The sequence below is a fragment of the Pinus tabuliformis genome, chromosome X (genome assembly GCF_031772625.1).
Source record: "Pinus tabuliformis cultivar Carrire ecotype Pingquan chromosome X, CPIR1, whole genome shotgun sequence".
Taxonomy (NCBI): Eukaryota; Viridiplantae; Streptophyta; class Pinopsida; order Pinales; family Pinaceae; genus Pinus; species Pinus tabuliformis.
The window spans coordinates 47,611,392-47,755,570 of record NC_142308.1 but is presented as its reverse complement, the minus strand read 5'-3'; the positions used below and the strand labels follow the sequence as shown (position 1 = coordinate 47,755,570).

The 144,179-nt window shown below is 40.1% G+C and overlaps 1 protein-coding gene and 1 pseudogene across 2 annotated transcripts; both read left to right on the top strand.

The window, feature by feature from the left end:
• Positions 1 to 18,771: 18,771 nt before the first annotated feature.
• LOC149138252 (polygalacturonase QRT3 pseudogene) lies at positions 18,772 to 19,406 on the top strand (annotated as a pseudogene).
• An 8,907-nt stretch (positions 19,407 to 28,313) lies between these two features.
• Positions 28,314 to 124,203, top strand: ER-ANT1 (endoplasmic reticulum-adenine nucleotide transporter 1). 2 transcript variants are annotated; one of them, XM_089448383.1, is made up of 5 exons: positions 28,314 to 28,626; positions 28,740 to 29,039; positions 64,285 to 64,656; positions 123,483 to 123,534; positions 123,633 to 124,203. In XM_089448383.1, the coding sequence occupies exons 1-5, from the start codon at positions 28,621 to 28,623 to the stop codon at positions 123,680 to 123,682; spliced, it is 780 nt and encodes a 259-aa protein (XP_089304509.1). In that variant the 5' UTR covers positions 28,314 to 28,620; the 3' UTR covers positions 123,683 to 124,203. The 2 variants fall into 2 exon arrangements, with proteins under 2 accessions (XP_089304509.1, XP_089304508.1); XM_089448382.1 differs by having other exon boundaries at positions 28,316 to 28,626; positions 123,483 to 124,203.
• Positions 124,204 to 144,179: the final 19,976 nt, after the last annotated feature.

Below are 144,179 nucleotides of genomic sequence, written 5' to 3'. Positions count from 1 at the left end.
AGTTCAAAGGTTGAAGTTCTTGATTATAGAAATCGAATTCTTATCACATCTCAAATTTCACCAATGGCGTTCAACGCTTTGAGACTCGAGTATGCCCTAGATGGAAGCTCAAATTATATAGCCTGGAAGGATCGCATGGAAGCGGTATTAGAGGAAAACGGTTTGAAGGACTTCATTGATCAATAATTCCCCAAGCCAGCAGCTGCTAATGCCCAAGAATTAGCGGAATGGAAGAAATGTGTGGCTAGAGCGAGGAGGATTCTTCTGGATGGAGTTTGAGACCACATTGTCTCGAGTCTCCATGGGAAGGAGACATCGTTTTCAATGTGGAAAACGTTGAAGGATCTATATCAGAACAACAGCGATCAGAGGAAGTTGGCAGTGAAAGACAAGCTTCAGAAAATCAAGTGTGAAAAAGGCCACACGATCTATACATATCTGAACAAGCTCACCACCTACAGGGATAAGCTTGGAAGTGTAGGAATCACGACAACCGATTATGACATGGTGAATCTTGCTCTCCTCGGTCTTCCTAAGTGTTGGCATAGCTACCGAGACTCAATAAATTGAAGAGAGAAACTACCAGATTGGGAACGACTGTGGTCGGATTTGATGCAGGAGATAAGGAGAAGCACCAGAGATGGTTTTTCATCAAAGCATGATGATGAAGAAAATCTAGCCTTAATAAGTAAGGCGAGGAAAGGGAAAGGGAAGGCTTCCCATTCTAAATCGAGTTCTTCCCATGGTGGGAAGAAGATTGACAAATCAAAAGTGCGATGCTTTCATTGTCATGAGGTAGGCCATTATGCTACGAATTGTCCACAGAAGAAATCCAAGAAGGGATCCTCGAAAGGATTAGACGGTGAGGCACTGGCCTCACAGTTCGAATTGGATTTCACCCTCATCGCCTGTATGGTTTCATTGATGGTGGGTTGTGTTTGGTACCTGGACAGTGGAGCCTCATTTCACATAACCGACGACAAGAGTTTATTCAGTACCTTGGAGCAGAAGGACCTCCAGATGCGCATAGAGATGGGCGATGATGGAGAGTACCGTGTTTTAGGTGAAGGCACGATTGTGTTTCAGAGGGAGCATGGAGCTCCTATCACCTTGATTGATGTAAAGTATGTGCCTGGACTGAAGAAGAACCCGGTATTCATCGCTACGTTGGAAGACAAAGGTTATGATGTAGTCTTTAGTAAAGGAAAGACATTCCTGAGGCACATCGGTATGGGATAGACCAAGAGGATTGGGATTCGAGTAAAGAATTTCTACAAGCTGGAGGTAGATGACTGTGCTGCATTGAGTTCCAAAGCAGAGTTGGTGCAAAGCCAAGATATTGGCGAGCTATGGCATAGAATATTGGGCCACTTGCACCATGGGGCCTTGAATATCATGTAACAGATTTCTACTGGACTTCCCAAGGGTAAACTAGAGCAAGTGGATACATGCAAAGGTTGTACCTTGGGTAAGCATGCAAAATATTCCTTTCAGGATCGAGATAGTTGAGCTGGAGCAATCCTAGAGCGAGTTCATACAGATGTGTGTGGACCATTCTCAACAGCCTCCGCCGCCAAACAAAGGTACTATATTATTTTCATTGATGATTTTTCTCGTAGATGTTGGATCTACTTCATGTAGAAGAAAGATCAAACCTTTTCAAGGTTTTGTGAGTTCAAAGCCTTGGTTGAGAAAGAATCTGGAAAGAAAATAAGGGCCCTGCGAAGCGACAATGGTGGAGAGTATGTCTCTCAACAGTTTAAGGACTTCTGTGCAGCAGAAGGAATTAAACGGGAGTTGACAACACCCCATAACCCACAACAGAATGGGGTGGCTGAAAGGAAGAATAGAATGATTGTGGGAGTAGCTCGAGCGATGTTGCATGACCAAGGCCTACCACTTCATTTGTGGGTTGAGGCATGCAATACAACAATATACTTGCAGAATAGAAGCATGCATCGTATACTGGGGATGAAGATACCATAGGAGGCTTTCTCTGGGAAGAGACCAGATGTGAGTCACTTCAGGATCTTTGGCTCATCATTATTTTTCCATGTGACCAAAGATGCCTGGAAGAAGCTAGAACCAACAGCTGAGTTGGGGATACTTGTGGGGTACACTGATACACCCCACAACTATCGGGTGTTCTTGCCTACCAGTTAGAGGACAGTGGTACGCAAAGATCTGAAGTTCGACGAGTAGAAGGCCATGCAAGTTTCCCTTGAGAGGGAGCTCAAGTTTCATGCAGAGGAGGAACTTTTGGTTCCTAAGGAGGAGGAGCCTCAGACTAATGCGGAGCAGCCGCATGCAGAGGATCTAGGAGTGGAGACATCCACTCATGCAGAGTCTTCCAGAGATGGGCGGAAACGCTCAAGGGAAGCTGACAGATTGATGATGGATGTGAGAGAGAATGTGGGACAGCCATCTTCTCAGCGTAGACAGAGGAGGTCACCTGAGCGGTACACTGGTTACATGGCCCTGGTTGGGGAATGTATAGAGACCAAACCATCTTCCTTCGAGGAAGCAGTGCAGCAGCCAGTTTGGGTTGATGCTATGGTGGAGGAGTACGACTCCATAGTTTGGAACAATGTTTGGGATGTTGTTCCAAGACCGGAGAACAAGTCAGTGGTGAGTTCCCGATGGCTTTACAAGGTAAAGCAAGCAACTGATGGGAGTGTGGAGAAACATAAGGCAAGGTTTGTTGCCTGTGGTTTCTCACAGGTCGAGGGGATTAACTATGATGAGACTTTTGCTCATGTAGCAAGGTACTCATCTATCAGATCGATGTTGGCACTATCAGCTTAGATGGGTTGGAAGATCCATCAAATGGATGTGAAGACTGCATTCCTCAATGGAAAGATTGAGGAAGAGGTGTACATAGAGCAGCCGAAAGGTTTTGAGGCCTTCGATTGTAATTTGCATGTGTGTCGACTCAAGAGAGCTTTGTACGGGCTGAAGCAAGCACCTCATGCTTGGTACACCAAGATCGACATCCATTTCACCGGGTTGGGCTTCACAAAGAGTGAAGCGGATACGAACCTTTACCACATCATGGTAGAAGGTAAGCCATTGATCATTGTTCTTTATGTTGATGATCTGATATTGACCGGTGATGATCAGTTGATCAAGTCTTGCAAGGAGGACCTTGTAAGAGAGTTCGAGATGAAAGACATGGGTCTCATGCACTACTTTCTAGGCATGGAAGTGTGGCAGAAGGATGGGGACGTGTTTGTGTCTCAATGCAAGTATGCCAAGGAGATACTAAGGAAATTCCACATGGAGAAGTGCAAGCCCATGCAGACTCCTCTAGCAGGTAACTTGAGGAAGGAGGATGCTACTTCAAGTGAGGTAGTAGCTACTATTGTTTATTGGTAGCTTGTGGGTTCATTGATGTATTTAGTGAACACACGACCGGATTTGTGCTTTGCGGTGAACCAGCTGAGTCAACCTATGGTTCAACCTACCAACTTGTTTTGGAAGGCAATGAAGCATGTGCTGAGATAACTCAGAGGCACATCTCAGTATGGATTATGGTACAGATGGACAGAGGGAGTGAAGCTTCAGGGCTTCACAGATGCAGATTGGGCAGGGAGTCCATCAGATTGGAAGAGCACTTCAGGAGGAATTTGCAACCTTGGTTTCGTTGCAGTTTCTTAGTACAACAGGAAACAGAGGTTAGTTGCACTTAGCTCAGTAGAGGCTGAATACATGGCTGCCAGACAGGCAGCATGTGAGGCCATTTGGATGCAGAAAATTCTAGTTGGATTGTTTGATCAGAGGATGGATCCAACTGTGATCTATTGCGATAATCAGAGTTGTATCAAACTCTATGAGAATCCAGTATTTCATGATAGGTCCAAGCACATCGATATCCGGTATCATCATCTTCGAGACTATGTGGTGAAGAGGATCACATTGTTGCAGTATGTTTCGACCGAGGAGCGGGATGCAGATGTTTTGACTAAGGCATTGTCAAAATGCAAATTCGAGTTCCACAGAGACATGATAGGGGTGACAAATAATCCCTTTCTTGTTGAGAGGGAGTGTTGAAAATAGCAACAAGAAATGCTAAATATAGAAGTGCTATAAATAGCATTGCTATAAATAGCATTGCTATAAATAGCATTTCGGGATACATTCCAATTTTAGTTAGTCCCTGAACTAAAATTGAGAATTAAAATTCCAATTTGATCTTAGCAGTTGTTTGAAAAATAAATAATTAATTCATCTTGAGTTAATTAGTTGGATAAAATCAAACATGAAGTCTATGTGTAGACATACAACAGTTATCCCTTTGATTGAGGAAGTTATCCCTTAATTAAGGAGATCGGGATGAGTTGTACTTTGAGTTGTAATTAGTTAGCTTAGTTAACTGAGTTAAGTCCAGTTAGATTAGTTCCAACAGTTTGTGGAACTGATTGTGAGTTCAGTTAGTTAATGCATTCATGCATGTAACTAGTGTACTTCATATAATTGAATATTCTCTCATAAATAACTCATGCATGTCAATTCAGTCAGAGACCCAATTGAGATCAGAGGATGGGACAACGTACTATTAGTTGCAGGAATATTCCCTTGAGGATATCTCTTGCATGCAGAAGGAATTCATTCCTTGAGGATTGCGCAGTTATTTTTCTGAGTTTGGTGAGTTGTGTGAGAGATGAATTCACACAAGTGGCAGCTAGAGGACCCAAGAGAAACTGTGCAAGGAAATAGGAGGTTTGGAGGACTGAAGGAAGGCATATGTTATGTCTATTCTGTCTATGAGCAGCATTGAGGGATTGTACTAAGAGCTAGATAGCTTGTGAGCTAAAGCTTTGTGTAATCCAGAGATATTTCCACTTGTATGATAATACAGAGATTGGGGTTTTTAGCTTAGGCTTTCCCCAGAGTATTCTTCTATGTTCATGTGTGATTGATTTCTTATTCTCTGTTATATGTGTTCTATTTGATCTTGCTCAAAATCGATTAAGCTTCTGCAAGTTTGTTTGTAGAAGTAGATCAAGTAAATATTACATTATCAGGTGACCTATAATGGGAATTTCTACAGCAAGGGATGTGCATTGGGTAAGAACACCAAGAAACCATTTGGAAGTAGTGCTTCACGGTCAAAAGAAATCTTGGATCTTATTCATTTCGAGGTTTGTGGTCCTATGACTACTAAATCACTTGGAGGTCATCTATATTATCTCACATTAATAGATTATCATTCAAGGAATACTTGGGTTTACTTAATGAAATCCAAGGAAGAAGTATTTACTAAATTTCAAGAATTCAAAACTGAAGCAGAGAACCTTACAGAAAGAAGAATCAAGATATTAAGATCCGATAATGGAGGAGAATATACATCCAAGGAAATCATAGCTTTCTGTAAGGAGTTTGGGATTAAAAGGGAGTTGATAGTCCCATACAATCCCGAATAAAATGGAGTTGCAGAACGAAAGAATTGATCCATTGTAGAAAGTGTAAAAGCAATGTTACATGATCAAGATTTACAGAAATTTATGTGGGGTGAAACTACAAAGGCAATTGTATACATACAAAATTGAAGTCCCCACAAATCTCTAGATAACAAGACTTCCAAAGAGGTGCTCACTGGGAATAAACCAATTGTAGATCATCTCTGAATTTTTGGTTGTTCTGTCTATATGCATATACCTAAGGACAAAAGAAAGAAGTTGGATCCATCTGGCATGAAGGGAACATTTGTGGGCTACAATAACCCTTCTAAGGTCTATAGTATCTACATACAGGAAGGACACCAAATAGAAGTCAGTTAAGATGTGATATTTGACGAAAGTGTTGCATTCAAGAAACCAAAGGATCCCCCTATGGACTCTGATGATGAAGAACTTTTGGTATTCGAAGAAGAAGTTACTAGGGAAGAAGAAGAATCAAACCATGAATATGAAGGTCCCTATGAACCAATAAAATCTGTGGTGATTACCGAAACTAGAAAAAGACCTAACTGGTTGAAGTCTAGACTTCTAGATGCAGAAGGTCATAGAGCAGCTCAAGGTACATTCAAGGAAAGCAAGAAACCCAAACGATATTTTGTATGCAGCCTACATGACAAAACTAATTAAAGCAGAGCCATCCACTTTTGAAGAAGTTGTCAATCACCAATAATGGAAGGATGTCATGAATGAAGAATATCAATCCATAATGAAGAATGGAGTTTGGGAGATTGTACCTAGGATTGAAAACAAATTTGTGGTAACTTCCAAGTGTTAGTTTTTGGTAGCATCGGATGTGCTCTAGCCATGAAAATTGGTACAAAGGCTAAGGCACATGATTTCTAAAGAACCCATAAACCGTTTGGTGAAATTCCACCCGAATTGTATTTTATTAAAATAATTAATATTTTTAACGGGGTTCCTAAGTCTAAACTTAGGAAAATTAAAGTATTAATGGGTATTAATCGAAATATGGGTGAGAATGTTCTAGAAAGTTGATCATGTAAATTTTTTAATCTTAGCCATTTATCAGAGACTTAATCTCAACCATTGAAGTCTCAACGAGAAAATTATAAGATGGAGGCTTGGGGTTCATTTTTCGGCACACACCGAGAGAACGAATTGATCTAGAGTTCAAAATTTCTGGGGCTAGGAAGCTGAGAAATTCGAAGTAAGTGATCATTCTGTAGCAGAGGGGTAGGGATAGTTCGGGAATACTGGGCAGAGAGGCAGAGAGCCACTAGTGGAGGCAACGCAACACTTGGAGGGACTGACGCTGGGCCAGTCTCGACCCACCCAGGCTTGACGGTGAATTAGGGAGAGTCAGCTCAAAGGAGAAGTTGTCCTCACACAGAAATCCGGAACTGTCCGAACAACCGAGAGAGGTTGACGCAGAAGCTCCAGGAGGCAAAAGAGATAGCGCAGGGCTGACGCAGGGCCAACGTAGAGATAGTTAGGGTTAGCCAGTTCTATTGCCGGATCATCCGGAAACTGGGAAGTGAAGTGAGGTAATATCACTCAGTTTTATGCCATTATATTCTTCTTTGTAATTGGATTTTCGGGAGGGCATCCAAAATTGTATTTAGAACTACTTCTTAATAATATAAAACCCTCAGAGCTATTGCACCGGTTTTTCCGCATTGGGTTTTTCCGGGGACTATTTTGTCCAAAAACAATGGTATTCTATGTATCTTGTTCTTTTCTCGGTTTCTTGTTTCATGTAATCAAATTAAATTGATGTAGGTTGCAAAAGTAATTTACTTCAGTATTTTCCATAAAATAACTTGATAATGTATATTAAAATCAAGTAGGATAAGTAAATTCAATTTTGTTGCAATAGGGTTTCCTTGAATATAAGAATTTTCACACCAAGTGGCTTTACAAGATCAAACATGCAACAGATGGAAGTATTGATAAATATAAGGCAAGATTTTTGGCTAAGGACTTCTCTCAACAAGAAGGCATCAATTATGAAGAAACATTTTCTCCAACAATGAGGTATACAACTATTCGTTTGTTGGTCTCTTTGGCAGCATCGATGGGATGGAACATCCACCAAATGGATGTCAAGAATGCATTCCTAAATGGCACAACTGATGCGGAATTCTATATATAGCAACCCTTGGGATTTGAAGTTAAAGATATAAATGTATATGTTTGCATATTGAAGAAGGCATTATACGACCTCAAGCAAGCACCAAGGGCATGGTGTGCTAGGATGGATGCATACCTACAAAGATTAGGATTCTCAAAGAGATTTGTTGATCCAAACCTTTATATTAAGGTTGTGAAAGAAGAGACGGTAATCATTATTTTGTATGTGGATGATCTTCTCTTGACATGTGTGGAAGATCGAATAGAAGAATGTAAGAAGCAACTAGCAGTTGAATTTGACATGAAGGATCCAGGGCTAATACACTACTATTTGGGACTGGAAGTCTAGCAAGGACCTGATGAGATCTATCTAGGTCAAGGGAAGTATGTGATCAAGATGTTTAAGAGGTTTGACATGATGGATTGCAAACTAATGACAACCCCGATGATCACAAACTTGAAAAGACTAAGGAGTTTTAAATCAAGCCCTATGGATCCTTCCAGGTATAGGAAATTGATTGGCTCATTGATGTACTTGGTGAATACTCGACTAGACATATGTTTTGCAGTAAATATTCTCAGTCGATTCCAAGTGGATCTGAAGCATGATAATTAGAGAACAACAAAACATATGCTGAGATATCTGCAAGAAATAATCCACTATTGTCTAAAATATGATAGGAGGAATGATGTCCACTTGATTGGATATACAAATTTAGAATGGGGAGGCAGTGAGTAGGATGGAAGGAGCACTACAAGAGGATGTTTTAGTTTGGGATCCTCCATGATCTCATGGATGAGAAGAAAGAAAGATACGGTTGCTTTGAGTAGTGCTGAGGTTGAGTACATTGCAGCCTGTGAAGTAAGCAGAGAAGTTGTCTAGTTAAGGAAGTTGCTATCGAACCTATTTGAAGGACCAATGGACCTTACAGTGATATATTGTGATAACACTAGTTGTATACGATTGTCTGAAGACCCAGTATTTCATAGAAAGACAAAGCATATGAACAAGTATCACTACATTTGAAAGCTAGTACAAGATGGTGTGTTGCAGCTATAGTATATCTCCATCGATGAGCAGGTAGCTGACATATTGACAAAATCTCTTCCTAATAAGAAGCTTGTATATCTGAGGGAAAAGATTGGTTTGGTTGATGTATCCTCCTTGATTGAGAGGGAGAGATAGGCACATCATTATTGTCTTCACTTGGGAAGACAAAATGGAGGATTGGGTAAACATCTGGCATCTGATACTCTTTGAGAATGTGGTAGGGCATCCAAGATAAGAGTATTCATGGACCGATATTCTTTAAGGACTAACTATCCAAGATGAGAATAGTCCAAAGAAGGTCATACTCTGTGAACACCCGGGTGGTATATGTACCTTGAGAGACAACGATGATGGTGTATATAAATCATTGGTCTCACCAACATTGTGCTCTAATCTTGTGGAGAGATAGAGTTTTTAATCAAGGCCTTGCTATATGACAATGTTGGTTGTTATGATGCTAAATAGATGGGTTATCAATTCGATTCTTCTTATGAGATCTCTTCATATTGAGAATGTCCATGTACCATTTATGAATATCTCCATAGTTAAGAGGGAGTGTTCAACAATGTGTAACTAGGTTCAGTCTTCATAGATATGAAATGTACTTTTGATTCTTGTAAATTGTAAAATGAAAGAAAATTATTATTATTATTATTATTGGAGCATGGGTTTCATGCTCAAGGTCTTTTATTTTATAGGTTAAGCACCCATTGAGTGCTTCTAGGATTGGTCTTAGGTCAAGAAGTCAAAAGAGTCATTGTCATAAGTTAAAGATCCCATCGAGCACATTGTAATTTGTAAAGAAAATTATTTATGTCCTTAAAAGTGTCAAATACCCTTCAAGACCAAGTCGACCTATTTTGAGGAGCAACGTCCACCTTGAGAAGCCTATATAAAGGAGGAAACTCGACCTCCTTGGAGCACATTCATCACTCACTCATTTAAGCAAAGGAGGAAGAAGAAGAAGGCCACGAAGAAGGAATAGGATGAAGGAGACTTGTCTTTGGGCTATTTCTCTCTCACACATACAAAGGAAGGCTAGGGTTTCTGCAAATGATCTAGGGTTTTCTTCTACGGGTTTGATCTTGAAGAAGGAAAGGAAAGAAGGTCAAGCGAAGGTCACAAGAAGCCATCCTCAAGCTCCAGAAGGAAGGGAAAACCAAATGAAGGTTTGAGAAAGCCTTGGGAGGCTAAAAGAAGCTCACATGTGTGGCAACACCAACTGCAAGAGGGCCAAAAATTTCAGGTTTGCAGTGAAGGACAAAATTCTATAGTTTGGGGTCGAAGTTGTGCCACTGAAAGAGATTTGACTGGATTTGAAATGGACAAGGAAATCACATCATCCAGAAGGGTTGGACTTGGTATTAGAAGGTATTGGTCTTAGTATAGAGGTCTTGGAATTCATCAATTGAAGAATCTATAAGAAAGAGAATATATTTGCACATTTTCCTCTCAAATGGAGAGGTTTTGGCCCTGACTTGTAGCCTATATTTTGTATTCTTGTTCTTCTTATTTTTGGTAGTTGTTTGATGATATACAAACATAATAATAAGTAAAGAATCTAATAAGTAAGAAAAAGTAAAAATATATCACAAGCAGTTATCAAGAAAAGAGAAATCACGTTAATCATTTCCCTGTAGATTTCTCAACAGTGGCAGTGAGGAGATATTCTCACCTGACCACTCCCAGTATATTGAGGTTGTGTTTTTCATGGGTTTGGGAGTATTTTCCTATTATCTTGATGAAGTAAGTGGTCTCCATTACTTAGAGTCTATAATGACATTATTGTTTGCATTCCTCCTCAAGCTGATGACACTTTGGGGTCAATGTTCTTTGTCCTCTTCTTGCATGTTTTAGTGAGACGACCGATTTTTTAATTGGTGGCCATCCTTTCAAATTTGGCTCTCGAGGATAAAGATTTTGCAGGTATATCGTATTCTTTTCTAGTCTTGGTTAGTGATTGTTGGTACCCTAATTCATTCTCTGTGTGGTTTTAGTTTGAGGGTTTTCTTTGGTTATTTGAAGGTCCAATATATAATTAGCGCATTTCATCTTTTCTCCTTCTATAAGTACATGCTAACTCCTCTAGCGAGGAATTGGGATCTTGCTTTTACAAATGGAAATGTCCTTTGTCTCTCTTCAATTGGACGTGGTGTGATTAAATCTTGGTTGGATTTGCGCTCTAGGTGTGTTTCCAAGGACTGGTTGAGTCTCGAGAGTATTGTGGTGTTGTTTCGTAAGTGGAGTTATATGAAGTTTAAGCCTTCTCTGTGTTGTGAATTACAAGTTTTTCATCAAAGTGAACCCTGGGTATGGAGACTAGGGGATGATTTGATTGTGTTATAGGTGGGCTCTCGTGTGTTAGCGGTTTGTCTAGTGTCTAGTAGTGTTGGTCGTGGCCCTTTCTTTGGTTGCAGTGGTGGTCCTAGTGTTCTTGTTATCATGCCTCCTCATCATCGTATGCTTTGTAGTAGAGGAGAGGCTACCTCTTATAGTATCCAAAGTCGCCAAATTTTTTCTTAGGAATTATTTGAGTCCAACTTTGATCCTGTCCCTCTTGAGGTTTGTAGGGAAATCCCACTGCTAAAATCAAAGGAGTTTGGAGACCGTCTTTAATTTTCCGATTCAAGAATAGGAGGACAAGGTCTCAAATGGGTTCCAGACCCAGGTAACTTCAGGAGATGATTTCATTTCCTGCATTCTCTCTCCATTCACCAACTTATGGACACACTCTTTCGAATGGTTTTGAGGGACAAACAAGTTGATAATTACAAGCTCTTTGTTGGTCAGGAGGACATAAAAGCCTCTCTTGAGGAACATAAGGTTCTGCTTGGATGATATCGATGCACGCTTAAAACGTGCATAACAATTTGTGGTGTCAGACTCCAATTATGCTTCAAGGGACTTAATGGATCCTCTTAGAGATCCTAATATCCCTTCTAATGATCCTCTTGTTGATAATACCCCTAATTTAATTTGATTGAGGCAAGTCTTTGTCTTTGCAGTTTTAATATCAACATGTTCCACATTTTTCTGGCTTATACTTTGCATAATGGATTTACTATGGTGAAATATGGAAGTTTCAAGATAAATATGGTTTTTGTCTTGGGCCCTTACTTGTTTTATTCTAAGTTTGAGTCACTTGTTCAATAGCGGCTGGCAACAGAGTGTGATAGTGCATTATCAAGTGTTTTGAGCAATGCTACTGGTTGCGGTGACAAATCCTACCCAACCCGCTTCAGATTGATAAGGTTGTTCAAATTTCATTTCATCTCGGGCTCCTGCTCTCGCTCTTAAGTTCATGGAGCATTTTTTCTGCAGGTAATGGCTTTATTGTTCATGTTGGATTTAAGTAATGTCTGTCAGGATTTTTGGTGTCACAGAAAGATTGTGCACTGTGGATTATTGTTACCTAATGTTTATCAGTATCTATGGCAGTTTCTTTCTTTTGTTGTATGTCATTTTGATTCAAGGTGAAGGAATGCATAAACCAGATCTGTCTTTTTGGCATAAGTGTGCTTTGTAGTCTTAGAAACCTCAATTTTTTCAAGTGAAGGCTATCATATTTATGTTTTTTACCGTCCTATGGAGATCGCCATACTCATGTCGATATATTTGACAAACTTTGGACATGCGATCTCAATGTAATTTCTGGTTTATTAATGAAAATCTTTGGTATTAGCTTACAAAAAAAAATATGGTTTTTTATTTTATTTATTTATTTTATTTTTTATGTTTTTGCTTTTTTCTTTGTTTTTTTATACATTTTTTTAATATTTGATTTTTTTGTCATTTTTAATTTTTAATTTATCTTTCTTTTCAATATTTTTTTTTCAACTATGGTTCACGGTCACTGAGTGGCCGCTACATCCACGGGTAATAATCTGGGTAGATCCACTCGAGGGGATCTACCTGTCGACTTATCTGGTCGGGCCTAACCCTAAGGGTGTCGAGGAGATTTGACCCCGTGACCTCCCACTTGGCAAGGTACTTAGCAATGAGAACTCGACCAATTGAGGTATCCCTTAGGGCTTCAATGTTTTTATTTTATTTTTTATTTTTGGTTATGATTTGTTTTAATTTTTAATTTTTTTTTTTGTTTTTTTTTTTAGGAGTTATGTAGATGTCTTACTAACAACCCGACCCCAATATGTGTCAATTTGATAGTTGATTTTTCAGTTTTCGTTAAATGAATCAAGTTCGCCTCCAATATGTGTTAATTTGATGGTTGATTTTTAAGTTTTCGTTGTAATGTGCCAAGTTGTCTTAGGCTAAGATTTTTTTTTTTAACTGAAACGGTTATGTTTTATTGATAGATAACCGGTTGGGCAGAGCCTAATCAACCATTACAATTTTCAGAATTTACATTGGCTCTCTTTCTGCTTAAGGGATGATATCCATGGTCGCTGTTTCTGCATTTATGCTGATCATTCCTTCCTGTAAAGTGCATCCAATATTCGCCAATCTGTCTGCTTCCTTGTTTAATCCTCTGAGAATGTGGAAGAATTGGACCGATGTAAATTCTTTTAGAATTCTGATCACTCTTGAAAGTTGTTTGTTTAGCACCGGGTCCTTGAGTCTTTTCTTGTCTACCATCGTTTTTATCAGCAGTTCGGAGTCACCGAAGATTAGAATTTCTTCTGGATTTCCTTTTCTGGCCATTTGGCAGGCTTTCAAGAGGCTGAGAATTTCAGCTTGATTGTTGGTTTTCATTCCAAGGCCCCAACTGAAGTCATCTTTTTTCCCGTCTTGAAAGAAGATCACCCCTCCTGCTCCAGACCTCCCTGGATTGCCTTTTGAGGCTCCATCGAAAAAAATGGTACACTTGGCCTGTGATTTCCACCATTGCTGGAAGCTGTCCTCTGGTTCTCGAATCTGCCATTTTCCTTTGTGCCTTGTGCGGTTGGGTGCTGGTAGATTGGCCTTTCCTGTATAAGCATCCATCCACACCCTTTCTTCGGTTCGCAAGGAGCTGTCGTCTTTGACTGAGGAGTGGTTCAGTGTTTCTAAGAGGAGGTTCTTTGCCTGATCCGCCACTTTTGCTGCGGGCAATTCTGTGTTGTTAAATATAGTTTCATTCCGAGCTAACCAAAGTTTCCAGCAGACATACTTTGGTACAGCTATCCACACCTTTTGCCAAAGTGAGTTGCTGACTATGCTGAAGGGATATCTGTCATTCCAAGTGGAGAACATGGTGTCAATCGTGCTTTGAGTTGGAGGAGGCACGTTCAGCCCGGTGAGGAAGAAAGACCAGACCGCCTTTGCAAATTCGCAGGCTAAAAACAGATGATTTGCAGTTTCCGGGGCTCTTTTGCAGAGGACGCATCTATGTGGTCCAGCTATGTTCCTTTTACACAAATTATCTCCAGTCAAAATTTTGTTGTGGAACAATGTCCAGAAAAAGAAGTTGATTTTGGGAATGCTGAAGCTGTCCCAAATCTGCTTCCACACGGATTCCGGGTGAGGCGAATCCTTTTTGCTCTGCATCTGATAATATCCTTGACTGGCTGTGTATACCCCGGTCTTACCCCAGCCCCAAACATCTTCGTCTTCTATGTGCACTGGGGCAAAGTCAGAGATTGCGGCTTGAAGAGCGTCTAACTGAGTGTTTAAATGTTCTGGGATTCTGGGGAAAGTCCAACATTGCCAGTTCCCTTTTCTGTCCCAGCTGGAGATATCCTCTATTTTCCTTATACCTTTAGACTGTAGCCAGACTCTTACCTCTGTAATCTCGTGGTTTTCTGCTAGAGGGCGATGTCCCATAACACTGTCTCTCCATAGCTTTGTATTTTTACCATTACCGGGGATTCGATACAAGTGGGATCTGAAAAAATCAATGCTTCTGTTACACAGTTTCCAGACCTGCGTTCCTTTTGGGGATTTCTCCGTATTGTATGTTTTTAATGACTGATTTTTCAGGTATTTCAGTTTGAAGATCTGACTCACTGGATGAGAAGGCTCTGCGTGGAGCTGCCATAACAACTTACAGCCCAGAGCTAAATTTGCGTGGACTGGGTCGCGGATTTGAAGTCCACCTTCTGCCAGCGGGCGTTTCACCATATCCCAGCTTACTAAATGAAATCTGTTTGCGTTTCCTCTCCCACCGTTCCACAAGAAATTGCGCATGAGTCTGGAGATTTGATCTGAGATTAGTTTTGGAGCCAGCATGAGAGACGCTTGGAATGTGGGCAGAGCAGAGAGGACTGATTTGATGAGCGTTAATTTGCCCCCTGAGGTTAGCCAGAAACCTCCCCACGCAGTGATCTTCCTTTTGAATTTCGAGATAACTTCCTCCCACAGGTGATTTCTGTTGGATCCCAGTGTTATTGGAAGGCCCAAATATTTTATTTTTTCCCAATCTGCATGTCCTGTGTACCCCAGCTCGTTTGCAATTGTCTCAATCTTGTGCTGCTCTGTGTTCCACCCATACACAACACTTTTCCTCTCACTTACCAGTGCTCCCGAGATGCTGCAATATTTCTGAAGTATGATTTTGAAGGATTTAGCTATTCTTGGAGAGGCCCCTCCAAGCAATAATGAATCGTCGGCGAAAAGTGCATGATTCACCGGGTCTATGCCTTTCACAATTCTGATCCCTGGTAGACACCCCTTTTGTTTTTCCAAAGTCAGTTTTCTGCTCAAGGAGTCTGCCATCAGAATGTAGAGAAATGGTGAGAGGGGGCAGCCCTGTCTCAAGCCCCTGGTGGCTAAAAAGAAGTTAGCAGGTCTACCGTTTATCATGGGCGCAATCCAAATCTTCTCCAGGCATGCCTTGATAAGATTAATGAAGTCCTGACTGAAACCAAATGATGAAAGAACCCTGTACAAATAGGAACGATTAACTCTGTCAAATGCATTACACATATCAAGTTTTATGAGCATACCTTGTTCTTTGCGTGAGTGGCTGGAGTGTAGAGCTTCCTGGACTTGAATGACATTGTCCAGAATGTGTCTTCCTTTCACAAATCCCCCTTGGGCAGGAGATATTAATTTTTGCAAAAGGGGTTTGATTCTATTCGCCAATAGTTTGGCCACAATCTTATAGGACGAGTTACACAGGGAGATTGGCCTGTATCTGTCAAAAGAGCTTGGGCTTGCTTCCTTTGGAATTAGAGCGAGGAAGGTAGAATTTATACCGCCTCCAATCTTTGCCTTCCTCATGAAACCGTGAACCATTCTGATGAGATCAGTTTTAATTAGATCCCAGCATTTTCTGTAAAAGTGGATTGAAAAACCGTCAGGCCCAGGTGCTTTTTCTGGCTCCATGGACCAGACAATGTTTGCAATCTCCTCCTCTGTGACAGGGCTCAAAAGAGTGTTGTTGTCATCTGCGCTGACTAGCTGTGGAATATTTGTGAGGAATTCTGCAATATCCTCCTCACTCCCGTCCTTTTCTGCACTGAGAAGGTTTTGGAAGTGGTTCACAGCGGCTTCCTTGATTTGATCAAATCCTCTGCATACCTGACCCCTTGTTGTGATGATTTCTGCAATGTGGTTTCGCGACAGACGAGCCCTGTATTGTCTGTGAAAATATTTAGTGTTTCTGTCCCCAGCTTTGAGCCACAAGCTGCGTGACTTAATGCACCAATATTCTTCCTCGATTCTAAAGGAGTTGTATGTTTTCCTTTGTGCAATTTTTTCATTATCTAGGTCCATGGTTGAGATGTCTTTCTCTTCCATTTCCACTTGGAGATCTTCCAGCTGGTTGACTGCATCTTTCCTCTGGCTAGTGGGAGTGACTGTGACTTTCTTTATCCATTCTTTTAATGCCTTCTTTGTGTTTTTCATTTTTTGTTCCCAAACGTAACTTGGGGAACCTGAAACTTCTAATCTCCATGCAGTTTGAACCGTTTCGTGGAACCCTTCCCTTTCTGCCCAAAGAGGACTGAAACGAAATGGAAGGGGGCCGAGGTCTTCTTCTTCCTTTAAACTTAATAAGATTGGTTTATGATCTGAGGTTAATTTTGGAAGAATCTTAGAGAAAAAAATTCTTTTATTCAGCATAATAGAACTGCTGGTGAGAAATCTGTCCAGCCTTGCAGAGATGTGGTGTTCCCCTGTTCTATTATTAGTCCAGGTGTATTCTCCTTTTACTGGTTTGAAATCTACTAAGTCCCATTGTTGGATGAGGTTTTCCACTGTGGCGAGGAAGGGGTCTCTCAGATTGGTCCCTCCTCTCTTTTCTTTGGGGTCTAAGATTATATTCAGGTCTCCTCCTATGACTATATTCACAGGATTGAGTAGTTCCAAATAGTCCAAGAGAGTTTTCCAGCATTCTTTCTTCTCCTCATAATGCACAGGTACATACAAATTAAACAGGGCTAGCTTAAAATTACTTGCTATGTGGCGCAGTTCTGTATATATCCAATGCTGGGTCACAAAGGAGCTTTCTAAAGAGAAGAAGTTTTTGGACCAGAATGTGCCTATTCCTCCCGCCGAACCTCTTGCGCTGACTACCTTTCCTGAATCAAATTTCCATCTTGTATTGCTAGTGTTAAGAAGGATTTCCCCTTCTATTTTTGTCTCTTGGAGCATGAGTATGTCTGTGGTTTCCATCTTCAATAAATCTCTAATAGCCTCTGCCTTAGTGGGATTCCCCAGACCCCTGCAGTTCCAAGAGACCAGCTGCATCATTTATGACTTGTTGGGGTAGGTCCACCTCCCTTAGGGACCCTTGGTCTGGTGTTCCTTCCGAGAGTCATTTCTATGGTGGCTTGGCTTCCCAGGGTTTTTTGTCTTTCTGATTCTTCTTCCCTAGTTTCTCTGTTTGATTTCCTTCCTGCTCGCTTTGATGTCCTTTCTAGGGTCTCTTCATCCGATGAGCCCTCATTTTCAACATTCTTCTTCTTTTGTTTGATTATATCAGCATATGAGGGGGATGAGGTATTGCATGGGTTCGGATTTGAAGTATTACCTGGATCTGAAGGTTCGATGTTGTTCTGTTGGGGAGGTTCTTCCCGTTCTGCCTCTGGAGGATCTGAGGATGGAATGAGAGATTCAAAAGGATTTTTGTCCTCCTCTATGCTGATGGTTTCCTTGCTTCCAGCGTTTTGAGTGCTTTCATTTTCTTGCCCTGATTTGTTTCCTGTCTCTTTGCCTTTGTTTTTGTTGTTCTGCCTGTTGTTTGCTGGTTTCTTTACCTGTTTCCATTGCTCTCCTTTTTCTTTCTCTGTAGTTTCCTCGTTTTTTTTCTTGCAATATCTTGCAAAGTGCCCATATTCATGACAGTGTCGGCACTTAAAAGGCAACTGCTCATAGTCGAGCTCTTGGATATGGGTCCAGTCCGCTACTGAGAGTTTGATGGCTTCGGGTAAACCAACTTCAAGATCGACCTCAACGCAGATGCAGGCACAGGAGTATTGATCCTTCCTCGGCGCCTGATCTATGTATCTGCCAAGAGCGTTACCTATGGATTGCAACGAGTTCTGACTCCAACAGTGGAGGGGAAGATGTGGGAGGCATACCCAAACAGGTACCGCCGTGGGCACGTCCTGAGCTGGATCGAAATCAGGAGACCATTTGTTCAGATAGAGCCCTTGAGGGCCCATGAAGTATGGCCCGTTTCTAAATATCAGACTTCTATCCTCAGCGTTTTCGAACACAAACACAAAGAAACCTTTGCCAACGAAATGACTTTTTATACCTTCTCTGACCAAAGGTGTCCAGTTTCGCCTTACCCATTCCTCAACAACTTTCGGGGATGGCCATAACCCTGTGAACTGACCGATAAGGCTTCTTTCGGTGAGATTCAGCATTGTTCTGCATGTTTCTTCCACCGGCAGAGTCACCATGGGAATGCTTCCTAGTTTTTTGACAAACTTAGACTGAGAGCTAGTCGTTTGTTTCCTAGATGCTGCGACTAAAGATCTGAACGCTTCTAGTTCTGGAGGTATTGGGGGGGTAGCCACGGAGCCCCCACCAGGATCCATATCTGAAACACACGGAGTGAAAAGGACTGGCTTGGCGCTGCTAGGTCAGTTGCAACGCCTCCATGCGGGGACGCGATTTCAACCAAATGAAATTTTTGACCTAACTCAAAAACTATTATTTCTGCCGTTGTCTTCCTGCGAGAGATTGACAACAGCCTCGGCCTGAGGATTCCCTTTGAGCACGACAACGACCTTCTTGACTCTGCGACAGCGGCCAGCGCCCGGGCTGCAGGCGCGTAGGATGCCCTCTGCGGGATTCGAACCACCGATATGTTTGGATCCAATTGTTATTAAAGCATCGATTTACAGCTAACTCATTCGCATTTCATGTCGTCTAGCATCATGGTTCAGGGCGGGCACGAGACAGTCATCCATAATTCCTTTCTTGGACAGCACATTACCGCGGGTGGAAGTCCCATTGAGAGGCAATTCAGTGGCGTTGCTATAAATCTCATGGGCAACGACAACGCTGTAACAGATGTGGTCATTTTCTCGGCTGCTGTGGGGATTTTGTTGAGCGGTCAGGCCAATATAATAACGGGAGTCCACTGCTATAATAAGGCCACGGGCTTTGGAGGAGTTGGAATCAAACTACAGCTCGGTGGATTGACTCAGACTAGGATTCTCGGTTCTTATATGGACTACACAGGCATTGTTGCAGAAGATCCCGTGCAGCTTGATATTGTTAATAGTTTCTTTTTAGGCGATGCCTACATATTGCTGAAATCGTCTGAGAGGAAAATGATATCCGGTGTCAATTATGTAAACAATATGTTTGGTGGCTCTGGGAAGGGCGTGAACATTGTTCAGTTGGACGGACAATTTCAATACATCAATCAGATCGTTGTTAAAGGTAGTGGGCTTGGCCCAGTTTAGACTAACTACTCGCACGACGAGCTACGACCTTGCTCGGGATCGAACACAAGACCGGTCCGTCATGACGAGGCCGACTTTACCACTACGCCACCTCCACGGCCTTGTCTTAGGCTAAGATTTTAAAAGAACTATATTTTTGGCATTTGGTATAATGACTTTTTGATTTAGGTATTTATTTCTCAGGTTTAATTTTGTCACGATATTTAATCGCCAAATATGTTGAAAATCTAAGGCTTGTTATAGTCATTATATTTGGTTTTAGTTCCATTGCTGAAAAACGTTGAAATTTTAAGGTTTTTAGGAGTGGTGATATTTTATCTTTAAGGTCATGGTTGAAAAATACCAATTTTTAACGAGTCATGATATCTATTTTTAACGCTATGGTTGGAAATTGTTGGAATTTTTAGGTTTTTGGAAATTGTGATATTTCATCAACAAGGTATATTGAAAACTATTGGAATTTTAAGGGCTTTTGGAGTCACGATATTTTATTTTTAATGCCATTGCTAAAAAAATGTTGAAAGTGTTTTTCATGGTTATCGCACAAAATTTTTAGTTTTTAATGCCATTGTTAAAAAAAAATATGAACCAGAAAAATGAAAATTTACCCCGATTATTCCAGCGTTAATACTTTTCATTTTTGGCTATTTTTTCATGCTTTTTGGAGTTTTTTTTGCTAGAGTTCTCATTTTGAAGTTATAATTCTCATTAAATCAATACTTTGTTTTGCTTAAATTTCTATAATAGTATTTTTTTTTCAATATTAAATTTTTGTAATAAAATATTTATTATATATTTTGTTAAATTTCTATCTATAATTCAAAACTTTTAAAATAAAGATATTATTTTTTATTATTATTAAAAATACATTTCTTCTTATATATTTTTTCTCTATAATGTATTTGAAAGTTGCTTTGAAAGTTATGTATTTTCATTTAATTAATGTGAAGTATTTGGTAAGAGTGCATGGTCACTTGTATTCATTTTTATGTTTATTTTGGAGTAGTTTACCGAGGCGGAGGAATTGCCCGGATGGTCAAAAGTGACTAGAATTTGGGCAAAAAATTTTCAAAAAATCTTGTAGAGGCAGTGTTTGAATCGTCTTTTTGATGGTGGAAATGGATTCAGCACCATCAAAGACGTCTTGGACACCTAAAATTTTGAAGTTTAACAACTGTAACTTCGATTTACAAAAATCTTTGCCAGATTTTCTCTAAATATGACGGAATTTCCATAACTTTCCAGGCTATTCTTTCGGCTAGTTAGACTACGGCTTTATTTTGTACATCGGTCCGTGGAGTGAGTGTAGCATGGTATTCGTAAAGGATTTGATTGACAAAGAGATTGATGAAGTGTACATTTTTATTTTTCAAAACTTCAAATAGTTTTGGATGTTAAAATTGTAATTCATTGATAATAACAAAAATAATGTTTATAGGGAAACTTGTTTTTAATAATTTTTATTCCTTCAAGAGATTTTGTCAATTATTTCCAAATTTAAAAGTTAAGAAAAAAGTAATTGTAACAGTCTTTTCGGTAAAAATCACATAAAATAAAATCTCGTCGACGCGTTTCGAACCAACCAATGTGGTTCATCTTCAGGACAAGATGAGGAACCAGATTTAGGCAATGGAATAAATAGATGATGGACTAAATAGATGATGAGAGCAACTAACTAGCCGTTAGAAATAACAGCTAGTTTGACTAAAAAATTGAAATAACTAATTAAGCCTTTGACCCAGAATTAAAAAGAATTTTAAATTAATAATTAATATTATTTTTGAATTAAGATATAAATAAGATCAATAGAATAATTTCATTTTAATATTAAATAATATCAATATTATTAAATTATATTACAGATATAATATCAATAAGAATTTGGAGATACTATATTTTTCGAGCTCTGCAACCTTCTGCGTGCGCTCACAGGCTGTCGTTGGCCGCGTTAGGGCTGCGCCTCCTCTGCCATGGATGAGCTGGGCTCGTCCCAGGCTCCTCCCATCTCCCGACCGTCCTCCCCTTCTGCTGAAGATGTTGTGTTCAAGACCCTTCTGGCTTCGATGCCAGTCAAGAAAAAACTGAATGCTTCTAAGTTTGTCAAAAAACTGGAAAACATTCCGGTAGTTTCCCTTCCTCCGGAGGGACTGATTAAGGTAGCTTTGTCACTGGCGGAGAGGGCCCTGGTAGGACAGTTCACTGGCCTTTGGCCTTCTCCCAAAGCCACGGAAGCCTGGATCTGCAGGAACTGGAGGTCGTTAATCAAGCAAAGTGTCACCTCGTACTTTCTAGGGCGAGGCTATTTTCTGTTCGAGTTTATTTCAAAAGAAGACAAGGATCTAATCTTCAGGAATGGGCCATATTTTATGGGCCCTCAAGGTCTCTATTTGAATAGATGGACCCCCGACTTTGATCCAACTGAAGACATTCCATCAGCAGTTCCAGTGTGGGTAAGGCTTCCGAATCTTCTTGCGCACTGCTGGAACTGAGATTCCCTTAAACATATAGGCAACGCGATGGGCAAATTCATAGATCGTGTAGTTACTAAGGATCAATACGAATGCGCTAGGATCTATGTTGAAGTGGATCTAGAAGTGGGGCTGCCGGAGGCCATAAAGATAAATGTAGGGCGTTGGACTCATGTGCAAAAACTTGACTACGAGCAGCTCCCATTCAAGAGTCGCAGGTGTCAGGAATACAAACATTTCGCCAAGAACTGTACCAAAAATGAAGAGGCGGTGCAAGGTAAGGAAGAAGGTTGGAAGCAGGTCAAAAGAGCAAGGACTAACCCCAAGCCCTCAAACCCTTATGGAGCTACAAAGGGAAAAGGGCAACAGCCTCCTACTAGTAGCCAAGGACAACATCCAAAGGCACAAGAGAATGTGTTCGAGCCCCTTTCCTCAACCCCAGTTGAAGTGCAAGAAACAAGACAGTAGCAGAAGGAGGCAAATGAGAAAGAGGTCCTCGAAAACTCCAGGCAAGGCGAGAGTACAACAGTAAACCCTAAGGGAAAGGCTACAGAGATGAAAGAGGAAGAACAAGATTCAGAAGAATCTGAGGAGGAAGGAGAAATAGTCGACTCTCAAACATTGTCCCACAGATCAACAAGAGGAAGGAAATCTGACCGGGAAAAAAGAGAGCAAGAAACATATAAAGACAAGCTCCAAGGCAGTCAACCAATGCTGGAGAAGCTTCTAGCAAAAACACCAAAGATTACAAGAAGTCAGGGACAGGGCCTCAAAGGGGCCACCCAATCTCAGAAAGGTAAATAATGAATATTGTCTCCTGGAATTGCAGGGGGTTGGGAAGCAAGCAAAAAGAAGAAGCTATGCGAAGCTTGATTAGGATAGAAATCCCAGTTATCCTACTGATCTAGGAGACCAAATTGGAGGAGAAGATCTTCCTCCGTGTAAGCAAGAATCTTTGGAGGAAAAGTGGAGGGTAGGTTGTCTCAGCCTGAGGAGCATCGGGAGGGCTGGGAGCTCTCTAGAATGAAGCCAAGCTAGAATTGATCAAAGGAAAACAAAGCACTCACTGGCAGCTTATGCAATTCATAAGCCGAGAAACAAGGGAGACCTTTAGTCTTTTCAATGTTTATGTGTCGGTAAATGCAGGGGAGAAGAAGCAGTGTTGGGACTCAATCAAACTCATGGCTGAGGAAGAAATTCTGGGAAATATTATCATTGCAGGTGATCTAAATATAACTTTTAGCCCCTCCGAGAAGCATGGAGGCAGCTCAATAAGGGATCCAGCGAGGGAATGGGTGGAGGACATCATGCAAGATTGGGACCTGCTCGACATCAAGCCCTTGAAAGGTAAGTAATCTTGGTCAAATAAAAGAGTTGGTCCTGGCCATATTGCTGCGAGATTAGATAGATTCCTTGTTCAAAGTTCCTATCTTCTCCTTGGTTTAGAAGCTAGGATGCTCATACTGCCATGCAGTATTTCGGATCATAAACCCATAAGGTTGGAGCTCTCAGCGCACAAAAACCTTGGGCCCATTCCTTTTCGATTCAGTCCTTTATGGATTAAGTATTTAGACTTTATGGATAAGGTTAAAGAAGGTTGGAATCAGCCTATCACAGGGTCTCCTTTTTTTGTGTGGGAGGAAAAATTAAGAAAGTAAAGGCTGTCCTGAAGAGCTGGGCTAAATCTCTTCCCAATCCGGCTGATGAAAGGAAGTTGGCCCATGCCTCCCTCGAGAAGCACCAACTGCAGATGGAAGAGGAGCCCCCCTCGGAGGAAACTATAGCCAAAGAAGGAAATCTGCAACAAAGCTTCCATAAAGCTTGCTTGCAAGAGGAAGAATATTGGAGACAGAAATCCCGTAGTCTGTGGTTGAAAGTGGGAGACAGGAATACCTCCTTCTTCCACAAGCAAACCCAAGGTAGAAGGTCCTTTAACTCTATAATTGAAATAAAGGAAGACCTCGTTACCCACAAGGAATTCACAAGCATCAAAGGGGTTGCCTTCTCCCATTTTGAGAAACTCTACAGTGAAGTCGAGGTTATGAGTCAGGGCTCAAGGTTCTTGGATGTTATCCCCTCCAAGATCTCTTTAAGTATGAATCACCAGTTGGAGGTTAAAGTTACCAGACAAGAAATAAAGGTTGCGCTATAAGAAATGGAGCCGGACAAAGCACCTGGTTCGGATGGCTTTACAGCCAGATTCATCCAAGTTTGTTGGCAAATAGTGAAAAAGGACTTGCAAAGAATGGTTTTAAAATCTCAAAACTGCCAAAAAATTGGAGGCAACACGAATTTTGCCTTCCTCACCCTCATCCCAAAGGAGAAGGGTGCCAACACTTTTAACAGATTTCGTCCGATTTCACTATGCAACATTGGTTACAAGATCATAACAAAGGTGATTGCCAACAGATTGAAGGTCCTCTTGCCCTCTATTATACCTGAAAATCAAGAAGGGTTCGTTCAAGGTAGGCAGATCGTGGACAATATAATCCTCGTGCAAGAGGCCATTCATTCTAGTTTGCAACGGAAAGAAAAAGGTATGGTGGTCAAGCTAGATCTAGCTAATGCGTTTGATCGTGTTCGTCACAATTTCCTCTTTGATGTGATGCATAAGTTTGGGTTTGGTCAGGAGGTTATTAGATGGATCCGAGCCTGCATTTCTGAGCCCTGGATTGCCCCTCTGGTGAATGGAAGAGCAACGAAGTTTTTTAAAGCCTCTAGAGGGTTGCGATAGGGCTGCCCTCTTTCCCCTCTTCTTTTTGTTTTGCAAGCTTCAGTTTTAAGTTTTTATTTAGAAAAATGTCAAGTGGATCAAGAGATTATGGGACTTAGGATTGCTAGAGGTGTCAAGGATATTATCATGCATTATTTGCCGATGACTCTCTTCTGCTGGGTGCTGCCTCTGTTCACGCTGCCTCCAGGTTCAGGAAACTATTGGAAACATTTGTTGGAATTCGGCAATAAATTAAATGAGGGGAAATGTCACTTCTATGGCTAGAATATCTCCAACAACGATCTCTCCTCAATATCCAGATGTCTGGGCTTCGTTGGTTCTGCTAATTGGAATTCATTCATCTATTTGGGCCTTCCTATCTTCCAAAGGAGTCCCTCTAGCAAAGATTGGCTCCCGATGGTTGAGAAATTCAAGAATAAAATCTAGTCTTGGGGTTTCTCGTGGCTGAATCTTGCTGGGAAGACAGTGCTAATTAAATCTGTTATGACCAGCCTGCCTATTTTCCAATTCTCGGTCATGTTGGCACCCATCAACATTCTCAAGAAGATGGAGGAGTGGATTCGTAGGTTTTTTGGAAGGGTGGCAAGCAGAATGACAGGAAGATCCCCCTAGTCAGTTGGGACAAAGTTACTAAACCTCTGCTAGAAGGAGGTCTGAACTTCAAGGACCTGCGGATACATAATATCGCTATGGGGGCTAAGATTCTGTGGAGACAAATAGCCCTGAAGCCTGGTTGGGCTCAAAAGGTGCTATGGAAGAAATATTTCAGGGACCATAGGTTACAGAGCTTGGATGATCCTACTCCCACCATTAAAGGATCTCAAATTCATAGGCTTTGCATGCAGGCCTTACCACTGATACAAAAGCATTCCTTTTGGATTCTGGGCAATGGCAAGCTCATCAATATCTGGAATGACAAAATTATGAACAAAGAACCATTAGGTGGTGTCCAAGAGCTCGCTGAGCTCCGAAGTTGGACGTTGAACAGTGATATTAAAACTTTGTGGGATATTTCTAGTTGGAAGGACAATGCGTGGGCAGGCTGGAAGAAACCTCAAATTTCGATTGCTCTTGATCAGGCGTGGTCCTTCCTGTTGACTAAGCTGAAAGGAATGGGCCTGATTAATACCAGGAAATAACATAAGAGAGGCTGGGTCTCTTAGACTGGTTCTTACATAGTTGCGCAAGGCTATGCACAACTCAAAAAATTCCCCATGTTCCTTGTTGCCCTGGGACTTGGAGAGGTCTTTGGAAGCAGAAGTGTGTGCCGAAAATCGATTTCTTCAACTAGTTATTGTGTCACAACAACATTCTAATAGATAACAGACTTAAGAAGAAAGGTTTCCTGGGCCCTTCTAGATGTGCCCTTTGCTTGGAAAACGAGGAAAATGCCTCTCATTTATTGATTGAATGCAGGTTCGCCAAAAGTATTTGGGAAGAGGCGATTTCCCCATGGGGATCTACAATTACTCTACCCAACACTATTACTGGCTTCTTTGCCGATTGGGCTCACCTCTATCCCGGGAAGTTCCCCAAGAACAATTGATTCAAGGCAGCTTGGCTGGCCTATCCGAAGTTCATCTTCTGGCACATCTAGTTAGAGTGCAATCACAAATTTTTTTAAGAGAGCGCATAATTGTAAGCTTGTTTTGTCAAAAGCCAACGACCTGCTCAAGGAGACTCTTGGTGAGAAGTTTGGGAAGCTGGAGAACAAAAATCTAAGTCCTCAAGACCTGGCGTGGGGGAGTGTGCTTGGTCTCTAGTATTTTGATGGTGAGAGATAGTACATCACTTGGAAAGACTGGCAGATTAGGCTTGTTGAGGGCGAATTCCACATGTGGCTCCAAAAGTGTGCTAGCTCCTCCTTATTTTTTGACGGGGCTGCCAAAGGCAATCCGGGGATTGTTGGACCTGGAGGCGTCATCAGGAATGCGGATGGCAGCATAGAGAACATGTATGCCTGGGGTTTGGGTCATAGTACCAACATACAAGCAGAGGCTATGGCCTTGTTGCAGGGCCTTAAGCAATTACAGGATCTTGGTATTGAGAAAGCCATTATTCTTGGTGACTCCCAATCCTTGATTAGAATCCTCGTGGATAACACATCCCCTCGTGATTTTCGGCTAGCAAGGGTGGTTACCAGAATAAGAAAGCTCATAGGCTCCTTTCTTCAGGTGAACTTTTTTCACATTCTTCGACAGAATAACAAGGAAGCGGATGCGGAAGCTAATAAAGCTGTCCTCCTTCGTGTTGGCACTCGGATAAGAGACAAGGTTGAAGATTGGGATCCGATCCCTTAATTCCGCCGATCCCTTAATTCCGTTTATCATGTTCTACTGTCTGTTACTTCAACAGTTTGTCTGTATCCACAAGCTTGGGAAAATTCTGGAAATCGACTCGTCTGACGGTGTTAAGAAGACCCAGAACATTAGGACTATGGTAATAGTTTATTTATCTGTTGAGGACAGCCGGTTCTTGGGCTATCTGAATGTAATCTGCCAGCTGGTTTTGCCTATCTTTTAATACAAAGTATAATCGTTTTTGTTAAAAAAGAAGAATTTGGAGATGCTAATAAAAATAATAAAAATTAATTAATTAATTAAATAAATAACTAACTAAATAAAAAAAATTTAGAACTCTGATAGATCAATAATTTTTTTTTGAATAAATAATAATAATAATAATAATAAGACTAAAAAAGGAAAGAATAGGAAGATAACCGGGAAAACATGAAAAAACTAAGAAGAAAGAGGAGAGATCCAACACCTGCTGATACTCCAATGATCGTCTCTGTTCAGATTGAAAGGCCTTTGTTCGATCTCTAAGGCCTCTCTAAATTTCTCATGATGAAAGTGGTCAATCCTAGCGATGACCTTCGCCTCTTCTATGCAAATGTGATGACTGGTTTTTTCCCCATGTTTAGCCAATGCAGAGGAGCGAAACCTTCCATGCTTTATGTCTGCAACATGCTCACAAATCCTTTGATTGATTGACGGACGAGATTTTATTTTATGTGGTTTTTACCGAAAACGCTGTTACAATTAATATGGATAACAGAAGTCTAAATTCTACAAAAGAAGAAGAAGAAGAAGAAATAATTATTTATATGAATAAATAAATTGATGATAAAAGAAAATTAATATCATCTATACCACAATTACAGGAAAATAATTATTTATATGAATAAATAAATTGATGATTACATATTCATCTTTGCATACATAGATTCAAAACACAAAAACATAATCATATCCTCTCTTACAAGGTTATATTTATTATAATTAATTAAATATTTTTTTAATGTAAATATGTGATATGATTTTTAATAAAATTATGAATTTTAATTGTTTAAAATTAATTTTTAAATATATAAATGAATTTAATTATTGGAAAATTTTATAAAATATTTAAATTTTATATATTATATAGATAAAATATTTCATTATTAAAAAAATAATAAAAAAGAAAGAAAGAAAGAGAGAGAAAAGAAAAGAAAAAACATGAAGTTAGACCAAACATCTAATTGGGATATGACGGCTGTGACCCAAAAATATCCTGCTTTATGAGTCAAGCATGACAGAGATTGGAATCTTCAGAACACATGCCGTTTTGACGCGTTGCATTATAAAATATAATAAGCGATGGTCATATACATTACACAAGTAACTAAGATAAGAGAAGCGGGTTCTTCTGCTTCTACCAAGTAACACAGCCATATAAAGTAAGCTAAGAGAATCCCGACACGAGACCTCCACGCGATCGTGGATTGCGAGCACTCTAAGCTACCCACTAAAATAAACCAAGATACCCATAACAACTCGTGAGGGTAGAAGTGCACACATCCATTTTAAAATTTGCCTCTGCAACTTTCGAAAGTTGAGGGCCCTTATCAATCCCCCGCGCCCCCAAAAATTGGGGGCTGCACGTTTTCCATCGATCTGTATCACCTATAAAAGACGCAGCTGCCCCCCTATGTCCAATCGGGCAGAAAAATTATAGACAGATCTCTCTCATGAAGGCAAGTATTCTCACGGGTATATTCATTCATTGCCTGCATTTATTATGAATATTCATTGATTCCTTGCGTCTATGAATTATATGTTGAATTGATATTATTTATACAACGTGCAGAACGAGGAGAACAGAGACGGTAATGGGCCCTTGGGGTCACCTTCATCTTCGCCCTCAGAGAGATTTGCAGCAGGCTTCTTGATGGGAGGCCTCGCAGCTGTGGTGTCAAAGACAGCTGCAGCACCTATTGAAAGAGTGAAGCTGCTGATGCAGAACCAGGGGGAATTGCTCAAGAGGGGTCGCCTTGCCTACCCCTATAGTGGGATTGGGCATTGCTTTGCCCGAGTAATGCGAGAGGAGGGTCCTCTGTCTTTCTGGAGAGGCAACGGGGCTAATGCGATCCGCTATTTTCCCACCCAGGTACTGTTTTTCTCCTTTCATCGTCCACCATATTCATGAATTGTCGTACCCCATTGGCAGAATCATTTGGGATCATAAATCTCTCGAACATATTCCATCCCATGACAACGAAATTGAACGCTTAAGATTAAAACTGTTTCTCTCAGTTCCTGGATGACGGGTGATGCAGCCACTCAAAAGCAGGGCTCCAAAATTTCAAAACACAGGGTTACCCCAAGGCACCGCTATCATGAACTGGGAAATTTCATAGAAGATATTCTACCATAGAAATGAGATCTTGAAAACCCAACATTTTGATCAATTTCTGTAAAATTTCGGGGTAATTATGCTTGACTCCAAAAAATAAAGGGTGCCATCTTGAAAAAATAAAATGAAGGGTGTGTTGTAGCGGCTACAATCACCCTCCAAAATTTGCCTCAACGTCGTCTTGGAGCCTCACTACCAACTTTTCACAGCAGCATGTCTTGTCTTGTCAAATACACAAGCTTCAGTAATTTTCTTGCAAAATGACAACCTGTCTATCAAAGCTTGTTACATCCTCCTCACAGGCTATTTCACTGGACTTAGTCCAGCTGCAGACTGAGCAACTCCTTTAAAAAATTGCGCAATTCTGGAGGGCAACCAGCTTTCCCTTTAGAAATTGCACAATTTTGTTTGGTAGCCCACTGGGTTCCAGAATTGCGCAAATTTGCTTGTCACTGTTCACTGAGAAAATTGTGCAATTCCTCCCAGCAGGGCTGCTCAGTCTAGAAATTACGCAATTTTGGGCAGTAGTCAGCTGCTCTGCCCATAAATTGCGCAATCCCTCTGGGCATCCAACCTAACTCCCTCCGAGAAATGCGCATTTTCTTTCCTCCCAGCTGAGCAAATTGTTGCATGTGCAGTTGAGTTGACCGGTTCCCTCCGGGACCGAGCAAAACTGATTTGCATTCATGGGCTGCTCCTCCCAAGGCAACATGCAAAGGCATCTCTTGTTTTAGGGATCTATTTTTAGCAGTTGGAGGTTACATGCAAGGATCATTTCAGAAATCTCCCACCAAGTGTCGTTTTCCCTAGATTTGTGGCATGCGTGTCGCAATGCCGATTTTATCAAAACTCATCAACCAGACGCTGTAGAGCTCATTTCTCACATCGATCTTGCAGTTCTGACATCCCACATTGCATCTAGGAGTCGTCGGCACATTCAACTCAGCTGTTTTGGGGTAAGCCCGCTTCTCATGACTTGTGCCACGTTTCTGTCGCTTTTTGTGTTTCGCTTCGTGTGAGTGCTATCTGCTTAATTTCAGTGAGCGCTTGTTGTCATTTTCATGCATACTAGCTTGTACTAGCAGTCTAGCACCGTTTTAGTTTTCGTTTGCATCTCAATTTTGTTGCATGCATGACACTGTTTTGCATGGATGGTCATCGTTGCAGCGACTTGTTTCACACACATGCATGCTTTCCTGTTTTCCGAATCCTGCACTTGTTGGTTGCATGAATGATCATTCACTCTTGTTTGCTCTCATCTCATCATGCTTTCACACTTCTCATGTTTTTAGTCACCCATCGGCTAGATTGCGTTGTCTTGGCCCGGACCGTGCCTTGCCCGGCTAGCACTGCGCATTTCCGGAAGTGAAGACTTTGCCCTCCCTTCAGAAATTGCACAAGTCTAGCCAGGGACTGACCTCCAGGCTTGCATTGCGCAATTCTTGGAGGCAGTGTCTTGTTGGCCCCAGAAACTGCGCAATGCAGTTTGTTGGTTGCATGTCACTGCTGACTGAAATTGCACATTGCACAGTTTCAGTCCTCAGCAGGCCAGGCTAGACTGTGCATTGTGCAGTTCCAGCAGTCAGTCAGCCTCCTGACATCCCGGACTGTGCCTTGCGCAGTTTTGGTAGTCAGTCTCCCGACCTCCCAGCGGAAATTGCGCGACCTTCATGATCGGTCACACAAATATGTTGCAAGTCAATTCGCAAGTTCGTTTTGGTTTTCAGCTGACAGATTATTTGCCATGTTTCTAGGTATCGTAGGTGTTCATCTGCCTCTCAACAGTACAGGTACAATGGTTTCCAGGAGAGCAGAGTCGAAGACACTGTTCAGAGCACATTTGGGGATGCAGTCGATCAAGTGTCTATGAACTTGCCTACTGACGAAGACATCAAGTTGTTTGTAGACAAGGACATCAAGATATGATGGTAGCAACATCATAGAAAGCAACACCATGAACAACAGCTAAAGGCAGCACACTGGATGCAACGAACGCAAGAGGAAGGTTGTTGACAACACAGAAGCGGAACAAAGTTGCAAGCTCAAGTAGATCCACTTGTGATGAAAGCAACTTTGGAGACTCAAGCTATGAGGTGACGACAAGACATGAAGATCGCGCGAAGACAAAGAACATAATAGAGAAGGAGTTGTATGCGTTGCATAGACGAGAGAATGAGTTGCAGTAGGAACAGGTACAGCAGCGGGCGCAACATGCATTCATAGATGAAACTGCGCTCGTACAAGTTATAGATCCATCCCAGCAGCTGGCACGGAGCAGACATGGTGAGCAATGTTGTCGATCACATGCAAGGGAATTCAACATCATGCATGTCATTGTGCGCACGCATGCGATCCCACCAAGTCAGCACACTCACTGAGGCAAAGACAAGAAGCAAGTTCGAATAGAGCTGAACATGCAGTTGACAGTTGATGCGCATGACCACCAACACACACTGGAAGATTAGCACAGGCACAATGCATCAATGTGTTGTCGGTTCGGCCGCACCTAAGAAGACCATGTGCATGCTAGCAGATGAGTTGGATGGAGGAGCCACACCAATGCACCCGGATCAATGTTGTAGGAAACGTTCCCCCTTGGATCTAATGCCCGAAGCGTGTACCGTACGGATGCGTCCAGGAAGCGTCCCCGGAAGCGCGGTTCCGAAATTCCGAAATGCGTTTTGGACTGATATGGACGCTTCCTGGAAATTCCGGAAGTGTCCCTCCGAAATGTGTTTCGTACGGCGCTTCGGAGGGTGAATCGTACGATTCCATACATGCTTCCAGAAAGTGCGCCGCATGGCCTAAAAAAATTGATTTTTTTTTTTTTGGTCAGTTTGCTTGTTGGGGGTGGGTCCACCTTGGGTTAGGGTGAGGAATGAAGATAAAAAAGATATAAATATAGTAGATTCTCCCTCATGGTAATGTTAACTTCTTAAAGTAAAAGTCACATTCTCCTTTATTTTTCATTTTCATCATTTTACTTAAATTTTTAACATTATCATGAAATGACTCAGCATGTTTGAGAGTGGTTCCAGCCTCATTGGACTTCATATGGAGAAAATAGAATTTCATATCCTATTCAAAATTCAGCAGACTTAACAGTTTTTAGGAATTCAGGATCAATGGGATTGTGGCATTTCATTAGATTATATCAAGTATGAAGGTATGCGATTAGCATTTTAATCAAGAGCACCAAGCCCTATATGTACCCTAGTGTTGGTGGTGTTAATTGTTGAACTCCTTTGTCACACCCTTAGCAAAAAATTACCTTTCAATCAAGTTAAAATCATCGATCAAGCATGTTAAGCTTTTTCTACCATATTTTAAGTCTTGAATTAGGTAGTTTGATCAAAATTGGGCAATGTTGACTAATATCCCTAGACAATCAAGGTAGAGGCAAAGGCTAGACAAGAGGAGAAGAATCTAGATTCTAGATGGTTGATGCTCGAATACTTAATCATTAATGTACAATGGATGCTATATCTATCTTGATTTATGCAAAAATATGCATGTTTTCATGTCTTCTACAACTAATTTGGTATTTGGGATGTTTGTTTTGAGTATAAATGGAAAAAAATATATTATATATTATATATATATATATATATAGCAGACGCTTCTCTTCCTAGTTTTTTGGAAAATGACGCTTCCGCGTCCCCGCTTCCAAAAAATGTCCCTGTTTCGTCCCCGCTTCGTGCAACATTGTCTCGGATGCAACAGAGGCAAGAGTTCGCTTCATCAAGATGTCACCATGGAGCGCATGCAAACCATCACGGACGACCAAGCTTGGCATCAACTCACCACCTTCACCATCACAAGCATGTCAAAGAGTTGGCCTCACCACAACGGACCGAGTGTCAGTGATGTCTTGCATGGCTTGCCCAAGCCATTTTGTCTCACATGGGCACATGTGCATTGTAATGTAACGTTTTGTCAAGTGGAAGTTCAAGTGTCGATAGTTGGATGTAACAGTCATAGAGTAGATGAAGAGTCATGAGGGTAGATGAACTGTCACAAAGGGGAATGTCAAGGGTCAACCCACCTTTTGCCATAAATAGAACCTCATAACTCATTGTAAAGGGCTTTTGGTCAACCAAGCTTCTGATAGGACTATCTTAGAGAGAGCTTGGACAATATTGTAACAAGCTTTGGCTTCTTCACTGTGCAGAGCTAGTACATCTCTTTGGAAGAGCAGGTGGTTGTGGCTGTAACGTTTTGTTGTCGGAACTAGTGGTTAGACATGGATGTATTGTATGACTGGAACTTACACTTATTAATATAACAGAGCCAACACGTTTCATGCATATGTTGTATTGTATTCTATGCTATTTGGTTTACTCTAAATGATATATGTATTTGTTTGCTTATGCATGCATGTATGGACTTTTCTGTGTATGTATGTATGAATCTTTGTAAAACGTGCTGTTGGTTTAACCATCACTTTGGATTGCTAGCTAACTTGCTTTCCATGTTGTGATACATCTTTGCTCGTGTGTTTCTTTTTTAACTCCGTGCTATCATAGGTTTCCAAGGGGCGCACTCATTTCAACCCCCGTGTGTTTGAACCTCTCATGCACCTTCCTTGACTTGCTGCAATTGTCACACCCTTGCTACCAACAGAGACATCTTACTTGCTTCTGTGCGAAATCGCGGTCAAAGCATTACTGTACGACCCACTGCTGGGACTCCTACACCAAATGGTCTGAGGTCTAATTGGGACTTCTTACTGAGGAGATCCCCTTACATGTTGGCGGGTCCAGCACTGTCAACAGGGTGCTACTTAAGAAACTCTCCTAGTCACCCTCCATAGAAGAATCATGCCAAGCGGTTCAATAGAGAGGGTAAACAATATAAGCCATTAGTTTGCCTTTGGGTTGCTTGAAGAAACGTGATCCCTATCCATACTGGCATCTCCAATCAACAAGCTTACTTAAGAGTTTTGTGAAGCAAGACTTATATCTATCTCCCTTAGGCATCTTTCAATTTGCGCCTTTGCCTCTAAGGTTTTCTTTTTGCAAATATGTCCAACTTTTATGCCATAAACTATTTTTTAGTTTTTTCTTTTCTAGCAACCCTTAGATGACAATGTACCAACAAAAAGGAGCACCAACACAAGTGTAAAGTACTAAGCATCAAGGTGTTAGTTTTGTGCAACTTATGAAGACTATCCTTTGTCACCTTAGTGGATCTTCCTTTCAATTTAGGTTGGTTTTCTCCAACAGAAAGGGGTTCCCAAAGTAGGATTGCTGAGGCTATGGGGAAGAGTAAGGCTTTACAAAACAAGTGGCTATAATGTTGGTGGAAAAATATGATGTGAGAACAAAAAGATGATGAAAACGAGATCAGTGCCAATCCAATCATGGGCGGAATTAAGGAAAAGAGGCATGGATCTAAGCAAGTGATTGCTTGAATATGTAAGGTAAATAAAGGTTGTTCTATTTGCCCCGAACAAACCTTAACTTGCTGAAAATTGGTGCAGTAAATTTATCTATGGGTGCTACTATAAACCATGGTTATGAAAGTGATATCATTTTACCTCTAAGAACAACTCAATTTCAATAGATGCAAGATGTACATAACAACAATAAATGTAATAGGGATCATAGATCTTCACAACAGATTTGTCAAAATGACACATTTCATTACAAGGACTTCATAACATCCTACAAGGGTCTCCTACAATAAATAAACAACATATGAAAAATATTGCACATATAAAAGAGCCTCACATAAGATAGATGCGATACCTCCAATCTTCCATTAGCCCTGCCAAATTGCCAATAGGATGTACAATGTAGCCCAAGGGGAGAGCTTGTCAATCCTCATATTCCCAACCCTTACAAATCGAGAGAAAGCTCCTATTTATAAAGGGTGTTTCTTCTCTCTTACAATAAAATACATTATTTGCTAAATAACTCCATGACAAGCAAAAAAAGTAATATAATAATGCAGTAGTTAGATCCCTCCTCATTCAATGGTTGACCATTTTAATGATTATGTGCAATCTAGTCTCCCCAAGGGAGCTTGCCTAATCCAAAAGATAGAATGTAGTGTGCAATATATCTTAGAGAGAGAGAGTGAGAGAGTAGCACTAAAATTATCCTTCTACCATGTCAAAATGCTAAATTGGTCCACATACAGTGTGCCCTCCAAGGTGCTAGATCAACAAAAGACAAAATAATCCTTGACATGGGAGGATGTGCTCTAAGGTCCACATAAAAAGGCTCATTAAGTGTGCCCTCCAAGATGCATGAGTGATAAAATAATAAAATAACTCTCTTAGAAGAATGCTCCATAACCAACTCCATGGGATAATCAAACAACGTAGAATAATGGAGTGGTTATAACCTTGAAAAAGTTAAGCTGAATATGAGAGGGACGAATTAGGGTTTTGACCATGCCAAATCAATATAAAATCCTCCTCCATATGTTTTCTCTCCAAGAAAGGGTTAAAATAGTCAAAGGGGTGTGCTCCTCCAAGATAAAACCTCAAAAAATAGCAAGAACAAAGTCACCACTTGTGCATCGTCTAAGAAGAAGCTCCAAAAATAGAAAAGAGACAAGTAAATGCATGCATGCAAAAGCCACACATGTGGCCTTCCAAGTGCAACACACCTCTCAAAGAAAATCCTCCTTAACAACCTCCAAATGTAATAATATTAATGCCAAGTCAAAGAGGTGAAGGAACTTTCCAATGTAGCTGAAATAATGACCAGTGTAGTTGAAATAACCATGCAATAATGATGAAAATGAACCTAGGAGAATGTGCCAACAAATAATAAAATATCCTACATATGAAGCCTAGGAGAGTGTGTGAAATTCAGTTAACATCCACCAATACATGTGCCAAAACCATGTGTTGTTTCCAAAACCATCCATTGATTTCACCCAACCACGTGTGTAAGAGAATGGCACCCTTGGGAAGTGTGCAAAGGCAATTACACTCCTCATTAAAACCAATAAAATATTCTTCCATAACAAGCTTGTTAAAAATGGAAACTAGGGCCAAACTCTATGTGGGTCAGCTTATTTATGGTAGCTGATATTTTTATTGGATCCCTCTCGTCGAGAGGTGTAGGATTGATCTAAAGATCATCCGATTCCGATAAGTATTTATGGAGATATGAATTTATTTTGATTATGGAATTATTATCAAGCTGAGCTGCTGACCAGCAACTTGAGTAGGCTCAGAAGCCCAATAGACATGCTTATTCATCACGTTTTAGTATAAATAGAAGAGGATTTGAAGTCGTGGAAGAGACACTCTTCATGTGATCTCCTCTCCACGTCTTGGGTTTTTGGAGAAGGAGAGATACTAAAGAGTATGATGCCCTAGCTGCAGTACGATGCCCTAATCCATTGGCAATGGAGCAACTATACGCACAACAATGGAAATAGTTATGTGATGCCCTAATTCGTTGGCCATGGAAACTATATACACAACACTCTATATGCTGTCATGATATACGCATGGAGACTATATACGCACAGTCTATACGCTGCCTGTAGCAGCCAAAACGTAGTCCTCTAATGCTGTTCTTGAAGACATTTTATATGCAGGCATAGATGGTAGCCGCAGTAGAAGGGAGCCATGGTAGATGGAAGCCGCAGTGATAAAGTTAAAGGCCGCAATCAAGCACGTAAGGCTGCAGTCAAGCATGGAAGGCCGCAGTCACACGTAAGACCACAGTCAAGCATGGAAGGCCGCAATCAAGCACGTAAGAGTCGCAATCAAGTATGGTAGTCGCAGATCCGTATAGGCATAGAATAACCAATGGCACACTTGTAAGGATCTCGATTGAATGAAGAGTAGTCTATATAATTCTGGAAGACCATACGTAGTCATGGAGACTTCTCATACGCTGGTCTGGAAGACTCTTATACGCAGGTCTATATGCAGTCATGGAGACTTCTCAACACTGTTCATGGAAACCTTATACACTTGTTACACCTTACCATTGATGAAGTAGATCCAGGTGGTATTCTTGTAGCAGTCTCAGCATAATGGTCAGCAGTGGTTAGGGTTTGAATTAGAAGGGCTACGTTCTCTGCAGAACTATTATAGTATAGAAGATCACTATGATTTCATAATATATCTCGGCATTCTCCCAGTCAGATCTTTAAGGGTATGACTTATACTTGGTGATCAATAAATATATATGTATATGAGTATGATCAGTAATGGGACTATGAAGGACAGCATGATCATGATGATGTAAAGGCCAACATGATCGGCAATGAGATTGCATGCTAATGTATGAGGCAGCATGTTGATGTATGAGGCAACATGATGATGGATGAGACAGCATGATGATGTATGATGCAGCATAATGGGCATGAGTAGCATGATGATGAATATGGCTGCATAATAATGGAAGATGCAAAATAATGGGCTGCATGATGATGAAAGTAGATGAGATGGTGCTCCACGATAAGGTGTAGCAAATAGATGAGAATCAGTTGAAGCAGAATGTTTTCAACTGATCTCATGTATCATCGTTATAGGAGATGATGTATGCTCTGATCTAGATAAGTCAAAGGGTTGACTTTTGTTGTAAATGTACTATCTCTCTCACTTTCTCTGCTGAACTTTGAAGAACATAAATGAAGAATTGATCAAGGGTTTCCCCACATTGTGGGGTTTGTCCCTGGCTAGTGCCACATCTTGTGCCCTCTTCTCTTGGCTTGTCTTCTGCAATTTATGTTCATGTTCTATTTGCAGTTTACTTTAATGTTGATATGATTGCTAACTGTGAAATTTAAATAAATTGCTCTAGCATAGAACATACCTAAACTTAACATGGTATCAGAGATGAGGTGAAGACAATGCCCAAGCAAGAGTGAAAGAGCAATCACCAAAGACAGTTGGGACAAGATAAAAGGATCAATAGGGTTCCTCATCCCTCTTCAAATTCACCCTGGGTGAAGTCGAAGCAGAGAATATTATCAGAATGGCATAGTGGAAGGTTCTGATGGCCTACCTAAAGATCACTACATTGGGAAGTTCAGATCCAAGGGTGGAAGGAAAGATAGATGCCTTGGTTACAATAAGTTCGGCCATTATGCGAAGAAGTGTCTGAATGGCAGAGACACTTCTCTTGATGACGATAAACAAATCATTCCAGGGTCAAGGGAATGACAGGTAATACAGTTCATCAAGGAGAAATGGTCGACTCTTCAAAGAAAGCAAGGAACCCCAGTCACTTCATTGGATAGATAATCGTGGGATTATACTTGGAGCTGATACCACCTATCTCGAAAAGGGTGCAAGGAATGTTACCCCTCAATTGAATGAGGGTAACTCGATTCATTTACATAATCTCTTTTATGTACCTAATCGCAAGAGGAACCTGGTGTCTATGTCAGTAATGGAAGTCAAAGGTTATAGAGTGGCACTCATCGATGGAAAGGTACGTGCTTGAAAATAGATTTTTCAAAGATATTTTTGAGTTCAGGGTTGTATCAAGTTGCAGGAAGTCCACTGGGAACCATGTCCATTGACACAACACCAGAGATCTGTGAATTAGATGGTGACAAGGATGCTTGAATTCAAAAGGAGCATGAAGGTACATGTCTGAGATGTACCGAAGGAAAATCTTATAAGGGGACCATTCCCCTCATGCCACAGGTCCACAGGTTTGGAACAACCCGAGGAGTTTGAGATTCATGATCAGGAATCTCATGTATGCAGGTGGTAGAAAGCCCTCTATGGCTTGAAGCAAATCACCTCGGGCATAGTATGAGAGGATCAACTGCTGTCTGATGAAGTTGAGATTCACTAGGAGTGAAATCGATCCAAACCATTACTCGAAGGTTGTGGATGATAGACCTCTCATACTGGCACCTATGTCTGACAGGTGCAGACCCTCTCATTTGTAGGAGACAGAGGGAGTTGGATTCCGAATGTGGAAAGATAAACTGCAAGCCTGTGACTACCTCGAGGATCTTAACTTTCAAGAAGTTATATGGTAGTGATGTCGGACCAGATTTGGGAAATGCCTTTGAGTTTCATAAACTCATTCGTGTTGATGTTCTTGGAGAACCTCCGTCCGGACATATGTGTTGTAGTTAGCATGGTGAGCTCATATTTGGTTGAGCTTCACTGGATTGGTGCCTAGAATCTTCTGAGATATCTTTAGGGCACAATTTCTCATGGATTGAGATACACTCCTTGGAATATTTCAAATGCTGAGTAGGCAGGTAGTGTGAAGGATCACTAGAGCACTTCTCAGTGCTGGTTCTCCTTGGGATTTGCTTCGATATCCTGGCTGAGCAGGAAGCAGAAGTTAGTGGCTTTGAGCACCGCCGAGGCAGAGTATATTGCTGCTAGCATGGCTACCTGAGAGGTAGTCTGGTTACGAAAGCTCTTCAGTGAGCTGTTTGGATACCACTATGTAGCAGGATGATTAGTTCTCCTGTGAGGTCTGGATCATGTGTTCTCCATGATGATTATGTAGCAGGATGATTAGCTCTCCTGTGAGGCCTGGATGATGTGTTCTCCATGGCGATTGTGTAGCAGGATGATAAGTTCTTCTGTGAGGACATGATTGATTAGTTCTCCTGTCGAGGCATCCTACCCATGCAGTCTGGGACTCATGGGAAGTACCTCTTATCTGATCAATGAGCAGGGAAATGAGGATAGGGACCATAGTAGTATCGATGATGCATTGCTGTATCTACCGTACTCCCTATGCTAGGATGACCTTCATTGATTTGGGATCAATGATACTGGTCTGGGACCAGTGAGAGTTGTACCTACTATGACGCTGACTTCGGGTCAATTGAGACTGGTCTGGGACTAGTTGTAGGAGTTGTACCTACTATGACGCTGACTTCGGGTCGGTTGAGACTGGTTTGGGACCAGTGAGAGTGGTACATACTATGACACTGACTTCGGGTCGGTTGAGACTGGTCTGGGACCAGTGGTACACACTCTGAGACTGATGATACTGGTTTGGGACCAGTGGTACACACTCTGAGACTGATGATACTGGTCTGGGACCAGTGGTAGGAGTGGTACCCCCTATGACGCTGATTTTGGGTCGGTTGAGACTGGTCTAGGACCAATGGTACGCACTCTAAGACTGACTTCAGGTCAATGGAGAATGGTATGAAACATTCTCGATCAATTCTTCTTCTTCATGGTTCAACAGAGCTAAGTTGAGCAGAGAAGAGCCAGCAACGCAGAGCAGAGCCAACAAAGCTAGCAGAGCTGAGCAGAGCAGTGCAGGGCACTGATGGTAGAGACAGTACAGTCGGACATATGGATCAACGGATGGAGTTCTCCCTAGTTGAGAGGGAGTGTTAAAATTGGCAACTAGGGCCAAACTCCATGTGGGTCAGCTTATTTATGGCAGCTGATATTTTTATTGGATCCCTCTCGTTGAGAGGTGTAGGATTGATCTAAAGATCATCCGATTCCGATAAGTATTTATGGAGATATGAATTTATTTTGATTATGGAATTATTATCAAGCCGACTAGCAACTTGAGTAGGCTCAGAAGCCCAATAGACATGCCTATTCATCATCTACATTTTAGTATAAATAGAAGAGGATTTGAAGTTGTGGAAGAGACACTCTTCATGTGATCTCCTCTCCACGTCTTGGGTTTTTGGAGAAGGAGAGATACTAAAGAGTATGATGCCCTAGCTACAGTACGATGCCCTAATCCGTTGGCAATGGAGCAACTATACGCACAACAATGGAAATAGTTATGTGATGCCCTAATCCGTTGGCTATGGGAACTATATACATAGCATTCTATATGCTGTCATGATATACGCATGGAGACTATATATGCACAGTCTATATGCTGCCTGTAGCAGCCAAAACGCAGTCCTCTAACGCTGTTCTTGAAGACATTTTATACGCAGGCATAGATGGTAGCTGCAGTAGAAGGGAGCCACGGTAGATGGAAGCCGCAGTGATAAAGTTAAAGGCCGCAGTCAAGCACATAAGGCCGTAGTCAAGCATGGAAGGCTGCAGTCACACGTAAGACCGCAATCAAGCATGGAAGGTCGCAGTCAAGCATGTAAGAGCCGCAGTCAAGTATGGTAGTCGCAGATCCGTATAGGCATAGAATAACCAATGGCACACTTGTAAGGATCTCGGTTGAATGAAGAGCAGTCTATATAATTTTGGAAGACCATACGCAGTCATGGAGACTTCTCATACGCTTGTCTGGAAGACTCTTATATGCAGGTCTATACGCAGTCATGGAGACTTCTCAACGCTGTTCATGGAAACCTTATACGCTGTTACACCTTACCATTGATGAAGTAGATCTAGGTGGTATTCCTGTAACAGTCTCAACATAATGGTCAGCAGTGGTTAGGGTTTGAATCAGAAGGGCTACGTTCTTTGCAAAACTATTATAGTATAGAAGGTCACTATGATTTCATAATATATCTCGGCATTCTCCCAGTCAAATCTGTAAGGGTAGGACTTATACTTGGTGATCAATAAATATATATGTATATGAGTATGATCAATAATGGGACTATGAAGGACAACATGATCATGATGATGTAAAGGGCAACATGATCGGCAATGAGATTGCACGCTGATGTATGAGGCAACATGCTGATGTATGAGACAGCATGATGATGTATGATGTAGCATAATGGGCATGAGCAACATGATGATGAATAGGGCTGCATAATAATGGGAGATGCAGAATAATGGGCAGCATGATGATGAAAGCAGATGAGATGGTACTCCATGGTAAGGTGTAGCAAATGGAAGAAATGGATAGGTGAAGCCGTCACCTTGGAGAATCAGTGGAAGCAGAATCTCATGTATCATTGTTATAGGAGATGATCTATGCTCTGATCTAGATAAGTCAAAGGGTTGAATTCTGTTGTAAATCTACTATCTCTCTCACTTTCTTTGCTGAACTTTGAAGAACATAAAAGAAGAATTGATCAAGGGTTTCCCCACATTGTGGGGTTTGTCCCTGGCTAGCGCCACATCTTGTGCCCTCTTGTCTTGGCTTGTCTTCTGCAATTTATGTTCATGTTCTATCTGCAGTTTACTCTAATGCTGGTGTGATTGTTAACTGTGAAAATTTAAATAAATTGCTCTAGCATAGAACATACCTAAACTTAACAAAACTCTATAATGATGCTCAAGCAACCCAAGGAGTGTGCCCTATAAAAGTGTACCATCCTCTCCAGATTAGTAATATAACACACACATTCCTTCAAATCTATGCCAAAGAGAGAAGCACTCCACATAAAAGCTTCAACAAACCTTATAACCCCTCCAAGTGTGAACAAATGCCAAATGAAATAGGGTTCCCAAGTAACCATCCTTCACCAACATAAAATAATTAATTTAACTAGTGAACAATTAAATCAATCTCAACATGTGTACGCAAAGGTTAATGCTCTAATATAACCATAGTCCATCTTCAAATAGTCACTAGATGGTCAAATCACCATGAACATGTGTGCCAGTGAAGGGGTGTACTCCATCAAAGTGTTGTACCATGTAAATCAAAATTATATCTTTTAGCAAAGCCCCACCATTATAACAACAAAATATAAGTGCCACTTGGGCTTGAACTTAGAGTGCACCACCATCAATGGACTAATACCTCAATTATATAATCCAACCTTAGGAAAAGGCTAGATCATCAAGGAAACGTGTAGGACCCACCCCCCCACCTTTCCAACTAAAACTTGGTAGAAAGTACATCAACAAGGATACTAACATCATTAAACACATGCACTCTAGGTGATATCTAGTATCTCAATGTTATATCACCTAGAAAATGCCACCGAGGCAACATGTATTACCGCACCACATCAACAACATAGGAGAAGGAGATAGATAAGATAATATAATTTTATTAATGTCCAACAGATGACTACAAAAGTAGGTCAGTGGGACTAAAGAAGAGTAGAATCAGTATGAATATGATGTGAGAGACATAAGAAAATGCTAACACTATCCAGTCATCAAGTATGCCCCTATCACACATCTGACACAAGAGGACTAGTAGAGGATCCTCTCCTAGTGACTAATCAACATCATAACTCAACAACTATTCACTACGATGTGTTAGAAAATAAAAAAGGTAGAAAGATTTTCTTGTTCTTGATAATTACTTGTGATGTTTCTTATTATTACGATTCTTTATATCTTCTTTCTTTTAGTTCATGAAGCAATTACCAAAGAAACAACACATAAAACAATAGACACCAAATGTAGGCACAGTGCCGGGGAAATATCCCCCTCGAGAGGGGAAAACCCAGTCAAGAAATTCTTTTTTTTCAATAGTATTCTTTGAGACTCTTCACCCTAGACCAAGACAAGACCTTTCCTGCACACCAAGTCAGACTCCTAGAATTTCGACTTCTGTAGACAAACTTGGAAGACTTTGATCTCCCAATCCAGAGCACGAAACAGAAAAAGAGAACGACCAAAATTTCGATTTTCCTTTTCTCCTTAGACCTCCCCAAACTCGCATTCACTTCGGATTCCGACAATAGACTTCACACCTTTTCCCAGCTACAAGAGAACTTCACACTTCTTCCCAGCTACAAGATAATTTCACACTTTTTCCCAGCTACAATAGAAATCGAACTTGTGTGTGAGAATGATGCTCCAAAGGAATTCGATGAGCTTGCTTTTATAGGCTCCATGTGAGGTCGAATAGGGTCCTTAGGCCGACTTGAGCTCCTTTTAGGCTGACATGGTGTGGAGGTTACATAAATCATATTTGACTCAATACTTAACCGTTTTACATGATTCAAAAGCCCAAGAAGGGTTTCTTTAAAAGTACAATCACTCTATTGACTAAGAATAAATCCTAGAAGTCCTCAATGGGGACTTTGACCAAAAGCACGGTGACCCAAGCATGAAACCCATGCTTTAGTAAGTCACAATAATAATAATAATTATTATTATTTTCTTTATTCTTTTGACAAGTACATTACATGATGACTCAAGTACATTAATGAAGACTGAACATAGTTACATTTTCCAACACTCCGTATTAACTAGGGAGGTATTCATGATGTACAAATACAATGGAAGATCTCAAACTATATGATCCATGAAGAACTTTAGGCACCACAATGCCATGGATTAGATCCTTGACTAGGGCAATCTATCCAAGTGGTCTCTCAACAATTTAGGCACCATAATGCCATGGACTAGATTCCGAACCAAGGCAATCTATCCAGATGGGACTAAGATGGACTCAAGCATTCAACCCCTCTAGGTACCATCAGGCTTACTTGCTAACCATCAACCCAAAAAATCCAAATGTGTATCCAAAACAGAGCTCAATAACCAACACCACCTTTTCAACTTCCGGATCCAGACATCAACACAAAGTATCAGCCAGATGTCTTCCCAGGCAATGCTTCACTCACAAAGCCTCAACACCCCTTGATCCAATAGATCAATGACCACAAATCTCTCTCGATCAAACTGATCGGTAACCAACACGCTATCAAAACCTTCGATAGATTCACCTGTACAAACACAACCCCAATCAATAATATACTTTCACATGTACATAATCAAATACAAACCTCCGAGGTCATTCTAGATGTTGCTCCTCAACTTAGTAGGACTATCAACAGAATATTTCACTGAAGGTTACTCAATTATACACTTTCCTTTCCTACTTTTCATCCAACAATATATCCTTCGAATTACATTCTTTCAATCAAAACCAAGCTATGCTCTCCCTTTTAACCAGGAAGCACCTCTTCATCCAGACTCCCTCTTAATCCTAGGGAGATCTCATCTATGCAGGCTTCCTCCAGGAGACCAACTTCTTCTTTTCGACATGGAAGAATATTTTGCGACTTCCAACCATTTCATCAGAGTTATTATCATCCTCATCATGCTTGTCACATCGAGCATCTTCACCAAGTTGAAGACTCTGTACCTGCACAACTTAGATAGCAAGTACAACCAAATCTATAGAAGCATGATGTTAGCCATATCAGAATCACAGAAACATTTCAACTTTATACATATCAGATACCCAAACTTAATTATAAACAAGAGACATATACTCTTCATCATCTTGCTAGTGACTTTTGTCACACACCCTAGACTACTTCATCACAATTTTCATTCCATTTAGGGTTTCAATGTGTCTTCCAAAGGTATGACATACCTTACTACAACATATAGCAAACCTTAGAAAGAATTCAAACAAATATAAGGCATCCAACAACCTTTCAAAACTCATATGTTAGACTTCTCAGTAGGGTTTCATACAAATCCTAGATTTCATACAAAAGAATCAATCAAAGTCAATCACAGCTTAGTCACTAACATGACCAACTTCCACTAGGGTTATTTGCAAACCCTAGATTTCCAATCAACCATCAAACCGAAAACTCAGATTTCAACAATCTTACACAAATCTCAAATTATCATATACTCATCATACATCAGAGATATCTACTTCTACTAAGGTTTAACTCCAAAACCCATTATCATGCCCCCTTGCGTGTTCTACCTCAGTGTCGAAAAAAGGGTCAGGGCCCCAACCTCTACCTCTTCCTCTTTTGCCACGACCCTTGCCCGTGTGAAATACCACACCACTGAATCAAGGTGGCATCACCAGTTCCCGCCCCCACAACTGGCCAAGCACATGCTCTGATACCACTGTAATATTCCTAATGGAAAAATTAACAGTGCATACCAAAATAGTAACTTGGAACAACAAAATAAATAAATAACACAACCACAAACTAGCACACAAGTGACACCAACAAAATACTCAAAGCCATTATATTAATAGTATGGATCTGGGTATATAGAATGAGATGAAATGATAAAACCTGGGCTTGCCAAGGAAGCTGAGCAAAACTCAAAAAGATGTCTCTGACCCAACTGAAGAATAGCCCAGGATGAGAAATGCGCACTGCTCAGTGAGTAATATGTTGTTGGCTGCCAATTGAAATGATGATTTCTACTCTAAATATTGCCCAGATCAACTTGAAACTCTACCCCTGGACTCCTCTCCAAATATCCACAAAAACCCAAAAAGGGTTTGGATCAATTCCAAGCAATGAGGAAGCCCTCCAACTAGTGCATATGGTTCAACTAGCCAGCTGCTGCGAACTTCTGCAAGAATTTCGCGTGCTGGAAATAAGCCCAGCTCCACCACTAAGAAATTCTCCCCTGATTAGAAAATTAGCCTCTGGAAGGCCTAATTCCTTGGCTTCTCAAGATCCCTAACAACCCTGCTCCAAGGCTTGCGTAGACTTTACTCAGTGAGGTCCACACATTGCCAGAAAAAGAAGAATTTGGCCTTCAGATATGGCCTCGAGACAACCCTGCAAATTACCGCCAAAATCCCGACTCTAAGATGTAGAAATGCTCCTAAAATTTTTGTTCACCCAAATCACTGAAGTTGGCCCGTGTAACTGCTAATTCGAATTGCCTCTATGCCTAGGTAGTGTGCACCACTAGTTCGATCTACTAAAAGATATCACCCTGTGGAAGCCCCAAAATGGACTCCCCCAAATTTCCAACTAGGGAGACACTTGAAGTTCTCCGAAACTGGTGTGGATTTCACTCGAATCCCCTTGTGCTTAACAATACTCCAACCCTGCGCTGAACGACTCCAAGCAAGGTAAATTTCTAAAGTAGTAAAAAAGATAATGGATAATGGCTCCTTTTTGCCTTTATATAATCCTGGCCCATGCGCCCCCCTTGGTGACCTCCACTTCCCACTAAATCACACACTCTCTCTAAGGGTGTGTATTGCGTCCTTGTGCCCCCCATTTGAGCGTGGGACCCATTTATCCATATCTCCTAAGTCCAAAAATGCCAAATTTTTCCCCCAAACCTTTGCCTCTTTGCTTAAGTGACAAAATTGCGCTGAAGGCTTCCCTTTTAGCAACATATGTGATGACGAATATTACAGGTTGTCACACCCTTGGACATGTATAAATAAGATGTTGTGACATCTCATTTGAAGATCACGTATGAGCAAGTCTGAGTAAAAAGAGAAATTGATTTTTGGGGTCTATCTTTTCTTTCTCTTCATTATTTCTTCTCTGCACTTAGAGACCAAGTTTGACCGATGTTGATTGATTTGTATCACTGCTTTGATCGAGTTCGATTGCAGATTTGACCAGCGTTGATCGAGATTTAACCGCAGGTTTGACCAGCGATAGGTTTGACCGCAATGATGAAATTTTACCGCGAGTAGTTTGACCAGGCTATTTCACAAGCATTGACTTATGATTATTTTGATTGGTTTGACTAGAAACTGTTTGACTAGGTTTGATTGGTATTTTGACTTGTATATTGGCACAAATTTCTATACAAATAGCTGATTTTTAAACCTTGTTGAAAAGACAATTTCTCTTCAAGAAAAGTTGTTGGGTTTTCTCCCAATGTTGGGTTTCCTAGGTGAATTTTTTTGTTTCTACTATGCATGGTTGTCTTTCTATGATCTTAACTGTTTTTGTTGCATTTATTGTTGACATTTTCCAAGTATAATTATTCAGTGATAGCAGTGGCATAAAAAAACTGTTTGAAAATCATTAGGAAGTAATTATCAAGTAGAAAATTGTATTCTACTACATGTGTTAGAGAATTTCAACATGGTATCAGAGCTTTGTGAAAAGAAAAACCATTGAAGTCATCCTAAGAAACCAAAGTTCAACAACTTGTATAGAATGTTAACCTCTTGTGAATATGATGCCCAATCTAAGAGTAGAAGATAAGTTGGATAGTGCTACAAATTTTAGACCTTGGAAGACTAGAATACTCCTTATCTTGGAGGAAAATGACATTCAAGATTATGTGAAGGAAAGTGTTCCAGAACCAGAGGGAGCTGAGGAGAAAGCCAGGCATAAGAAGAATAAAGCTAAGGCTAAGAGAATCTTGAAAGATTCTACAAAGGACCTCTTACCCACCATTTTGTGGATGATATCCCTATGATAATTTTTTCTCCAAGATGGTTCTCAGCTAGCAGCAAACAACTCCTTGTAGCCACCAACTAGCTCATCGTGCCATTTCTCTGCCACCTAAGACAACCATGTGGTCCCTTCCCCATCTGCCATGATCAGGCCTCTTGAACCTAAAGGTATGCCTTGTCATTTGGAAATTGAGTATTGTAGTTTGCTTATCATGGACACTTCGAGCGTGGATTAATGGGGGGGTTCGGCGGAAAAAATGGGTTAGGTCTGTGCTCTTGTCCCCTAGACCCCTTTTAGGTATTAACCTTGGATTCTAGTCCCGTGGGATCTCTTTTACTGACCATTTGGCTCTAGGGATGGTATTTCATGGGAAACCCCGATTTTGGTTGCGTGGTCCCACTCCCTTATCCACTTATATTACCCTCTTTCCATTCATTATTACCCCATTCATCATTTCTCCCACTTGGGTCCACATTTCTCCACTGGGTCCACATAGGGTCAACATGCCCCTTCCCCTTGCCCACACCTGAAAAGAAAGTTAAAAGCATATATGGCCACATTCAACAGGAAAATGTACCACAAAATGCAAAAGATGGCTAAGACAAATACATTTATCACGTGGGCAAAACCCAATGCATGAGATCTACCCCATCATCATGGCCATCACCCTAGTTCCTACAGGTTCTATGAGCCTTCTTCATCATATAGGAACCCACGATTGTCCCAACCCCTGGTGGGTGATGAATCGCCCCACCTTAAAAGGGGGAATTCACTACTATATCTTATATATCATGTTCTAACCCCTTGAGCCTCGAGTAGTTAATCAGAGGAAATCATAAAAAAGCAAAAGGCATATAAGAAAGGTGGAAAAATCAAGGTCGGGGCACCTCATGTACTACGATTGCTCCCTCCTATACATTATAAACCCAAGTGTGGGCTTCCCTCTTATTAGATACCCCAACATGTGACGCAAGGTTGCCCGTTATCATCCCTTACTTCATTCACCTATTTGTTACATGCCAACATCTTTTGAAGGATGTACCCTAACTATATAATCCCTTTTAGAACTAGAAACCACCTAATAGGAGTATTGGTTAACCCCATTTGGAGTTTAGGAGACATTAGCACATCCCGAAGCCCATTATGGAAGGGCAGACCATTATGAAGTCCCCACCTGTAGTCTATGTTTTGGTAAGCTCATCTACTCGATTTCTCTAATGGCTTGTTGTACTGGAAGTCTAGGGGATGCATTGGATCTTATGCAAGGTTGCAAGTGGTCTCCATTTTGGGTTTGGTCTCCCTATATGAGGTCCTAATCCTTCAGAGGGCTACATTGACACTTGTAGGGTGTGCGTTGAGAGCCATGGGCCTCCATAGCAGCAGACAAAACTCCATGGATCCCCACAGCCATTCAGAGATTGCTCGTGGTTCACTTATTGGACAAGGAAGATGCACTTGATCCATCATGCCCAGCTGGCCCCAAATTTACACCATACACTTGGCAGATGATCCAGGACTTGCATAATGATGTGGCATCACCTACACCATCATCCTAGTCCTTGTAGGTGATCTACATGCATATTCGATTTGTTTGAAGCCCCATGAGGACACATGTGCCCCCACATGTCATTTGGAGCACCACAGGTTATTACAAGGGGCCAAACCCTTGTCCACTGCTTTTGAGGGTCCTATTCTTTATCTTGGCACCCATGGACCTCATTAGGTCTCTTAGAGGGCCCTACAACATGCATAAATTATTATTTGACCTCTTGAGAGGCTTACTTTTTCATTTATGAGCTAGTTTGGTGGGCTTGTCACTAAAAGTTGAATAATTAGAAGATTATTCTATTTTTGGGGCTTGTGTAGGCCAAGGAGGCTAATTCAAACTCCTAAGTTGTGTATAAATACAAGTGAGATGAGCTCATTTGCTCATCATCACTTTGGATTGGATCTTTTCTCTCTCTTGAGATTTTCGCACTTTTTCTAGAGGATGAATTAGAGCTTTATGGATGAATTTTGATGTGTGGATATTGGTTTATCTTCTCTTGGAGCTTCTCTCTTGTCAATTGTGAATGGTTGGATATATTCTGTTACATGTAAGTACATGCTTTTAATGTTATTTTTGTTTTACTTTGTCATATACATTGGACTGGGATTTTCGCTGTTCTAGGGCTAATTGTTGCATGCATTTACTGCTTAAAATTGTGGAATTTTGTCTCTATTATAGCATCTCTCAATGTATGGGCCATGTAATATGAACAAAATCTCCTAGGGGTAATTCTATCAAAGAATTTGACCTTGATAAGCCATTTCCTTTGCACATCAAAGTATAAAGGCTACAATATTGCTTCTCTTTGACCTAGAAGGCTAGCGAAATGATCTTGAGGCCTCCTTGACTGGGAATCAAGAAATCCTACTCATATTCATCATAGACTCCATTCTCCCAAAGATTAAGGCACTGATCTACCAAAAGGTGGTCACCAAAAATCACATTCTTTCACCTTCTTCTAGGTCTAGCCAAGTTGGGGTACCTAGGGCATCAATTTCCCGATAAGCTAGCCCTCCAAAAAGTTCGATCTCCTAGGGCCTCCTGGGTTGGTGTCTCCTCAAACTCTCCTCCAATTTTGAAGCCATTCCGACAGTGGAGTTGGGAGAAAAGCCAAGCCCTAGCTCCAGGATCAAACTTTGCCTTAACATCCCCAAGGCTAGTACCTCATAGGATCAAATCAACACCTTCAAGTGAAAATTCTTTCTTTGATCCTTTCCCCGCCTTGTCTAGGATAAGAACATCATTGGTTGCTATACTCAATTCCCTTATCCTAGACTGGGTCCACTTAGTCCGATGCGGTCCCTTTAAAATGACAATTCTTCAAGAACCATTCGGGATACCAAATACAATAAGGATTTCAGGGATTGGGAAGTTCCTTCACAATCCATATCCCATCAACCCAACCCATAAATCCTCCCTTCCTTCCCCTAGAAGACATTGCACTTTGCTTAAAAGGAAAGTAAACCTTATCTTTCTAACTCTTTCGGGAATGGGATTGTTTGGGTCACTCCACATCATTCATTGACTTATCCTTCATCGGTGACTCCATAATATACCGGGTCTCCTCCCATCGGTGAAAGTCCATAAATAAAAAGGAGCCTTAGCTGAGGTGACAATGGGCTAAGCCTCCATTTGTTGCCCTTGGCCTAGCATTTGCCCTTTAGGGATCCCCGTTAGGCACCTTGCTAGTTTGAGCGGTAACATTTTGGCACCGTTGCTGAGGACACGAAACGTGTTTTATTCCCTATATGACATATTGACATATCATTATTGGCGACTCCATTGGAAGAACCGAAGCCCTAGTTCTTCATTTAACTTTAAGGTCAATGCTTGTAGGGTGGAGCAAGCATTTTTCTAGGCATCTTTAATATCACCCTGGCGACTCCTACACTTTTTTCATGCATACCTTGAATAGGTTGTCTTTCTTTGATAATTTTTCCACTTTGGACATTACTAGCATCCCTGGGCATCCTAATCATGTCGCGGGAAGGATGGTACATGGTGTGCCCGTATTTGATGGTCATCCACCCTCTTAACCATAGCTCTGATACCATGTTGATTTTTCTGGATCTTCTAGTTCGATAATTACTTTCCAATGATTTCTTAATCAATCCATCTTATCATTAAGCAACTATACATGAAAATCTCAACAGTAATGCAATAATGACAATAGGATTATGAAGAGATAGCCAAACACGAGACAATTTTTTACCTTGGGAAAACCCTAACTAGGGAAAAAAACGTAGCAATCTTTTCTTAGGAGAAATTGTTCAATTCAACGAAAATTGACAATTTGATTTTCCAATCAAAGTAAGTCAAACTGACCATAGAATTCATCACAGACCAAGCCTGGTCAACCTGCCTTAGAATAGTATTTCAGATCTACCTTAGGATCAACAATTCAGACCTGTGCCAAAACATTTGTCTTAGGGCCGAATAGGGCTATGGAACGGACATATAATTTGCCATAGAATCTCGACCTATCCAACGAAGATCAGATACAGATGTGTCATGAATAATCCTTAATTAGCAAGCTTGCCTTCTACAATTTCATCCTAAAAAATAGATCTCAGACTTTACTTTAGATCAAAGATGAATTCTTCTTTTGATTTTTCCTCTGACTGCTCCAGATACTGTCAGAGATAGACCACTGAATGTTGTTGCCCAAAATGCCCACGGTGGGTATATTTATATTGATTTGAGTAGGCCTATAATGGGGATGACATAACCTTTTGAAGAGACACGACCTTATTTTGGAATGGACTTCAGAAATTTAAATTCAAATTTAATTTCCCTCCTTTTTGTAGGCCGACTTGAGTACAATTTTGGATTTTTCCCTCTTTGATAATTAGTGAGCTAATGTAGTTGGGGAATACCTCCCGCGGGCCGCAACTACCTAAAATTAAACAGACTTGTCTAAGATCAAGTATTTTGCATGTCATAAGACAAGACACTCCTTCACAGTGTTTAGAGAGGAAGAAGGGGCAATGGGTATGCAATTTGTAGTAATCGTGTCGGCAAAATCTCAAGTGGAAGAGTTTTCTAGGAAGTTTGAAATTTAATTCTCACTTGTTTCCTAACTTTCCTCGAGCACCATACAACTAGTGCATGGCTACTGGATAGTGGAGCCACACAACATATGATAGGAGCACGAGAGCTATTTGACATCTTGACAAAGTGGGACTCAGAGTTGCATGTGGAGTTTGGTGTTGCTACCAAACGTACAGTGAAGGGAGTTGGGAAAGTGATATTCTATCTTGAATCAGAAGGAAGGTTGGAAGTGGACGTGTTGTGGGTGTCAAAACTCTGGTGGAGTTTGCTCTCAATCTCTATGATAGAGAAGAAGTGGTTTGGTGTAGCGTTCTAGGATTGATAAGACACATGGGATCTAGCTGAGATGATGGCCACGTCACTAGAGTTAGAGAGGGCACCCTGTATAGGCTAAAGGGCTAGCCTATTTGAGTAATGGCAAAAAACTAGACAATGACCGAGAACAAGGAGTGAGAAGCTCTGAAGGTTGAGCAGTTCAGAGGGAGTCATCCTCCAGGTTCAGGTGGGGAGGAGCGGTCAACAAATCCTTCTAGGATTAAGTCCAAAGGGACCAAGTCTTCGAGGATGATTATGAATATAGTGGCAGGGAAGGCTTCCAGCTCAAAGGGACTAGCCATGGCGGTGGATGCAGTTCCAGGTGGTAGAAGTACCTTCCTTGCTAAGAGGGAGTGTTGATGTCTGTAGGTCAGGTAGGTACTTTTGCACAATCCTAAGTGTCTAGGTATGTAGAGGGCACTCAAAGTCTCCTTAGGACACTTGCTCAAGTATTGAGTAAGTTGCTATTGTAACTTAGCCTAATTCTAACTTAGGAAAAGAACATAATTAATTATGTTGTCTATTGAGCTAAAGAAACTTAGGAAAAGTAAAGAATTTATTTTAGTGATTATTTTTTAATCTCAATTGTTGATCTCAAGTGAGGTGAGATCTAATCTTGGCCATCCATCACTTTGGAGATTAGGGTTGTAGATTTATTTCAATGAAAAGTTATAAAAGCAATGCTAAGGAGAGGAGAAAGACACACCATACAATGGTGCACAAGCCATTGAGAAAGATTTTTTCAAGAAGTGAGATACTCAAGTGCGCTGGGTTCAAGGAAGGTGCAAGGGTAAAACACTAGAGATCTAGATCAGCGAAGCATATCAAGGGCAGATTTGGGGCCTGATCAATTGGATTCGATCCAGGGTATGTTGTAAATGTATTTTCCTTTGCCCATTATCCTAGGACGGGAACCCAAGTAGGTTCACATTATTGAGTTAATGAATAACTATTGATTGGGCATAATTTGTATGTGTCACACATGATTAAGATCAATTAATATTTTTGCTTTTGCTGAATAATTGTGTTTAAAACCTAGTTGTGTGTTCATTTAGTAGATATGTGATAAATATGCTAGGAACTAATTGCTGGGGGCTAAGTTCAGGATTTAACAAGACATGTGATCCTTTTTAAAACAACTTAGAACATTCTTAAAGACGATGTAGATTGTGATCCTGAGCTTGGCAGAAAAGGAGAAGTCTTGGATGGAATAGATACATAGTGTGAGGCTCAACTGGTAGGGATGAATTAAGCAAAAGGTTTCCACCATTAGCTTGAATGTCGAGATTGTTGTCGCATTAGAAGTATGTTAGCGAATAACCTCATTCGGTTATTTCCAATCATATAAGGTTCTTAATTTTAATAGAGTACTAGCACTTGATAATGATGATATGATAGCAAGGATCCAACTTATTAGGGAGAATTGGTGAAGCATCTGATAAATAAAGGATCGATACTATATGAGATCCAGTAGTTTGGATTGACATACAGGGAACAACTGCCATTACAAATGGATGGAGCAAAGCAAGTGCAACACAAAGTGTATGAACTGTGAAAATTTCTACCTTGAAATTATACTGCAATAAATGATTTATTTCACCTACTTATTCTTCACAACAAGTTATTTACGAAACCCATTCAGCAAATACTAAAATAAATTCTATTGCAGTTATCACATAATTACACATAGAAAATACATACACAAGAACCAATCACATCAACACAATTGTTTTTGGACAATTGTCCTCAGAAAAACCCAATGTGGAAAACCGGTGCAGTAGATGAGGATTTTATTAATCTTTAGCAACAATCGCTTTAACAAGGAATGGTTTTATAGAGACCCTGAGAGAAAACACCTGAGACTTTCCCCTGGAAATTTTCTGACACTTTGGAGACCCTTATCGCACTTCTGCATCACCTCTACGTCACTCTGCGTGGCTCAGTGTGGCTCTACGTCCCTCTGCATCAGCCTGTGTGAGGGCTACGTCTCCCCTGGACTACGTCTCCCTCTGCACTGTCTCTCAATGCCCCTGCATCACCTCCTCCTCAGTCATTGACTGCTGCTGATACCCTCCTCTTCCTCCACCCTACAGCTCTCCCTCTGAAATCGATCCCCTCTTGAGAATCGATTTACCTTGAGATACTGAGTATCTGCCAATGTGTCTCCAAATGATTCTCAAGTCTTCTCTTATACTTTTCATGTTGATGAATCAACGACCGAGATTAAGTCTTTAATCAACGACTAAGATTAAAACATACTTGATCCTTGTCTCTTAGAAGCTTCTCACCCTTATCTTTATCAATACCCATTAATATTTTTATTTTCCTAAGTTTAGACTTAGGAACCCATTAAAAATATTAATTATTTTAATAACTCCTCGTCCAAGTGGAATTTCTCCAAAAGATTTCTGGGTCTTAGAGATCTCATGTGCCTTAGCGTCTTCACCAATTTTCAAGGTTAGAGCACATCCAATGCTACCGAAAATCAACACTCCCTCTTAGCGAGGAATGTGCTCTAACACTTCACCATAGAAGCATCACACTAATCCTCTGCATCGGTCCTCTATGCTGATGCTTGGCCTGTTGCCCTACATCCACTGCACTACTGCTTCTTGTATTGCTGCCTATGACACTGCGATTGCCACTGCTACATCTGTACTGCATCTCCCTCTCAACATGCTACATCATGTTGCCCATAGCACTGCTACTGCTAACTGTTGCACTGCAACTCTTGACACTTATCCATTTCTGCTACTAAAATGGATTCTTCACCATCCCCATTTTCTCCCTGAAATAAACAAACTTTGTTCTTCCTAGAGCCTTGGTGAGGATGTCTGCCACCTGTTCTCCTGTAGGAGTGTGCCTCAATTGTACTGCCCCTCCTTGGACACAGTCTCTAACATCATGAAATATGGGATTCTCAGAGAGCTTGATGCAACTCTAATTATCACACAAAATCCAGGTTGCTTCCATTCTTCTCCTGAATAGATTCACAAGCAATTTCCTAAGCCATATGGCTTCTCATGAAGCTATGCTAGCTGCCATATATTCAGCTTCAGCTGAGCTCAGAGCCACGAATTTTTGTTTCCTACTACACCAGGAGGTCATTCCTGATCCAATGTTGAAACAATACCCAATTGTACTTTTCCGATCTATTGAACTTCTAGCCCAATCTGTGTCAGTGAACCCACTCAGCTTGATGTCATTGCCTTGGGTGTACAATAGTCCATGCTTGATTGTTCCTTGTATATACCTGAGAACATGTTTGGCTGCTGCCCAGTGCGCCCTCTTGGGTTCCACCATGAACTGACTAAGGGTGTTGACAACGTAACAAATGTCTGGCCTGGTATTGACCAAATACATCAGGGACCCTATAAGTTGCCTGTACAAGGTGGGATCAACGTCTTTATCTTCTGATGCATCAATCTTCTTCCAGTTGGTGATCATTGGAGTAGCCATAGGTCTACAATTCTGCGTCCTGAATCTCTTTAAGATATCTGTAGCATATCTCCCTTGTCCAAGGAAGATCTCACCCTTCTGCTGCCATACTTCCAACCCCAGGAAATAATGCATCTGTCGCAAATCCTTCATGTCGAATTATGTGGCTAGGTTCTTCTTCCTGTCTTTGATGAGCCTAGATGATCTTGTCAGGAAAAGAGCATCCACATATAACACTAGGATTAGAGGCTCATTCTCTACGACAAGATAGTAGAGATTAGGATCTGCGTCGCTCTTGACGAACCCCATCTTCTGCAAGTAGCCATCAATTCGACTATACCATGCTCTAGGTGTGTGTATAAGCCCATACAAGGCTTTCTTTAATCTGCATACATGAGACTTCTTCTCATGTGTCTCTAAACCCTCTTGCTGTTCAATGTATATTTCTTCTTCTATTACCCCTTTCAAGAATGTTGTCTTGACATCCATCTGGTGAATCTCCCACCCCATTTGTGCTGCAAGAGATATCACGGTTCTAATAGAAGTATACCTGACTACTATGGCGAAGGTTTCTTCATAGTCTATTCCTTCCTTCTGAGCATACCCCTTAGCCACAAACCCGACTTTGTATTTCTCCACACTGCCGTCTGCAACATATTTGACTTTGTAAATCCATCTCGAACCTACCACTGACTTGTCCCGAGGCCTAGGTACCACTTCCCAGACATCATTGACCATTATAGAACTGTACTCCTCCAACATCGCATCTACCCATACTTGATGCTGAACAACCTCTTGAAAACTAGAAGGTTCCCCAACTTGAGCTACTAGGGCCTGGTATCTGTCTCGCTGTCTTCGCTCCCTTTTATCATTCCTGGGTGCACCAATGAAGTCCTCTGCATCCCGTAGAATCTGTCGGAGTTCCTGGCTCGTTCTTCCATTGGTAGTGGGTACATCTATCAGCTCTTCCTCTTCCTGAGATTCCTTTTGTTTTGAAGCTTTGCCTTTAGGAGAATTTCTGGTACTAGTTTTTGCTGGTCGAAGTGGTTGGACCAACGGATCGTCTTTTGACTGCTCCTCGGAAGGCATTTCTCGGGATTTCCTGAAAGCTCTGTCCTCCATGAACTTTACATCCCGCCGAACTACTACCTTCCTACTCCCTGGAAGATAGACTCTATATGCCTTAACATTCTCGCTATATCCCACAAGATATCCTTTCTCAGCAGTTTGATCTAATTTCTTTCTCTTTTCTTCGGGTATACGACAATACGCTAAACTCCCAAATATCTTGAAATGACTGACTTCAGGTGTCTTCCCGGTGAAGACCCTTTCTGGAGTGATTTTGCCCAATGCCCTGTGTGGAGTTCTATTCTGAACATAAACTGTTGTGCTGCTTTTGCCCACAGGAATTTGGGCATATCCTGATCATACAACATTTCCCTAGCTGCTTTGACTAGAGTCTTGTTTTTCCTTTTCGCTACTCCATTCTGCTCCGGATTGTAGGGAGCTGTCCACTCTCTTATGATGCCTTCCTTAGTGCAAAAATTGGTGAAGTCCTTGTCAACATACTCTCCACCATTGTCTGAGCGCAACATTTTTATCTTCTTTTTTGTCAGATTCTCCACTAGAGCTTTGAACCCTTTGAATCGACCAAAAACCTCATCTTTGGTTTTCAGAAAGTAGATCCAAGTCTTCCTGGAACGGTCATCGATAAAGGTGACGAAGTATTCGGCACCACTAAGAGCTTTTGTGGACATCGATCCACAGGTGTCTGAGTATATCAATCCTAGAACACTTTCAACTCTATTGTTACTTCTGGAAAACACAGCCTTGGCATACTTGCCTAGAGCGCACCCTCTGCATACATCATCTCGTTCAATACTTAGTTCTGGAACCCCTGATACTATTTTCCTGAGAATTCTCAGAGCCCCATGGTGTAAGTGTCCCATCCTCCTATGCCATAGTTCATTCAAATCTTTATCTCCATTGTTGCCTATCAGTGCCATTGGTGATTCTAGCTGTAATCTATACAGCGTGTTACTTTTGATTCCGATCTGGGCCTTCATTTTCCAACTCGGGTGTTTGACATATACTTTCTCCTTAATGAAAGAAACGTCATAACCCTTGTTTTGAAGTTGAGATACAAAGAGTAAGTTCATCCCCAATCCTGGCACATGCAACACATTGGTTGCTCGAAGCCGCTCTCCTGCTTCGGTTTGAAAGACTACAATACTTACTCCTATTGGGGTACACTTTGCCTCATTTCCCATGGTGATTTGAAAATTCATTCTTTCTTCCTGATAATCTGAAAAAGATTCTCGAATTCTTGTTGTTGTCGCACAAAGTGTCTAGGCACCACGACAATGCTTAGAATAAAGGCTATCACTATAATCCTTACTCCGTTTAGACTCTCTCCTAGACAAGTCAGGGTGGTAGTCCCTAAGGTGAATGAATGAGAATACTCTGTGGAACACAGACTCTAGGAGATTTAAAGATAGGCAACTTGATGAATGTAAACAAGTCATAGTTAGCCGAAATGGATAAATCCTAATAAAATAAGACACAATTATAAGATATAAAAGATTATAGACCAGTGCATTTATATTCAATTAACCATAGACTAAATAAAAAACAAGTTATTCAGGGCAATTTATAAATGTGACAAATAGTGATGATCATGAACAATTAAATGTCAACGCCCAAAACTGCAATATGTTCTAGCAATTAAATCCCATGAAGAATTATGAAAATTAATTTCTAAGCAATGATTCTAGATTAAAAATGATTTTATTCAATAACTCAGATCTAGAATTAATTTATCGTTCTCCAATAGTCAATGATTTTAAAATATTAATCGCACATGACAATAGAGAAATCACTATCATGGAAGGACACCAAGGAACTTTAGATTAACAATTCAATTATTCTTTAGGTAATTAATTTAATGTGCAAATGAAAAAATTAAATTTTTAATGTGACCAAAGTAAAACGAATCAAAATAAAAAAAGGTTAATAAATTGAAATTTTAATGGGCCTTAGGCCACATTAAAATTTTTAATGTGAAAGCGCATATCCCCGTTTGATTTAATTCTTTTAGGAATTTTAAAGTCACATAAATTAAATATTTTGATTTTTTGATTTTTAATGTTTTTTTTTAAATTTTTTTTTTTTTAAGATTTTTTAAATGAAATAAAAAAATAAATAAACAAAAGGAAAGGAAATCAAATAAAATCAAATCAAAAGTAAAGAAAAATAAAATTGAATTAATTAAGAAAACTAAACTAAAGTAAACAAGAGAAATCCAAAACAAAAATCAAATTTAAAATAAAAATGAATCTAGAAATTAATCAAAGTAAAAAAAAAGAATTTAAATTAAAAATGAAAAAGGAAACTAACTAAATCCTAACGCATAAACATAAAATAAAATAAAAAAATAAAGGTGAAACCTAAGCCTAAGCATACACATACAAATGAAGTAAATAAAAAATAAAAAAAAAAAACGAAATGTTTGGGTTTTGCAGGGAGCGACGATGGAGAGGAAAAATCGACGGAGGAAGCAGCGTTTGGAGTTGCAACAAGAAGGGAGCTACGATGAGGGAGGGCCGAGAGTTGCGAGGAGATGAGTCGACATAAGTTAAGGAGGTAAAACACAGGTATGGCAGCGTGGAAGAGGGAAAGACTGCGAGCAGGGGTTTGGCACTCGTTTTTTTTTTGCAGGAAGAAAGATGGCAGGAGGATGAGGGCGAAGCTAGGGCCGCAGTGAAAAGGAAGAACAACCACGCCAGTGATTTAAGGCAGTGAAGACAAGGTGCTGCAGAAGGGATTCGAATTTTCCAGAAACCCCAAAACGCAGATAACAGAAAAAAATTTCGAAATTTTCAAGAAGAGAAGAACACAACAGAAAATGGAAGCTCAATATGGCAGGAGACAAGAGAAAAATGGTAGACAAAAAACCAAGAAAATTTCCCAGAAAATCTTATTTTAAAATGATATGCTTCTGCCTCAGATTTATTTGTGAAACCCTTATGAAAATTTCCAGATTTAAAACTTTTAAAACTTTGGCCTATAAAAAATCTGAATAATATCCCTAGAAAATTTTGTTGATAAACCACAGAGATCTAGATCTTACCTTCCAGGGCCTAGATCTGGACTCTACACAAATTTCTTCCTCAGATCTGTAGCTGCACGACAACAAGAAAACACCCAAACTATATATACAATGATAAAAACTAAAACCCAAAAAAACCCACGTTAGAAAAATAATTACAAAATTTACAGACCTATGCACAAGAATGGTAGATCTATCAAATCTGAGGAGTATGAGTCCAACTCCGCTCCCAAATATGATAATCTAAGGCTCTCAATAGCCAGATTTATCAATTTCTCCCACAAAAATAAAATTTTTAAATTTTAAGGAGGTGCTAATTCAAAACCCTTTGTGCATCACCAACAAAAAAATCTTATGATAAGCCTGAGATTAATTTTACTGGGCTCCTCAGAAAACACGGATCGAGAGTTGGCTGGTTCAACTGAAAACTTCCTCTAATGCCCGAGGGTCTAAAATCAAGATTTCCCCGCAAAATTCGATCCAGCCATTAAAAATAGAGCGAGAAAATAATAATAAAACTCAAACAAATAGAGATACCTGCTATTACGTTCAAAATTTAGATTATTATTCAAACCCCAACAACTGAGCAAGATACCTGTACTCAAATCACTCTTTAGAACCTATTATCAATGGCTTTAGAAAAAATTATGCATGAAAACAACACATCTTACAATATTTCTATGAAGAGTAACACTAGTAGAATTTAACACCAAAGTCTTTTTTTATTATCCAGAAAAAGATTACATAAGAGTTTCTTGCTAAGCACACGACTCAAAGGTCAGATGAATCGACTGACAAATGACTTCTTATTTAAAGATAAATCTTCCAACGGCTAGTTCGAGGGATCCTCGTCAAAGCAATTTTGACCGTTGATGAAGATTAAAATTTCTTTTAATCTCATCCATCGAAATATTTAAATATTTGGGGAAATTCGAAATTTTTCATTAAATGCATTTTAATTAACTCAAAAATATTTTTTTTGAGTTAATCTCCCAAAAAAATCAACTTTGACTTAACCCCTAGGGATCAAAGGTTTAAAATTTAGCAAAATAATTAATTTACCTTAGTCTTGGGACTTTTCAAAATTTAATTTTTAAGGACCGACGAATTTTGCCTTTGGAGAATTTAAATTTACCTAGGACCTATAATTAATTAAATTTATGGCTTAGGATTTTAATTAATTTTTGGCCAGAAAATTTAATTAATTAACATATGAGAGGATAAACTATTTTTCCAACTTTCAAAACACTTTACATCATGATTTTCATATTTTTTACATTATAAGGGGGAAAACTCTTTTTTAATAGATCCTCACAGACTACCCATTTATGTGACACAAATATATCCAATAGACCAAACAATTTGAAATAAAATAACCTAACCAAATAGTTAGGATTATTCCCAAATTATTTTTACATAGACTCGATCTAGAACACTAGGACTCGCTTAAGATCCTAGCAACAAAATCCATTCCAGCTTTGGGGTAACACTGGAGGAAAACTCTGCCGACCATTCGAGAATGGATCGGTGAGACAAAAAACCTCTTAGAATGGAGATCGTCATTAGAAAAGTAGGTTTATCTAGGTCGTTACATACATGACACAAATCTGCTGAGATTATTTACATTATACACATGCAGAAAGGGTTTACATAACATCTTGGAAGTCAGGCTGATAATGATAGCTGGATGGCACAGACACATCGATCAAGTGCTATCCCTTTTGCGAAAAAAGGGGGTGTACTGCTATGAGTTGTTGACATGTAGTGGTCAACACTTGTCATATGCTAGGAAGCTCCACTATATATATACCAAACCTCAGAGGAGTTAGAGCTTGCTAGGCAAACGACTTCTTCTTCCAATCTGGAAGCTAACATAGAGTAATCGAGATCCATGAACCTTATGTCTTCTTTTGGAAATCTGCGTGAGTCCCTTCGAGTTGATGCCTCTGCATCATGATATTGACCCATAGTCGATTTTTCTCTCTTGTTGCCGGATCTCTGCTCTGATATCATGTGAAATTTTTTAACCTGAAATTCTACTACAGTAACTAATTTATTTCACCTACTGATTCTTCACAACAAGTTATTTACGAAATCCCTTAAGCAAATATTAAAATAAATTCTACTGCAGTTATCACATAATTACATAGAGAAAATACATACACAATAACCAATCACATGAAAAAAGTTGTTTTTGGGCAGTTGTCCCTGGAAAAACCCAATGTGGGAAAACCGGTGCAGCAGATGAGGGTTTTATTAATCTTCAGCAACAATCGCTTTTACAAGGAATGATTTTACAAAAAACCTGAGAGAAAACACCTGAGACTTTTCCCTAGAAACTTTCTAACACTTTGGAGACCCTTCTCCCACTTTTGTGTCACCTCTGCGTCACTCTGCGTGGCTTAGCTTGGCTCTGCGTCCCTCTGCGTCACCCTGCGTGAAGGCTACATCTCCCTCTGCGCTGTCTCTCAATGTCCTCGCGTCACCTCCTCCTTAGTCACTGACTGCTGCTGATACCTCCTCTTCCTCCACACTGCAACTCTCCCTCTGAAATCGATCTCCTTTTGAGAATCGATTTTTCTTGAGATATTGAGTATCTGCCGGTGTGTCTCCAAATGATCCTCAAGTCTTCTCTTATACTTTTCCTGTTGATGAATCAACGGCCGAGATTAAGTCTCTAATCAACGGCTAAGATGAAAACAGACTTGATCGTCATCTCTTAGAAGCTTCTCACCCTTATCTTTATCAATACCCATTAATATTCTTTATTTTCCTAAGTTTAGACTTAGGAACCCATTAAAAATATTAATTATTTTAATAACTCCTCATCCGGGTGGAATTTCTCCAAACGATTTCTGGGTCTTGGAGATCTCATGGGCCTTAGCCTCTTCACCAAATTTCAAGGCTAGAGCACATCTGATGCTACCAAAAATCAACATGAACCAAACCATAGAAAAATCTGAGGGGTATGTATCAAGTACTCTGATGTTAGATTTAGTATCACCTCTTGATTGTGATCTTAGTTTTTCTGTGCAAGGGAGGTTGATGCTTAAGCCTACAGTTTGGTAGTTAAACCAATGATGAGTGAATAATTAACATGGAGAGTTATGATTTATCATGGAAAGTCATAATGTGAAAGATGCATCGTTTAGTGAATAGATGTATCAATCTCTGTTATAATGGAAGTACTGGACCTAGATGTTGGTATAAATGAAAGACAGTGGGAGTTGAATAGTTTGATAGTGTTTCAGTGCTGGGAGTACTAATTTATTAAACAATGAAGAATTTGTAACCAAACATATTTCCTATCAAAGTGCAGTGTATGCTTTCTTATGTCCAAAACTGTGAAGACAATGTCTAGGACATTATCTGCTTTCATGTGATACCTGTAAAGCATGGCTCTAGTATATCCCTGAATAACCTGAACGACTTTGAAAAGTTTCAATACTTTTATCTTTCCCAATATCATGGGCTATATGCTGAACCTCTGTTTGTGTATATATATATATACATATATATAGATGCATGGAAAGAATTATCAGTAAATATTATAGCTAACAAGTTTGCAATCATTGAATATGTTTCAAATAGATTATATTTTTTAATGTTCAGCCATTCTGTTACAGGCCTTCAATTTTGCATTTAAGGACTACTTCCAGACTTTTCTTGGGTACTCAAAGGAGAAAGATGGCTACATGAAGTGGCTTGCAGGGAATATAGCTTCTGGCAGTGCTGCTGGTGCAACCACATCTCTTTTTTTATATCATTTGGACTATGCACGCACACGACTTGGTACAGATGCACAGAACATTCAAGAAGGTAGTCAGCGCCAATACAGAGGATTGTTGGATGTCTACAAGAAGACCATTGCCAGTGATGGTATTGTAGGCCTATACAGGGGCTTTAGTGTTTCAATTATAGGCATCACTGTATACAGAGGGCTATATTTTGGAATTTATGACACAATGAAACCTGTGATTCTTGTTGGATCCCTCAAGGTAATTATATTCTTAATGACCAGAATCATAATGAGTTAAGACATTTGAACATCAGCCATTTCATTTTTGATGTGTTAAAAAAAAAGGGAAATTGCAGCCACACACACAGAGACGGAAGAAAAGTGTATCAGTAAATTTTGCAGCGCTGCCTTTATTACACTCAATGATAGACTATGATAGTATGATATAGCTGAAATGTTAAGCTTCCCATGGAATATGAAAAACCACCTTATTTAAAAATAAATAAAAGTATATAAACCAGCTGTTTGCAGCTGTACTATATTTAACATTCCCTCTACAACTAGCATCCAACTAGTTAGGGCTTCTTTGCAACTAATCTCCCTCACAACCAAACAGATACCAGTACATCTACCATTAATGGAGTCTTCAATAATATTGAACCACATGCACCTCCTCCTCCAGCCAAAACCCATGTATGTGCTCCACAATAGGCTCACCATCTCTGTCACTGGTGGAAGCTAAGATTTATGTTGAAATCTTGGTTTTAGGGCAATTAATGCAAAACAGAATTTTCGTCTCTTAATAAAGGTTTATTGGATCTACCTTGTGAACTTCAGCGTTAGGGCTGATCTGAAATTTTAATTTATAGCAGCAAATTGTGGACAGTATTTCATCTTATTTCAACCCAACAGACTGGGCAGCCAAAGAGAAAAGATACCAAACATATGCCAACAGGTTTCAGCCGTTAGGGCACACTTTTCCAAGCGTAAACCTGATCTAAAATCAGATTAATTACTGCATATAAACAGCAGTAAATCTACTCTATTATCTTCAAGATATATGTTAAATCCCTTAACCCTGTCAGTCTTTAGTTATGTCAAACAAGTGCTGGAATTTACCATATCAAGAAGACCATGCAGGCAAAAAATCAAGTCTGCAATTACACGAGTTTGGACAGCTGAAAACTTCATATATGTGTGTGTGTGTGTAGTTTTCATCTGTCCAAACTTGTGTAATTGCAGACTTGGTAAAAATGTAGTACATGTACATACTAACTTATCACAAGCTGGTGCAATTCTTATGCCTCACTTTGCAGACCAAAACCACAGAAAACTTTAGGTGTCCTTTGTTGTCCTCTCACTCCTGTGGGTCCTTTTGCTGCCTTCGTCATCACATAAGAAGATGATTCTTTATGCTCCTTGTACCTTATATTTATAGCTTTCTAAGGGGTGTGAAACCCCAAGTGACAAGTCTCACGTTTCTTGGCCTTGCTGGCTGACCTGAGACGACTTGATCCTTAAGCCAACTTATAATTAAATTAAAATTTTCTTTGTGCCTTTTAATTATTCTCACATGCCCGACACAAAAGCCATGTGAGAAGTTCCTCCCGAACTACCAAATTTCAACACTCCCTCTTAAAGAGGGAGGTACTTCCAATCCTTGGAAGTCTTTCTTCTTCCCATACTGCAACACAATCATCTTCCACTGCTGCTCTCCAACCTTCATCATATGCTTCATCCTTCGTCACTGAAGCATAACTTGTTGTAAGAATAGGACCCTTCTTGGAAGTGTCCCTACTACTAGAAGCCTCCTGCTTATTCTTTTCTAGATAGGCCAATAAGCCATTCCATGGTTCCTTCTTCTTAGATGTGGAAGTCTCTTTTGATGCACTCTTCTAGGGTTGCTTACTCTCCCTTTGAATTTGTGAACTCCCTTTGGAAATTGACTCCCTCTGAGTCTTAGAAACCTTCTGCCCTTTAGCCTGTACAGACCACTCTCTCTTACTCCGCGAACCACTCTTGGGCTAGAGTTCTATCCATTAGGCTTGAGCATCACTTTTACACTCCAGAAAATAACATCAAACCCTTTCCTCAATCGCTGAGACTGAAAGCAAACAACATCTGTGCTATAGTACCCAAAGTACATCCTGGACTCGCAACAATCCACTTGAATCCATTCTAAATGGTACAATCCCAGTTCCTCTGATTGCACATTGACTCTTATCACCAATATTCTCTCAAATACTTCTCGTTATCCTGTCGTATGCTTCAATGCTCTGCTATCTATGAAACAAGTACCCTCATGAATGGTGCTCTCGAAGAAATGAGAGATAAGAGAAAACTCCTCGTCAAATCTCTTGGCGAACTCATCCTTGTTGATTGTAGCTGGAGAAGCCATCTCATCTCAAGCTTCTTCTCTTTCCCTCCTTTCTTCTTGTGTGGACACTTGCTCCCATAATGACCATACTCTTCACATGCAAAGCATTTCACTTTGCTTAGGTCCTTCTTCTCGATGATGAACTTCTCTTTTCCCTTCTTCAGCTTACTAGCGAGGGCAATGTTCTTTGCATCAGTCTTTTGCTGAAGTTCCTCCTGGATGAAATCATCCCATAACCTGTTCCAATCTGGAAGATTCTCTTGTGAGACTACTCCTTTGATGAATGGCTTCCACTGATCTGAGAAGCCCTTTATCGCAGTCCTCACCAATTCTGATTCTTCCACATTGTCCCCTATAGCTACAAGCTCATCATGAACTTGCAAAATCCTTGTGAGATACGAAGTCACATTCTTTAAACTTCCCATCTTGATGTCCTTGAGCTTCTCTCTCAATACCATCTTCCAGTTCTCGTTCTTGTTTTGAAACAACGCTTTTAGAGCTTCCCACATGTGCCATGCAATGTATTTCATGGTGAGATGAGGTATCAAGTGATCTTTGAATCCATCAAGAATGATCAACTTGGCCTTCACATCATCTTTGTTATCCAAAGCCAAAGATGTTGCATTAGTTGGTGCCTTGATCTCAGTGTTGGCATAATCCCATAGATCATTGACCAACAACAATAGCTTGATTCTTTCCTTCCACGAACTGTAGTTGGAAATCCCTTCCAACCGGTCCTCAAACCTCAAGCTAGAAACCATTTTGACTAGTTGTCCTTCCTTCAACAACAAGACAACTCAAATCCCTCTTAGAGATGCCACCTGTGCACAATTCTAACCCAACTGCTCTTCAAAGAAGCTTTGATTCCATATTAAAAATCCACGCACCCTAGGTCTAGTCTATGCTTTAACTAGAAAACATAAACACACTAGCATTGTCTAACTTTAAACAATTTGGATATTGGAAATTACAACAACAATTAGATCAATGAAATACACAAGATATATGCCCAAAACTTGTTTCTTATCAATCCATTAACAATAAAACTCACAAGGCTCATGTACGAAGGTTAATGGCCCTTTATATCCCTATCCAAATGTCAAAATACCAGTCTAATCCTTTGACCAAATCTTAGGGTTCAGGCTTTGTCCTCTTAGCCCTCTCTGCCCAATACTAAGACACCTACAACAAATCACACCGCTGTAGCACTACTAGGGCTCAACCAACCCACTTTAAATTTTCAAAACAACAATGTACTCACTTGGGCATCTTCCTTTAGCCCACGATCCTCCATAGCTGGGTTGTTGTCCCTTACAACCAACTCTTTAGCCTTCTCTAACAATCCTTTGGTCTACTGTTCCAACCTTCTGCCTTCTCCTAGTCCTGCAGTTACTCAGTTTTATCCTCGACCAATTTATTTTACCTTACATAGGCCAGTAGATGCCTCCCTAAGCCCAACGAGCTACTATAACAACCATGCGGCCTTCTTGCAACCTCCTGTAGCCCCTTGCGACCCTCCCATGGTTTGCTTCCTGCGACTCTCCTTTTGCATATTTGCGGCCTCCTTTTGCAGACCTAAACCACAATAAAAGTTAGTTATCTGTTGTTGTCCTCTCACTCTTGCGGCTTGTGCACATCTGCAACTCCTTTTGCTTCCTTTGTCACCACACAAGAAGATGATCCTTTTATGCTCCTTGTCCCTTGTATTATACCTTTCCAAGGGGTGTGAAACCCCCAAGGTCATGTCTCTTGGCCTTGCTGGCCCACCTGACCCGACTTGACCCTTAATCCGACTTATAATTAAGTTAAAATTTTCCTTGTTCCTTTTAATTATTCTCACATGTCCGACACAAAAGCCATGTGAGAAGTACCTCCAGATGCTACCAAATTTTAACAAAAAATCGATAATAAGTGCCAAGCATTATGCACTTCACAAATCCTCGCATAAATCTAGAAGGAAAAACTATTTACATAGTGGAATTTGAACACATACTTGGGAGAATGAAAACCATGGATAACACTCAATCCCTACTCCACAAAAAATCGTTTGATGGTAATTAAAATGTTTGATTGGCCCTCTCCACATTGGTGGAAATTGATGAGAAACTTCTTTGCTCTTATTCCCCAAATAGTTGCTGATAATAATAACCCTCCCCGCCCCCAAAAAAAAATAAAATTCAATTTGATCCTTTTGTGGACCATTTTTACACCCTAGTGACTTTTACCATTACATCATGATATTTTATAAAAGAAAAATCACGATTTTTAAAATATACCATGATGTCCCAATTTTTTTTTTTAAATCGTGAGTTTCTGAAATAAAAAATTAGGAAGGAACAAATATCATGAAAATTGCCACCTCAATGATGTTTGCAACATTGTTCACAGTGTCTTCATACCCATGCATCCTAAATGTAAATAATAATGTATTTTTATCATGAGCAGAAGTGTGCTATTTATAGAACACCCTTGTAATTAGGAGAGGAGTAGGGTAGATGTCAAATCCCAAAATGTAATTGATTGCATGTGAAATTAGCGTAGACTAGAAAGAGAGCTCAAGTCGCTCTCAAGCAAAGTTATCCTTCTACTTAAGGGAGATCCTCTTCTATGTACAATCATCCAGAGTTGTAGTACAAAATTCACATATCCTTGAGCAAGTTGGTATTTAACTGATGAGCCCCACAACCTTACTTTGTTGAAGCTAGTGAAGGTTTTAACCCTATACAGAAATTACCTGCAAACATATTGTTAAAACAGAAAAATATACAATGGCGAGAACATAAAACAAATATACACAAAGATTTTCCCCTGGATCCCAAAACCAGGAATACCAGATTGATTTTTCATTATATTCCTTTCAATGTTACAATACATATATATACATGTCAAAGCATTCATAAACTCCAATCAACTAACCCTAGATTAGAACATAATCGTAGTTCCCTTGACTGGATCTACAAATAGCATGGGAAAAAATCACCATGCCCAAAAAACCATGCGTGAAAACCATTCGCAAAACCATGGGTAGGTCCGCCCACCATCTTTGGGTCTGCCCCCCATCCTTGGGTCCGCCTAACTATTATTGGGTCCACATATTTTTTTTTTGTTACTCGGGGCACCCATGACGCGTGGAAAGAATATAACACACACCCAACATTCTCCCACTTGTTGTTTTCTTTCCACATCGGGGATCACATTAGAGCTTAGTCATTGGTTCAGGGCTGCAATGCCCATTGTTTCTCTACACCAAGAAAACTTCTCATTGCTCATAAACTTTGTCAATGCATCTGCAACATTCTTCAGAGTGTCCACCTTTACCAGCAACACCTTTTTATCTTCAACCATATCCCTCACAAAGTGATATTGAACATCAATGTGCTTTGTTTTTGAATGATAAGCAGGGTTCTTTGCCAAGAAAATTGCACTTTGGTTGTCACAATCTATCTTGATAACTCGTCGTACCAACCCCATACTTGAACACAATCTCTGCAACCAAACTTCTTCCTTACTTGCATGAGTTCCTACCATCTATTCAACCTTTGTAGTTGAAAGAGCCACTACAAACTGTGTCTTTCTCATCCAATTGATTTCTTCTCCAAATAGATTAAACACATACCCACTTGTAAATCTTCTTTGATCCAAATCTCCAGCCCAGTCCGCATCAACAAATCCATGTATGCCAAAAACTCTATCCAATCCTTGCCTTCCTTGGTAGCACAGACCATAATCACTACTGCCACACAAATACCTCAAAACCCACTTCACTGTTATCCAATGCTCCTTCCCTGGTTTTGACATAAACATGCTCAATACTGTCATTACATGTGCAATGTCTGCTCTGGTACCGACCCTTGCATACATCAGGCTACCAACTGCACTCGCATATGGGACACAGGACATGTTCTCTTCTTCCTCATATGTCTTGGGACACTGTTCAGCAGATACCTTTACACCTACAGGAATAGGAACCTTCACCAATTTGCTATCCTGCATATTAGACCTCTGCAATATTGTCACAACACACTTCCTTTGGTTTAACCAAAGCTTCCTCTTTGCCTGATCTCGTTTAATTTCCATGCCCAAAATATAGTTTGCAGCACCAAGATCTTTCATGTCAAATTTAGAGGACAACTAGGTCTTCAAATCCTGGATAATTTCTTTGTCATTTCCAATCTGTAGCATATCATCCACATACAAGACCAAATAAATATCACGGTCACCAATTAATTTAAAATACGCACAATGATCTACTTTGCTCCTTGTGAATCCAAGTCCTTGTATATATGTATCAAAATTTTGATACCACATCCTTGGTGACTGTTTTAATACATAAAGAGACTTTTTTAACCTGCATGTCAGTTCTTTCTTACCCTTCACCGCAAAACCTTCAGGTTGCTTCATGTAGATCTCTTCTTCCAGATCCCTGTGAACAAATGTTGTCTTCACATCCATCTGTTCTACCTCAAAATCAAAAGCAACAACAACATATAAAAGTAATCTAATAGAAACTAACTTGGCACCATGAGGAAAAATATCACCAAAATCAATTCCCGACATCTGGGAATAACCTTTTGCTATTAACCGAGCTTTGTGTTTCTCCACCTTGCCTTCTGCATTCATCTTCTTCTTAAACACCCATTTGTTGCCAATGGGTTTCCTTCCAGCCGACAACTTCACCAAATCCCAAGCCTCATTTTTGTCCAAAGATGCAATTTCATCAACCATGGCTTCCTTCTAGAGTTTTCCATCCTCTGAATCCACTGCCCCCCTGACAGTTTTGGGATCATCATCAGTAATAGATAAAACAAAATTTGAACAGAAAGAAGATGGACTATACCTCTCTGGTTGTTTTCTCTCTCGAACTGGTCTTCTCAAAACTGGAGTGTGTGGCTCTTCCTCTTTTGATTCTTGTTCTGTTGTAGAGTCTGATTCTTCCTCCTTCAGTTCAAACTCTATCTTCTCAGGTTCCTTTGGTAGGACTTCATGTTTAATAACATATTTCACCTCTCTAAACACTACATCTCGACTGTACACAACCTTCCTTTTTTCTAAGTTCCAAAGCTTATAACCTTTTAAACCATCCTTATACCCAATAAAGATGCACCTTTTAGATTTACTATCCAACTTGGTTCTTTTCTCCTTTGGAACATGTACATATGCATCATAGCCAAATACCCTGAGATGTGAGAGAGAGGGTTTCTTACCAGTCCATACCTCATGTGGAGTCTTATCCTCCAACATTGATGAAGGTGATATGTTAAACAGGTAACATGCAGTATCCACTGCCTCTGCCCAAAATTCTTGTCCTAACCCAACACCACTGAGCATGCTTCTTGCCTTCTCCATCAATGTCCTGTTCATCCTTTCTGCAACTCCAGTTTGTTGAGGTGTGTATGGAGTAGTCGTTTGTCGTGCTATACCACACTTCTTACATAACTCTTCAAATTCCTTCTTGTAGAACTCTTTACCATTATCTATTCTCAACACCTTAATCTTCTTCGTTGTCTAATTTTCCACCAGAGCCTTAAATTCTTTAAACTTGTTAAAGATTTCAGATTTTTTCTTGAAGAAATAATGGATTTCAGATTTTTTCTTGAAGAAATATATCCATGTATTTCTCGAGAAGTCATCTATGAATGAAACATAGTACACAAGCTTTCCCAGTGATGGAAAAATATGGAGAGACAAAATGGAAATGCCTTGCCTGTAAATCTGGTAGAGAACACAACAGGTTGATGCACTTATCTTTGTCTGAAATTTTAATATCAACAGATAATCACTGACTTACCACAGTACTGAAGGCATTCAAATGCTCTATCACCGAGTCTCCATCATTCATCCTCAGGTTATACAACATTTTCCGCAAGAACAATTTGCTTACCAGAGACTTAGATTGATACAAAGTCCCTAACTTGTCCCACAAAAGTCTTTGTCGTAGCTTCCCCTAATACATTAAAAAATACTAAATTTGAGAGACACAATCGTATTGTGCTCTTTGCCTTCCGATCTAACTTTGCTCAGTGTTTTGTCGACGTTCATGTTGGTGTCGTACCTAGATCTATAGCGATCCACTCAAAACTTTGTCCATTGAATTTCTCAATCTCTATCTTTCCACTGTTCGCCATCTTCTATCACCGCAAGAATCGATTCCGTAGATCTCCCACTGTAACATGGTCTACCTAGGCTCGAGCAAAACCCCTCAGCAACAAAGGCATCCCCTTGAAGCCGAAACAACTCTAATACCAAATGAAGGTTTTAACCTTGTACAAAAATTATATGCAAACATATTCTTAAAACAAAAAAATATATAATGATGAGAACATAAACAAATATACACAGAGATTTTCCCCTGGATCCCAAAACCAGGAATACAAGATCGATTTTTCATTATATTCTTTTCAATGTTCAAATACATATATATACATGCCAAAACATTCATAAACTCCAATCCATTAACTTTGGATTAGAACATAATCGTAGTTCCCTTGACCGGATTTACAAATACCATGGGAAAAAACCATCGTACCCAAAAAACCATGCAAGAAAACCATGGGTAGGTCCGCTCACCATCTTTGGGTTTGCCTCCCATCCTTGGGTCTTCCCAACAACTGTTACCCCATAAATCCAACTTGCTAAGTAAGGATGACCTGGAATATGTGAGTACTATTTCAAATTGTAACGAGATCACAAAGAAAACATGTGGAACCACAACCTACCATGTGGAACAATACAAAACTGCAAGTAAAGAATCCGTGGTGTTGAGTTGACACACTCCTAAATTTGAAGCAAGCAAACGAAATTGGCTAAAAGACCCATAACAAGAAAGTGAAAAGGTAGATATGTAATCATTGTAAATGTCCAAGAATAGTCTATATAAATCTATGTTGCAGGAAACACCAAAAATGGTGGCGTACCAGTATCGGGGATGGCCCGAAATGTCGAACCAACCTTGAAACGGCGCTGAAATGCCACCGCCCATACCATACGGCGTGTCACGATTTTGAAACATCCTACGGTACAACCAGTGGCGTTTCGGCTGCTACAGGTCGAGTTTCGACGACCGAAAAACAAAAATATTCTTTTTTTTGGCCTTCTTCGGCCATCTCAAGGAGTGAAAAAAGGGGGTGGGCCCCATCTAACACCAAAACACACTAATAAACTAATTTTTATGTGGTTGTTAGCTAAGTTTAACAAAAAAAATTACAAATGGAACTCTCTAGAAGATGAAAATAATAGAATTCTCTAGAAACCCTATAAGCTTCTTCTTTTGTTTAAAAAGACACTTCATTCACTCATTTCTCACACATTGTTTTGCAAGAAGAGCTTCCTATAGCAACAACAAGGAGTTTATTTGTGTTTTGGAGCATGGACAACAAGAGGAAGGGCATGGGCAACAAGAGGTAGAGTGTGGGCAACAACTAGTTGGGTGAGTTTTTCATTTCTTAATTTTGCAACATTCATGGCTTCTCAAAGTTGTGTTTCAAGTGCCCCTAAATTGGGTGAGTTTTTCATTTTGTATTGTAATTTTGCAACATTCATGGCTTCTCAAAGTTGTGTTTCAAGTGCCCCTAAATCCACTCAAGCAACCAAGGAGCAAGAATATTATCCTCTATGGAAGTATGTTACCAAAGTGAAGCAAATGGGTTCTGGTGGTACATGGGAATGGAAGTGCAATTTATCCAAAAATGAAAATACCTTAAAGGGATCTTACACAAGAGTGAAGGTTCACATTTTGCATGAAGAGATAAAGGGTATTGATGTGTGTGCACATACCAAAAATGCAGAGGTAAGGGCTAAATTCAAGAAAGAGAGCGATAATGCTCAAAGGTTGAAGGAACAAAGAACCAAATTTGGCATGGGCACTACCAATCCTTGCATGTCTGTTAACATTGATCCAAGGATTGTTTAGGATGCAAGAAAGTGGAGGGCACTAGAAATAGAAGCAGAGTTATCAAAACCATCATCTACAACTCAAGACAACAAATTGTTGAAAATGCTTGATAGTCAAGGGAGAGAAGAAGTTGACTCAAGAGTGGCAAGGGCCATCTTTGCTTGTGGCATCCCCTTTAATGTGGTTCGATCCCCATATTGGCAGGATTTGGTGAGAGCGATTAAGAAAGCTCCTCAAGGTTACAAGGGCCCAAACTATGAAAAAGGTAGAACAGTTTTGCTGAAGAAAGAGAGGCAACTTCTTGATGATGTTCTAAAACCAACTCGTAATTCATGGGGTAGTATAGGGCTTTCCATTATCTCAGATGGCTAGATCGATACAAGACACAAACCTTTGATTAATGTCATTGCATCATCACCAAAAGGAGCCATGTTCATCAGAGCAAAAGATTGTTCAGGTGAGATAAAGGATAGTAAGGGCATTACTGATATTTTAATTTTTGCTATTAAACAAGTAGGGACAGAAAATGTGGTGTAAGTTATCACAGATAATGCACCTGTTTGCAAAGTTGCAGGGTTGATTGTTGAGAGTAGATACAATCAGATATTTTTGACTGTTTGCATTGTCCACAATTTGAATATGATTTTAGATGAGATTGAGGCAAAAACATAATGGATTAAGGAGGTCACAGGGCGGGCTAGGGAGATTATTAAATTTATCACCAACTACCACCAATCTCAAGCAATATATCAAGGATACTCCAAATTGGAGTTATTGAAAGTTGCTGAGACAAGGTATACCTCAAACTTCATCATGTTGCGTCGCCTTGTTGAAGTTAAAAATGCATTAATGAGTATGGTGGTGGGTCCAACTTGGGTTGAGTGGAGACAAGCAAATTCAGAGAAAGGAAGTATGGTGAGGAGGGTGTTGGTTGATGAAGATTGGTGGAGCAAGATTGATTTCTTGCTCAAGTTCACATCACCTGCATTTGATCTTCTCTGAGATGCAGACATAGAGAAACCTTTCCTAGGAGAGGTTTATGATGGCATGGATACCATGGTTGAAAAAACTGTGGAAATTATTACACAAGAGGCTCCCACTCTTCTTTTTGTGGATTTTGATTTTGCTGAACAAGTGAGGTCCATTATTGTTACCAGGTGGAATAACTTCAACACTCCATTGCACACTTTGGCACATGCTTTGAATCCAAAATTTTATGATGAAGAATTCATTGTTGAAAGCAATGGGAAGAGGAAGGCTCCACATAAGGACAAGGAGGTGGCCAATGGAGTGAAGAAAGCCTTTCAGAGGATGTTTCTAGCTTCTTTACAAACTGATGTAAGGCAAGAATTTGCCTGTTTTGTTGCTGGATTAGAGGATTTTGCAGACATATCAGCTTTGGATGAGAGGAGGACCATGGACCTAGTTAAATGGTGGACTTGTCTGGGGCAAGTGCTGTTCATTTGCAAAGTCTTGCCACTCGTATTCTATCACAAGTGACAAGCTCTTCATCAACTGAACGAAATTGAAGCACCTACAGTTTCATTCATAGTGTGAAGCGCAACAGGTTGGGATCACAAAAGGCAGATGACCTTGTATATGTGCATTCAAACCTATGCCTTGTGTCTCGTAGGGGTGAAGAATATACAAGTGGACCTCATAAATATTGGGATGTGGATGTAGAATGTCCAGATTTATATCTCTCTCTTTCTTCTCTTGATATTTGTGCCAATGGTGATGCAAGTGCAACTGGAAGTACTAGTAGAGTTGCCTTTTCTGCTGAACAAGCATGTTGTTCTATCTTTGTTGATGATGATGAGTTTTATTTAGTAATGATATGTTAATGTAGCCATGATTTTCTTTAGTTCATGTTTTATTTCAGTTTTAGCACATAGAGCCTCACACATAAAGGCTGATTTTGGAGCCTTGGATGTAAAGCCTCATCTATAAAGTCTAATTTTGGATATTTGCATCATGTAATTATCTGTTGGAGTTAATATAAATTTGGATTTCTTTCTAAAATGTCATTTATATGTCTCATTCTTTCCTTTCTTGCAAAATAATGTGTTATAATTTATTTAATATTGACTATATCTATCTATCTATCTATCTATCTATATATATATATATATATATATATATATACTAGTAATAATCCGGGTAAATCTACCCGAAGGGATCTACTTGTTGGCTTATCTGGTCGGGCCCAACTCCAAGGGCGTCGAGGAGATTTGACCCGTGACCTCCTAATTGGCAAAGTACTTAGCAACGGGAATTCGACCAATTGAGCTATCCCTTGGGTCTCGACTATATATATATATATATCTATATATATATACACACATGCACACGTTTGGGCTGCGTTTCCATTTTCTGGGGGTCGCGTTTCAGGTCGTCCCTGTTGGAAACTTCTAGATGTTTCGACATTTCGTGCAACATAGATATAAACCTATTGAGGTCTAAGTAGATTCTTGAAAGGGGTTTGGTCCAAGACTATAAACATTCTTATACTCATTGTTAAACTAACACTACCTAATTTTTACTTGATTTCCATTAATACAAGTTTGTAGTCTTTCTGATTGTCTGGAATTGTTTTTGTTAGAGTCATGTTTGAAAGATATTTATGTATATGCATATGCACACACGCTATTGTAAACCATATGCGTCAACTCTATTATCTGCTTTCTTGTTGTTTTCTTGTCAGAGCTTACTATTATTTCACATATAATCACACTTAACACCGCCAATAGTTACACTGCACCCCAAAAATACCTTGCAGTCTGTTACAATCTATGAACTCTTTATGACACTGGTTAGGAAGTCCAATAGTGTTAGTTTATGTAGCTTGGACAGGTGTTCTAGTCTCAGTTTGTGTCTATGAGGTTGGGGAACACATTTTCTCCAATATCCAAAATTGGTTTCGTGAGAGAAGGCCTTGATTATATTTAATTAAGCAGTTAATTAATTGTCCTAAATATAACTTAGGGAAATAGTTAAATTAATCAGTGTTAATTGGGGTAAATCAATTATCCTCTGGAGACTTCCAGAAAAGTCACTTGATGGGGTCAAGATGATTTTAGCCATCAATTGTGATTAGATCATGGCCGTTGATTCGTCAACGAGAGATTATAAGAGGAAATCGATGGGAATTTGGAGAACACATCGAGACACAAAGTTGTAGTGATTGCAAGGGCGTAAATGCAACCCAGGGACATCAGCAACAGGGGTTTCAACAGAGATTGTCGGAGGGATTCTTCACAGAGATTTCTAGGGAGAGTTGGAGATCGATTTTTTTGTAGTGAGAGGTTGATTTTCTAGCAGTGCAAGTTTCTCCAGCAGGGGGTGCGAATTACCCTAGCAGGATGTGTGAATTGCTTAGAGAGGGAGAAATTTCGGAGCATGGAAATTTGCACAGGAGGATCAATTTACCAGTTGAGGTTGAGATTTTCAGTGGAGGCCGAGATAATTTTCCTAGCCAGTGCGAGTTGCCAAGAGGGTCGAATTTATTTGCCAGGCCGCACATGTGAGCCGAAACTAGCTTCAGAGGGAGGCCAAATTGGTTTTGGTGGGACAAATTGCTTTCAGAAGGTCAGGGAGACTTGTAGAAATAATCATAAATTTTTTCAGAGGTTCTCCATTCCACGACAACCAGTTGTAATAATTTTGCTGAAGAATTAATAATTAAAACCCTCATTTGTTGCACTGGTTTTCCCTTCAAGGTTTTTCTAGGGACATTTCTCCAAAAATATTGGTGTCCATTATTTGTGTGTGTGTATAATTTTCTCAGTTCTTGTGGTTATTTATTTTTTAGTGAAGTTGCAGTTGTGTTTTATTTAGTATTTGCCGCAAATATTTTGCAGTTGACAAATAATATGAAAAGATGGGAGAATAATAACCAATAATTGCAACAATATTTAAAATTTTGCATGGTATCGGAGCGGATTTGAGGGCAAAAGGAAGACCCACACACAACACATGAAGAGAAAGTGGGGCTTTTAACTTTTTACCTAGATTGGATTTAGTTTATTTCTCTAGTTTATTTCAGTTTTCGGATTTTCTAGAGATGGACACAATAGGATTGAGAGATCAGGACAGGTTGGATGGTGTCTCCAACTTTGTCGTTTGGAAGGCTAGGCTGTTGTTCTTATTGGATGAGTATGGTCTGAAGGAGTTTGTGGAGAACATTGTTGTTGTACCGACAGATCCACAACAATTTGTGACCTACAACAAAGAAAATGCCAAAGCGAAATGGATGATTCTTGATGGAGTCAGGGATCATATTGTTCCACATATCGCAGAGAAAGGAACAACAAAGGAAATGTGGGATGCCATCATAAAACTGTACCAAGATCCTATAAAAAATAGGAAGATGATTCTCAAGGAGAGGCTGAGGACCATCAAACAGAATAAGGGAGAAGACGTGACTTCATATCTCACCAGAATTCAACTTGCTAGAGATGAGCTAGATGCAGCGTGTGATAAGCCCAATGATGATGAGATATTGTAAATAACACACAATGGATTTACGAAGGAGTGGAGTGTTTTCGTGCAGGTGATCATGGACAAGATAAACTTCCAGATTGGGAACGCCTTTGGAGCAACTTCACTCAGGATGATCTCAGGCTCAACTTGGTTTGTGGGAGTAGTAGCAGCGACAAGACACCGAAGGTTGAGAGGGAGTAGGAAAGGGGAAAGCAAAGAAGGGGTCCAACAAGGGACCAAGTGTGAAAATTCTATCACTGCAACAACTGATTTATTTTACCTACTTATTTCCCAATAAGTTATTTACGAAGACCCTTCAGTAAACATTAAAATAAATTCTGCTGCAGATATCACACCATAATACAGAAACAAACACATGCACAAGAATCAACACATCAACACATCAACACAGATATTTTGGACAAATGTCCTTGGAAAAACCGAATGCGGGAAAACCGGTGCAACAGAGGAGGATTTTATTATTCAACAATTCTTCAGTACAACTGGGTGCCAAACTGGCTTACCCAACAGAGAAAAAAATTCTCCAGCACTTCTCCCAGTCTCAGTGTCAGGCTTATTGGCCTCTGCGCAGCTCCCAGACACTTTGCGTTAGGTCTTGCTTCTCTGCATCAGTACTAGGCCTGTCTGTGTCACCCACGCAGGCCCTCCAGTGACTGCGCAGTCTGCTGCCTTTGCGTCTGCCTCTCCAACCTCTGCGCTGGTCTTCTGGTGCTGTTCCTGACTCTCTGTTCCATACCCGCTGCCTCTTGTTGCTCTCTAGACCACTAGTTCGAATTTCTCAGCTAACCTCACTTCAGAAATTGAACTGACTGGTCTCCCTCAGTGTGTCCTCCAACTGACCCTCAAGCCTCTTCTTACTTTCCCTGTTGGTCCTTCAACGACTGAGATTAAATCTCTAATCAACGGCTAAGATTAGATTTGGCTTGATCCATGACTTTTGGAACCTTCTAACCCAATTTTATATTAGCACCCATTAATATTTTATTTTTCCTAAGTTTAGACTTAGGAACTCCATTAAAAATATTAATTATTTTAATATCTCTCAAACTGCTTAGAATTTGCCCAAACCATTTCTGGGTCTTGGAGATCTCATGTGCTTTAGCCTCTCCACCAATTTTCATGGCTAGATCACATCCGATGTTACCCCAAATCAACACTCCCTCTTAGCGAGGACTGTGCTCTAGTAATATTCCACACTGAGCATCACTTTGATCATACGGCATCGGTATCTGTGCTGATGCTAAGCCTCCCTGCCCAACATCCTCTGCACTACTACATCCTGTACTGCTGCCCATGGCTCTATCACTGCCATTGCTACATCTGTACTGCAGTTCCCTCTGCATCCGTGCTGCTGTTGGTCCATCTTCCCAACACTGCATCTGCACTGCAACTCCCTATGCATCCATGCTCCTGCTGGTTCTTCTTCCCAACACAGCATCTGCACTGCAACTCCTTCTCATCATGCTGCATCGTGTTACTGCATTGCAACATCATACCCATTTCTGCTACTGAAATGGATTCTTTATCATCCCCATCTTCTCCCTGAAATAATCGAACTTGGTTCTTCCAAGGGCCTTGGTAAGGATGTCTGCCATATGTTCTCCTGTGGGAGTGTAGCTCAATTGTATAGCTCCTCGTTGGACACAGTCTCTAACAAAGTGACATCGGATATCAACATGCTTTGACCAATCGTGAAACACTGGATTCTCAGAGACCTTGATACAACTCTGATTATCATACATGATCCTGGTCGTCTCCATCTTTCTTCTGAATAGGTTCACAAGCAGTTTTCTAAGCCATATAGCCTTGCATGAAGTTGTGCTTGCAGCCATATATTCTGCCTCAGCTGAGCTCATAGCCATGGATTTTTGTTTCCTATTGCACAGGAGGTCATCCTTTATCCAATGTTGAAATAGTACCCAGAGGTACTTTTCCGATCCACTGAAGTTCTAGCCCAATTTGCATTAGTAAATCCACTCAATCTGATATCCTTACTCCTGGTGTACAAGAGTCCATAATCGTCTGTTCCCAGTATATATCTGAGAACATGTTTGGCTGCTACCCAGTGCACCCTCTTTGGTTCTACCATGAACTGACTAAGGGTGTTGACAGCGTAACAAATGTCTGGCCTGGTATTGACTAGATACATCAGGGACCCTATGAGCTGCCTGTATAAGGTGGGATCAACATCCTTGTCTTCTGATGCATCAATTTTCTTCCAGTTGGTGATCATTGGAGTAGCCATGGGTCTACAGTCCTCCATCTTGAATCTCTTCAGGATTTCTGTAGCATATCTCCCTTGCCCAAGGAAGATCTCCCCCTTTTGCTATGAAACTTCGAACCCCAGGAAATAATGCATTCGTCCCAAATCATTCATGTCAAATTCTATGGCTAGATTCTTCTTGCAGTCCCCGATGAGCCTGGATGATCCTGTCAGGAAGAGATCATCCACATATAATACTAAGATTAGAGGCTCATTCTCTACAACCAGATAGTAGAGATTTGGATCTGCATCACTCTTGACAAATCCCATCTTCTGCAAGTAGCCATCAATTCGACCATACCATGCTCTAGGTGCCTGTTTCAGCCCATACAAGGCTTTTTTCAATCTGCATACATGAGACTTCTTCTCATGTGTCTCAAAGCCTTCTGGCTGTTCAATGTATACCTCTTCTTCTATTACACCGTTCATAAATGTTGTTTTGACATCCATCTAATGAATCTCCCATCCCATCTGTACTGCAAGAGATATCAAGGTTCTAATAGGTGTATACCTGGCTACCGGGCCGAAGGTCTCTTCGTAGTCAATTCCTTCCTTCTGAGCATACCCCTTAGCCACAAACCTAGCTTTGTATTTTTCCACACTGTCGTTTGTAGCGTATTTAATCTTGTAGATCCATCTTGAACCTACCCCCAATCTATCTTGAGGCCTTGGCACTACCTCCCAGATATCTTTCACCATTATGGAGTTGTATTCCTCTACTATCGCATCCAGCCAAACCTAATGTTGAGCAGCTTCCTGAAAACTGGTAGGCTCCCCATCCTGAGCTACTAATGCCCAATATCTATCTGGCTGTTTTCGCTCCCTCTTATTGTTCCTAGGTGCACCGATGAAGTCCTCTGCATCTCGCAGAATCTGATGAAGTTCCCTGCTCGTTCTTCCTCTGCCAACAGGTGCTTCTTTTAGCTCCTCCTCTTGTGATTCTTCCTGATCCGAGGAAGAATTCTTTAATTCCGTTGGTTGAAGAGGTTTGAGCAAAGGCTCCTCTTTTGACTGCTCCTCGGAAGGCATTTCTCGAGATTTTCTGAAAGCCCTATCCTCCATGAACTTCACATCTCGTCGTACTACTACCTTCTTTCTCCTTGGAAGACAGATTCTGTATGCCTTAGCGTTCTCCCTACATCCCACTAGATATCCTTTCTCTGCAGTTTGATCCAACTTCTTCCTCTTTTCCTCTGGTATACAACAATATGCTAAGCTCCCAAATATCTTGAAATGACTGACTTCAAGCGTCTTCCCTGTGAAGACTTTCTCTGGAGTAATCTTGCCCAATGCCCGATGAGGAGTTCTATTCTAAACATAGACTGCCGTGTTGCATGCTTCTGCCCACAAGAATTTTGGCATATCTTGATCATACATCATGGCCCTAGCTGCTTCTACGATGGTCCTATTCTTTCTTTCTGCTACTCCATTCTGCTTCGGATTGTAAGGAGCTGTCCACTCTCTTCTTATGCCCTCCTTAGCACAAAAATCAATCAAGTCCTTATCAACATACTCTCCACCATTATTTGAGCACAAAACTTTTATTTTCTTCCCATTCAGATTGTCCACCAGAGCCTTGAACTCTTTGAATCGACAAAAAACCTCGTCTTTGGTTTTCATAAAATAAATCCAAGTTTTCCTTGAGTGGTCATTAATGAAGGTGACGAAGTACTCGACACCACTAAGAGCTTTTGTGGACATAGGTCCACAGATATCCGAGTGTATCAATCCTTGTACACTCTTGGCCTTGTTTTTACTTCTAGGAAATGTTGCTTTAGCATACTTTCCGAGAGCACATCCTCTACATACATCATCTCGTTCCGTACTAACATCTAGAACTCTTGTTACAGTGTTCCTAAGAATTTTCAGAGCCCCATGGTGCAAATGTCTCATTCTTCTGTGCCATAGTTCATTCAAATCCTTGTCTCCATGACTGCTTATTAGTGCCATTTGTGATTCTAGTTGTAGTTTGTACAACCTGTTACTTTTGATACCGATCTGCACTTTCTTTTTCTAGCTCGGGGTTTGAAGTATACTTTCTCCTTGATGAAGAAAATGTCATAGCCTTTGCCTTGAAGTTGCAACACGGAAAGTAAATTCATCCCCAATCCTGGTACATGCAACACATTGGTAGCACGAAACCGCTCTGTTTGAAAAAACTATGGTACCCCTCCCTACTGGAGTACACTTTGCCTTGTTTCCCATGGTGATCTGAAAGTTCATCCTCTCCTCCTGATAATCTGAGAAACATTTCCGAATTCCCCTCATATGCCAAGAGGCTCCACTGTCTATATACCATACCTATGATGATGCAAAGCTAGTCACACAAGCCACTTCTTCTTCCAGCCTGGAAGCCAACATAGAGAAATCAAAATTATTGTCTCTTGTGCAATTTTCTGAAAATCTGTGCAAGTCTCCTGACGTAGATGCCTCTGCATCATGGTCTCGACCCATAATTGATTTTCCCTTCTTGTCTCTGATTACTTCCTCTGATACCATGTGAAAATTCTATCACTGCAACAACTGATTTATTTTACCTACTTATTTCCCAATAAGTTATTTACGAAAACCCTTCAGTAAACATTAAAATAAATTCTGCTGCAGATATCACACCATAATACAGAAACAAACACATGCACAAGAATCAACACATCAACACAGATATTTTGGACAAATGTCCCCGGAAAAACCCAATGCGGGAAAACCGATGCAGCAGAGGAGGATTTTATTATTCAGCAATTCTTCAGTACAACTGGGTGCCAAACTGGCTTACCCAATAGAGAAAAAAATTCTCTAGCACTTTTCCCAGTCTCAGCGTCAGGCTTGCTAGCCTCTACGCAGCTCCCAGATCCTCTGCGTCAGCGCCTACCTCTCTGCGTCAGTACTGGACCTCTCTGCGTCACCCACGCAGGCCCTCTAGTGATTGCACAGTCTGCTGCCTTTGCGTCTGCCTCTCCAACCTCTGCGTTGGTCTTCTGGTGCTATTCCCGACTCTTTGTTCCGTACCGTTACCTCTTGTTGCTCTCCAGACCACTAGTTCGAATTTATTAGCTAATCCCGCTCTAGAAATCGAACTGATTGGTCTCCCTCAACGTGTCCTCCAACTAACCCTCAAGCCTCTTCTTATACTTTTCCTATTGGTCCTTCAACGACCGAGATTAAATTTCTAATCAACGGCTAAGATTAGATTTGGCTTGATCCATGACTTTTGTAACCTTCTAACCCAATTTTATATTAATACCCATTAATATTTTATTTTTCCTAAGTTTAGACTTAGGAACTCCATTAAAAATATTAATTATTTTAATATCTCCCAAACCGGTTAGAATCTGCCCAAACCTTTTCTGGGTCTTGGAGATCTCATGTGCTTTTAGCCTCTCCACCAATTTTCATGGCTAGAGCACATCCGATGCTACCCCAAATCAACACCAAGCTCAAAAGGAGAGAAGAAGAAGAAGGGAAAGAAGCAAGTTGCAGCTTTAGTATATGCGGATGAGCTCTCCAGTAGGATGGATCAAGAGTTTGCTTTGATCGCTTGCCTGACTAGCTCGACTTCACAGAGTGCCTGATACATAGGCAGTGCAATGTCATTTCATATGACAGGAGTTAGAGAGTATTTCTCGAGTTACAAGGAGGATATCAGGTTCCATATTTAGGTGGGGAACAAGTCCAAGTGCATTCTTGTAGCATGAGGGACTGCTCTATTTCAGAGGGAGAATGACAAGCAGATACCTATCCATGATGTGTTGCATGTGCCAGGCTTGGGGATGAATTTGATCTCTGTATCAGTCCTTTAGGACAAAGGTTATGATGTCATCTTTAGAGGGGATAGAGTGTTGTTATAGAACAAGGATTGGAGATCACCTATAGCAGTTGGGGTGAGGAGCGACTAGTTATACAGGTTGCAAATGGACACGTGCAAGGCACTAGTTAGTAGCAACAATCTGAGATCAAGGGGAGCTATGGCATAGGAGGATGGGCCATATTCATCATGGAGCAACACTTAGACTTCTTCATGAGATGGTGATAGGGGTTCCGGAGGTGAGCACAAAGCACGACGATGTTTGTAGAGGATGTGTGTTTAGAAATTTTGCGAAAGATCTTTTCCAAGGAGTGATAATAGATCGCAGGGGATTCTAGGCCTTGTACATTCAGACTTATGTGGGTCGATGTTGATGAAGTCTCTTAGAGTGTATGAGTACTTTTGTACTTTTATGATTATCGATGATTTCTCCAGAAAGCCCTGGATCTATTTCTTGAAGACCAAGGATGAGGCCTTTAGTTGCTTTTATGATCTTAAGGCTCTAGTGGAGAATGCAATAGGTAGAAAGATCTGGACTCTTTAGTCAAACAACAAAGGAGAGTACACCAAAAATGAGTTCCATGAGTTCTGTACCAGGGCAAGAATTAAGAGATAGTGGACGGTTCCTTACAACCTGCAACAGAATGGGGTTGCTAAGAGGAAGAACCGGTCTATTTCGGAGGCAACGAGAGTGATGCTGGATGACTAGGATCTCCCACACTATTTATGGGCAGAGGCATGTAGTACAACGAATGCTTCAAAACAGGGTCCCACATAGAATGCTTGGTAAGATGACACCCGAGGAGGCATTTTTTGATTTGGGGTAGCATCAGATGTGATCTAAGCCTCAAATTTTGCAGGGAGGCTTGGGCACATGCATTCTAAAGAACCCAGAAAGCGTTTTGGAAAATTCCACCTAGAATAATTAATATTTTTAATGGGGTTCCTAAGTCTAAACTTAGGAAAATTAAAATATTAATGGGTATTAATCGAATCAGGGCTGAAACTTCTAGAAAAAGACACGGATCAAACCAAAATGATCTGAGCCTTTGGTTATGATTTAATCTAGGCCGTTGGTTGTCCAATAGGAAGATATAAGAAGGGGCTTGAGGGTCATTTGGAAAATACATAGAGAGATTGAGAAAATCGATTTTTTGAAGTGAGAAGTTCTCAGGAGGAAAAATCGATTGAGGTGATCTCTTGCAGTTGAGGGGCAGGGATATCAGCTTTCGGAGAGAGATTCTCAGTTGGAGATACATCAACAGAGAGAGGTAGGGAGTGATCCAGAAGCCTTGACGCAGGGCTAGAAGGCCACACAGAAGCAACGCAGAGGGAGAGAGAGAAAGTCAAAAGTCAGAGCAGAGGGTCAGTTTTAGCAGCCAAAAGCCGAGGTGTGAGACCGGGAGGCTGAGAGCAGTGACTCTGGGCTACTGATTGATTCCCCCAGTTGGGTGATGCAGTGTCTGAGAGGGTTGATGCTTGGACAACATAGAGGCAACACAGAGCCTCCCTGGGGCACCTCATCTAGTAGTTGGAACAACCGGTACTTTTTCTCAGTGATTGTGTGAGGTAACTCACAGCTTCTGCCAGTTTTTCTCTCTTTAACTGAATAACCCTGTGAGGTATTCAATAATGTATTCAGTGATGTATTTAGAATTGCTACTACTTAATAATAATAAACCCTCAGAGCTGTTGCACCGGTTTTCCCGCATTGGGTTTTTCCAGGGACTTTTGTCCAAAAATAACTGTCCTATGTGTATCTATTTTTCTTGCTCAGTTCTATGTTTCAGAATCATATTTAAATTGGCGTAAGCTGCTTAAGTAATTTACTTCAATGTTTCAAGAAGAAATTTGAAATAAGCTTGTAATGTATTTTACAATCTAGGTGAAGTAGATTCAATTGGTTGCAGTAGGATTCCTGAGATTGTTAGATCTAGGAATTAGGATTCCTGAGATTGTTAGATCTAGGAATTTTCACAGCATTCACTAGGAAAAAGCCAAATGTCAGTCACTTCAGAATATTTGGCTACCTAGCATACTGTCACATTCCAGGAGAAATACGTTCAAAGTTGGATTAGACTGCAGAGTGAGGTTACTCCATTGGCTACAAGGAAACCTCGAAGGCATACAAGATCTTCATCCTGTTAATTTTTCATAGGGCTATATTGTTCTTTGCTTTGATAATTGCATTTCTTCATTAATAAATTAAGTTCACCCCATAACATCATAACATTATTCAAATTTGCATCATTATTCAGCAGTATATGCAAATATGTAGAAAGAACAATATCATCTTTTGAAAAATCTTTTGTAAACTTGATATGGATCACAGAAGCCTAAACTCTATAATTGAACAATATCATCGTCATCAATTTAGTGGAATATAAAGGAACAATAGAAGAAAAACGTGCACACATAGCGACACCAGGATTGGTCGGAGGGAAAACCCACTAGGGGGAAAACCCTTTCAAATTCTTCTTATTAGATCGTCATCAAATAATTCAACAAAAGAGAGTACAATGATCCATATCTTCATCTATGCAACTAACCAACAAAACTACAACATCTTTGAAATGAACCCAACAATGTATATACTCAAAAATATGATTCTGAAGACTGTAATGAACTGTCACCGTCTGCAGTGAACACTGCGGTCACTGAGCGAAATCTTCGAAAGGCTGAGATTTCATCTTTTAGGTCTTGGTCGCACGGAGGAGGTGTCATGGAAGCGACTATGGCTTCCTAGTCGCTCCCTTAAGCCTGACATGTGAGCCATTGGTGTCAGATCTGGATTATAGAAACCCTAACGCACTAGTCGCATGGATGGAGAGTTGTCCATGCAACTGGAAGTCACACAAATGAGCTTCTGTGTGTGCGACTACAGTTGAATCCTTTCTGTTTTGTGCCTGCAACTGGGGCCCAAAAGCCTTAAATCAGAGATGCGAGCTTCGAACTCTGCGATTTCACCTCAAAGCAAACCTGATCCATTGCGGATGAGCCTCAGACCTGTGCGAGCCAAAAACAAGATAGAAGAGTGTCTCATCATTTTATCTAAATGAGGTAGAGGGCACTTGTATTTATAGCCTTTCAAGGTGGTCCACTTTGCTTTAGGGTCGACCTTATCAAATATGCACATGTGGGCTTTTCTTCATAATTACACTTTTCCTTATCCGATTTGAGTGATATTTAGGTCAATTTTGGTCCTCTCGAAAAGAAGAATTCAATGCAATCATTATCTCCATCAAGTGAGCTGTCCAAAGTGGAATTTGACCGTAGTTGCATATTTTTAACACTCCCTCTCAACTAGGGAGAATTCCACCTGCATCATGTCATGTGTATCTTGTCATCAAATCATATCCAATCTCAAGTATCTCATCATCTCGTATCATCATTGATCATCTCAATTCATCTCTTGCTCATTCCTGCTTATCTCTTGATTTTCCCTGCTCATATGCTGAATATTCTCGAATCTAAAAGAAGAATTTGTCATCAGAGGGGAGCCTAAGCTACCACCCTCTATTCATCGGGCTACTACCCAGAATCTCTATCAGCGGGCTACTATCCAGAATCTCTGCTAGCGGGGTTTTACTTGGAATTTCTGTCAGCAGGCTACTACCCAGAAATATCAACAGGGAGTTAGATCTACCACCCGCATCATCGTAGGAGAGCATATCATCAGGGAGCACATCTCAACCTGGAACCACATCGAGGAGCTACTAAACCCGAAATCTCATGGGGTAGCTATTACTATGACCCCATATCGAGCAATAGGTGATATAGGGGAGCTACTACTCAACCCATCCTATTGCCTACTGATCTTCCCAATAATGACCCTCAAGAGTCATGTGGTAGAACACCTGCATCATAATCTGAGCTTGGACGAGATACCCAACTTACCAAGAGGTAAGGATCACATGCCTCCAAGCCTCCTCAACCCGTTGGCTAGATGGGGAGGGGTAATTTCAACAAGCCCTGCTTGTGGGTATGATGCCAACTGGGGTATACTCTGCAAAGACCAAGATAGGGTGAGCTACTACTCCAACCCTATGGGTAACAGATAGGGGTGATACCCTATTGTCCAAACTTCCCTCAACCCCAAGAGCCCTCTATCTCAATTCCACACCCTGGGAGCTCAAACAGGGTGGAAGAGCTAGCTCAGTGCCCTTGATCAGTCTTGCTCTATGTAGATCAGAAACATATCATCGTGCTCATATCTAGTAATCATCATGTCTCAATAGCAGTTGTCTCCTGTTCATACAAGACATCAAATCAAATATCATATTAGAATATAAACAATCATATATATCACAAAAAGGATACCATAGTCATACTCCTTCTCAAGGAGGTGCCAACCACAAGCTTGAGCTTGTTTCTTATAGCTGCACTAACTCAATATATGAAGGTATCTCAATCCTAGTTAGATGCAGGATTATTTGCTATCAGTTCCACTCTTTTTCATCATAATGTATCCATGTCATATCCAGATCCTGCTTAGACGACTCTCTAAGGAGCTTTTTTATCCTGCCTCATAGCTAGCCATGCTAGCAACATCGTACTCAACCTTGGTCATGCTACAGGCCTCTCATCCAAGATATCATGGCAGATCTCATACTATGGCAGCATCCAAATGTTCTCATCTCATCAATAATGATTCTAATCATCATCAGTACACCCACGTAGTCACATATCATAGGAGGATCATCCCATGCAAGTAATTTTGAAGGATGCTAAGCAACAACTCAATGTGTATGAAGCAGCTCAATCATGAATCGACTCAAGTTCTATGTACAACATATATGTATACGAACGAGTGTTCAAACGAAACATCAATGCTTCAATCAACTGTTGGTTGCCATGTCAAGTTCAACAATATCTCTTTACAACTTCTTGAAATTCAATCAGAGTGTCCAAGGATTTGCATTTCCACTTTCCAATACTTCTTCAATAGCTTCACAATATAGATTTTCTTTTCCCAACTTCAGAAATCGATTCATCATGCCATGATTCAGTATTTCGAGCTTCAGAAGCCATCTCCCTCTTACTTAGATCATCAGAGGCTCATTTCCTGTCAAGAGTAGACCATTAGTATATAAAACCAAATTCAAAATCAAAGTCGTACCTTGGAACACTTTTGAAGTAGAGGTTTGGATCAACACATCATCTTGGCTTCACCAGATAACTGTCAATGCGGACATATCTGGATCGAGGAGCTTGCTTCATATAGTGCTCTCTGCAAACATAATACTTTTCCAAACCAATATGCTTAGACTCACAATATTGTACAATCAAATCAACTAAGTCAGCTTATCAAAGTTTAGATGCCAGATGAAAAACAATATGAAGATCCACAATATCACAGTATCAGATTCTTTAGACCAGGTGACAGGTAGAGCTCTCATCAAGTCATGACTTCATCTATTATCATGCCAACAAGTTGTCATAAGAAATATCAATCCAAATTTCATCAAGTCATCCTCATGATCATAATATAAGTCACTAGATGCAAATACATACACCAAGGATAAGTCATGCTGATTCTTGTTGAAGAATGTAACTAGGTTCGGTCTTCATAAATGTATTTGAGTCATTATGTAATGTGCTTGTCAAAAGAATAAAGAAAATATTTTTATTATTGTATCAATGACTTATTAAAGCATGGGTTTCATGCTTGGGTCATCATTATATTAGTCAAAGTCCCCATTGTGGATTCCTAGGATTAATATTGAGTCAATAGAGTCATTGTACATTTAAAGAGACCCTTCTTGGGCTTTGGAATCATGTAAAAAGGTTTATTATTGAGTCAAATATGATTTATGTAACCTCCACACCAAGTCGGCCTAAAGGAGATCAAGTCGGCCTAAGGGACACCAATTCGACCTCACTTGGAGCCTATAAATAGAAGGAGATCGAATTCATTTGGAGCATCTCATCTCAAGCAAGTTCGATATCTCTAGTGAAGCTGGAAAAAGTGCGAAGTGGGTCAAGGAAGTCAAAAGGAGTGCGAGTTGGGTCAAGGCTAAGGAGAAGGAAGAAATCGAAGTTTTGGTGCTACTCTCTCTCTCTTTCATGCCCTAGTTTGGGAGATCGAAGTCTTCCAAGTGTTGTTGCTGCCAGTTGTTGCCTGATGCTGTAAGTTGCTGCATATTCAAAGTTGTTAGGGTGGAAGCGCTCTGCAAAGAGATCGAAGATCTGGAAGGGCTAACTTGGTGTGGAGGGAAGGTTTGGTCTATGTCTAGGTTGAAGAGTCTCAAAGAAAACTATTGAAGGAAGAGAATTTTGACTAGGTTTTCCCCTCGAGAGGGGTTTTGCCCTGGCATAGTGCCTACATCTTGTGTCTTGTGTTTTTGTGATCTTCATACACACATAATATGGTAATTTATTGATGAAGATAAGATAATAAAGAAGTAAAAGAAGCCAACATAACTCACAAGTAATTATCAAGAAAGAGGAATCAAACCCTAATCTACTTGCATTGATTTCTCAACATGGTATCAAAGGTAAGATCAGGAAAGGTTGAAGATCACTTTGTTGGCTCAAAAGGAATGAACATGGATTCTCCCTCTTTGATAAACTATATGAGAATGGGTATCAACACTGCTGGAAGCTGGATCAAGAAGGTCATCCACTACTTATTCAACAAGGTCAAAAGTCAAGGGTTCTTGGCTGCTCTTATAGGTTCTCTTAGTGATGAAAATGCATGGATCATTGATAGTGGAGCATCAAGGCACATGACAGGAGAAAGTAAACAACTTCATACACTATCAAAGGAGCCATCTTCTCATGTAGTGGAATTGGGTGACAACAAAATCTATGTTGTTAGAGGTCTGGGATCAACATCATTGAAGCTAGAAAATGGATCAAAGCTGCACCTCAACAACATACTATATGTTCCAGGTTTGAAAAAGAATTTGCTTTCTATTTCTTGTTTAGAAGATAAAGGGGATAGAGTTTCTTTTGTTGATGGAAAAGTATTGGTTTGGGGAAAAGACTCTAGCATTGATAAAGCTAGGGTTATTGGAGTTCGTGAAGGAAGTCTTTATAGAGTTATTACACCACCTCCTCAAGCTTTGGTTCATATGGAGATCAATCCCATTGAGCTATGGCATAGGAGGTATGGTCATCTACATTATAAGGTTATCCCTACTCTTAATCAATTGGTTCATAGCATCCCCAATATGAAGTTAGATCATGAAGGTGTGTGCAAGGGATGCTCTTTTGGATAATATACAAGAAAACCATTTCCGAATAGTGAAACTAGGTCTAAAGAGATATTATACCTCATTCATTCTGATGTGTGTGGGCCCATGTCTGACAAATCACTTGGAGGTCATCTCTACTATGTAACATTCATTGATGACCATTCTAGAAATACATGGTTCTACCTTCTCAAAACAAAAGATGAAGTATTTGAAAAGTTCAAGGAGTTTAGATCCAAAGTGGAAACCCTAACCAAAAGAAAGATAAAAAACTCTAAGGTCCGACAATGGTGGGGAATACACTTCTAAGGAATTGATTACATATTGTAAGGAAGCAGGAATTAAGAGGGAGCTCATTGTTCCCTATTATCCCGAACAAAATGGAGTGGTTGAAAGGAAGAATAGGTCAATTGAAGAAGGCATTCGAACAATGCTCCTTGATCAAGACCTACCAAAATTCTTATGGGGAGAAGCAGCGATGACAACCGTGTACATTCAAAATAGAAGTCCTCATAAAAGTCTTAATAACATAACACCCGAAGAAGTATTCACAGGAAAGAAACCAAGTGTGGATCACCTCCGAATCTTTGGAAGTCTAGCATACATCCATGTTCCAAAGGACAAGCGAAAGAAGTTGGATTCCACAAGTATCAAGGGAATATTCGTTGGATATAGTCTCTCCTCAAAAGCATATAGAATCTACATTAAGGAAGGAAGACATATTGAAGTAAGCAGGGATGTCATATTCGATGAAAATCAAGCCTACAAGAAATCAAAGGATATTCCTATTGATTCCGATGACGAAGAAGTTCCAATATTTGAAGAAGAAGAAGATCATCATGAAAACCCTACTACAAATCAAGAAGAAGAAGAAGGACCAAGTGAGCCTATTCAATCTGTGGTCATCCCAACCACAAGGAAAAGGCCAAATTGGTTAAAATCTACATTAGAAGATGCTGAAGGACATGAAGCTGTGAAAGGAACCTTCAGGGAAAGTAAAAGACCAAAGAGATATTCTGGTTATGTTGCATATATGACGAAGTTAATTGAAGCTAAACCATCTACTTTCAAGGAAGTCGTTCATCAAGAGGTTTGGAAGAAAGCGATGCAAGAAGAATATCAATCCATTATGAAGAATGGGGTTTGGGAAATTGTTCCTAGACCTAGTGACAAATCGGTTGTCACCTCCAAATGGATCTATAAGATCAAACATGCTATTGATGGAAGTATAGACAAGTACAAAGCTAGATTCGTTGCAAGGGGTTTCTCTCAAAAGGAAGGCATTGATTATGAAGAAACCTTTGCACCCACAACAAGGTACACTACTATTAGATCTTTTGTTTCATTGGCTGTTACAATGGGTTGGAATATCCATCAAATGAATGTGAAGACCACATTTCTGAATGGGACCATTGATGAGGAAGTGTATATTGAGCAACCCGGAGGCTTTGAAGTTAATAGCATGGAATCTCATGTTTGTAGACTCAAGAAGGCCCTATATGGTTTGGAGCAAGCACCTAGGGCATGGTATGCAAGAATGGATGCATATCTCCTTATAATTGGGTTCGTAAAGAGTTTTGTTGATCCAAATCTCTACATCAAGGTTGTGAATAATAAACCCATCATTATTCTACTATATGTGGATGATCTATTCATCACAGGTGTGGAGAAAAGAATTCAAGAATGCAAGAAGATGTTGGCAACCAAATTTGAGATGAAGGATCTAGGACTAATGCACTACTACCTGGTTCTAGAAGTATGGTAGAAACTTGGGGAGATATATTTGGGGCAAGGAAAGTATATCATCAAGTTGTTGCAGAAATTTGGGATGATGGATTCCAAGCCTATGACTACTCTTATGATCACCAATCTCAAGAAGTTGAGGGGCCCTGACTCAAGTCTCGTGGATCCTACCTCCTATCGTTAGTTGGTGGGCTCCCTAATGTATCTGGTAAATACTAGGCCAGATATATGTTTTGCAGTAAACATTCTTAGTCAGTTTCAGTTGGAGCCTCATCATGATCACTAGATAGTTGCCAAACACATATTAAGGTATCTTCATGGCACTATACATCACTGCCTAAAGTATGATAGTAAGGAAGTCAAGATAATTGGCTTCAAAGATTCTGATTGGGGTGGCAGTGAGACCAATGGAAGGAGCACTATCGGAGGATGTTTTAGTCTAGGAGCTGCTATGATCTCATGGATGAGTAGAAAGCAAGATCTCATTGCTTTAAGTAGTGTTGAGGTAGAATATGTGGCTACATGTGAAGTAGGAAAGGAGGTTGTTTGATTAAGGAAGCTTCTGATAGATTTGTTCGAGAAGTCTCTAGGTCCTACTATGATTAATTGTGATAATCAAAGTTGTATTAAAATGTTTGGAGATCTTGTGTTTCATGCTAGAACGAAGCATATCAACAATAAGTTCCACTTTATTAGGAACTTGGTGCAGGATGGGATCGTGAAGTTGGAGTATGTCTTGATAGATGAACAGGTAGAAGACATACTAACAAAGTCTCTTCCTAATAAGAAGTTTGAATATCTAAGAAACATGTTTGGTTTAGTAGATATTGCTGATTATATTGATGATAAGAAATTGGAAGAGATTTGTTGAGGCTTTGCAAGTGAAGCATTGCCTAGGAGGACATCTGGCCGACACTTTGTGTTGATGTCTAGGTCCCAAAGTAGGGAGGGTGGCATTGGTCGTAGAGCTCCGACCTCGGATACACACCTAGGTCCCTGGGTTGGTGGTTAGCAAGTAAGCCCACAGATGAATAGGTAGAAGACATACTAACAAAGTCTCTTCCTAATAAGAAGTTTGAATATCTAAGAAACATGTTTGGTTTAGTAGATATCGCTGATTGTATTGATGATAAGAAATTGAAAGAGATTTTTTGAGGCTTTGCAAGTGAAGCATTTCTTGGGAGGACATCTGGCCGACACTTTGTGTTGATGTCTAGGTCCCAAAGTAGGGAGGGTGGCATTGGTCGTAGAGCTCCAACCTCGGATACACACCTAGGTCCCTGGGTTGGAGGTACCTAGAGAGGCTGAAAGCTTGAGTCCACCTTAGTCCCACTTGGATAGATTGCCCTGGTCAGAATCTAGTCCATGGCATTGCAGTGCCTAAACTGTTGAGAGACCAATGGATAGATTTCCCTGGTCAGGAATCTAGTCCATGGCATTGCGGTGCCTAAACTCTTCATTGTTCATATAGTTTGAGATCTTTCATTATATTTGTATATTATGAATACCTCCCTAGTTAAGAGGGAGTGTTGAAGAATGTAACTAGGTTTGGTCTTCATAAATGTATTTGAGTCATTATGTAATGTACTTGTCAAAAGAATAAAGAAAAATATTTTTATTATTGTATCAATGACTTATTAAAGCATGGGTTTCATGCTTGGGTCATCATTATATTAGTCAAAGTCCCCATTGTGGACTCCTAGGATTAATATTGAGTCAATAGAGTCATTGTACATTTAAAGAGACCCTTCTTGGGCTTTGGAATCATGTAAAAAAGTTTATTATTGAGTCAAATATGATTTATGTAACCTCCACACCAAGTCGGCCTAAAGGAGATCATGTTAGCCTAAGGGACACCAATTTGACCTCACCTGGAGCCTATAAATAGAAGGTGATTGATTTCATTTGGAGCATCTCATCTCAAGCAAGTTCGATATCTCTAGTGAAGTTGGAAAAAGTGCGAAGTGGGTCAAGGAAGTCAAAAGGAGTGCGAGTTGGGTCAAGGCTGAGGAGAAGGAAGAAATCGAAGTTTTGGTGCTACTTTCTCTCTCTCTCTCTCTTTCGTGCCCTAGTTTGGGAGATCGAAGTCTTCCAAGTGTTGCTTTTGCCAATTGTTGTCTGATGTCGTAAGTTGTTGCATATTCGAAGTTGTTGGGGTGGAAGTGTTGCTACAAAGAGGTCGAAGATCTGGAAGAGCTGACTTGGTGTGGAGGGAAGGTTTGGTCTATGTCTAGGTTGAAGATTCTCAAAGAAAACTATTGAAGGACAAGAATTTTGATTGGGTTTTCCCCTCGAGAGGGCTTTTTCCATGGCATAGTGCCTACATCTTGTGTCTTGTGTTTTTGTGATCTTCATACACACATAATATGGTAATTGCTTGATGACCGATAAGATAGTAAAGAAGTAAAATAAGCCAATATAACTCACAAGTAATTATCAAGAAAGAGGAATCAAACCCTAATCTACTTGCATTGATTTCTCAACAGTTCCAACCATTCATGGAGATAGCTTCACTCTGAATCACAACTGTCAATACTTCAACCAATGTGCTAAGAATGAGGAGGCAAATTGTTAAAATTGGAAACTAGGGCCAAACTTCACCTTGGACAACTCATATGATGGAGATGGTATTTTTATTGGATTCCTCTTTCCAAGAGGTGCAAGATTGATCTAAAGGTCATCTCATTATGACAAGTAGAAATGGAATTATGAATTTATTTCTTTTATGGACAAATTGTCAAGGTTGGCCAGAAGTCTAATGTAGGCTCATGAAGCCCAACAGGCGTGTCTCTTCACCCTCAACATTGTGTATAAATAGAAGAGGCCTCTTCCTCATTTGGACACCATCAACACTCATCTTTCTCTCTTCTTCTCATTGGTTCGTATAGCAATCAGGAGCATCTTCTTCTTCATGCGTTGATTGAAATTATAGGCCAAAAATTTCAGATTTGTTTTGGGCAAATTACAAGGACGTTGACCAGCATTGACTGAGGGTCAAACTCCTCCTTTGACTACATTTTTCAGGCAGGAAATTCGATTTCTTTAGGCCACATCTCCTAGCATAGAAATTGAGGAATTTGCAGTTGTTTGACCAGCGTTGACCACAGGGCCTTTGACGCAACGTTGACTTTGCATTGACCAAGTTTGACCGATAATTTCAGGATTATTTTGGGCTGATTTAGACTCTTTGGAGGCCAAAGTTGACTGGGTTTGACGAGCTTATTTGGAGGAAACTTTCTGCTGGTTTGTCCAACGTTGACTTTTTGGTTAGGGAATCCTATTGACTGCAGTCTGACTGGACTGTTTTGATAATGTTTGGGCAAGTAAATTATGTATGATGTACTCTCTCTCTGCTTAAAATTTTGACGAATAATAAGACGATTTGATCAAAGGGTTTTCCCCACATTGGGGTTTTTCCCTAGCATCCGCCAAATATTATGTCCTCTGTTGAGTTTTGGTAGCATCGGATGTGCTCTAGCCATGAAAATTAGTGGAGACGCTAAGGCACATAAGATCTCCAAGACCCATAAATCATTTGGGGAAATTCCACCCGGATGGAGAGATATTAAAATAATTAATATTTTTAATGAGACCCTAAGTCTAAACTTAGGAAAATTAAAATATCAATGTGTATTAATATAATATGGGTGAGAAAGTTCTAAATAACGAGGATCAAGACAGATCTAATCTTAGCCGTTGGTTAGGGACTTAATCTCGGCTGTTGAATCGTCAACAGGAAAAGTATAAGAGGAGGCTTGAGGGTTAGTTGGAGATACACCAAGTTGATCAATGAATTCGATTTTCTGAGGCAGGGTTTGCTGAGAAATCGAGTTGGTAATCTATTGCAGCGAGGGGCAGTTCGACAAAAGGCCGAGAATACATAGCAGAGAGGCAGAGATAGTGACGGAGAGATAGCGCAGAGGCAGCCTGGGTTGACTCAGAGGCAGCCTGGGTTGACTCAGAGGCAGGTAGAGCTGACGCAGAGGTTTGGAGGGCCAGCGCTAGTGACGCAGGAGGCCGAGAAATTGATGCAGAGGCTAGCAGAGCTGACACTGGGCAGAAAGAGTTGCGTTGTGGTGTTTTCGTGGTGCAGATTGAGAGCTGAGAGGTAGACACAAAGCCATAGAGGGTGGCGCAGTTCCAGAAAGAAGCTTGGAGCATTTTTCGCTATCTAGCTGAGGAATAGTCGAAGTCATTGTGGGACTCACCATCCGATTGCTGATTAGCCAGAATATCTGTCTCTGGAGCAAGGTATTTCTGCCAAGGAAAATCTCTGAAAGGTGAGCCATTTCTGGCACCCTAGTTGTATTCAGAAAAATTGCATAATAATAAAACCCTCATATCTGTTGCACTGGTTTTCCCGCATTGGGTTTTTCTGGGGACGATTGTCCAAAAATAACAGTGTCCCTTGTGTTGTCTCAGTTATTTCAGTTGTTGATCTGTATATGTGTGAAGGTTGCATTTGTGTTTATTTCAATATCTATATAAATAATTTGTTAATCGAAAGAACAAGTAGGAGATAATAAACCAGATAATGCAGTAGGGATTTCTGATGTGTCAAACTTAGAAATTTTCACATGCTATTAGAGCGAGGTTGCAGATCATAGGAGATTGAAGGCACTAGCCGAGGAAATCTGAGAGTTTGCAGCAAAGAAGCAGTTGTTCCGAGGGACAACACTGTTCCAAAGCCAGAGATGCAGGAGAAGTGATGCAAAACCTACGTCATCATTTCGAGCCAAGGGAAGGGCCAGCGCAAAGGCAGAGAGAGGTAAAAGAGGCTCTCGAAGAGCCACGTCATACTGTTCAGCCAGGTAGGATTGACGCAGTTGGCCAAAGGAGTAGATTCAGCCTTTGTCGGGATTGCGCAGAGCCTGAAAGGCTTAGTTTCTTCAGTTGTCGGGGCTTGGGGAGCTGTATGTAGATTGAGATTTGAGGAGCTGGTGGGACGTTGTTTCTATTTGTGCAGAACAGTGTCTAAGGAGACAGAACCAAGGTAGAGGGAAGCACTACCTCGAAGGATTTCTAGCCAAGAGATCCAGATACGAGTTGCAGCGACAAAGGAGGATTGGAGATGAGTGATTCGATAGTTGGCCGATTTCCATGAGGGAAGTCGAGACTCAGAGGAAGTCTAGAAGAAGAGCAGAGATGGCAGTGAACGGATTGAGGGATCAGGACAGATTGGACGGGGCTTCCAATTTTTTCATCTAGAAGGCCAGGATCCTGGCAATCCTGGATAAACATCGCATCAAGGACTATGCCTTGAAAACCGTAGCTATCCCAGTTGATCCAGCTGCTAATTAGAAGTATGAGGAGGCCGAGGCGAAGGCAAAATACATGATCCTTGATGGGGTCAAAGATCACGTCATACCACATATTGCTGAAAAGAACACATCAAGGGAAATGTGGGAGGCCCTGACCACCTTATACCAGGGCTCTTCCATGCAATAGAAGATGCTATTGGAGAATCAGCTGAGGTCATATCAGATGCAGAAAGGAGAGGAGATAGATCACTTCCTCCTTAGGTTGCAAGGAATTTGCGACCAGCTTACTTCCGTGGGGTCTACACCAGATCTAGAGTTTATGGTTAGGACTACTCTGAATGTAGTATCCGAGGATTGGGAGATGTTTGTCCAAAGCATCTTGGGCAGAGAGACTCTCCCCAGTTGGGAAGAGATGTGGGCAGCTCTTCGACGGGAAGAGATCAAGAGGTTGACCAAGGCAGGGAGTAGTGGTAAGGGAGTTCGAGTCAAGAAAGAGGAGGAGGAGGATGCGGCTCTAGCATCTGCGGGATAGTAAGGGAAGAGGAAGAGGAACGACATCTCCAAGGTCAAGTGCTTCAATTGTGGGGAGTTGGGACATTATGCATCTCAGTGCCTCAAGAAGAAAGGCAAGGGAGAAGCTTTTGATTCAAAGGCAACTCTAGCCAAGGCGGAGAAAGAGGTTGAGACTGATGACGATCGTGCCATGAGTGCTCATACACCTCTAGAGAAGAGGTGGGGAGACATTGAGTTGTAGTCAGGAGAACTACATACTAAGGGCAGGATCCTTGAGGTGCCCAAACTCTTGGATCACATCCGGCTACAGGAGTCGTTAACCACAGTAGCATGATGACAGGTATCCGGTGGAGCAAAAGTGTGGTGGAGCGACAAGGCAGTGCTAGGGTGCAGAAATTTGTAGCAACGCAGCAGAGGCTGTAGCAGTGCGAGAGGCACAAAGGTGTTTGTAGCAGTTCAGTGGCAGCAGAGGGAGCATAGGATAGCAGCAGAGGTAGCTTTAGCATTACGAGGCTTCCAAACTGACCGAGATGTCAATATTTGGGGAAGTCAGTTACCTATTTCTCGGTAACTGAGTTGCAGTGCAGCAGTTAGCAGTGGCAGTGCTAGGGGCAACATGTTGAGAGGGAGCTGCAGTACAGATGTAGCAATGGCAGTGTCATGGGCAACAGTACAGGGAACGTCAGTGCAGTGGATGTGAGGTAGCAGGCCAAGCATCAACACAGGTACCGATGCGGAAGATCAGTGTGATGTTTCTATGGTGAAGCATTATTAGAGCACATTCCTCACTAAGAGGGAGTGTTGATTTTTGGTAGCATTGGATGTGCTCTAGCCATGAAAATTGGTGGAGAGGCTAAGGCACATAAGATCTCCAAGACCCAGAAATCGTTTGGGGAAATTCCACCCAGATGGAGAGATATTAAAATAATTAATATTTTTAATGAGACCCTAAGTCTAAACTTAGGAAAATTAAAATATTAATGTGTATTAATATAATATGGGTGAGAAAGTTCTAAATAACGAGGATCAAGCCAGATCTAATCTTAGCCGTTGATTAGGGACTTAATCTCGGTCGTTGAATCGTCAACAGGAAAAGTATAAGAGGAGGCTTGAGGGTCAATTGGAGATACACCAAGTTGATCAGTCAATTCGATTTTCTAGGGTAGGGTTTGCTGAGAAATCGAGTTAGTGATCTGTTGCAGCAAGGGGAAGTTCGGCAGAAGGCCGAGAATACATAGCAGAGAGGCAAAGATAGTGCCAAAGAGACAATGCAGAGGCAACCTGGGCTGATGTAGAGGTTTGGAGGGCCAATGCTGGTGATGTAGGAGGTCGAGAAACTGACGCAGGCAGACACAGAGGATAACAGAGTTGATGCTGTGGTGTTTTCATGGGACAGCCTGAGCGCTGAGAGGCAGATGCAGAGCCATAGAGGGTGACGCTGTTCCAGAGAGAAGCTTGGAGCAGTTTTCATTGTCCAATTGAGGAATAGTCGAAGTCACCGTGGGACTCATCATCAGATTGTTGATCAACTAGAATATCTGTCTTCGGAGCAAGGTATTTCTGCCAAGGAAAATCTTTGAAGGGTGAACCATTTTTGGCACCCTAGTTGTATTCAGAAAAACTACATAATAATAAAACCCTCATATCTGTTGCATTGGTTTTCTTGCATTGGGTTTTTTCGAGGACGAGTGTCCAAAATAATGGTGCCCCTTGTGTTGTCTCAGTTATTTCAGTTGTTGATCTGTATATGTGTGAAGGCTGCATTTGTGTTTATTTCGATATTTATATAAATAACTTGTTAATCGAAAGAACAAGTAGGAAATAATGAACCAGATAATGCAATAGGGATTTCTGATGTGTTAGACTTAGAAATTTTCACATCCTCTCGTCTTGGCTTGTCCTCTGCTTATTGTTTATGTTCTATCTGCATTTGCTATCAATGTTAATGTGACTGCTAATCTGGAAATTGATATTGGGCTAATAAGAAAAATTGAAGTAAATTGATCTAAAGCATAGAACATACCATTGTTATCTGAAATTAACACCAATACAATACCATTATTGAATACCAATATTAGTCATTGGAAGTTCATATATCATTCTCATTAAGGCATATCATCAATTGCCAAATCAAATCATTAGTCATCAGGTCAAATCCCAAATTCGCTATCATAGTGAGATCTATAGTCCAGAACATATCTTAATCATCAAGTTAAAGTTTTTAAGTCATTATCAAGCATCATGTCAAAACTCCAAACATTGCTTATCTATATCAATCAGCCAAATCATGTCAAACTCTTGTAGTACAAACTTCAAACATAATGACATGTCTATATGCATGTCCCGGTCACCTGCAAACACAAGTTTAGTCTATATATACATATTATAGTAAACATTCAAACTTCCCTACTCAGATCTTTCTATTGCCTGCTCCACATTTGTAGGACTAACATCCTTAAGGTGAACATCTGATTTTATGCACAAAACTTCCTTTTGGTGTCCTGTAGGCATAGTCGCACCCATAGGCCTTCCTCTGTGCGGTTGGGAGACTACAGTCGCACCCTTGATCTTACTTTTGTGCGGTTAAGAGGCTACAATCGCACCTGTAACCCTGCTTCTATGCGACTGAGGCTAAGAGTAATAGAAAACTCTCACCTCAGATCATAACTTTGTTGCAGATCAACAATGTTAAATATTTGTCTATTCTTGCCCATAAATCATACTTCAACAGTAAAGAGTATATAATGCAAATGAAAATAGGAGAAGGGATCTTATGGAGAGATTCTCCCTTTGAATGGGAATCCACTTCAGTGATCTTCATTCATGCCATCAACCTATCTAAAATGCTATCACGCATCAGTAGATCTGTTAGATCATAAAGTCAGACCATATCATATATTTATCATGGTTATATTTATCAACGACCACTTCATCATGACATCAATTTGTCTTCAAGGGTTAGAGTCAAAGAGATAATAGGAGTAGACTTCAAGAACCATGATCACATGCGTTACTTCTTTGTCACATAACTCAATCCATTAAGTTAGGGTATTAAATTTTATCATATGCCATAATCACTAAGCACATCAAAACATAACCATGGCCAACAAAAGATCAAGAATATCAATCTTATTGTTACACTTCTATCGTCATGGCTACTATGCTTTTCATAAACAATATCAATAGTACCAAGATACCATCTACTAGAATCACGGTGCTAGCTTTTTATGGAATCATGATCAAGAAGTAAGATACTTGTTCAATATCAAGTGCACTATTTCATCATAAGAACCATGAATCCAAATCACTTTCATATGCATGCATGAGTCATTTGAGAAGGAGACATTTTGATTATACCTTAGGGCTTACCTTGCCATCCAATATTACAGCTGAAACAAAACATTAAGTCAATATATCATGCATACCTTGTAGTATTCAAATACTTGTGCATCCTTTTATTTGACATAGGCAGCTTGTAACACTTTGTTATCTTTTCATTAGGTGCCTCTTTACCTTTTCCAGCTCTAGCTTTTCTTCCTGCATCTCAAATGATCCTCAAGAAGGATCCTCTTATTACATCTCATCAAGGAGGTTAGAAACATCCAAATACTCAAATATACATGCAAGAAGTATAAGTGATGATAAAAAATAATAATCAGATCTGTAAGTGTAGTAAAGACATAAAGGAGCATCATAAGTCAAGAAATACTTATCTTCAATGAGAGGTGATCCTCTCCCTCTTGAACCAACCTTCAAGAGCCATCACTATCCATTGTCCATATAACAATGTTGCCTTCAATATTTCAACCAACTTTATCAACAACCAGGCCTACTAGAGACTATCCCATCTAGGGCTTCATCAAATCTGTCACAAGTGCTTGAGTATCTTCACATTGACCATGCAAGGTTTCATATCTCAAATCTTTACCATAAACCAAGGTTTCTCTCAAATCCTAACCTCATAATATCCATCAAACCCTATACACAAATTGCCTAAGGTTTTCTTCAAGCCCTAGAATTCTTTCAGGTCTCCTCCATCTTCTCTTTCTTCCATCAAAGGTATCTCCATGGGGGTGATTTCCATGAATTTTCTTCAGCCCAACTCTGATTCCATGTTAATTTTTCATAGGGCTATATTGTTCTTTGCTTTGATAATTGCATGTCTTCATTGATACATTAAGTTCACCCCATAACATTATTCAGATTTGCATCATTATTCAGCAACGTTTGCAACTATGTAGAAAGAACAATATCATCATCATCATCAATGCAACGAAATATAAAGGAACAACAGAAGAAAAATATGCACACATAGAGACACCAGGATTGGTCGGAGACCAGGGAAAAACCCACTATGGGGAAAACCCTTTCAAATTCTTCTTCTTATTAGATCATCATCAAATAATTCAGCAAAAGAGAGTACAATGATCCATATCTTCATTTATGCAACTAACCAGCAAAACTACGACATCTTTGAAATGAACCCAACAATGTATATACTCAAAACTCTGACTATGAAGACTGTAATGAACTGTCATTGTCTATAGCCAACTACCGAACCCTACGGTCACTAAGCGAAATCTTCGGAAGGTTGAGATTTCATCTTTTAGGTCCTAGTCGCACAAAGGAGGTGTCATGCGAGCGGCTATGGCTTCCTAGTCACTCCCTTAAGCCTTGCATGTAAGCGACTAGGGTCAGATCTGGACCGCAGAAACCCTAACGCCCCAGTCGCATGGATGGAGAGTTGTCATGCAACTGGAAGGCTCCAATCACACGAATGAGCTTCTGTATGTGCGACTACAGTCAAATCCTTTTTGTGCCTGCGACTAGGGCCCAAAAACCTTAAATTAGAGATGCGAGCTTCAGGCCTTGCAATTTCACCTTAGAGCGAACCTGATCCTCCGGGGATGAGCCTTAGACCTGTGTGAGCCAAAAACAAGATAGAAGAGTATCTAGTCATTGTATTTAAATGAGAGAGCACTTGTTTATAGCCTTTCATGGTGGTCCACTTTGCTTTAGGGCCAACCTTATCAAATATGCACATGTGGGCTTTTCTTCATAATTACACTTTCCCTTATCCGATTTGAGTGATCTTTATGTTGATTTGGGTCCTCTCAAAAGAGGATTTCAATGCAATCATTATCTCCACCAAGTGAGCTGTCCAAAGTGGAATTTTACCGTAGTTGGACAAGGCATACAAAAGATCTTGAGAGTTGCCAACAGCGAATGATCAAAGTGAGAAACCAATGGAAGCTTTTAGAGTTAAGCAATAGAATGAGGGGCAATAACAGAGCACAAGTATAGTGACCAGTGTGAGTGTTCTTGAGGCTTCATAGAGCATGGAGCAACAAATGTAGCAGATCAAGGAGATGCATCAGGAGGATATGGAGGTAGATATTCCTAACTCTACTGATGGCAGGAGGAATCAAAAGGCTTAGGCTACACTCAGGGATGCCCAGGAGTTTGTGGGGACTCTAGGACGGGTAGAAGAGAGCGGAGACAACCACAACGGTACACTGGCTACATGGCATTGGTTAATCAGTTGGTGGATAGCGAGTCTTCTAGGTGTTAGGAGGTTGCACAACAACAGGTGTGGAAGGATGCAATGGTTGAGGAGTACTCCTCAATCATGCAGATCGATGTGTGGGAGGTTGTACCCAGACCGATAGATAGGGCGGTGGTTGGATCACGCTGGATCTATTCAATCAAGCACGGTGCAGATGGTAGCATCAAGAAATACAAAGCTAGGTTCGTGGCCAAGGGTTTCTCTCAGAAGGAGGGAATAGATTATGAGGTGACATTTTCTCCTGTGGCTACGTACACTTCTATCTGAGCCGTGATCTCATTAGCCACATATATGGGATAGAAAATCCATCAAATGGATGTCAAGACGACATTCCTCAATGGTGAACTAGAGGAGGAAATGTATATAGAACAACCAGAGGGCTTTGTGGCACACAATAGGGAGACCCACATGTGCAAATTGAAGAGAGCTTTGTACAGGCTCAAGTAAGCTCCTAGGGCATGGTATGAGCACATTGACAGATACTTGCAGGGCATGGACTTTGTGAAGAGTGAGGCTGACACAAACCTCTACTACTTGGTGGTTGGGGGTGAGGTTCTCATTCTTGTCCTATATGTGGACAACTTGTTCTTGACAAGTTCACTGGGGTTTATCGAGGAGCGTAAGAGGGACCTTGCAATAAAGCTTGAGATGAAGGATTTGGGGCTCATGCACTATTTTCTAGGCATGGAGGTGTGGCAGACATATGGCGAGATTTTCCTTGGTCAAGGGAAATAGTAAATACTATATTGAGATCCTGAGGAGATTTGGGATGGAGGATTGCAAAGCCATGTCTACTCCCATGATCATGAATTAGAGGAAGATAGATGCATCCAGAGAGAAGGATGTGGACTGTGAAAATTCGATAAACCCTGAATCACTACTGCAGCAACTGATTAAGTTTCTTCTATTTGTTAAATTACTGAACAAATTATTTACTGCATCCTACAGTAAATACCGAAACTAATACACTACAACCTTCACCAATTAAAATTATATGTGGAAACAAGAACTGATCAAGAAAGAAATACACAACACAAGTGACACCGTTGTTTTTGGACGAATGTCCTTGGAAAAACCCAAATGCGGGAAAAGCGATGCAACAGCTGAGGGTTTGTATTATTAAGCAGTTATTTTTTCTGAATACAATCTCTGGATGCCTTGTTGGCTAACCAGTACATAGAATATCACTGACAAAAGATTAGTGAGAAATACCTCACGCTATCATTGGTGATCCTGACTAATCCAACCACAGAATGGCTAGTCCCTTGTTGCCTCTACGCAGTCACTGTGTAGGCCCAGCGTCACAGCTCCTGGGGATTGCATCACTCCCTCTACTGATCGATTTGCCTCTCTGAGACTTTGATTTTGTCCTCCCAGTTGTAGGAATTTACAGGGTAAGTTCCTCAGAAAGAATACCAAGAGGACACCGCTCACAACCAGATCTCAAATCAATACACCAGTATTTTTGACGTGGTTAAAACCCTCAGAGTGCAAGGAGGAAAACAGTCCACGGCCTGTCCCAACGTGGGTACAGACAATTTATTAATCAAAGAATGAAAATTTACATAAGCTTCTCTCATGCACGGATTACCCGAACAATGACCCTCCATGCGCTTTAAATAGAACTCATGGACCAATCGGGTGTCAAGCCACGGATCAAGTGTCGGTAATACCGAGGTGAGAGTGAACCGTCGGATCACTACATATCGTGACCGTCGGATTGTAAGTTACAAAATGTACAACGGTAAAGAAACACACTTTACCTAACTCTAACCTAACTCTATACTAGACCAAGTTGAACTTAACTATATCCTATGTGTCGGAATATCCTAACATCCCCCCTTAAGAACAACTTGGGATAGGATTGAAGGATTTACAAATATGACACAATAGGAGAAGGAAGGAGGCACTAGAGCCTATCCCCCCTTAGTGACAACTTCCTGAACTCCAAGCATATATCGAAGTTTAGTGAACTTCGCCTCTGTGAGAGCCTTTGTGAAGATGTCTGCAACCTGATCATCTGTTGGACAATATTGCACTTCAAGAACATGGTCATGAATGAGCTTTCTGATGAAGTGCATGTGTAGTTCAATGTGTTTGCTGCGCTGATGCTGGACTGGATCTTTGCATAGCTGAATGGCACTTTGATTATCACACCAAAGTGTGGTTGGATGCTGCTGCTCAAAGCCAAACTCTGATAGGATCTGACGAAGCCACAAGGCTTCCTTACTAGCTTCCACGGCACCACGATACTCTGCTTCTGCTGACGAAAGAGAAATGGCAGCCTGTTTCTTACAAGCCCATGTAATAGGTCCTGAACCAAGAGTGAAGACATAACCGGCAGTAGACTTCCGATCATCAAGGTCACCAGCCCAATCAGAATCAGTGAAACCAACTAACAGAGGAGCTGCTTTGGCACTGTAATGAATCCCAAACTGTACTGTACCTCGAACATAACGAAGTATTCTTTTAGCTGCTTTCCAATGACTTTCACGGGGGTTTTGCATAAAACGAGCAACAAGGCCAACAGCAAAGGAAAGATCAGGACGAGTATGGGTTAAATACAAGAGTTTTCCGACAAGTTGACGGTATAAGGTAGCATCAACTTCAGGAGAAGTACAAGAGACTGAAAGTTTGACTCCAGACTGAAAGGGAGAAGGGGCTGGCTTACAGTCTTCCATGTGAAAATGACGAAGAATATCACAAGCATACTTGGACTGGGAAAGGAAAATACCCTCTTGGGATTGCAAGACTTGAAGACCGAGAAAATAGTGTAAGTGTCCTAAGTCTGTCATTTCAAATTTCTTTTTAAGGCTGGACTTCACATGGTTTATAAGGTTGGGATCACTACCAGTAAGAATAAGATCATCAACATAAAGAACAAGGATGATAAGAGAGTTGCCCACTTTCTTGGTGTAGACAGTATTGTCAGAATGACACCTAGAAAAGCCAGATTCTAAAAGAAAGCTATCCATTTTGGCATACCAAGCTCGAGGAGCTTGCTTGAGGCCATAAAGGGATTTCTTAAGTCGACAAACGAGGCTGGAGTCTGTTTGTATGAAGCCAATGGGTTGTTCCATATAGATTTCTTCCTGCAAGTCCCCATGCAAGAAGGCAGATTTAACATCCATTTGATGGACTTCCCATTTTAAAGAGGCAGCAAGGGAAAGAACAAGGCGGATAGAGTTCATTTTGGCAACTGGAGAGAAGGTTTCAGTGTAGTCAATGCCTTCAACCTGTGAAAAGCCCTTAGCAACTAGACGAGCTTTATGTTTATCAACTTTCCCATCTGGTCCATACTTGGTTCTGTAAACCCATTTGCATCTAACAAGTTTGCGTCCCTTTGGTAGAGGAACAAGATCCCATGTATCATTTGTCATCAATGAATGATATTCTTCATTCATAGCTGTTTCCCAATGTGGATGGCCTGAAGCTTCTGCAAAAGTGTCAGGATCATGATTTACTGGAGCTTGAGCCAGTAAAGAAGAGGCTCTTTCAAACTGAGAACGTGTACGTCGCTGATCTGTAGGATCACCGGCAAGATCACCTGCTGCATCCCGAGTAGCACGGACCCATCTTGGAAGTTGAGGATCCTGAGAAGGTGGGGAAGGATTATCATCCTCGCTTTCATCATCAGAAGAAGAAATGTTTTCAAAGATAGAAGAGATAGGAAGAGGTGGCACATCCGCCGGACTAGGCTCGCAGGCCGATTTATTTTCATCAAATTTTACATCTCTTCTAATGATAACATTTTTGGACTTAAATGGAATAAGTCTATAGCCTTTTACATCTTCAGAATATCCAACAAAAGTACATTTCTCACTCTTAGGTTCTAAAGCTTTATGCTTTTCATCTGGAATATGGGCCCATGCTTCACTTCCAAACACACGAAAGTGACTTACATCTGGTTTAATGGAACTCCAAGCTTCTTCTGGAGTGATATTCTCTAGAACCTTAGTAGGAGTGCGATTGATTATATAATTTGCACAATTAATTGCTTCGGCCCAAAAACTAAGACTGAGTCCTTTAGATTGCAGCATACAATTAGCCATTTCCTTTAAGGTGCGATTTTTCCTTTCAGCTACACCATTTTGTTGTGGAGTGTATGGAACAGTATGTTGCATTTGAATTCCATTTTCGGTGCAAAAGTTGATGAATGCATTTTTAACATATTCTCCACCATTATCAGTTCTTAGCTTAAGAATTTGATGTCCAGATTGTTTTTCAACAAATGCTTTGAAGGCCAAAAAGGTGGTAAATACTTCGCTCTTGAGTTTTAAGAAGTATACCCAAGTGCGTCTGGAGAAATCATCAATGAAAGTTAAGAAGTACTTGCAGCCAGAGAATGAAGCAACAGGAAGAGGACCACATAAATCACTGTGCACAAGCTGTAAAGGGGCTGAGGCGTGCCAAGAGGCACGTTTGTCAAAACTGTCCCGATGATGTTTTCCGAGTACACATCCGGAACAAACACCATCTTTGCAAGATACCATAGGAAGACCTGTCACCATATTTTCTTTACATAGATGCTGAAGGGAGCGATAGTTTAAGTGACCAAACCGCTCATGCCAAAGTTTGCTCACTTCATCATTATGAGCAACAAATACTGAGGGAAGATGGGATGACCCAAAGTTGTGAAACTTATACAACCTTTTGGAATCATCAGCAAGACCAGTAGCTAGAATCTGTTTAGGATCTTTTAGATCCTTGATTACAACATCATGAGGTGAAAATTCAACAATTTTACCTTCACCTGAATGAGTTATCTGATAGACAGATAGAAGGTTGCAGGATAAGTTTGGAACACATAATACATCATTGAACTGACCATTGTCTAGATGAACAGTTCCAGTCCCTACAACATTAAGAGATCTATCATCACCAACATATATATTTTTGGTGTTACAATCATTTAAAGAAGAAAACATGGCTTGGTTTTTGGCCATGTGACAAGAGGCTCCAGAATCAATGAGCCACTCATGAGAATGAGAAGAAGAAGAAGATACATTTAATGCATAACCAGACTGAGATGATTGACGATGACATGCAGAAAATGCCGTTCCGGAAGTTGAAGTTGAAGTAGGCTCCAGATGGATGTTATGTTTCTTCATTGCGGCTTCCAAGGCTTCCATCTTCTTAAAGCATTTAGATTCTAAGTGGCCATCTCGATTACAAAAGTTACAATGTCTGTCAGTCTTCTTCCATTTGTTTTTATTGGTCTTGTCATTTTGCTGAAATGATCTTTCATCTTGAGGCTGAGTTGGTTTAGGACCATTCCTTTGAGGATAAGACTTCTTAGGATTCTTTGAATTTGGTTGCTGCTGGGCGGCTAACGCTTTCGAGGAAGAGTTTCCAAGATTAAGAAGACCAAGGTGTAAGAGTTTTTCTTGTTCTCTTATTAAGGAATCACAAAAGGAGTCAAAGGAAGGGGGCTTGTAGTCTTTGCCTTGACAAATGAAAGCTTCCCTGGTAGAATGGAAAGTGGAAACAAATACAGAGTAGGCTGGTCCCAACTTAGTAAGGATGGAATAAATAAGGTTACCATCTTCTTTCTTAACTTTAACACCTTCCAAGAGATATCTAAGGGTCTTGAATTTGGACAAGAAATCTTCAATGCAAGAAAAATTATTAGGATCCAAAGTAAGCAACTCATTCTCAAGTTGATGGGCTCTAATTTCATTTTTAATCCCAAAAACTTTAGCAAGTTTTTCTAATGCTTCATGAGGAGTTTCAATTTCTGCAATGTGGAATCTAAGATCAGGAGAAACAGACATTCCTATCAAACCACGTGCTTGATCTTGTCTATTTTCCCATTTTTCGGCCTTGTCTTCATCTTTGGGTTTCTTCTCTTGGTCTGTGGCTATTCTGAAGAGACCTTTACTTCTAAGTAAATCTCCCATGTAGGCTACCCATTGGAAGTAGTTAGTGCTGTCAAGAATGACTTGGCATGGACTTTCCATTTTTTGAAAAAAAACTGAAGCTGAAGATGCTGAAAGTAAGTGGTCCAATGGATAGATCTCGAAAAAATAGGCGGTTTTAAAAAAAACGGCTCTGAAAAAGGCTTCCGGATGAAGAAGTTATGGCTTTTTGAAAAAAAATTGTTGACGTTGCCGGCAAAGTGCGCGAATGTGCGGGAATGAAAAAATCCGCCCCCACAAAATGGAGACTTGAACCCAAGACCTCTACTCTCTTAAAAGGTCTTTGAACCAATTGATCTATACAAAATATTTGAGAGAGAGAGAGAGAGAGAGAGAGAGAGAGGGGGGGCCTCGATTTGCGTGCTTGCCTTGGGAAGACTCTTTTCCCCTACAAAACACAAAACACAAAACCCAACACGAATATCCAAAGAAAAACGAACCTTACGGCTCGAAGTTAGCTTTAGCCAAAAAACTAGAAATTTTAAAAAAAATCTCAAAGTTAGCTTTTAGCCGAAAAACTAAATATTTTTCTCAATGTTTCTGATTTTCCGAGATCACACTAAGGTGCAGGGAAAAGAGCATACGCATGAGAAAAATCCTTTCTTTCTGTTTCTGATTTGCCCAGATCGCACAGAGTCGCAGGGCAAAGAGCATACGCAGAAATGAAAGGTATAGATCCGGAAAAAAAAAAGGCTAAATAAACCGAAACCGAAATAAGCAGAGAGAAAATGACAGTAAACTGCAAAAAAAACACTGTATACCTCCCGATCTGAAAAATGACGCAGCTAGGGCTACCGGAAACCTTTTCGCGTGAAACGAAAGGGGTTCCTCACTGAAACAGATGCTCCGAACGCAACAGAGCAGTCCTCTCGGCCCGAAAGCAGTCAGAAACAGCAGATCTAGGAAACGACAGCCGCATGCAGTTCTACCGGCTTCAGATTTGGATCACCAACGGACGCGGCCCTCAAATAGCTCTGATACCATGTAGGAATTTACAGGGTAAGTTCCTCAGAAAGAATACCAAGAGGACACCGCTCACAACCAGATCTCAAATCAATACACCAGTATTTTTGACGTGGTTAAAACCCTCAGAGTGCAAGGAGGAAAACAGTCCACGGCCTGTCCCAACGTGGGTACAGACAATTTATTAATCAAAGAATGAAAATTTACATAAGCTTCTCTCATGCACGGATTACCCGAACAATGACCCTCCATGCGCTTTAAATAGAACTCATGGACCAATCGGGTGTCAAGCCACGGATCAAGTGTCGGTAATACCGAGGTGAGAGTGAACCGTCGGATCACTACATATCGTGACCGTCGGATTGTAAGTTACAAAATGTACAACGGTAAAGAAACACACTTTACCTAACTCTAACCTAACTCTATACTAGACCAAGTTGAACTTAACTATATCCTATGTGTCGGAATATCCTAACACCAGTCTCACACCCCGACTTTCGGCTTTAGAAATCGATCTCTCCAACAAAAATATGGATCTCCTCAAGGCTCTGCATTGCCTCTCCTGGATCTCTCTCTGCCTCCTCTGCTGAGTATTGCCGGACATGAGAAATCTCCAACCAAAACTATCCTTGCCCCTCTTTGCAAGAAATAACTTCGAATCTCTTTAGAAATTGCTGCGCTGCTCACTTCAAAAATTCGATCTATGATCTCCCACTCGATGTGTTTTCCAAATGCCCATCAAGCCTCCTCTTATAATCCTTCTGTTGAGAACCAACGACCTAGATTAGATCCTAATCAATGGCTCAGATCATTTTGGATTGATCCTCGTCTTCTTCTAGAAGTTTCACCCATAGTTTGATTAATACCCTTTAATTATTTTAATTTCCTAAGTTTAGACTTAGGCCTCCATTAAAAAAATTAATTATTTTAATAAAACTGATTCCGGATGGAATTTCCCAAAACGATTTCTGGGTATTGTAGAATACATGTGTCCAAGCCTCCCTGCAAAATTTGAGGCTTAGAGCACATCCGATTCTACCAGAAATCAACGATGGCACAATCGAGTATGGGATCAAGTATGCTAGAGGTGATGGTGTCAGATTGGTGGGCTATACTGATGTAGACTGGGTAGGAAACACAGTAGATCGAGAAAACACTTGAGGGTGTTGCTTTAGCATGAGATTAGGAGTTGTTTCTTGGTACAACAGGAAGCAGAAGTCTGTGGCATAGAGTTCAACCGAGGCAAAGTACATAACAACAAGCATGGTTACATGTTAGGCCATATGGCTTCGGAAGCTGCTGGTAGCCTTGTTTGGTTAGAGGATAGCGACTACAGTGATACTCTGCAACAATTAGAGTTGCATCAAGTTATCATAGAATTTGGTGTTTCACGACATGTCCAATTATATAGACATCAGGTACCACTTCATCAAGGATTTTGTGCAGCACAGGATTGTCCAGCTACAATATATACCTATAGATGAGCAGGTAGTAGATATTCTGACGAAGGCTTTGGGAAGGCGAGGTTCATCTTCTTTAGAGACAAGTTGGGTGTTATGCAGAACACCTTCCTCGCTAAGAGGAAGTGTTAGTTTATGTAGCTCGGACATGTGTTTTAGTCTCAGTTTATGTCTATGAGGCTAGGGAACACATTTTCTCTGATACTCAGAATTGGTTTCGTGAGAAAAGGAATTGATTAGATTTAGTTAAGAAGTTAATTAATTTTCCTAAGTCTAACTCAGGAAAATAACTTAATTAATCAGCATTAATAGGGGTAAATCAATTTTCCTCTAGAGACTTCCAGAAATGTCACATGATGGGGTCAAGATGATCTTAGCCATCGATTGTGATTAGATCATGGCCATTGATTCGTCAATGAGAGATTATAAGAGGAAATCGATGGGCATTTGGAGAACACATCGAGACACAGAGTTGCAGTGATAGCAAGGGTGCAAAGGCAATGCAGGGACATCAACAATAAAGGTTTCAACAGAGATTGCAGGAGAGATTCTTAACAAAGATTTCCATGGAGAGTTGGAGATCGATTTTTCTGCAATGAGAGGCTGATTTTCTAGGAGTGTGAGTTGCTCTAGCAAGGGGTGTTAATTACCCTAGTAGGTAGTGTGAATTGATTAGAGGGGGAGAAATTTCGGAGCAAGGAAATTTGCATGGGAGAGATTGATTTGCACAGGAGGATTGATTTACCAACCGAGGTCAAGATTTTCAGTGGAGGCCGAGATAATTTTCCTAGCTAGTGCAAGTTTCCAAGAGGTCTGAATTTATTTGTCGGGTCGCACATGTGAGCCGAAACCAACGTTAGAGGGAGGCCGAATTGGTTTTGGTGGGACAGATTGCCTCTAGAAGGTCAGGGAGACAGGTAGAAGTGATTAGTTGTTGTTGTTTTTTTTTGTTTCTTGTCCGAGGTTTTTCATTCCACGACAACCAGTGGTAATAATTTTGTTGAAGAATTAATAATTAAGACCCTCATCTACTACACTGGTTTTCTCTTCGGAGTTTTTCTAGGGACATTTGTCCAAAAATATTGGTGTCCATTATTTGTGTGTGTGTGTATAATTTTCTCAGTTCCCATGGTTATTTATTTTTCAGTGAAGTTGCCGTTGTGTTTTATTCAGTATTTTCCGCAAGTATTTTGCAGTTGACAAATAATCTGAAAAGATAGGAGAATAATAACCAATAATTGCAATGGTATTTAAAATTTCAAAAATAGAACAGTTATATGTAGGATCAAAGATTGGGTTAAGCAATAGATTCCCTCACATTCTTGACATGAAAGGTCTAAATCAAGAGAGCAAGTTTACATGGAATATGCAACAAAATTTATAATTTCAATATCGACACATGGTGTTAGTTGATGTTATGCTGTCTTATACAACCAATATTAACTTGTGTAAGTTGGAAGCAAAAAAGACTTCACACAGGATTTCATGGGATGCAAATTCCAGGCCTTGCTTGCTTTCAGTAGATGGCATTCAATGAAACTTGAGACAATCTTTTGACCTAGAGTCAGGGAAATGCAGAATATCATTTTGAAAAACTGCAATCAATTATGGACTTTGATACTGGATATTAGAGGATTCTTTTGACCCTTAGGAGGTGGTGCCACTATATTGTTCTGTCATAGAAAAGATCCTTTTGTCTTATTGAACACATCTGAGGATGTACGTTATATTTTTTGTTTTAATTTGTGAACTTTTCCAATTTGACATATCAAGTTGAGTACTAGTTAAAGTGCATGTTATCCTGAAAATTGAAATAGGAGAATGACTTCAACATGTTTTGGTGGGAATTGCCTGATCTCAAGCGGGGTCTTTGCACTCTAGGGTTTCGGTGATCTCTGCAATGACAGGACTCTCCAGACAGTTGCAGACCTGCTAACATTGATGGCAACACGACTTTTCGATCCCAGCAAGACAGTTTCGAACTTCATGAATCCCCCCCAGGGGGAGGGTGCAGCGCCTCCCCCAATGGACGATGAAGAGCGGCAAAAGAATAAGGAAGGCGACAACTCAGAGGATCAGAGTGAGAACAGCACGGATCTGAACTCACAAAAGGCAAAACAGGATAACAAAGAACAACCCAAGGTCAACTCGACAACATGCAAGCCCGTGGCTACTGAACGTCCGAAAGTAGTACTTCCAGGCCACAGAATCAATGCTCAGATACAGTATATGAGGGACCATGCTCTGATAGGCAAGTTCATAGGACTTTGGTCGATTGAGAAGGCGCTGCGTGGATGGATAACAACGAAATGGAACCCAAAAGGACATATCACCCTGCAGCTGGGGCCTAAAGGGTTCTTCACAACCATTTTTAACTGCCTGGAAGACCGGAACAGGGTTCTGGATGGAGGGCCCTATTTCTTCAATGCCGCCGGCCTGTTTCTCAGAGGATGGGTAGAGCACTTCAACCCTGATAAGGAGGATCTTAGTTGGGCTCCAGTCTGGATTCGATTGTATTCGCTTCCCGTGGAGTATTGGGATGAAACTTCTCTACAAGAAATTGGCAGTGTTCTGGGCGAATTTATAAAAGTTGCAGAGGAAACAAAAATCCGAAGATATACCTCCTACGCACGAATCTGCGTCTACATGCACCTCAACAAGGCCCTTCCGGATGCGGTAAGTTTATTCCATGACGATGTTGAATGGGTTCAGTTGATTGATTATGAACATGTGCCGTTTAGGTGCAGAAGATGTCATGCCCTGGGTCACTTATTCAGGGACTGTCCTTTATCTCAAAAACCCTCATTCCCAGCTGGACCAGATATGCCTGAAGCTGATGGCTTCACCAAAGTGGCCAGTCAAAGGAGAAGCCACAAGAAATCGGCTTCAAATTCCAAAATGCCTCAACCCAGCTCCTCCAAGCCTTCAACGAGCAACAACTTTGAAGCATTAGCTCGTCAGAATGACCCTAGCTCTGAAATTCCCGCTCACCCAGAGAAGGAGGCAACGAAGAACAAACAATCGAAGCATGTAGATTCCAAGACGCTCCAAGAAGATCCTCTACCCCACGATACCTCCTCCTCAGATAAGCACAAGATCCCAGCATGGAATACTCAAGGAATGGAGGTAGACAACTTACAATCTGATTCTAGAATAGCAGAAGAACTAACTGAAGAATTAAATGAATCTCAGCACATGGAGGAGGAACCCGAAAGTATAGATATTGGGGAACTAGACATTCTGGGCCTAGAGCAGGCATGTAGAACAAAATTTTTTGACAAAATTCCAGACCGACAACTAGAGAATCTGGAGGAGGTCCTTTCACGGGCACAAAGGCAAAAGTCTTTAGGTATTCAGACTGGCAGCCCTTGGGATGGGAGATTCATTACCAAAGATAACAAAAAGCGTGGAAGGAAAACAGACCTCCAACGAACAATCAGAATAGGAGAAATGTTAGTGGAGTCAGGCAGGTACTCCAAGCTAACAAAGTACTATAACTCCCTTCATAATCCTTCCCAATGAAGTTAATATCATGGAATATCAGAGGGCTCAATGGCCCAGGGAAAGGTAGACTACTTAAAAACATGATTATGCAAGAAAAACCACAAATCCTTTTCTTGCAAGAAACCAAATGCAATTCAAGCGCTCTGGAAAGAATTGCAGCAAAAGTTTGGCTAGGAGGACTCACCGCTGCTGTGGATGTCGATGGGGCATCTGGAGGCCTTGCAATCTTATGGGACTCCCGAGCTATTAGGATCAACAACATCCATGCAAATAAGAATTTCATCCAAGCAATTTTTCACATCATAGGGACAAATATACACGGGCTTTTAACCAATGTGTATTTCCCCCAGGAGGCTATGCATAAAGCAGAAATCCTGAACACCCTCTCAGCTATCAACACTGATAGGCCGCACCCATTATGGATTTCAGGGGGCAATTTCAACATGATCACTAGGCTGGAAGAAAAAAAGGGAGGCAGGAACAGAGGAAATCAGGAAGGGAAACCCCTAAAAGACTTTATTCAGAACAACTGGCTTATTGACCTGCCTTTCAATAATGGACTCTTTACTTGGAGCAACAAAAGAGTAGGGCTGCATCAGATCGCTTCCCGTTTGGACAGATTCTTGCTTTCAGACAACGCTATTCATATTGGAGGAGACTTTGCTGCTTCCATCTTGCCTTACTCGGGATCTGATCACTGGCCAATCTCCCTTCAATGGACTCGTCCTGGCAACAAGATCCGAAGACCATTTCGCTTCGAGGCTTTCTGGATGTCCCATCCGGATTTCAACAGCTTAATTAACTCAGAATGGAACAATTTCTCCCCTCCAAGTGGTTCAAAGATGTTTCAATTTCAGCAGAAGCTCAAGCATCTCAAAGGCAAGATCAAACAATGGAATCACACTTCTTTTGGTAATATATTCCAGGCTCAGAGCGCCCTCGATCAAGATATGAAACGTCTGCAGCAGAGGATTATCATTGAAGGCCGTTCCGATGACCTGTCAGAACAGGAAAAAGTTCTTGAGGCGCAAATCATAGAGAGGGCTAAATAGGAAGAAACGCTATGGAGGCAAAAATCGAGAATAAGATGGCTTAAGGATGGCGAAAAAAACACAAAATTTTTTCATAGTACCACCATCCAACGCAGAATGAATAACAACATAACTCACATTCAAAATGAGCAGGGGGCTAAGGTGGAAACACATGAAGAAATTGAAAGCGAACTTCTAAACTATTTCAAGCAAGCGCATCAAGAGCCACATGTAGACAGATCGAGAGCCATAGAAAAAATTACTCGAAATATTCCCAAAATTATTTCAGAGGAGCATAACCAACTTCTTCTCAGGCCTGTAGACTTACAGGAGGTTGAAACGGCAGTTCGTCAGCTGAAAGCGGGGAAGGCACCAGGCCCGGATGGATTTACCTCCAACTTTTTCCACAATTTTTGGGAACTGATAAAAACGGAAGTTTGGCAGGTGGTTGAGGAATCAAGAACCTTAAGATGGATGTTTCCTGGATTGAATGCCACATTCATTGCCCTGGTTCCCAAGGAAGACCAGCCCAGTACTCCCGACAAATACAGGCCTATTGCTCTGTGCAATATAATCTACAAGATAGTCTCCAAAATCATCGCTTCCAGGCTCAAATTGTTGCTTCCTCTCATTATTTCGCCTGAGCAATCTGGATACGTTGAAGGTCGGCAGATTACGGATGGTATCATCCTAACTCATGAAATAATCCATTCCCTGAAGCAATCCAAGAAGCCAGGTATGCTCCTTAAGATAGATCTTTCAAAAGCTTTTGACAGCTTAAGTTGGCTGTACATTGAAAAAACTCTAACTGCTTTTGGTTTTGCTCCTCCTTGGGTAAGATGGGTTATGAGTCTCTTATCCTCCTCCTTCTTTTCTGTTCTGATCAATGGTATTCCCTCCTCTCCTTTTCATCCTTCTCGGGGAATTAGGCAGGGAGACCCTCTCTCCCCATTCCTTTTCGTGATTATGGCAGAAGGATTGGGCCGAAGCATTAAATTAGCTCAGCAATCTCAGCTCCTTAGAGGCTTGTCACTTCACAACTCTTCCGCCTTCACTCACCAGCAATTTGTTGATTGGTCATCCTTCCGTCCAGGAAGCTCGTCAGCTCAAATCTTTACTGACGGATTTCTCGGATGCCTCAGGAGCTACGATCAATAAATCCAAATCCCAGATATTCTTTTTCCATACCCCTGCTATTACCCAAGCAGCTATAGCCCGCATTCTTGGATTTTCTATTGCCGTCCTTCCCTCCAAATATTTAGGAGCTCCTTTGACTGCCTCGGCCTTGAAGCATTCCTCATGGAAGATCCTCCTAGAAAAATTGGAGGCTCGCCTTTCCTCTTGGACACACAGAGCCCTAAATATGGCGAGTCGTCTAGTCCTTATAAAAGCCGTTCTTCATTCCATGCCGCTTTATCTTTTCTCCATTCTCGCGGCTCCCAAATGGGTTCTCAAAGAAATCAAGCATCTCCAAAGATCCTTTTTCTGGGGCAGCACAGGTCACAAACGCAAATGGGCTCTTGTCAAATGGGACACAGTTTGTCTTCCAAAGAGCGGCGGTGGTACTGGATTAAGGGATCCTTCTTATAGCAATGAGGTCATGGGGGCCCGTATTTGGTGGAAATGGCTTACTGCGCCACTCACCCCCTGGGCTACTCTCTGGACAACAAAGTATGCAAGCAATCGCCCAACGGAGGAACTAATACGAATGTCAGAAGTTAGCATGGGCTCCCTAATCTGGAATTCGGCCAAGCAACATAGAAGCCTCATTCAACAGCATAGTTTCTGGGAAGTTAAGAACGACAACACTGCAAGATTTTGGGAAGATTCCTGGCAGCAGATGCCCAAGTTAAAGGACCTAATTTCTCATTTGCAACTTCTGGAGCAGGATATGCAGACATATGATAAGGTTAAAAACTTTTGGAATCCCTCTTCAACTCAAGGATACAGGCAATGGATCAAAGCAGATCAAATTCTAAGACAAGGAACTCCACAAGTTCAACAAACTCTTGACTCAGAATTAATGAAAAGGAGAATACAACTCTCTAACGAAAGGGATATCCTTAGATGGGGATATGAAGAAAAAGGTACCTTTACTACAAGAGGCTTATAATATCATTATCAAGGAACATATGGTGAAAGACCCTCTCTGGAGCAAAGTTTGGGACCCTACCAACTGGCCGAAAATTTCCACCTTTCTCTGGCTCCTTTGTCATAACAAGATCCTCACATGGGACAATCTCAGGAAGAGGAACTATCATGGGCCCTCTAGGTGCCCTAACTGCAGATAAGAGGAGGAATCTGTAAAGCATCTCATGCATTCCTGTCATATTGCACGCAAGCTCTAGGAAAAGGTCAGTTTCCGATGCCAAAAGGAAGGAAGAATACATGGAGACATCATCGCCACAGTTCGCAACTAGGATCGGAATCCTTATCAAAGCAAGATTTTAAATTTCTTATGGAAGCTCATTCCGGGCTTCCTCATGTGGACCATCTGGAAGGAAAGAAATCGTAGAATCTTCAAGGATCATTCTGCGCCTTTGGAGAATCTTTGGAAAATTATCTGCCAAAATATCAAGGAAACCATCTCTCTCCATACCTGGTATCAGGAGGACCTTCCTACCATCCCCCAAGAACAAAACATCTGGGCTAATTGGAACCTTCAGTGGAATCAAGAACATGTTGCCAAAGGAACAACGCCTCTGTTGGGTCGTGCACCTGAAAAGTGGCTCCCCCCTCCCAAGCAAATGTTCCAGCTAAACTTTGATGGGGCCTCGAAAGGTAATCCAGGTAATTCGGGCTTTGGAGGGATTTTCAGAGACTATAAGGGTGCTCCTCTTCTATCCTTCCTAGGATCAAAAGGATGGGATACCAATAATTCGGCTGAATTGGAAGGTCTTTGGCAGGGTCTCATTCTAGCTCATAACAAGGGACTCTTTCCGCTTATCATAGAAGGCGATTCTCAGATCATCATAAATATGGTCTCCAAAATTATGCAAGGAACTCCCTCAAGTAAAGTGAGCAACAGCTGGAGAATGGCGAGAAGGCTTGAGCTCATTGAATGCTGGCTCTCCTCTCACAGGGCGATCACTCTTAAGCACATCCGCCGGGAAGGAAATAAAGTAGTTGACTTACTTGCTAACCTTGGAGTTGAATGTGGATTGGATCTTCACACAGGATCAATTTCCAGATTGGCCTCTGAAACCCAACTCACAGAATTCCAAAACCTTGTGAAGAATGAAATGAAACAGGAAGGGGAAGAGCACCCGGATGCGGGTGAATTAAATGTCAATTTATGGAATTAATTAAGGGTGCAGGCGCTCGGTCCTGCCAGCTGCAGAATAGCGCTGTTCTCCATGCTCAAATCTGCCTCAACCTGGCTCACCTAAGGCGAGAGCGATTCTACCTGAAGATTGACTTAAGTGCTCACTCTGTCCGAGGCAAGGCAATTGCTGGTACAATCATGGCGAATTCGGCTCTCCATCCCAGTATTTACTCCCCGTCTTCTTGCCTCTGCCCGTCCCTTGTAGCATTTCTCTGCAGCAGGTCGGTTTCAGCCTTCAGTGGGTCGCTCTTGGTGGCTCTTGCTGTTGGAATTGCGCTTCCCTCTCTCCATTCTCAGGCCTGTTCCTTGGACTTTGCTCGAATTCTCTTGGTGTTGTCTCGTCTCCCCTCCAAAGATTCCTGTTTTTCTGAGCTTTCCCTCCGTGGCCTCACCATGGTCCGTCATCGCATGAGAAGCCGCCATGGAGGGTGCCGTGGTGGTCGTGGGTGTTCTCAGACGGCTCACTCTGTCGATCAACCCCCGCCCCCTGCTACTCAGCCCTTATCTCAGGCGAATTCGCCTCCTCCCAGCACTTCCTGCAGGCCTTTCCCGCATAATGCTTTTCAGTCTACTCACTTTAAGTTTCAGAGCAGCCTAAACAGGCCCATCATCACGGCCAATATCACTGTTATCTTTTCTGAAGAAGAGGCTCCGCCTCAAGCTACAGAGAGCACTTCGGCTGATCTTTCTCAGGGTGGTCACAGAAGGGCGGGCAGCCATGGCATTGAGCAGAATTTGGCAGATGAAGGCAAGGTGGAAGGGCATGGTGAGCAGCATGACGAGGGTGGTGCTCCTGGCGACTCTCAGCCACCAGGTGGCAGCTCTCATGGAGCCTATGTCTCGATGGCCATTGCAGGTAGTTCCAGCGACACCCGTCCCTCGTCGGTTCCTCCAGGCGGCAGTGGTGCTGGTGACGTGGCTAGGGATGAAGAAACTTGGTATGGCAATGCTTGCCCGGTTGTGGAGGAGCTTCCGGACCAGGACGTGGAAATGTGATGCCACCTGGACATTTTCGTGTCCTCCCAGTTTCTTTCTAGTGGTTCTTTTGGTTAAAGTTCAGGCGGTTTTGGGATGGTGGTTCTGGTTTACCCTCGGCAGTTTGGTAGCTTGGTTCTTTTTTCCTGGTGGGGCGGCAGCCTGTAGCTCTTCTGCGGATTTGGTTAGCGTCTCTGTTTCTTGTTTCTGGTCTTGACAGTTTCAGGTTCCTATGATCTTATCGTTGTATTCCGGTTCCAATGTTTGGCTCCTTGATTACTGTAACTGGTTCTCCCATTCTTGGGACAGTTTTGCTGCGTTGAATGCTCTCAGTTGCTCTTGCCTGAGGCTTCAACTTCCTTGTAACATTATTTTGATTTTCCTTTAATAGATTTAGCCTTTATCGAGAAAAAAAAAAACATGTTTTGGTGTGAGTAGAAGTTTGAATATCTACCTAATCACTAGGGGTCTCATCAGTGCTGGTGTATGGCTCTCCTCAATTATTGAAGTAGTGCTTGGATTGTTTGAAACTCTCTAGATATGGACTGCACAAGGTATTTTCACTGTTTGCAAAGGACATTAGAGTAGTTGCAGCAAGAACTTTTAAGATTCACATTGGGGTCACAACTTGGGGTTTGCATCCTATCGTTAGTAACTTAGTTCTATCGTCTCTGTTGATTGACTGTGATGAATATGTTTCGGAAGGTTTACTTCCAATGATTCAGAATGAGTTTTTAAACTTATGTTTTCTTCTTGGCACTGTTGTGATTAACTTGATGATGTTGGTGTTGCAGGGAAATTTTCTTGTTAGTTTCATGCTAGGGTGGAGTGTGACAACAATTTCTGGTATTATTGCATATCCTTTTGATACACTTAGACGCAGAATGATGATGACTTCAGGGGAAGCTACTAAATATAGCAACACCGTCCATGCTTTTCAACAGATTGTACATCAGGAGGGCATCAGTGCCCTCTTCAGAGGAGTAACAGCTAATATTATGTTAGGAGTAGCAGGGGCTGGAGTTCTTGCACTATATGATCAGCTTCAGCTACTAGTTCTGAGTAAGTCGAACAAGTCAATATTGAACAAGAAGTGAATAGAATCCAGTCTTTGATCCGAATTCTCGACGCATTTGCATTGAGAATGCACTTGCCATAGTTACTTCTCACATGTTATAGCAGAAGAAAAGTGTAATATAGCCTTACCGATTGTGCTATCACAATATGTGATCAAGTGATTAACCAAAGCAAATTGTAACTATTCAGATCAATTATTTCAAATAAGACAGCTAGCTGTCATACTCTGTATAGTGATTTGCTTACTAACATCTTTTACGTGAGGCAGCTTTTCTCCTATGTAAGTTGTTGTATCTGTAGCTCTAGCTGGAATTTTTCTTTGTATCTTACTGTTTACACCATTATTACTTCATGTACCGAGGCTGAATCACCATTCCTGACAAACCAGAGGAACTGCTCTTTATTATTATAAAAAATCACTCATCTGTATTCACTGTATTATAATTATAATGGCAAACCCAATACTATCCGCATTGCCTTTTGCAAGCAGATCGCTTCTTCTCCACTGAAAAATGATTTTATGAAGTACATAAAAGTGGGCAAAGCTAAATCCAACTTACATCAGGATTCAAGTCAACTAAAGCATGCACTTCCAAATTTCCAATAGTAGCCGAGTTCGTATTTCAAAGCATCATACATTGATATAACAAATTTGTAGATATATATGGGATTCATCATAATCATTGTCACCTCGTCTGTTGAGATACACTACCTAAGACAAACTGCAAAGGCTTAGTTAACTATGAGATATCACAAGTTTACATAATGATTTTCCACATTAACATGGCACTATGTTTTCCAGGGGATTGAACCTAGTTCGTGAAGAAAGTTCACTTGATTCCCCATCTAACACAACGTGCTTGACGTTACAATGACTTATTCTGCACTAGCCAAGCAGAGTTGGTATTGAAATAACTTAACCCATATGCATAATACGTTTACATCTGGTAAATCCATGCGTTATGATTTCCAATGTTAGCTACTTCCTCACATACTAGTATTAAGCTTGCCGTAGGGATAAACATATAGGCCATATCCTAGGCTATCTGAAAGATTTTCCCCAATGAGTAGGTTAGATCTCTTTTCTTTACAGTTCCTCTTAATCAGAGGAGACCAGATGCATTATTTTTTGAGTTATTGCTCCATTCTTTATTTTTTCCCTCAAAAAATCCTTGATCCTTGGATTTAAATAAACGCAAGTCTGGTCATTGATGACTGGTTAACCATTCACTTTTTAAATTCAGCCATCATGTGACACTAGACCTTTTACTGACCATAGCTATGTTGGTCAAAACATAGGAACACAATCTTTTCCTTTAATATGGGTACTTGGAAGCAGAGTCTACTGAACATTATTTTTGAGTTGTGATCCATACAAGATAAATTTTATTGACCTTGATGATTGGCAACATCAATAAATTGAATAACTGGTAGCATAGCAAATCTATAATAAGGATAGTGAAAGGCAGGAGAGTATGGTAATTGTTGACGACAAAATCTGTTGCAAAGCAGATTAGGTCATTTTGATGACAATAAGATGTGCTAGGTGGGTGCAACTCTAACCTTGGAGTGAGAATTTGAGGTGGCAAAAGGTTAAAGGGGAAAATGGTAAAAAAATGAAAAAAAAGGGAAGGATCAACGCAGGAAGGAGATAGAAAACTACTAAAGAGAACAAAGAGGATGAATGAGAAAAGAAGAGAAGTGCTTAGATTATGTTCTGTTTGTAGCTCAGGGGGCAGATTGGGAAAGAATACTAGGTATGGTGCAAGAAGTTTCCAAAGTTGATTGATGTTGTTCAAGGTTTTTGATGTTCATTTTTAAACATATTTTATCATTTCAAACGAAAATGTTAAACACAAAGGTATCAATTCTTCCAAATCAGGATCAATCCTTCTCACTCTTGAGAATGCCTTATGAAAGCTATGGACGGAAATATGCCATCCGATTGGAACTGTAATTGAAGATACTGTGATGACATTGCCTTAACAATTATTATTATTTGGAATTTGTATGAGTCGTCCTAAGGACCCTTGGTACTTGGTTACTTGTAGTGGGCTATCCTAGATGAGGTTTTATTAAGGCGACTATTTCGTGTTCTACTTGCAATACTAGAAAGACTTGAAAAGTAAGCTAATCTATGAAACTGAAAAGAAACTATAAACAATGGTATGTACATCAACTAAAAAATAAAACAATTGTATGTACATGCAAAAAAGAAAATGATCTTTTAAAACCTAATGCTGAAATGTGATGCGAGGAATTCAAAGGAAAGCAAAACAAAATGAAATCTAACTACTTCAAGAAACATGCCCACCCTGAAGAATGTTGGGGTGCAAAAGAGTTTCCTAACTCAATAATGTCATAAATTTGAATAATCTAATCAGATTTTTGTGCCCAAGATTCACCCTCCCATGCGGAAATTGCCTCTAATCGTGTTGGTTTTGAATCCTTTATGTAATGGTAGTGTGTTTGTTGTTGACTTTTTCCACTCATCAATTGGCACTATTGGTTTGTTGCCATGTGAGTTGGTCCATCTGTGGTCGAGCTTGGCATGGATTCTTTTCTTTCTTTTGATAAGCTCTCTCAAAGTAAGTGTTTTATGTATAATCATACACAATATAACCCCATGTGTGTTATGGGTTCATGAACTCCAATTATGCTTTCTTGAAAGCATATACGGTTTTTTTTTTTGTAAGTTAGTGAGACATAATTGGGTTGGACTATTTGAGAGATCTTTGTACTAATTGATCGTGTGCTCATGATTTCTTGAACTAGGTTTGATGATAACTATGGTTAGGAGCATGCCCTTGAGGTGTAGATCAGTTGATGATAGTGTATTGTTAGCTCACTCTTTGCAATGTCACTGGTTCAAATCTCTGATTAGCATTGTGTTCCATACAAGGGGCTACATTGGTATCCTTGGAGGTTATAGTGGTTAGAATCGACCCTATGTAATGTGAGTAGGAGCTTGGCCTAGTTGCCAATTTTGCTTATTCACAAAAAGAAAAAAACTATGTTCAGGATTATGACATTGCACTTAAGCAACACTCACTAATATGTGTCTAATGCCAAAGGATTCATATCAACTATTTGACAAAATATTTGTTACAATTACTAAAAAAAACTACTATGTTTAGGAGTATGACATTGCAGTTAAGCAACACTCACTAATATGTGTCTAATGCCAATGGATGCCTATCAACTATTTGACAAAACATTTGTTACAATTAAAAGGATGCCCACTAATTGTTTCATGAAATGTTTGCAAAATATTCTCATTTTCTACTCTAAAGGAGAATGCAGAGTTTTGTGAAAACTAATTTTGTTAACACTATCACCTTTGAAAAAATAGATTGGACAAGATTGACAACACAAAGAAAAAGCATAAATTTTTAAGCCCTAGATGATTGGTGTCCCTTGTTTCTCTTAATTAAATAAATCAGATTTGAACTTATTTAACTATATAAATAAATATTTTTGAACATACAACAATCATATGTATAGCTATAAATGAACAATGGAAGCATAAACACGATACACCAATAATTACACCCTCAAATCAGTTTTTTAATTTAAATGTTCCATGCTTACAGGGAAAATTTCACAAATTGTCAAACTAATAGTTGTATGGTATACACAAAAATCATATTTACACTTAGTGAGATGAATCTACCTACTAGACAATTGAAAATATGTTTGCTTTAGCCTACTTCTCTACATTGACTCCTCTCCTTGTTTGAATTTGCTCAACTAATCTCTCTTGATCTTTGGAGTCCTCTTGGTGTACACTAATTTTAAGCATTTAACAAAAAAATATACATGTTGAAGATAGATATAATGCAAAAATAACATTTTAGAAGCTTTTTGCCTAAAATAATATGCCAAATAAAGGGTTTTATGGGGATAATTGGATAAAAATGAGTTTATTATCTCTAAAGCTTTAGCCAAGAAAAACATTAAAATTGTCTTCAAACCTTTCAAGACTTTAAAGTAATTATTTAAATCTCCCAAAGGTCAACTAGATCCACTTACCAGCCCTAGAGTTTATAACATTCCATGCTCCAGTGGTCATTCTTGTATTTGCCAAACTGGTAGATCCATTAGAACCCGTTTAAAAGAACACATAGCAGATGCGTATCATAATCGTTGTTCAAAATCTACTTTGGTTGAACATTCATCAAATCAAAACATCTCATATGCTTTGACCAAGTTAAAATCCTTGCCCCCGACCCCTTCTATTCCACTAGGATTATCCATGAAGCTCTTGAAATCGAAAAACATTCAAATAACTTTAATCAGGAAGATGACTACAATTAAGTGATTTTTGGAAACCTCCAATTCACAATCTTAAACAATGGTTTTTCACATTTTCGTTCCTTTTCTTTTATTAATTCCCCATTCCCCCGTTTTTAATAATCGTAATTATCACTTTTACTTTTATCATCTTCTTTATAATAATCTCCCCCCAAGCCTCTCATATTTCCCTTTCCTTTCATTTTTCTCGCTCATTTTTATTTCTTTAATCAACCAAATATTTAATAACAAAATTCTTTCATTAAGATAATCATTTAAAAAACCCCCTTTTCTAGTTGGGCCTCCTCCCTCCCCTTTCCTCTTTACCTTTTCTCTTTTAATATTCCATCCCCCCTAATAATTTTTTTAATCAATGCATTACTTAATATAAATTTCATTTGTTTTTGAATTAATTTAGAATTCGTTAAAACAATTAAATTGTCAAATTGTTTTATTTATTGGTTTTCATTATTATAGTATTTTACCCACTAGTCTTGTTGATTGACCATGTGTCGGTTATATTCTAACGTTTCTTTTTGACCTAGCAATCCTAACATCTCTTTTTCTTCGCACCTTTATAATCTTATATGCTCACTTTATTCTAATAATTCTACTTCGTTGGTTCCTAAGGATGGTTGGAGTGTCCATCCAAAACGTTGGACACTATCCTCAATCAGATTTCACATAGTAACAATATCCAGAAATAACACCATTAATATGATTATGGGCTATGGAAGCATACATTCTCTTATTTTAAAAAAATAATATAATAAGATATTAATCGTAAAACAACAATAAATGAATATTTATTCCTACAATAAATTTCAAAGTCAAAATATTATGCATATAACTTATTATCAATTTGCTAAATTGAACTTACTTTTTAAGCACAACCTAAAATTAATCAACAACATCATATATGTCAAATGTGTCATGTGCAAGAGCCTCATTTTTCTCTTCCATTGGATCTTTGATGTTCACAAGTCACCCAACATGTTTCTCTCCAAGCAATCCATATAATAGTGGCTCAAGTTCCTTTGACATTTTTGCCACACGCTATTCATTAAACCTCTTTTCCTCAAAGCAACTTCTTGCATTTCATCTAGAAGAACTTTAATCACATTAATTTTTTGATTAATAAAATTGCATTATAATGGGTTGTTTTTAATGGTTATGCAATTTCGTCATTTTTGTAAACAACATGCTAGTGTTGTACTTAATCCCCAAATACAAAATAAATAATTAAGTAAATTAATCTAAACACATAGAAACTAAAAAATTAACAAAGTTTGAAGCTTGATTTCATATCATAAAAACTTACATAAACGTGAGAACAAATCCAAAATCCAATTTTTTGCATTTGGCTTTTGATAAATGTTAACAATTTTTTATATCACATGTTTTTCCTTGTAGGTTAGTTTTCTTCCCACAACGCTATGAAACAATACTTGACCATGTTTCCTTCTATCTTTTCCATTCATAAGCATAGAATTACAAGTATTATCTTTTGTCCAACGTGTTGTGTGTACCATCTCAATATTACTTGCATACCATCTCAATATTACTTGCAAATATATCTCTGCTGAAACTAGTAATATTCAAGGCTTTTTCCTATAACATGAAATAATAAAAAATTTAGTTAACTTGTAAATAAACTGAATTTATTTTTAATTTTAGTCACTAAAAACACAATTTAAATGTCTTACAAAAAAAATTGCAGCTTTTTCCTGTAACACGAAATAATAAAAAAATCAGTTAACTTGTAAATAAATCGAAATTATTTTTAATTTTAATCACTAAAAACACAATTTAAATGTCTTACAAAAAAAATTGCTTCTTTGCCTTTGAATCTTTATAGTATTATTCCTAATTGTATACATGATAGGAAATCAAATCTCCAAAATGATGATGTTGTATTTTCCATAAATTCTATAACCACTACATTGAAGTTTTGGTAACTATAAGGTTCACTATCATGTCCAATGTTTTGGATATTGAAACCACGAGGGACATTTATAACAATTAGGGAGTAATCTTTTTTAGAAAGAAAATTTGCAATATTTTCACAATTGCCTAATATTACTTGATACTTGATAATGCCGAGTCCATTCCAAATGTAGTGAACAAGAGTTTCATGAAGTTCACTATTTTGAAGATGGTGTTTTCTTTGTCTTTTAAATATAACTTTTTGAATGAAAATTTTGAAGGTCTCTAGTACTCCATATATATTCCTCTTCAACATTAATGAAATAGACAAATGTATCTTTAAGTAATAAAACAAAAATAATTTATAAATGAATAAAATGAATATAATAAATCAATATACAGTTTTGAATGCAATAAAAAACGGTTTCAGTGTTGTTTTAAAACTTGGATCTAGATAGTTGCATCTAGTATCATTCTAAGTCTCTTCATTCAATATTTTAATAATTTTCTCTTGTATTTGTTGAAAATGCAGCAAGACAATCTCAATTTTGATTTTGCCTTAATTAAAATTGAGAAAATTCGAAATTCCACATCAACAGACAAGTTGGAAGAGTTAATTGAGGTGATATGGCTCTTGTCACTTAGTTAAGAACACTCAATTCGAGTTAATGAGTTGAAGTTCAGTTTACTTGAGTTGGTTGCTAAAAATTAGGAGTCTAACTCAGTTAATTCGAGTTAGGGGCATGAAGTTTAGTTGTGTGCAGTGAGTTCCTAAATTTTAGGAGCCTAGGCTGAGTTAAGTTCAATTGTAGCAACTTAATTAAGATAAATTGAGTTATGGTCAGTTAAACTAGTTCTAATTGTTGGAGGAACTAGTGGAAGGTCAAATTGTGGAAGTGGGATTTCAACCACACTCATTGATCATCCAGATAACTAATTAATCAACCTAAATTAAATCATGCATGTAGAGAATTCGAATTGCCCAGTTGAGATGGAGATTCCAAGGTAGTGTACAATTAATTATATACTAGATTGAGTGTATAGTTCATTGTATTGGTCTGAGGATTAACCCAAAGGAATTGCACAAGAAAATAGGGGAAATTCCTATTTAATAAATGTTAGGAAGTGAGCTCACAAAAAGATAGAAAAGATAGATCAACGCCTTAGAATTCAACCTCTTCGAGGGGGCAACCTCCTTTACATTACACAATTGAACAATTCTTGGATGATACAAATGACAAAACCTCCTTTCTATATATAGGAATCTAAGGGGTCATAATATAATAAGAGCCGACATAACAATAATAATGTAAGGGCACAATAATAACAATAGTGGGCTTCTATGGGGCACAATAATAATAGTATGGGGACTAAATGGGCACAACAATATAATAAGGGGGTTGTACTAATAACAATAAGGGGTTACACTAGTAGTATAGGGGCCTAACATGCCCCTCTCCTTATTATATTGTTTGAACTGGGATCTTCTACAACTTTTGAATGAGTGGCCACACTTCTTCATTTTTCTTCCATTCATCCCTTGCTTTGTCTATCCAATCTGGTTGGATAATAGAAATAGCACAAAACAATGCTTCCACATCCTCATCCTTTCTTGAGAGTGCATCTACAACAACATTTTTCTTCCCTTTTTTTGTAGATTATTTCAAAGTCATAACCCAACATATTTGTGACCCATTTTTTTTGGTCTTCTAAAGATAATCTCTGTTCTAAAAATTATGTAAGACTATCATGATCCATTTATACCTTGAAGTGTCTTCCCATTAGGTAAGGTCGCCATTTCTTAAGTGCATGTAGTATTGCCAACATGTCCTTCTCATAAATAGCTTGCTTGAGATGTAGCCTTAAAAATACCCAACCGCCTACATCAAAACTTCTTTCACTGCGATGTTGATTTGCTTGTTGTTTCACTCGATTCGGCACCAAAGTGGAGTTATCCTTTAAAAGTTGGAGAACTTGTTGTTTATGCTCGATGTGATCTTTCACTGCTTGAACCTTTTTCTTCTTGATATGTTCGTCTATCTTGAGAGTTTGAAGAGTGGTAATTTCTTCCAATGCATTACAAGATATGGTCGGATTCATTTCTTGATGCTCGATGTGATCTTTCACTTCTTTAACATTTTTCTTCTTGATATGTCCTTCTATCTTGATAGTTTGAGGAGTGGTAATTGCGGCCAATGCATTACCAGATATGGTCGGATTCATTTTATCTTTCTCGATATGATCTTTCACCTCTTGAACCTTTTTCTTCTTGATATGTTCTTCTATCTTGAGAGTTTGAGGAGTGGTAATTCTTGCCAATTCTTTACAAGATATGGTCGGATTCATTTTTTCTTTCTCTAGGGTTGGTTCCTGGTGTATATCCTCTTCTTTTGATGTTTCTTGATCCTTTTCTTCCTCCTCTTCATAATCTATGTAAAATAATTTCTTCTCAGCACACTTATGACCTTTAGTGTATTTGCTATCACAATTGTAACAAAGCCCTTTTTCTCTTTTTTCTTCCAATTGTTGTGGTGTAAACCTTGTAGGTTGTGGAAGGCTAGGAGAAAAAACACTTCCATAATTATAGTTGTGAGTGGTGGGATTCCTTGTTTCCATAATTTTGCTTTCAATTTTTCTTGCCAACCTGAATGCTTTCTCCAATGAATCAGGTTCCCAAAGACGAACCTCATGTTAAATGCTATCCTTTAAAGTCCCTATGAATACATCAATCCTTTGCTTCTATGGAATATCATTTATCCTTATATTCAATTTTTGAAAGTCCTCAATGTGCTCTGCCATTGAACCCTTTTGTTTGAGATTTATCAATTGGATAAAGAAGGTGTTTCTCTTTGTATCCTCATAATGTGCTATCATTTCCTCTGTGAAAATTGACCACATGACAAGTGGTTTACGAGAACAAAGCCCTTCATACCATAAAGATTGGTTCGGTTCTAAATATAAAGATGCAATACATACATTTTGTAACAGTTGCACCTCATGTAGATCAAAATATTGTTCTATTAGTAGTATCCAATTTATCAGATCTTTGCCATCAAACTTCCTCATATTGCCTTTTCTTGATTTTAGGAGCTCGATATTGAAACAACTGTAACTCTGTAATTTCGGATCTGCAAGGTCTGACATTGCGACCTGCAGTAGCCCTCTGCATCCTCTTTCCAATGCCACCAGTCTAATTGAAAGTGGATTCTACAAGAAAGAGTTATGCCCAATCTCCCAAGATGACCTGCTTATATATTTTTTCAATAGAGTGAACTTGTAAGAAGTGCCATGTGTTACGTTTTTGACCTTTAGACCTGAAAACAATACACATAAAATTAAAGTATGTCATATTTCTGTAACTTTTGATGAAATTTCAATCTGATTCTCAGAGAGAAAGTTATGACGATTTCCCCAGGTCACCTATTTCAGATGTAATTCAAGGGCCTACAGAAACCCTAAATGTCTTGGACTGTATCTCCTAAAATATAGCGACAAAAGATCTGAAATTCAGGCCCAAGGTTCAGCACAATTTCTTCTCAAATGGGTTTTTTTAGCTTCTGAAACATTGTAGAAAGAAAGTGATAGAAAAAATTCCATGATGACCTGTTTGGAGCAGCAAAACCCTAGAATCCAAAGCTTTGATACCAAATGTTAGGAAGCGAGCTCACAAAAAGATAGAAAATATAGATCAACGCCTTAGAATTCAGCCTCTTCGAGGGGGAAACCTCCTTTACATTACACAAATGAACAATTCTTGGATGATACAAATGACACAACCTCCTTTCTATATATAGGAGTCTAAGGGGTCATAATATAATCAGAGCCGACATAACAATAATAATGTAAAGGCACAATAATAACAATAGTGGGCTTCTATGGGGCACAATAATAACAATACGGGGACTAAATGTGCACAACAATATAATAAGAGGGTTGTACTAATAACAATAAGGGGTTACACTAGTAGTTTAGGGACCTAACAATAGGGTTCTATTTCCTCAAGGAAAAACACAAGGAATTAGGAGCTTGGAGGGCTATAAAATTGGCTAAGTGTTGGCCAAAGTTAGTCAGTCAAGCAGAAGATAGAAGATACAGGTGCAGGTGTGCTCAAGCTTGAGCAAGCATCTTGTATTCATCCAAATTATTTGATTAATACAATACAGATAGTAAGGGGTTTTGAGAAGTTGCTTTCCCCTAGATAAATCTTTTTGCACATGTGATGTTTTATTTTGCATGTCAATGGTTCTTATTTTAGATGGTGAATTAGCTTCCGCAGATGAGTAGACTAACTTCAAGTCTTGTGATTTAGTAAATTTCATGAGAAATTTTGAATCTATACATTAATTTCTACATGGTATCAGAGTTGGATTCACACTAGAAACTAGTCAGTGAATTTCTCATGTGCAATGATCATTGAAGAACTAATGAGTTGTTAGGAGGCAGAGTTATGGAGCTTTAGTTTAGGGCAGATCCAAAAGACCCTGTGTGCAGACTTCTTAATGGAGCTAGAAGGATACTACTGGGAAAATCAATGAGCCAATGTTTAGTGACACAAAAAGGAGTTGTGATCATTGATATTGATAGAATGAGGAGGAGCAAGATTTCCCACAGGAATATCGCCACTTAGAGGTTGTCTAGTTTCACGGGGAGAAACCCTGTGGAAGCTAGTACTTCAGGATCTAGGGAGATCAGACTCATTATTGTAGTAGTTGCAACAATAGTGTGGAAGAAACAACAAAGCAGTAGCAACAGTGTGAGTAGATCAGAATTTTTCATACATGCAGCTACACTCTCAAGAGTGAGGTGGAGTGATGTAGATCCTTAGTCCAAGAGTTGCAAAAATTTGGGCAGGGTCCGTTGATGCATTCTCCTTGTGGACCATTACCTTGCTACATGGGCTCACAATATTCAATAGCAGGAGGATCATTATTAGTCAGATAATGAGGAGTGAAAAACAGTGTTGACAAAAGAGCAGGAGGCTCAGTAGCAGAGTCAACAACAACACAGTTTTCCCAGTAGACAGTTGGAGGCATAATTGATTCAGTTTTGTTTTGGGATGCTTCTTAGTTGTAGATGTTGCACTAACAACAACAACAGTGATAGGTGTTGCATGTAGTACATTCCATAGGTGCAGGATAAGGGTGGTTGATAATCCCTTTCTTATTGAGAGAGAGTGTTGAAAATGCAGCAAGAAAGTCTCAATTTTGATTTTGCCTTAATTAAAATTGTGGAAATTCAAAATTACACATCAGTAGACAACTCAGAGGAGTTAACTGAGGTGACATGGCTCTTTTCACTCAGTTAAAAACACTCAATTTGATTTAATGAGTTGAATTTCTGTTTACTTGAGTTAATTCCTAAAAAAATAGGATTTTAGCTCAGTTAATTCGAGTTAGGGGCATGAAGTTCAGTTGTGTGTAGTGGGTTCCTAAATTTTAGGAGCCTAGGTTGAGTTAAGTTCAGTTCTAGCAATTTAATTAAGATAAATTGAGTTATGGTTGTTGGGAATCACGATTGTTGTTAAACCAAAACCCACAGGTGTTAGCCAATGATCACATCGTCAGAGATAAGTATCCACAAGAGGGGGTTAGTCCATGTCACGAAACACACGGGGAGCATTGGTTTATCCAATGTCCAACAATCTCCCCCCCCAACGCGAGTCAGGTGTGTATCGAACTCGTGACCTACCCTTTGATACCACTTGTTGGGAATCACAATTTCTATTAAACCAAAACTCGCAGGTGTTAGTCATGTTGAAGGAAATGTAACTAGGTTCTGTCTTCATAAATGTAATTTTAATATTTGTACCTATTCAAGAAAAGAAATTTTATTTTGATATTATTTGTCAATGAGTTTCTTGCTCATTGAAAATAGGACAAGCACATTTTGAAGTGCTTCTATAGAGTCAAAGTCAAAATGTAATTATGATAAGACCCTTTGAGGGCATGTCACATCATGTATGACATCATGCAAGGTCAAGGGAACACCTCTAAGCATGGTCAAATCCTCTCCTAGCACCAACGAAGTCTACAAGCAGCAAAACAATGAATAAAAATGAATTATGAAGCAAACTGTCAAGTTGGCTTTGAGGACAGTCATGTCGGCTGGAAGAGGTGGGACATACCTCTATTTATAGAGGTTTTCCACTATGTTATCACTCTAATATTTCTTTTGAAGTTAATGAAGAAAGAAAAATCAAAGGTAACCACAAACCACTTTTGGAGATCAGGACCTAGCCTTCCTGATGCTCAGAGAGGGCTCTCTCTTTATAATTTAACTTTGTTTTAGTTAAGATGATTTTAGGCTAGTTATTGTTTTCACTTGGGGTTTTGTTTTGAAATTTGGTGGTGGGATCACTTTACTTAGATGAACAGAGGTTTGGTTTGTACCATTGGGCTATGGAGTCAAATGTCAGACAAACAAGATTGGATTGAGTTCTAAAAACAATGTCTACAGGGCAAGATAGATGAGTTACTGTAGATCTCAAAGGTTAAATGGTGAATGGCTTCAAATCGGATCCAGGGAGAAATTAAGGGTTCCCTAGGCTGGACTTTGGAAGGAATGAAAGAAGTAAATCAGGATGGGAGAGCAATTAAGGGTTCTCAAATCTGGGTATCAGAGGAAAACATGTAAATGAGTAACTGTGCAAAACAGAGTGTAATTAAAAAAATTATGAGTGATATTTCTAGTTAATTCATTCAGGTTTAGAACACATTTAAGATTATGAAACACATAAGAAAGGTAAAAAAATCCCACAAATAAAGTACTTCACTGCAAATGGCTCATCTCATGAATCCTGTAGCGAAATGCTTTTATTACTTGTTCCAGTCCGTTGACTTGAAAATAGTACGATCACCCTTAGGTTTTTAGATCAAAACAACTCTACAAATGTAAAATAATCCACCATAATACTTCGAATTTTGAAGTATTTATATAAAAGGAATTACAAAATATATGAAACTGTATTCAAAACCAATCTAGGAGAAAAGAAATATCTTCTTGCAAGAAGATAGAGACAGCTATTGAACTGCTGCTTGCTGTCCCTGTTATTAAGGTTTTGTTAGCTTTGCTCTCTGATCTTTTGCCCTTTATGCTGCTTGGCTGTTTGGTCTTCACGTTGGATGCTATGTTTTACTTTAACCTTTCACCTGATACTCTTTCATCTGATACACTTTAATCTTGCTGACCTATCAATATCCTTTTACTTTGTTGTTTCACTTTTTACTGTACATTTATAATTTACTGTGTTTTTACTATAGTAAATCATTCAAATTTTCCCATCTTTCTTCATCTAGTAATTGGATATTGAGCATTTTTCTGTATATCTCATCTGCCTTTGTATATTTGGCAAAAGTGGGCTTATTAATAAACAGGTGTTTTACCTCATGCTGGAGGTAAAATAAGTTTTCAAAATTTTGGTACAAGACTTTGCCTGTTGGCATGCCCTTCATAGATGAAGTGATCACCTGTTCTTTGGCCACTTCCATGATCTTCTTGTTGTAATCTGCCTGTGTCATTAACTTGTCATTTATAACTAAGGGATTAGGTAATCCATTTTCCTTCAACAGCTCAAACTTAGCCATGAACCTGTCAACGGCTAGTTGCATGTTCTGACACTTATCTTCTAAATTCATCATCAAGTTCCTCTTGGTGAGGACTCTCCTGACTTCCAAAATTGTACCTATCCTATCAGGTATCTCAAGCTCTTGCAGTTCATATTTATTCTTGGAGTTGAGGAAGTGGATGATTCTTGCTGCTTCCTCTGGCATATCTCCAAGTTCTATTTTAACCTTTTCAATGGCTTTTGTAGCCTGCTTTATTAAATCTATCTACTCAAATATGACCTGGATGGATGGCCAAATATCATTGACAGAGTCAATGATATTGGCCCACAGTTGCTCTTTAGCCTTTCCTATTGGTTCAATCAAGGTCAGTTCTTTTTCCAGGCTCTTTATCCTCTCATTCATCCTTGCAACCTTTTGTTGTTCTTCCTTATGCATGATTTGGGCAAGCTTGCAATCTGTATCAAGGTTGCCGACTTTCTCTTTCAGTTTGTTCATTTCAATGGCCTGAATAGACATTTCTTCCATTTCTTTGACCAGCTTGTTTGCTTCTTCACTTGTGGAGGCCGTTGCTATTGATCTCGTTGTTGATGTAGTATGTGCAGATGTTGGAAGTGCAGTGGCCATTGGAGCAGTGGGAGCTAATGATGCTGCCAAAGTAGAAGGTATAGTTGTGGTCACTGTTGGGATGATAGTTGCAGGAGCATTATCAATGCTAGCTTGTTTGAGTTGGATCAAGCTATCCAACTCCTTCTCCATCTCCTTTAACTGGTCATTCAGTTGTAGCACCAAGTCCATTATTTCCTCATAATAGGTCTGGCTTTCTAGGACTTCTTTTGTTTGTGGGTGCTGCAGATGAGGCAATTTGAGCTATTTCTTGAGGGATGCTCTGTCCTCATTCTTCTTCTTGATCAATTTCTCTGTGGCCTTTACATCACTTGGGTCATGGCCTAGTTCAATAACTAAGTCCTCCAGGGACTTTATCCTGTTGTCTTTAGCCTGTTAAGAGGCTCTCTCTAGCTTGAATTGAGTTGTTATATTGTCTAATGAATCCTGCAATTTATAAGTAGCCATGGCCTTTGTTGTGAGGGTGGAGTATATCATATCTCCATCCTGCTTGTGAAATTCAATCTGATCAATGGGATGAACATCCCTGGCCAAGACCTCAAAATTTGTCTTCTTGTAGTCTGCTGAGGTTTTTGGTTGTTGTACAGTGGGCTGTAGGAATGAGACCTGCATTTTTCCTTCTTTGATGTCAAATGCTGACATCAGTCTGGTCTGGTTTGGCGGTGTGAGCTTGAGATATTGGGCATATGTCTCTACCTTCAGTCTCTCATTCCTCATTTTGATTTCTTTGAATCTATCTTTAATGTCTTTTTCCTTGTCAACTGGTTTGACATAGGAAGAGATCTCCATACTCGGCTATCTATCCATCAACTGTGTGTTGGATGTTGAGGGTTGTTGTGTTTCCTCTGATGCAGCTGGTTCTTTTCCTTTCTATCCCATTGCCTCAGTGTCAATTATTTCTTCTGATGCAATGTTATCCTCTTGTTCAAAGACATGATTCAACTTTGGCCTCTTGCTTGGCTCAATCAGCTCATCAGTGGTCTCCATGGCAGAGCTAGATGCCTCATCTCTGCTCCTCTTAGGATTCTTCTCCTCATTTAGTGGAGTCTGTATGATAGGAGGAGTGTTCATTGGCCCTCCTTGCTCTGGAACCTGCAGGAAAGAGTTATGATCAAATTGTCTCTCCAAATAAATAAGTGTATTCTCTATGTCCACAACAGTGTTGTCCATGTCAATCAAGGTGTTCTCCACCCACTCATCCCAGTTAGCATACTGTTCAATGTCAGGCCTTGGGTGGTGAATGTATGCTCCCAACTTAACCTTGAGTCTGAGCTTGTTTATGACCCCATGAGGGTCATAGTGCCAGATGAAACTGTTTTTGAATTTCATTTGTTGAAGTAACCTGTCAGCCTCTGGTCCAACTTCTCTGTTGTTGCAAATAAATGGGCCCATCTGGTTCTTCACTTTGAACTGGGTTTTCTTCCTATAAGCTAGGAAGTTAATATCATCAGAGCTGATGATTTGCCTGAAGTACTCAAGAGAAAATATCCTCATAGGGAGGTATTTGGGCAATTTGTAGGGAGCCAGCTCACAGCCATAAATCCTGATCTCTGTGTGGTTTTGGTACAAGTACCAATATCCCACCTTGTTGTTCTTGGCTAATTGTAGTACTCTTTTAATCTCTGGGCTGATTCTAGGCTGAGTCTTAGAAGTCAGCATGTTCATAACTGGGTATACAAAAGAGTCTATAAAGTCTTTGTAGGTGAATGAGGTGGAAAACTTGTGGACCAAGGGTGTCCAGAAGATGACTGATCTTTCTTTTCCCTTGGTGTCTAGTTTTTGGATCTTCAAAGGGAATTTATCTATCTGGTAATACAGGAACATATGAAACAACACTGAAGAGTATTTGAAAACTCTTTCAGTGGGCAGTCTAGTGAGTTGTTCATGCATTATGTCTGCAATGAACTGGGCATAATCATACATAGTGGCAGGAGGCTTGCCTGGAGTGAAAATGGACAAGAAGGCCATGATGACCTCATCCACAAACTCATCTGATGTGCATCCTAGGATGCATGAGAGCATGGTGATTATTCTCCTGCTAGTCTCTGAGAAAATAGTGGCAACATAGGGTGGAATGTCTGTAGGAGTATGTCTCTCCTCAATGATGAAATTGTGGAATATTTGTTTGATCTTGGCTGGGTCTAGTGTGATGTATAGGTCCAACAGATGTCCAATGGACAAAGGAGTCAGCTTACGTCTACGCTGGATTTGTAGCATCTGGTTGATGGATTCATCAGTGATGGTGAATAATATATCATGGTTTGGTGCCTCAATAGCCCTATGGCTTGGAACATAACAGGCATGACAAAAATGTACTATGTTTGGGAATGGGTGGACTTCTGGGAATGTATATTTGGGAAAATTGGATTCCCAAAGGTTTATATCATCAACATGGTTTAGGAACCTATCCTTAGCCTAGCAGTGAATTCTTAGAAGGTGGGCTGGAGTGGCTGTGTCTTTAATCTAGAAATCCCTGTCTGCCAGGGCCAAGTGGTCAATGTCTAAATGAGGGGTTGTCACTGGTCTGACATCTAGAGAGGTCTGGGCAGCCATCTTTGTGATAAAATAAGGGAATTGGGCTTATACAACTTGTGAAAATGAAGTCTTGGCAACTCTGGTACAGGGATAGGGTATTAGCAGTTTGCAGGGTATTTTAGGAGAGGGAATACTCTCAATTTAAGGGAATTCAATTAAATTCAATCAATTATTTCATGAATTTTACTGTACGTTTTAAACTGAGAGGGTCGTTATGGTTTTATGTCGAAATACCTGGAAATTATGGTCAGGGCTGCAAACTGGTCTTTGAATGGTGGTTGCAGAAGTTTTTGTGGCTTCAGGTGTGCTGTGGATGGCTGAAATGGGTGTCCAGAGCTTCTTCGGGCTGCAATTGGTAGTCGGAACTGGTTGCAAAATCTCGGGGGTGCAGGAGGGCTTAGAACTCTTTCATAGAGAAAATGCGTGAAAAGAGTGAAAATGGGGGTCTGTGGGCTTTTAACCGGGAATGGTTAGAAAATTGGCAGGGAAAATGTTTTATGAACAGTGATGGTTTTGCTATATGGTGGGGAGGCGGTATTTGGGGGATATCGCACCGCTTATGGGGGTCGAGCGGTATTTTCCCGAGAGCACGCGACTTAGCATGGTGCCACCACGTAACCCAAGGGGGCCCGAGCAATACCGCCCATATCGCGTGCTCTCAGGCCGGTAAAGGTCGGGCAGTGAGCGGGTGCGATATGGGCGAGGGCCGTAGGATTTGGGGGTGGACGATCCAACGATCATCGCGTGGTGAAGTAGCGCGATGGGGAATGGGGGCGGAAGTTAGCGGGGCCCATGGTTAATTACCCTTAAATGTAATTAATCACTGTATAAATGCGGGGTTAATAAAGTAATGCAGGTTTATGGAATATAACGGGTAAAAGTGAATTTTCGGGATTAATAAAGTAATACGGGGGGGGGGGGGGGGGAATAAAATTTAGGATAAGAGGTTTAGTGGGTTTTTTGGGGTTTTTAGGGAATTTAACAAAGGGAAAATGATTTTTGCAAGGGGAAAAGGGTTTCACACTAGGGGAAAGGGATTTTTGGGAAGGGGGATGAATTTAGAAGGTAAATTGGCTAGGGAATGTGTGAAACCAAGGGGTAGAAGTCAAAATGAAGGGAAATGGTGTCTTCACAAGTCATGAAGGGTAAAAGGGAAATTAGCAAGTATATAGTGGGGAGTGAAATGCAATGGGGGGAAGTTAGGAAAATTAGCTTATGAGCATCCTTTTTCTTTCACAATTGCTCATGCACACTGAAACACATGATTAAAAATGATAGATGTGCTTATGCCTCAAATAGCTTGTATTTCTGCAACCTTTCTTCTTCTTACCCTTTTACTTACCCTAACATCTTTTCTTCACTTTGTTGGGTGCACTTAAGCTAGCAAACCCTTTTCTTTCATTTTTCTTTTATGAAACAAACTATCTAATTCTTACCTTATATCTTCTAAAGGCTCAGATTACACTGATGAGCTCCTTTTATTTCTCTACCTATCTACTAATCTGTCAATATTAAACTGTTTGGTTAAATTTTTATTCTCTAAGTATAAACATGAAATTCAAAGCATGAAGTAGTCAAGATTAAACATTTTGACTATCATGGGTTGTGGCATGTATGACAGGTTGCACACAACCATTATTTAAGAAAATAAAGTAAAAGTAGTGGCACTTGGACTTGCACACTTTCATGATCTGTTTTTGTTTGGGGGTTCATATTTTTTCATTTTTTAATCTCTTCTTATTTTTCTTATCCTTTGATATTTCTTTTACGACATACCCTCTTTACATTTTTTAATTTTAATATGGAAAACATTTGCAAAAAGCAAAGGTATGTACAATATTACAAGACTTGACCTCAACCAATTAAGAATTATGAATCCTATCACTATAGGACCCTAACACACTCCCCATACAATGCATCATCAAGCTCTGAAATCACCGAAGAAGGGTATTCGAGTAAGGGTGAAGAAAATATAGGTTTGAGGAGCCTCTAGTGCAATGAAGGAGAAGAAGTTAAAGATGCAGTCAAAGGGACAGTTTCTAAGGTGAAAAACAGTCACATGTGTGAGGAACAAAGCCATCTCTGTGGTCACAACAATAGTAATATAACAGTCTCACATATATCATTGTTTGGGTTTCAAACTAGGCTTATTGAGCCTCCTATCCAAGCATAGAGAGGACCTCAAGCGAAGTTAGAAGAATCCCTATATCTACAACAAGCACCCTCACACGTGTGAAGATTAGGGCTGCAGTGTTGTCATACTCAGCCTACTACCATACTTCAAAAGGAACTCGAATGATCTAGGGAAAGAATGAATATCCTTAGGTGAAGGATATCATTAAGTAAGGGGTATCTCTCCTAGAATATATACTTGCTATAGAAGGAAGAACGAAGTGCTGGAAGAAGGTCAAAGTGCCGGAAGATGAAGGTCCATGTGCCAGAAGTGACAGTGCAAAAAGAGGAAGGATTTGACTTATGCTTGGAGGATATCCTAGTCAAGGGTAGAGGGTTTGGCAATTTTTCAAATAAGAAGATTCAATAAGAGAAATATTACAAAGGGTTTTCCTCTCAAGAGTGGATAGGGTTTGTCCCTGGCAGAGAGCCAAATTCTGTGTTCTTGTTATTTTGTTTCGGCAACAGTTTGATGAAACACACACATTAATAAGAATAAGAAGATAAATTGTAAAAGTGCATCACAAATTGTTATCAAGTCTTGGATAATCATCACAACACTACTTTGCCCTAGATTATCTAACATGGTATCAGAGGGTAGGTGACACATCAAGGAAAGGGCAACACAAGAACACTCATCAAGGGGAAGCATCTACAAATTTGAAGCATCAAGCCTATATGTCTCAATCACTTCAAGGACAAGAAGGGTCTACAATCCATCATCCATAAAGAAGGTCTACTAAGCTAGAAGAAGAACCTTACATAAAGGCACCTACAAAGAAGAGCATATTGGAGCAGGACCTACATCAAGCTACAAGTCATCAAGGAAATCTAATCATCAAGCAAGTCCACTTGAAAAAGGCAAATTTAAGGGCATCAAGATCTAGGGAAGACAAGCCACCAAGCTTTCAAGGAGGAATCAATTCCATTACATCTCAAAATCTATATAATAAGTACATGTCCCCTTCTGAATATACATCAATGTCTTTTTGCATGGAAAGTAATAAATTGGTAGGGACCAATAACTTTCTTGCATGGAAGAAGAGGACTAATTTACTACTCAAGGAGAATGAACTCTTAGAGCATGTCAAAGGGAATATCACTATCCCCGCTAAGGAGTTGACTCAAGCCTTAGCCAAGTACAATAAGGATGAGACAAGAGCTCAAAGGATTATGATAAAATCAATAAAAGACTCTCCCATTCCCTATGTCTCCATTTTGAGACATTGAAAGAAATTTATGATAAGCTAGTAGAGCTATTCTCGGTATCCACAACCAGAGAAGTAATATCCTTAAGGA

What these genes read in the sequence shown, in the direction of transcription:
- ER-ANT1 (XM_089448382.1), top strand. An exon ending in TCCGCTATTTTCCCACCCAG is followed by an intron (nt 29,040 to 64,284) that starts GTACTGTTTTTC and finishes ATTCTGTTACAG; the next exon opens with GCCTTCAATTTTGCATTTAA. An exon ending in TTCTTGTTGGATCCCTCAAG is followed by an intron (nt 64,657 to 123,482) that starts GTAATTATATTC and finishes TTGGTGTTGCAG; the next exon opens with GGAAATTTTCTTGTTAGTTT.